Source organism: Pleurodeles waltl, chromosome 4_2 (assembly GCF_031143425.1).
Source record: "Pleurodeles waltl isolate 20211129_DDA chromosome 4_2, aPleWal1.hap1.20221129, whole genome shotgun sequence".
NCBI classification, from domain to species: Eukaryota; Metazoa; Chordata; class Amphibia; order Caudata; family Salamandridae; genus Pleurodeles; species Pleurodeles waltl.
In genome coordinates, this window is record NC_090443.1 from 931,786,403 (window position 1) to 931,929,705 (window position 143,303).

General features: G+C 44.6%; 1 protein-coding gene across 1 annotated transcript; it reads left to right on the top strand.

Moving 5' to 3' along the window:
* Positions 1–20,942: 20,942 nt before the first annotated feature.
* Positions 20,943–106,631, top strand: LOC138293490 (voltage-gated potassium channel KCNC1-like). The gene is made up of 3 exons (XM_069232729.1): positions 20,943–21,061; positions 50,030–50,580; positions 105,650–106,631. Exons 2-3 carry the CDS (start codon positions 50,083–50,085, stop codon positions 106,460–106,462), a joined length of 1,311 nt encoding a protein of 436 aa, XP_069088830.1. The 5' UTR covers positions 20,943–21,061; positions 50,030–50,082; the 3' UTR covers positions 106,463–106,631.
* Positions 106,632–143,303: the final 36,672 nt, after the last annotated feature.

Below are 143,303 nucleotides of genomic sequence, written 5' to 3' on the forward strand. Positions count from 1 at the left end.
TAGAATAACGTTGACCAGTATTAGTAGCAACCTAGCTAGTGGAATGTCAAATCAAATGATATCCGTTTCAACATGCATCACGCTCATCTGAGGGGTGGAGTGTGCAGTTTTAGGGAAAGTTGCGGAAGACATTGTAACGCGAAGGGTTAATTAGCTTGAGCAGTGTAGATGAGCTTGATGCCTGTTGAAACCCCCTCCCAGACATCGTGGAAAAGTTCATGATATTATTTTCACACTTGTTTGTGTAGAAGACTCCGTCTCAACCTTGAGAACGAGTACAGGGAGAAGATGGAATGTAAACAAAGGCCGGAGCAGAGCAGAGCAGACAAGTACTGATAACATTAGCTAGAAAATGCCAGAATGAGATAGAATCCAAGCTTCGAGTTTTTAAGCACTGAACTGTGTGTGTGAGGGATCAGGAAGCTCGCAGATGGAATTGTGGAAGCTGCCATGGCCCAGCGCTGCCTCCCTGTTTGCTTGTGGTGCTTGAGGGGAGAGAGGTCCAAGCAGGCGGTAGAGGGCTCCCCAGCATGTCGTGGTTTAAGTTAAGTTTCCACACAGGGATAAAACACCTTTGTTTCTCTGCTCTATTATTATGACTGATTATTTATGCCTGCACTGTGTTTATAACCTAAAGTATTGAACTCGTTTTTATTCTGCTTTCTAAACCTATTAGGGTGAAGTGCTGCAATAACTGAACCTGCACTGTGTTTATAACCTGAAGTATTGAACTCGTTTTTTATTCTGCTTTCTAAACCTATTAGGGTGAAGTGCTGCAATAACTGAACCTGCACTGTGTTTATAACCTGAAGTATTGAACTCATTTTTAATTCTGCTTTCTAAACCTATTAGGGTGAAGTGCTGCAATAACTGAACCTGCACTGTGTTTATAACCTGAAGTATTGAAGTGCAATGCATTTTAGTGTACAGTTAATCAAGCAGTAATTGAAACATGCACTTTGGTGTGCAGTACATCAAAGCTTACCTGACGTATTCCTGAGTATTGAAGTGCAATGCATTTTAGTGTACAGTTAATCAAGACATATCTGTCAATCAATCCTTTGCCTATATATATATATAGATGCTTTTTCATTGCTATTCTTATTCTACTATTATTAATGTGCTAAATGCTTACATTTTACCTGCAATGCTAGTAAAACTAAATTGTATTTATAATTTGCGTGTGGTCCTTCATTGAGCGTCCTTATTGACTTATACCGCACAGGTGAACCAGCATCCTGGATAAGACATTTGGTACCAGGAGTGGGGTTTTAAGTCAATAATGCCTCTTTGGGGACGTAAGAAAAGTGAGGCAGAGAGCGGAAGGCAGCATGGGGCAGAAGCCAGATCAATTCGTGGGGGTTAGCAACTGATCCGTTCTCTGGTGTGGCAGGACTCCTGAACCGGTGGGCAGCGCCGGTGGTTAGATGAGAAAGTGACTCCTCTCTTAGTGGAAGATGCGGTTGAGAGTGTAAAGCTAAGAGGGGCAAAGCTGGAGCTGAAAGCAGCAGGGCAAGTGAGATGGCTTTACCTGTCTGCGCTCCGTACGGAATACAGGAAAACATTAACACACAATGCAGAGATAATAAAACTGCGGGATGAGGTTGCATCCTTGCAGGTAAGGCAGTTACTTATGAAAGAGACAATAGAAAGTGCAGTGACTCGGGGTGATCAAATGGAGGCAATGGAGGCAAGGTGCACCACATTAGCAGTATGAGTAACAAGACAGAAGAGTAGGCAGAAGCCTAAAATGCCCTTAACTGTGCAAGTGAGGGCACTGATACGCAAACAGAAGAGTAGGTATAAGCCTAAAATACCCTTAACTGTGCAAGTGAGGGCATTGGTACACAAAGAAAAATTGGGATCCACATACTTGGGAGGATGAGGTGGAAGTACGTGTAACAGAACTAGGTGGAGTTGAAAGTGGAGAAGGACGTGTAGGTGAAATTGAAGGTGAAAAGGGAGCGAATGGCGGGCAAATACAGACTTCTTGTTTGGTAGGAGATTATACGCAGAGTGAGTTGTTACAGAGAACCCGTATGTTAAGGCAGATGCCTGCAGAGCCTTTGTTTAAATGGTTGGTGAGGTTGTGGGACACTGGAGCAGAAGATGCCTTACAGAATTCTTTTACGTTAGGTCCCATCACAGAAGGAGACCCGTTTGAGCTGGAAATGATAGTACAGGATGATGTAGATGATGTAGTGATGTGGAGTTTATGGCAGAGGCAGGAGAAAATGAGGGTGCCACAAGATTGGTCCTTAGTAAAAATAGAACGCATAACTGATGATCGGCCGGTCACTTTAAAAACATGGGTCCCCTTACTAGGTTGGACAAGAGAAGGAGGGGTTGGCAATAAAGTAGGCAGAGTGCAGGAGTTTGCCATCGTGAAGTGGAAATGGTATCTGCAGCAGAGGGCAAAACCGGGGCCAGCAGGAGTATCGAAGTTACAAGAAGATATGCTGGGGGCAGTGGACTTACAAGCAATGGTCCCCTCACCAGAGCCATCTGAGATGGAGTCCTCACCATTTAAAACAGCCCCACCTGTTGAACAGCTCACAGAAGAAGAACATCAAAAATGCATGGTTTACAGATGGCACCACCCGGTACCATCAAGGAAAGATACATTGGCAAACAGTCGCATTCCAGCCTGCTACAGAAACGCTGTTGCTGCGAGGAGGAAATAATGGATCAAGCCAGCTTGCAGAACTGCAGGGGGTAGCAGCAGCAGTGATCGAACAAGCCCCCATCAGAGAGAAAACATTTGTGTACACTGACAGCTGGGCCACCTATCAAGGACTAAGTAAGCTGGGCCCCGACTTGGCGCAAGGACGGATGGAAAATCAAAGGCACCCCCATTTGGGGAGGTGAGCAGCTGTGGAAAGAGATGTGGGAGAAAGGGTACAAATGTCAAATCTATGTGGGACAGGTGGATGCCCATTTCCCATTGGACACCTGACTTGCATCTCTGTTCAACAACACCGTATTTAAGATGGCCAAAACGCGAACAGTGGTCATCAAGGAGGAAGCTGAAGCCGCTTTAGCAAACAGGGCCCATGCAACATCCGGACATCCAGGAGAGAATGGCATTTATGCATGGGCACAGCTACGACAAATTCCAGCCACTAAAGAACAAGTGCAAAAAGCAGTAAAGGAGTGCCCCGCATGCAACCGGATTAGACAAATGCCCTTGCAAAATAAGTCTAGCGGCCATATCAGAAGAGGAACTGCAGCTACTACAGTGTGGCAATTGGACTATATCGGGCCACTACCAAAGGAAGGAGGAAAAAGCTACGTATTGACCATGGTGGACACCTACTCTGGCCTTATGTTCGGTATGCCCTGTAAGTCTGCAGACCAAAGATCCACTTTGCGATGGCTAAACTACCTGATAGAACATTATGGAGCACATGATGAGATCCAAACAGATAGGGGCACAAACTTTTCAGGGAAAACAGTGCAGGGCTGGGCGCAGGAACAAGGAATTCAGTGGATTGTGCACCTTAGTTATTATCCACAAGCTGCAGACATGATTGAGATATAACAGACTGTTGAAAGAGCAGCTAAAAAAGTTATCAGCACATCAGACTCTAAAAGGATGGAGTAGTAATTTAGACAAAGCCTTGTTTGAATTGAACAATAGACCAGTCGGGCAGCAGACTCCTTTCATTCGGATGACAGGGCATGATAAAGAAATCACCCACACAATGATTGTCTGGAAAACAGACCCTCGAGCTCGATTACCTTTACAGGATACTTCTGGCGGTATAGGACTGGACTTGTTTGCGCCAGGGGATGGAGAAATACCCGTAGGACAGGTGAAGACTATTCCCCTGGGAATAGGAGTGAGAGTACCATCCGGAACATATGGTAGAATTGCCCCTCGATCCAGCCTAGCCATCAAGGGAGTGTTGGTACTAGGGGGAGTCATAGACCCAGATTTTAGAGGAGAGGTTAAAGTAGTATTATTGAACCAAGGAGATGCTACTGTATCGTATCAAGCACATGACAGACTTGCCCAATTGATTTGTGAACAAGCGTATACCCCCCACATTGTAGAAAGATCTGCCCCTCCCGATAACACTCAGAGAGGTGAGGGAGGATTTGGAAGCACAGGAAGAAAAGTATGGGTGAACCATCCAGGAATAAAAAGCTAGAGGCAGGAGAGCTATTGAGTCAAGGGGTGGGGAGTACGTATATTATACTTTTAAAGAACTCAAATGTACCTGTATTTGTACTTGCAGTGAGACTTACCCCACGGTCGTAAATGATGACATCTGCATCGATGATGTGATTCATGATTATAACCGGGAAAAGTGTATGAATCCGACCGAACAAAGTCCGTCCTGTCATTTGTGCACCTCAAGCAGCTAACATAACTGATGACCAGGGAAATATTTTACTTTGCAACATGGTGGTACCTGGAAGCAAGTGGATGGCTGCCAAAGCTGTGACCTGGAAGGTAACTGGACAGCAAATCCGACATGCCAACGAACTAAACGAGTTGCAGGGGACGCCAGCAACAATACAGGCTTTGAATTATATGCTAAACAGGATATGTAAATATTATGATACCAGGACACATGGTGGTTGCTACATTGAACAATAGAATACCAGCCTTCATGTTTTACATAACCGAAAGACGCATGGTTAACAACTTAAGCAACATTTCTATAATGCGATATAGAATAGGATGTAAGCAAGTTCTGCATGCTAGCATAATTAATCGTATTGTGTTACAGATACATTTTGTTTAGGGGAATGTCTCAAAGTATGATCTATTATGTGCACCATAGACATCACAGTTATGGCCCTTGCTAAAGTTACGCAATAGAAGAGATCTAGGGTCCTTGATAGCTAGGGCCACCAGAATCGGGGTAGGGGCCCTGAATTCTTTTGATGTTGAAGCTATTGGGAATAAGCTATCTTATACAGGATATAGTACAAGAGAAGCCATAAAAGTATTTTCTCAATGGGGGCCTACACACTCACAAGAAGTATGGAAAGTCCTTTCCTGCGTGGGTTGTATTGTGATTGGCAATGGCATAACTTCACTTATGAACAATTTGGAAAAAGCTTTCAAAGCACCCAAACAATGTCCAAAGGAATTCAGTGCATACTATGGCAAAGTATTGTTAATCAACAGTATGTAGACTTCAAAGAGGAATGGGGACAGCTTCAAGGTGAATATTGGAGACAACAATTGCATTTGCCAGAGGAAATATGGGTAAAGCCTATACAATTCCATTGTGAGGGAGAGATGTGTTATGCTCATTTTTATATAGCTAGAAGTAATCTTCCCCCTGAAATATGGTGTCCCTTTATATTGCTCCCTGTAGTAATAGGTGAAGAATGGTGGATACCTCACACTAACAGAAATGGATTGATCAAACAAATCACACCGTAGATCCCACTAGATGTGCAGATCGGTTTAAGGGGTGGGTATGTACCCACACTGGACGGGCGCTAGACCCATGCCTTCACCCAATACCAGGAGAATGTGAATGGTTATACTATTAATGGCACAGACTTATATCAGATAGGAACATAGAGATCACCAGCATTATTGACATAAGCACTCACATCTTGTACTGACCAAGTTCACCATAACCACATTACAGACGCAAATGCGTGCGCAGTTAGAGTGGAACATCTTGCTTGTTGTTAAGCTACCCAGATAAGAGGCAGTCAGGCACTACGCACAAGTTACCTTTGTTTAACTTGATATGTCAGCTAAATACACCAAGGATACAGCCATACTGATGACCATAAAAACTAAACAGCTTATGCACACTGCTTCATGCATCCAGCAAATAACTGAGCATCATTGGTATGACATCTTCTTAGGCTGGGCACTAGGAGCTATGAAGACGCTAACTATAGTGTTACAACAGCTAATTTGGTTATTGATTGTGTTACGTTAATGACTATACTATGTAGACTATATGTATGCACAAAGCAGTTTTCATACTAAAGATGCAAGCGCTTAGAATAACGTTGACCAGTATTAGTAGCAACCTAGCTAGTGGAATGTCAAATCAAATGATATCCGTTTCAACATGCATCACGCTCATCTGAGGGGTGGAGTGTGCAGTTTTAGGGAAAGTTGCGGAAGACATTGTAACGCGAAGGGTTAATTAGCTTGAGCAGTGTAGATGAGCTTGATGCCTGTTGAAACCCCCTCCCAGACATCGTGGAAAAGTTCATGATATTATTTTCACACTTGTTTGTGTAGAAGACTCCGTCTCAACCTTGAGAACGAGTACAGGGAGAAGATGGAATGTAAACAAAGGCCGGAGCAGAGCAGAGCAGACAAGTACTGATAACATTAGCTAGAAAATGCCAGAATGAGATAGAATCCAAGCTTCGAGTTTTTAAGCACTGAACTGTGTGTGTGAGGGATCAGGAAGCTCGCAGATGGAATTGTGGAAGCTGCCATGGCCCAGCGCTGCCTCCCTGTTTGCTCGTGGTGCTTGAGGGGAGAGAGGTCCAAGCAGGCGGTAGAGGGCTCCCCAGCATGTCGTGGTTTAAGTTAAGTTTCCACACAGGGATAAAACACCTTTGTTTCTCTGCTCTATTATTATGACTGATTATTTATGCCTGCACTGTGTTTATAACCTAAAGTATTGAACTCGTTTTTATTCTGCTTTCTAAACCTATTAGGGTGAAGTGCTGCAATAACTGAACCTGCACTGTGTTTATAACCTGAAGTATTGAACTCGTTTTTTATTCTGCTTTCTAAACCTATTAGGGTGAAGTGCTGCAATAACTGAACCTGCACTGTGTTTATAACCTGAAGTATTGAACTCATTTTTAATTCTGCTTTCTAAACCTATTAGGGTGAAGTGCTGCAATAACTGAACCTGCACTGTGTTTATAACCTGAAGTATTGAAGTGCAATGCATTTTAGTGTACAGTTAATCAAGCAGTAATTGAAACATGCACTTTGGTGTGCAGTACATCAAAGCTTACCTGACGTATTCCTGAGTATTGAAGTGCAATGCATTTTAGTGTACAGTTAATCAAGACATATCTGTCAATCAATCCTTTGCCTATATATATATATAGATGCTTTTTCATTGCTATTCTTATTCTACTATTATTAATGTGCTAAATGCTTACATTTTACCTGCAATGCTAGTAAAACTAAATTGTATTTATAATTTGCGTGTGGTCCTTCATTGAGCGTCCTTATTGACTTATACCGCACAGGTGAACCAGCATCCTGGATAAGACAGTAAGTCACACACTATCCAAGATTATCCTGTGCCCACCCTCTGGTAGCTTGGCACGAGCAGTCAGGCTTAACTTAGAAGGCAATGTGTAAAGTATTTGTGCAATAAATCATACAATACCACCATATAGCACCACAAAAATACACCACACAGTGTTTAGAAAAATATATAATATTTATCAGGATAATTGTAGGTCAAAAAGAATAAAGTTGCAATGGAAAGTTGTAGAAATATCACAGGGCAGTGATATAAAATGTCTTAAGTCTTTAGAATATAAACAAAGTCTCTTTTAAGCACAAGTACCTGGTTGGGAGTGGAAAAATCTCCTCAGAGGGCCACAAGAGAAGAGGTGCGTGGAAAAAGGGTGTGTGCGTCGATTTCTCCCCAGCACACACGGACTTGCGTCGTTATTTTCCACGCGGGGAAGTCGGGCGTCGTTTTCCGGCGCGCGGACAGTCTCTTTCTGTGGATCGCGGGGATTACCAGATGTCCCGGGTCTGTGCGTGGATTTTCCTGCTTGTTCTCCAGCTGCGCGTCAATCTGCGGGGCTGCGCGTCGAATTTACGATCTCACGGCAGGCGTCGCGTCGATTTCTCCTCTAGACTTCGATCTGCGGGGCTGCGCGTTGAAATTACGATCTCACGGCAGGCGTCGGGTCGATTTCTCCTCTAGAGGTCGGGCGGCGTTGTCCTTGCGAGGCCGTGCGTCGGATCTTCGATCGTCACAAGAGCGTTGCGTCGATCAGCGTCGGTGTGCGGCGTTTTTCTCGCCGCGAAACAAGCTGTGCGTCGAAATTTTCGCGCACGGAGCGTCCAAGTAAAAGAGAGAAGTCTTTTTGGTCCTGAGACTTCAGGGAACAGGAGGAAAGCTCTATCCAAGCCCTTGGAGAGCACTTTCACAGCCAGACAAGAGTTCAGCAAGGCAGCAGGGCAACAGCAAGGCAGCAGTCCTTTGTAGAAACCAGACAGGTGAGTCCTTTGAGCAGCCAGGCAGTTCTTATTGGCAGGATGTAGTTTCTGGTTCAGGTTTCTTCTCCAGCAAGTGTCTGATGAGGTAGGGCAGAGGCCCTGTTTTATACCCAAATGTGCCTTTGAAGTGGGGGAGACTTCAAAGAGTGGCTAAGAAGTGCACCAGGTCCCCTTTCAGTTCAATCCTGTCTGCCAGGGTCCCAGTAGGGGGTGTGGCAGTCCTTTGTGTGAGAGCAGGCCCTCCACCCTCCTAGCCCAGGAAGACCCATTCAAAATGCAGATGTATGCAAGTGAGGCTGAGTACCCTGTGTTTGGGGTGTGTCTGAGTGAATGCACAAGGAGCTGTCAACCAAGCCCAGCCAGACGTGGATTGTAAGGCACAGAAGGATTTAAGTGCAAAGAAATGCTCACTTTCTAAAAGTGGCATTTCTAGAATAGTAATATTAAATCCGACTTCACCAGTCAGCAGGATTTTGTATTACCATTGTGGCCATACTAAATATGACCTCCCTGCTCCTTTCAGATCAGCAGCTGCCACTTCAACAGTGTATGAGGGCAGCCCCAATGTTAGCCTATGAAGGGAGCAGGCCTCACAGTAGTGTAGAAACGAATTTAGGAGTTTTACACTACTAGGACATATAACTACACAGGTACATGTCCTGCCTTTTACCTATACAGCACCCTGCCCTAGGGGTTACCTAGGGCACACATTAAGGGTGACTTATATGTAGAAAAAGGGGAGTTCTTGGCTTGGCAAGTACTTTTAAATGCCAAGTCGAAGTGGCAGTGAAACTGCACACACAGGCCTTGCAATGGCAAGCCTGAGACAAGGTTAAGGTAGCTACTTAAGTGGGTGGCACAACCAGTGCTGCAGGTCCACTAGTAGCATTTAATCTACAGGCCCTAGGCACAGGTAGTGCACATTATCAGGGACTTATAAGTAAATTAAATAGTCCAATCAGGTATGATTCCAGGTTACCATGTTTTAGGGGAGAGAGCATATGCACTTTAGCCCTGGTTAGCAGGGGTAAAGTGCGCAGAGACTATAAACCAGCAAAAACAGTGTCCAAAAAGTGGAGGGAGGCAGGCAAAAAGTTAGGGGTGACTACCCTAAGGCTGTCAGGTCTAACACTCATGATGCAAAGAATATCACTGGTGAATAAGGGACTGATTTAGATCTCGCGGATTGAATACTCTGTCACAAATTTGACAGATATCCCATCAGCCGTATTACGATCCCTACAGGATAAAATGGGTTTGTAGTATGGCGAACAGGATATCCGTCACATTTGTGACTGAGTATTCCCCTCCACCAAGGTCTAAATCAGGCACTGAGGCTAATTTGTACTTTGTCACTCCCACTATCATTTCTCTAATATCTGGGTTGTTCAGAACTTTAGCTATTAGTGGTTCCATAGATAAGGAGAACATTAGTATAGAAAGAGGGTATCTCTGCCTCGTGAAATTGGTATTCTCATCGATAATCTCCATTGATCCAGATCATTTCTGAGGAACATTTGTAATTTGCCTGAAGCAAGGTTTGCATTTTGGGGCCCAGTCAGGTTTTATCAATAAGCTTTGGAAGGTGGAGCCTTCTCTGCATTTAGGGAGAGAAGGACCATCATTTGTTTGCGTCTCTGCCACTTCCAACAAGGCCACGGCCATTGTTGGTCGCCTGCCTATTTCTGATGAAGTCAGATCGTTGCGGGGAGATTAATGTTGCCCAAATGTTAAGAAGTCTGCGAATCAGTATGGAAAGGAACAGTTTGACATCACAATTGAGTGGGGCAAACAGACAGTAAGACATAGACAGTGTTGGGTCTTTGCTAGGTTTCAGCTAGGTTTGTGATATTAGATTCTCATATAGTGTTGTGAGTATGTGAGAAGTAATGAAATACTTAAACACTTTGGTGAAGGGTTTGACTAATAGGGAAGAGTACGCTTTATAAAAGGGGGCTAATAAACCATCTTGACCTCGAGATTTCTGAAGCGGTAGGCTGCTAATGGCTTCACATCACCTCATCTACAGTGATATCAGTCATTAGGAAGGTCAGGTCATTCCGCAAATTTAGGGTGGAATAACTGTGTAAGTAAGCATCTGGAACTGCTTCATCATGGTGATGGTGGTTAAACACGGATAAATACTATTAGTGAAAGGTGGCGAGGAACTCGGAGATTTCAGATATTGTGTGACCTTGGCTACCTGTGATGCTTGGTATGTAATTCCTGGTTTTGGCTATTCATAACTTGTATGTCAGTAGCCTATCAGCTTTATTCCCCTTTTCATAATGTGTCCGTTTAAGGTATGAGAATTCTGAAAACTGAATGTGGCTGTACTTCACTATCAGGGCATGTCAAACACAATAGTACATGTCCTACCTTTTAAATATACTGCAACCTGCCCATGGGGTTACCTATGGCCTAGGGTGACTTACATATAGTAAAAGGGAAGGTTTGGGCCTGGCAAGTGGGTACACTTATAACAATTATAACAGTTAACAAATAACAAGTGGGTACACTTGCCAGGTCGAACTGGCAGTGCAAAACTGCACACACATACACTGCAGTGGCAGGTCTGAGACATGATTACAGAGCTACTCGTGTGGGTGGCACAATCAGTGCTGCAGGCCCAATAGTAGCAATTGATTTACAGCCTCTGGGCACCACTGATGCACTTTACTAGGGACTTACAAGAAAATCAAATATGCCAATCATGCATAAACCAATCACCAATACAATTTAGTCAGAGAGCATATGCACTTTAGCATTGGTTAGCAGGGGTAAAGTGCCTAGAGACCTAAAGCCAACAAAAACAGGTGAGAAAAAATAGGAGGAAGGAGGCAAAAAGTTTAGGGATGACCCTGCAAAAAGGGCCAAGTCCAACAAATCTTTACAGAGATAAGCCTTATGTACATTTGAGTAAAATGTGTAATCCCTCTCCGTAGTGCAGTGAAAATGCCAAGAATCCACTAGGTTCAAATCATTGAGTCCTTGTATGAAAGAGGGTGGAGGTGGAAGATTGGTGTGTCATGGGTGAGACTGTCTGCTGGGGGGGACCAGGATAGTAATATAGTCTCCTCCTATGATTATCTTCCCACTAGCTAAGTGAGCCACTTTGAGAAGGAAGGTGGAGTATAATCGGGCTTGAACCTTGTTCAGGCCATGGAGTGAAAAGATAGTTCAAAGAGAAGGTCCCAATTTACCCGTAATCCCTACTATTCTCCCCTCTTTATTCATAAGTATGTATATTGTCTGGCATGTTAAGCCTCTCTGGGTAAGGATCATTTTGTGCACATTGTATGCATAGAATCTGTTTCAGAAACCAGTAAGAGCGCAATCTCCTGGTGTCCGTCTATAGCAAGTGAGTCTCTTGAAGTAGAGCTACATCTGCGTCTTTCAGTCTTAGCCATTAAAAGAGCACCCTCTGTTTCATGCACAAACTGCCACTCTGCGAAGACAGGGAATCCAATTTCTGCACCAAATCCTTTATTGAGGGGGACCTAGAAGTTTTTATTTCTGTTAACAGCCATGGTAAGGAAAAAGGAGAGGGAGAGAGGCAAAACTCAGATGTCCACCCCCATGGTGATGTTCATTGTACTCCTGAAAGAAATTCATGCTCGTGTCCAAAAATGGGGGTGTTGTTGCTTGGGGAACCAGAAAAGTCCGGGAGTAATCCTTGCTAAGAAGTCTGTGTAGGAATATTGCAGTTGGGCAGACATGCCCAGAGCGCCCTCCACCTTGAACTACTCCTGTGTTTGGCTTACAGTGCTGTTGATGTAGGGAGTCAGGTCTCTCTTCCTGTTGTCATACCACTGCAGTACCAGAGATGCAGGGTGTGAAAAGGGCATAGAAGCTAGTCAGTAGCCCTCATCACACGAGGAGCAAGAGCAGGTGAAGCAGTCTGAAGGCCACGCCTGGAAGCAAGCTCCTCTCAGGCCTCTCAGGGCCCAGGCTCCTCTGACCCATGAATGTGGTCCCCCGTTTCACAGCCCCGCTCCGCATGCAAACACTCTTGCAATATGTCTGGTACAGAGTTGCAGCACCATCTAAGGATTTGTGGCTTGGCGTGCAGCCCAACTCCCAGAGCAATCCTGCGCCTCCAATCTTGGAGCCTTGATGTAACGGGTGTTGCATCTGACCTGGCCAATATTGAGGAGCACAGGTTCAGACACGGTAGCCATCTTGCAATTAAGTTCTTCAGGAGTTCCTATTCTGATTTAGCTCCTGAGTGTTGGAAATGCACAGATCTACCAACTTCTGACCAGGAAGGCCTCCTGATGCAGTCCAGTTGGATATTAAAACAGTTTAAAGCCCCATGAGGGGTAATTTATGCATCATTTAATGGGAGAAGGTGATACAGATCTCAGAGCTCAGGGGAGACACATCTGTGCAGGTCTCCGCCTTGGCCATGCACCCAGACGCTAATGTTTTGAGCAGAACTGCAAACTACATTGTGATAATGAGTAAAGGCTGGATGCAAAAAGCTTGCTCTTGTGAGCAAATGGAAGAGCTAAGTGCATGCATGTCCCCCTACTGAAATATCTAACATACTAAGTTAGAAGATGAGGGCTACAGCACATATGCAGCAAATATACATTTTCAGATGATCATGATATTAAAATATGTTTCTGTTGTTGACAACACAGCTGGAATTCTAGGTAATTGAAAGAAGACACCCTCAGAAAAACATTTGCCTCTTTCTTCCAAATCCAGAGATAGAGATACAATGAGGGAAGTGAACTGGGCCTCTTAAGAGAAAAGAGTAGTCTCCAGGAAGAGATAAGATATGAGAGAAGATAGGAAAATGTATACTAACAGATTGTTGCTCTCAGTTGCAAAACAGTTCTCCAGTAGAACATTAAGAAAGGTAACACATTGAATGCCCCAGAGCCAGTAACAGTGCACTATGAGGCAGGATAATTAATTTGGTACAGGTATCGTAAATTCAATCTTATTTAACAAATTAAAAAGAATTCTATGTTTGAATGATAAATTAAATTATGAAAATGCTTGGGTGGCGAGCCAAGAGAGCCAAGATGCTAAAATGAGTTACTTCTGTGAGACATTGCAACACTGTCAAGAACCCTTATAGTAGTTGGAGACTTCACTTTCTCAATGAATCCAAGAATAAGTAAAAGAGCATGCTAATTTCCAAAGATTACCAACAGGGCAGACAGGTGATCTAGATCTATTGGACATTGGGAAGGAGTCAAATTCTGACTGAAATGTGCATCGTTCATTTGCAGTCATCAAACATCAACATCAAACAGCGACCTGATTAGAAAGGTCTCAGTAGAAGAAGCTATAATAATGGCACAAGGGGATAATTTGCAATTTAGTTTAAAGACAGAGTTTAAGAAACCCTACATCATGAAGGCAGTACACTCAGGGGCCCCAATGACCTATGTCCGCACTACATCTTCAAACTAGGCGGACCCAAGATCAGCCTCGAACTCGCAGCCATCATCAATGCCTCATTAGCCACTGCAACCTTCCCAGTACACTGGAAAGAAGCAGAGGTCAACTCCCTCCTAAAGAAATTGTCGCCTAACTCCAGCAAACTCAAAAACTACTGACCTATCTCTTCCCAGCCAAAGTGATGGAGAATGCAATTAACCAACAACTTGTCAAACACCTGGAAAACCGCCAACTCCTGGACAGTTCACAAACTGGATTTCAAATCAATCACAGCACTGAAACAGCCTTCATCGCAGCTGTGGACAACATCCACACCATACTTGACTGAGGTGAGACATCAGAACTCATGCTTCTGGACCTCTTAGTGGCTTTTGACACCGTCTTACAACCGCACACTTGTCACCAGACTCCACCATTTCAGAATCTAGGGATCAGCACTCAAGTAGATCACCTCCTTCCTCAAAGGAACAACCCAACAAGAATGCCTCCCACCGCTGACCTCCAAACCCAAGGAAATAATTTGCAGAGTCACACAAAGCTAGTTGTTAAGCCCCACCTCATTCAACACTTATATGACACTGCTGGCCAGCATCATCAGATCCCCCAGACTCAACATCATCTCTTACTCTGAAGACACACAACTCATCCTCTCCCTCGCAGAAGACCCCACCAGGAAAAATGGTCACAAATGCATGATCTTCCGGTCTTCCTCTCTTCTGTTCTTCCGGTCTTCTGTTCTTCCGGTCTTCTGTTCTTCCGGTCTTCTGTTCTTACTGTTCTTCTGTTCTTCTGTTCTTCTGTTCTTCCGGTCTTCCGGTCTTCTGGTCTTCTGTCTTCTATCTTCTGCCTTCGGCTCTTCTGCCTCCTCCGTCTTCTTCTCCCCGCGCCTGCCCTCCTGCTCCTGCCTCATCCCCCTCCCTCACTCGCATCCCCCCCTCTATCTCCCCTATCTAACCCATTCACTATCTACCTCCCTCACTCCTCCTATCTACCTATCTCTCTATCTCTCTATCCCACTACCTATCTTCCTATCCTCTCACTCTACCTCTCACCCTCACCCACCTCTACAACCCCCCCTCCCCTATCTTCACAACCCTACTCCTATCTTTCTCCCTAATCTCCTAAACCTCCTAACACTCACCCCCCTCCACCCTTAAACCCCCCTCCCCCAGCTCTTCTCACTCTACCTGTCCCCCCCTCCCTCGCGCTTTCCCGCCGCGACCTCCTGCACGCCCCCGCCCCCCAGCTCCCATTCGCCCCCAGCTGACCCCTCCCCCCCTACCTCATATGGCGGCCGCTGCGTGACCGCGCCGCTGGCGCGCCGGAGGCGCGCCAGAGGCAAGCCCGTCTGCGCCCGTCCGCGCCTGGCCCACGCCCAGCGCCACGACCCCTGGTCCCCAGCTCTCCCAAGCCCCGCTGATCCGCTACGACCCCACCACCCTCCATGCCCTCAACCCAGGACGCTCCAACACCTGCTTCCAAGCTCACCCCAAACGCACCCATGGACCCTTCGCCTGCAACTCCTGCAAACGCATCTTCCACCACGCAACTACCACGACCACAAGCCCACACGCCATCAACCACTTCAAGTGCATCCTAGTCAACGCTCGCTCCGTCCACAAACACGCCGTTGAACTCTGGGACCTCCTGGACTCCACAGCACCGGACGTCGCCTTCATCACGGAGACCTGGATGAACGCCTCCCCTGCTCCAGACATCGCCACCGCCATCCCCGAAGGCTACAAGATCTCCAGGAAAGACCGCACGAACCAAGCAGGAGGAGGTATCGCCATCGTCTTCAAAGACTCCATCAGCGTCACCACCTCCACCGAACACACCCCTCTCGCTGCTGAACACCTGCATTTTCAGATTCGCACCGACCCGAGGACCACCCTCAGAGGATCCCTCGTCTACCGTCCTCCCGGACCACGCGCCCCTTTCAGTGACGCCATCGCCGACTTCATCTCCCCGCACGCCCTCGCCTCACCGGACTACATCCTCCTAGGCGACCTCAACTTCCATCTGGAACAAAACAACGACCCCAACACCACCACCCTGCTCGACACCCTCGCCAACCTCGGCCTCAAACAACTGGTGAACACCGCCACCCACATCGCCGGACACACGCTCAGACCCTATCTTCTCTGCCAGAAAACACGTCTTCTTCAGCCACGCCTCCGCCCTACACTGGACCGACCACAGCTGCGTCCACTTCACATTCCGACGCGAGACCCGCCACCTCCGCACTCAACCCATCCCTCGTCGACAGTGGAACAAGATCCCCGAAGAGCAACTCTTCTCCGCACTCGCCGCCAACCAACCCACCCTCACCACCGACCCCAACGACGCAGCCCTCAACCTAACAAACTGGATCTCCAACTGCGCAGACAACCTTGCTCCCCTCAAACGCACGCATCGACAGACCAACACCAAGAAACCTCTCTGGTTCTCTGACACCCTCAAAGAATCAAAGAAAACTTGTTGCGCCCTTGAGAAAGTCTGGCGCAAGGACCACACCGCTGACAACATGACCGCCCTCAAGAACGCTACCCGCGAACACCACCACCTGATCCGCGCTGCCAAAAGGAACTTTTTCACCGACAGACTGGACAAAAACAGCCACAACAGCAGAGAACTCTTCAGCATCGTCAAGGAGTTCTCCAACCCCAGCGCCAACGCCAACGCCGTCACGCCCTCACAGGATTTGTGCGAATCCCTCGCCACTTTCTTCCATCGCAAGATCAGCGACCTCCACGACAGCTTCGGACGCCAGACCCAACCAAACACCACCGAACCCGCATCCCCGGCCATCACCCTCAACAACTGGACCCACATCAACACGGAAGAAACGAAATCCATCATGAACTCTATCCACTCCGGCGCCCCTTCGGACCCCTGCCCGCACTTCATCTTTAACAAAGCCGACGACATCATCGCCCCGCACCTCCAGACCGTCATCAACTCTTCTTTTTCTTCTGCTACCTTCCCCGAATGCTGGAAACACGCCGAAGTCAACGCCCTACTAAAGAAACCTACGGCTGACCCGAGCGACCTGAAAAACTTCCGCCCCATCTCTCTTCTGCCTTTCCCAGCCAAAGTAATAGAGAAGACCGTCAACAAACAGCTGACCACCTTCCTGGAAGACAACAACCTGCTCGACCCCTCACAAACCGGATTCCGAACCAACCACAGCACTGAAACCGCCCTCATCTCAGTCACAGACGACATCAGAACCCTGATGGACAACGGTGAAACAGTCGCCCTAATTCTTCTCGACCTCTCGGGTGCCTTTGACACCGTCTGTCACCGCACCCTAATCACCCGCCTCCGCTCCACCGGGATCCAAGGCCAGGCCCTGGACTGGATCGCCTCCTTCCTCGCAAACCGCTCCCAAAGAGTTTACCTCCCTCCGTTTCGCTCAGAACCCACCGAGATCATCTTCGGCGTACCTTAAGGCTCATCACTCAGCCCGACACTCTTCAATGTCTACATGAGCCCCCTCGCCAACATCGTACGCAAGCACGACATCATCATCACCTCCTACGCCGATGACACCCAACTTATACTCTCCCTCACCAAGGACCCCGCCAGCGCCAAGACCAACCTACAAGAGGGCATGAAGGACGTCGCAGATTGGATGAGGCTCAGCCGCCTAAAGCTGAACTCTGAAAAAACGGAAGTCCTCATCCTCGGCAACACCCCGTCCGCCTGGGACGACTCCTGGTGGCCCACGGCCCTCGGCACTGCACCGACCCCCACAGACCACGCCCGCAACCTCGGCTTCATCTTGGACCCTCTTCTCACCATGACCAAGCAAGTCAACGCCGTGTCCTCCGCCTGCTTCCTCACCCTCCGCATGCTCCGCAAGATCTTCCTCTGGATCCCCGCCGACTCCAGAAAAACCGTGACCCACGCCCTCGTCACGAGCCGCCTGGACTACGGCAACACCCTCTACGCCGGGACCACAGCCAAACTCCAAAATCGCCTGCAACGCATTCAAAACGCCTCGGCCCGCCTCATCCTCGACGTACCCCACAGCAGCCACATCTCCGCACACCTGAGACACCTGCATTGGCTCCCAGTCAGCAAAAGGATCACCTTCCGACTTCTCACCCACGCACACAAAGCCCTCCACGACAAGGGACCGGAATACCTCAACAGACGCCTCAACTTCTACGTCCCCACCCGCTCCCTCCGCTCCTCTGGCCTCGCACTCGCTGCTGTCCCTCGCATCCGCCGCTCCACGGCGGGTGGGAGATCTTTCTCCTTCCTGGCGGCCAAGACCTGGAACTCCCTCCCCACCAGCCTCAGGACCACCCAGGACCACTCCGCTTTCCGGAGACTCCTAAAGACCTGGCTGTTCGAGCAGCGATAACCCCCCCTTTTCCCCTAGCGCCTTGAGACCCGCACGGGTGAGTAGCGCGCTTTGTAAATGTTAATGATTTGATTTGATTTGATTTGATGACCAGCGTCTCTGACTGGATGAACGAGAACTGCCTAAAGCTCAATACTGACAATACTGAAGTAAGAACTCAAAATGGTACTCCTGCTGTTGGCCTTCAGAACTTGGCCTCCCACTAACCCCAACTGAGCAAGCCAGAAATCTCGTGATCACCTTAGACAGCAAATTTAATATAGGCTCTCAAATCAATGCTGTCATATCTCCTTCTTCATCCTTTACAAGCTATGCAAGATCCTCAAATGGCTCCCTCAGGACTCAAAGCACACTATCACTCAGGAAATTGTCACAAGCAGATTGAATGTCTGCAATGCACTCTATGCAGGAATACCAGCCCACCTCATCCAGAGGCTCCAGACCATCCAGAACTACGCCGACAGACTCATCCTCGAACTCCCTCTACAGACCCACATGACTCCTCACCTCATACAGCTGCACTGGCCCTCGGTCCAGTAACATTCCCACTGCACAACACTGAACCCTCCTACATCAACCACTGCCTCCACTAAAATCAATGCACCAGAAGACTTCACTCTACATCTCTCACTCTCATCCACACACCTCGCATATGCAGAAGCAGAGCTGGAGGACGATCCTTCTCCCATCTCACAATGAAGTCCTAGGATGACGTCTCCCCAAATCAGGACCCCATTGTCATTGCTGAAATTCCAAAAGAAACTGATGACCTGGATCTTCGACTAGCAGTCTGGTCCTTGCATCAACCGCAGCCAGGCTCAGATATCACCTGCCTAGCGCCTGGATACCCTCATGGATGATAAGCTGTGCTCTAGAAATCCACTAGCAAAGTATAAAAATAGTCAGTTTCTCTGGGTAGAAAATCGTGGTGCATTACAGGCATATGTCAAAGTCACCATCAAAGCTTTTTTCAAGGCTGAACTTCTTTACGAAATGATGCAGCTTTGAGAAGACTTGCAAATCCTTCTAATGGTGATAGTTGTAATATTCACCTTCCCCAGCACTCTTTAAGTCCATGCTTGTTCTGAAAGCGAGGCTATGATTCCAGGTGCATGGATTAAATGTGAAATCAATAGTATAAAAATAAACATACCAAAGTGCAGCATGACATGGGTTTTAAAATATGCTGTAAGCAGTGTGATGTAAACCACTCGGTGTGGCAACGTGCAACTAAAATCCTATTTTCTTGTAATGAACTGATCCACTTAACTAAATATATTGCCAATAATTTTACTTTGTCGGTTACTGATTAAACAATTTCAGGAAAATTGTCTAGAAGTAATAGCTAAAAAGCTAATTCCGTCTCATTGTTAAACAGCATTTTAGGTCTGATAATAGCCAGGACCTTTTGATTTCTATGTCTGGTGTTAGCCATGACCTTTTTATTCTAATACAAGTATGTGTAAAATAGACTTACAGGGGCTTTCAGTAAAGCCTCTTAATTTATTGGTCTGCTAGAGTGTCATTCACATGCGTCTTCTGACCTCAACATTGGGGCAGCCAGCTTCAGCCACTCACTAACTGCAGTGTGAATGATGACATTCTGCCCTTTTGAAGAGCACATCCACACAGAAAGTAACGCCCTTCAGTGCCAGGGGCTACTATAGAAACGTGGGGCTTTGGAAATCAAAGATACATTTGCTTCTACCCAGTCTTTTTCTTTTTAAGATTGATGAGGGCCCGGCAGCTACCCCAGCAATAAACGATTTGCGAAAACCAGGACATAACAAAAAAGTATTGACATAGCGAATAGACTGGCAGGCAATGCAAAGTCTACTGGCTTTGACAATGCTTATTAGTTTTGCTCAGTGGCCTGTCTTTCACTCCACTGTCTGCTTGCAGCTGGCACTGTGATGCCACAACTCATCTGTAATTTTGGAGTAGAGTAGTGCTATAATTTTCTCATTATATGTGACTGGTTATGTCAAAACTAAGCTAATAAGAACATTGGAGACTGGCTATTTTACACTTATTGTAGACTTGTTTGTAATAATGTGCAGGCTTAATGCTCCTGATTTCAAACGCTTAATGTGTGGGATGTGAGGGGAGCAGATCTTTTTCTGTGGCAACTCCCGGGTTGTTGAAAGAGCATCCTCTGTTGTTTAGAAATGAATCTAGTTTGATGGGATTTAAGAAGCCGTTGAAACATGGTTTGCTTCCTGTGTTTAGATCACAATCGAACCAGTGAAATATAAAAGCTAAGACATTGTTGCTTCCTATAATGCTATATGAATTATATGCAGTTCCTGGAAGTTCCTTGGTATTTTGATTCATAGTGCCTCTATACCTTTCGGGGATTGTGCACTTCAAAAATATCCAAATTTAATAACATACAGAAATACATTTTGTTTGAAATGTTTAATCAGATAAAGAAAGTTAACCCTTGGTTTGAAATGTGTAGTATTTATTTCATTTTGTGCATTTGATATTGCACAAACCTAGTTCCAAAAAATAGCAGAAGGCTTACCTCAGCATTTTCTTGTTGCAAGAGGATCAGCTGTAAACCGTAAGTGATTTAAGCAATGTCATAGAACAGGGCACAGCTTCAACCAGGCTGAAGCTGTTTACGTAAATTATAACACAAGTGTCAATGCTGGTCTCCAGCAAACAAGTTAGCCAAAAAATGTTACCCCATCCAGAAGGTAAGTATATTTGCACGTTTCTGGACAAATTTCCATTTTTTCCAAGAACACAAGGAAAGTTAGGCAGTTTCAAGTGAAAAGTCTAAAAATCGGAAAATTCGGGTTTGTGCGCCAAATCCCGTGCAACTGCACCGAGACCCTGGTACTCTCACAGGATACATAATGATTGAATGTTCTTTGGCTAAACCATCTGTTTACTGTTTTTCCTGGCTCCTCTTGTCATGCTCTAAAAGTCAAGCCCCCTAACGTCCTGTTTCCTCTCCTCACTGAAACAGCTGCATTCTTAATCCAGTCTCCTCTTTCGCGCCCCCCTACGCACACAGACCCCAATCAGTCGCCTCACAATTCAGGACAGCATGCAGAAAGGTAAGAAACGGAACTCTGTGCATGTAAGCGAATACCACTGTTTGTTTTGAGCATTTACATTTGACGCAGAAAGCGAGAGAGAGTCGTTTGGTGCCAGATTTTCATTTGTTATTTCAGGATGGAACAATGTGCTGAGAGTATTTACATGATGCGTGCGCTTCGTTATAAACCGCTTCAACGCCTTGCCAGGTGTAGTAAACGCCGTATCAATACAATTACGATGCAATACAATGGCGGTTCATAAAACGGAAGAATGTAACCCCTAACGGCCCTCAAATTCCTGTTGGAGGGAGGTGGAGCGCAACAACACTGCTAAGATCCCCACCTCCGCACCCCAGGAGCTCCAGCTCCGGTACGATATGCGGGATGAAAAACAAGGGGCGTCTTTAACTTTTAAATGGGGTTATGTAACGCTCAAAAATGTTTTGCAACGGGTCAGAGAATGAATTTTTCTGTGACTTCAGGAGGGGAGAAGATGTGACGTAATGGTGATGGTAGTGGGTGGAGGGATGATTGGGAGGTGTGGTGGAGGGGGGTGTACGGGGAAGGGTGGAGGTGCCTTTGTGAACAGACGTATAAGCACCGGCAAAGCCAATTAATCTGATTTGCGTTTTTACCCCTGACTAAAATATTTTAAAAACCCCGTGAAAATAAAACCGTCAGCTTTCTGTAGACTGCATCTATGAGTCTATGTGCTTTTAATATGTAAAATAGTCCAGGGTGTAGATATTAGAGGTGCATACAGTGCAGTGGCACCGGGGCCCAGCGGGTAGTGGGTTCAGCATTCCCTGTAACAGTTGCAATATATTTAGAAGGCTGCCTGCTCAGCATTCCTTGTGCGAGAACCTCTGTACCTTCTTTACTCTTCTACAGGTGAAAGTGTCTCTTGCTTACTCTTCCATGGTGAAAGGGTCATTTTTATAGAAAGAGAGACAGGCCCAATGCAGGTATTGGAATAAGCTGAACAGAACAAGGTTGAAGCAGAACAACCAGGCAAACGCTCAATTTCAGATTGCAGCACAAGCCCTCCACAGGAGGTGAATGAAACACCAAACAGCCACAGGCATGAATTGAGAAAGTCACTAGTGTGGGCAGGCCCATAGCCACAATCATATTTTTGAAGGAGCATGGCCCCTCAGCGATGACCAAATATTAAAGCTGTGCACGATAGGTGCATTCTTTCCCAAATGTTTGTAGGGAAGAATGTACAGTATGTAAGGTCTCAAAGCACAATGTGATTTTTTCCACTATTGGCATGAATCTATTTGAAGGAATAAGTTGATTTTATAAGATACATAGTAAAGCATGCAATCAACTTTCCACAGTCTAGTTTTAAATCCTATCAAATAGTCGGAATTTAAAGAAGAAGGGTATACAGTTGTAAAGTCGTCTCACTCACAACATTTTGTATTTTCTAAAGTGCTCAAGCTTTGTGAAATACAAAGCTGATAAAAATATGCTGGTATCATCTTGGGGCCTCCCTCCCACACCTCTTACCTGAGGTGGATCATGCCTGTCCTTCACCTTCAACATTTTCTTGCCAGTAGATGTCCTACCTTGGGCATTCTCCATCAGGAAATAATCACACCTGGAAGGTCTGAAGGGATACATCTGAACTCAAGAAAAGTTAGGGAACTTCATCCACTTTGTAAAGTGTGGAGACCCCTAATTCTGTCCAGCTTCGTAAGTGAAGATTTAATTTAACTGCCACTAATTTAAGATAACTTTACAGAGAGCTTGGAGCAAATAAATGAAACACATTTTGGGAAAACAATGATGAACAGTTTGTTTCAAAAGTTTAAGGGCTGCAACAATGGTGAGAACTAAATAGAATTTAAATGTAATTTTACAGGGGAAGTTAGGAAGGACTCACAATGATTTTTACTGTAAGATTGTGACAAAAGGTGGATACTTCAATTACATTTGATCAAAACCACTAGCCAAACTGCATGGACTTGAAGCAGGCTCTGCAATTGGCTCATAGGTGCAGGCAGGTTGTGCGAAAGGTGCTGTACAAAAGGAGACTTTCTTCAGACATCGACCAGCAAGATATCCCCTGTTCACCTCCTTGGTAGCTTGGCTCAAGCAGTGAGAGTTATCTCAGAGGCAATATGTAAAGTATTTGTACCCCCACACACACAGTAACACAGTGAAAACACTACAAAAGGACTTTGTACTGATGTAGAAAAATAGCCAATATTTACCTGAATAAAACAAGATCAAAATGACAAAAATCCAAAATACACAAATCAAGATATCACTTTTTAAAAGTTTAAGCAAGTCTTAATCCATAGGAATAAATAATGAATCTTTTTAGAACAAAGTACCTGGGATGCATCAAAAACAAAGACAATGTGGGCCACAAGGGAGGTGAGGTGCCAGAAAAGCAAAGCGATGCATCAGTTCCTCACTGCACAGGGTAGGTGATGCGTCGATTCATTCCTTGCAGATGAGACAATGCCTCTGTTCCTTAATGGCAGGGGAGGTGATGTGTCGATTCTTTCCTTGCCAGAAAGGCGATGCATCAATTTCCAGACACACAGCTTCGGTTCCTTACTGTGGTGCGGGGTTGATGAAAAGATGATGCCCAGGGACGATGTGTGGAAAATCCAGACGCCCTATGATGACATGACCATGGTGAAGTAGGTGCAGCTCTGATTCTGCAGCCGCGGGACAGGTGCTGCTTTGCTTCTTCAGCCGTGAGACAGGTGATGTGTTGATTCTTCCAGCACAGCGCGACAATGTGTGGATTTTCTCCTTAAGATCACCAGCTTCCACTTCCAAGGCCCCAGGGACTGGAGTTAGCATAACTTGGCAAGTGAGGACTCTCAGAAGAAGAGCCCAGGCACTGGCAGATGAAGTCTTTGATGTCAATGAGACTTCTTAACAGGAGACAAGCTCAGTCAAGCCCTTGGAGAACCTTTGGTAGCAGGATGTAGAAAGCCAAATCCAGTCTCTCAAAAGCAGCAAGCAGCAGGCCAGCACAACAAAGCAACAGACAGTGTGGCCGCCCCCCCCCCCACATCATCCAGTTCTTCGTCCTGGCAGAACGTCCTCAGTCCATAAGGATTCTAACCATGTGGTTTCAAAGGTCCAGTACTTATATCCATTTCTGTCTTTGAAGTAGGCAAACTTCAAAGAGAAGTCTTTGTATTGCACAAGACCTTGCCTTTTCCTGCCCTGGCCCCATACACACTCCAGGGGGTAGGAGACTTCTTTGTGTGAGGACAGGCACAGCCCTAGTCAGGTGCAAATGTCAGGTCCTCCCACCACTCTGGCTCAGGAAGACCCATCAAGATATGCAGGACACACCTCAGCTCCCTTTGTGTGACTGTCTAGAGTGAATGCACAAACGGCCCAACTGCCACCATGACCCAGACATGTATTCTGCAGACAGGCAGACACACATAGTGGGTAAGCAAGACAATGTCCAGTTTCGAAAAGTGCAATTTTGAAACTCACAGAAGAAAAACCAACTACATACAGATGTATTTCTAAATTGTGAGTTCAGAGACCCCAAACTCATATATCTAACTGCTCCCAATAGGAAATTACACTTAAAAGATATTTCAAGGCAATCCCCATGTTACCCTGCAGCAGAGATAGGCCTTTTAATAGTGCAAACCGAGTTTAGCAGTATTTCACTATCAGTACATGTGAGCAGACCACGTACCCTGTGTTTTGAACACACTGCACCCTGCCCATGGGGCTGCCTGGGGCCTATTTTAGGGGTGACGTGCATGTAGTAAAAGAGAAGGTTCAGGCCTGGGTGTCGTTGCCAGGTTGTAATGGCAGTTTAAGACCGCACATACAAACACTGCAGTGGCAAGTCTGAGACATGTTTGCAGGGCTACTCATGTTGGTGGCACAATCAGTGCTGCAAGCCCACTAGTAGCATTTGATTTCCAGGCTTTGGGCACACATAGTGCATTTTAATAGGGACTTACTAGTAAATCAGATACGCCAATAATGGAAAAACCAATCGCCAATACAATTTAGACTGACAGCAGTTGCACTTTAGCACTGGTGAGCAGTGGTAAAGTGCTCCTAGTCCTAAAGTAAGCAAATACTAAATGCAGAACACAGTCAAAAACATGTGGTCAGAGGCAAAATGTTTGAGTATAACCCTGCAAAAAGGGTCGTTTCCAACACCCTCAGCAGTATTCTCGGTTTAGGTAGGGGTACTGGGGCCCGTTGTGAGAGCTCCACAGCGAACATTTTGAAGAATCCCTTGAAATGTGTTATTAAATATTAGGGATTCCAGGAAGTGTTTGACTGATGGGCCCTCGGTCACAATCCTTATGTTTCTATATGTTTCTGTATTTATATTTTAATGTATATCACTCAGCTAAGTGAGGAATCCTACAACAAAACTCATCTTTCCTGTGCATTAAACATTTCAGACTTAAATTTGGGTCAAAATCTTTGTGAACACTACTCCGTTCTAAAGCTTTAAAGAAGGGCTGAAAAAGATTTCAATGAATGCCACATCCATGTAAACGCCCCTTCAGCCCCTCATTTCCATTTTTCTAAAGAATCTCCCTCTCCCTCTGACAGAAACAATTGTTTTAAATTTAATGGAGAGAAAAAAATAAATAAATGCTGGGACATCTGGTTTTAGGCTGAAACCAACTTTGTGTACTAAAGGATCAGTAAAGAGGCACATTTGTTGTGCAATTGGAGCAGAACCTTGAATATTTCACTTCTTTGGTAGTATTCCTAGAGTTCAGTTTAGCTTGTGGAATAGAAAAGTAATCGCTCGGGAATGTTGGGGAGCTGTCAGGGCCTTCATTAAATAAAATCACCTCATTCTCCTTCAGTCTCATAGATAACACAGCAACTCTGAATTGTGAAGTGGGATTTTAAAACCTAAAATTAAATAGATCTACTTCACCATGCATTAAAAAAAACTTGCATGGTTGGCAGGATGATGGAAACGTTTCTAGATTTTATTATTTTGTTGAAATGATGCGATAGTTAGGGTAGTTTCAAGTTGAATATTGGAGATTTTGTAACTAAGGCCCATATTTATACTTTTTGACGCAAACCAGCGCCGGAGCTGGTTTGCCTCAAAAATTTTACCGCCGGCTAACGCCATTCCTAGGCACCATGCGGGCGCCTTATTTAAGGAATGACATTAGCCGGCGCTGCAGACTGGTCAGAGTAACAAAAAATGACTCAAACCTGGCAGCGCCGGCGTAGGGAAAATGGGGGTTGTGCGTCAAAAAATGGTGCAAGTCAGGTTTGAGGCAAAAATCATGCCTCAAACCGGACTTGCGCCATTTTTTGATGCACAACCCCCATTGAAAGGACTCCTGTCTTAGCAAAGACAGGAGTCATGCCCCCTTGCCCAATGGCCATGCCCAGGAGACTTCTGTCCCCTGGGCATGGCCATTGGGCACAGTGGCATGTAGGGGGCCCCAAATTAGGCCCCCCATGCCACTTAAAAAAAATATTAAAAAAAACTTACCTCAACTTACCTGTACTTACCTGGGATGGGTCCCCCCATCCAGGGGTGTCCTCCAGGGGTGGGCGAGGGTGGCAGGGGGTGTCCCTGGGGGCAGAGAAGGGCACCTCTGGACTCCTTCAATGGTCAGAGACCATGGAAGTGAGCCCACAGATCCCTTACGCCTGCCCTCATTCAGGCGTTAAAAAACGGCACACATCAGGCTGTGCGATGTTTTTTAAGGCCCGCCCCCTCCTGTGCGTCAAAATGACGTGGAAGTATAAAAAAGCGCACAGGCCTTAAAGTCAATTTTTGGGCGGGAACGCCTACCTTGCATGTCATTAACGCAAGGCAGTTTCCCGCATCCAAAAAATGACGCACACGGAGGAATTTTGACGTCCTTGGGCGTCAAAGTTTAAATATTGTGCACGGTTTGCGGCGAATGTGCATCAAAATTTTTGACGCACATTCGGCGCAAGCAGAGTATAAATATGCCCCTCAATGAGTTGGAAATGGTTGCCCTTAATAGCGACATGTCAATTGTGAAGATGAGATACGTAAATAATGAAAACTGAAAAATGACATTCAAGCAGTACTGTTTACCAAGATGCTTTGCTGTAAACAATTTATAAACAACTTCATGGAGAACAACTAGATCCTAATTTATTGATAAATCAGTACACAATGAGAGAACTACAACTCACAGAATGGTGAACTACAGATGCGCTCCTCCACACTTCTGAATCCTCACGAGGATCTACTCGTGTTGCTTCCTTTAAAAACCTTGATACCTTAATAATATCACTGGTAAGTCCTAAAATGGAATCCTAGAGGCTTAACTGGGCCTCAAAATGGCAAAATTAAGAAATTCTAGGGAAATCTACCCATCAAAATAAGCTGAATGAGGTAAGTGGGAGACTGAAGAGAGCAAGAGAGGGGGCGAGACAAACCACAACAAACATTTCAGAGATAATAACACACATGATAATGATGTCTGCGAGAAAGAAGGCAATAAAAGGTGATAAGACTCAAACTAATCCTAAGAGTCTAACTTACCAATTGAAGGCAAGCCCTTGATCAATGTTGAGCATTAAAATGACAGATCCTTCACCAGTCACCTTGAAAAGGCAAACATTTGACTGGGGAAATCAGAAAACACCCACACAGTTAAAACAAAGTGAGAAGTTTATGTTTATTCATAAAACTTTGCAAGGTGCAATCCCACTCTGGAGTTAGAGAATTAGTCCAGTGAAGGGATGGAGTAAATCAGTCTTCAGGGTTGGATGAGTGAGGGAACTATAATTTTCCTATGAAAAAAAGTAAAGTGAAGTTGCACTTTTGTGCTTTATGAGTAAATAATAACACATATGAATAAACATACTCTGGAAATCATAGGCGCCAGCGAGCCTGGCAGCAAGATGGCCGCCCCATAGTGATGCTCCACTAGACGAACACAACATCCTTCATTGATCAGTTGTATCAGGAATAATCACAGCCCTAAAACAGCCTCCAGCTGCTGCGTTTTGGCTTGGGCGGTGGCGGGGCACTTCATTTCCCTGCTTGATTTCTCCGGGATGGGGTTCGGTGCCGGCCTGCTGACTGGATTGGGGCCAGGCTGTGCGGCTGGTGTGGCCTAGCGGGCCGGTGCTGTTTGTGGCACAGCTCTTTGTGACAACTTGGTTGCCACCTAGACTTGGACGGTGGTTGGGGTCAGCAGCGGCTCACTGCAGGGCAGTGGCTGGGCCTCACTGCTTGGCCTGCAGCTGGGTCCTCACAATACCAAAATGGTGCCTGCCTGTGACGAAGGTAAGCAATCGACCGGGACGGGCTAAGGTGGGCTTGTCTGGCTGTGTCTCAGCCCCCTGCGGCACTGGTGGCCCGGACTGTAATATCCCTGCCTTGACCTGGGTGGTTATCTGCTCCCTGGGGCAGACACGTGATTGAGGAACTTCGGGCCCTCGGCCTTGCTGAGCTACTGCCACTGAGGACAGTGAGTCATCCTGACCTGTGAGGCCTAGCTTCCTCTTCTCCCCACCCCCTTTGAAGTGGTCTGCTTGTGCCTCCTAGCCCCCACTGCTGGAGCCCATGGTGAGGCGGGACCTGGAAAGCAGTGGGAAGATGGGGCCTACAGACGACCACCACACCTGTACACGCTGCTCACCTGGTGCTGCCCTCCTCTTGATGGAATCGCCACCTCACGTGGATTAGGGTCTGTGCTGCCAGACACCTGCCTACTGAATACTTCATCATTCTTTGCCCTCAGCTACCATCCAGACTGGTGTCTGCTCGTGCCCCCGGACTCGTGCAGGGTGGAGGCTGGGGTGAGGCGGGACTCCGTAGTCTGCTGTATACCACAGTCCTTCAACATGGGCAAACGGGCACACATGCACAGCAGACCCCGACCAGTGCTTTCACACCCCAGTGGCTCCAGCACTTGCAGAGGGTGATCAAGGAAATGTTCACCAATTCGAAAAAAAACTTGCAAACCATCAATGCCAAAATCGATCTGCTCACTGTTAGGGTTGACCAGATCAAAAGAGTGTTGACAAACATAATGATCTCCTTGACCACCTGGTAACCTGCATCTCTGTTGCTCCGAAGGGAGAAGGCTTTGGAGACTGTTAAACTCAAGAATGAGGACCTGGAGGTGCGACCTCACGCTGTCTCCTTTTACCCTGATTTCACCCTCACTGTGCAGGCTGCCCGCTGGGAATTCCTGCCCATAAAATATCTACTTCAGAAGTCTCCATTGCATACTTTCGTCTATACCCTTCCAACTGTGAATCTGAATTGAAGGCAAGCAGCACTACTTCACTGATACCAAGGCTGCAATGAAGTTTTCCTGGAAGCTGGTGCTTGCTGGACTGTCTGCGCCCCCAGCTCACACGTCTGCTGTAGATGACTGCTCCAATGACAATGACTAACTGATTCTCTGCCGCTACTCTGAGCTCATCAATCCCCCTGCCTCACAGAGGGGGGATGGCTCCCCCCTGCTTTGGATACATACTATCCTGTTTTCTGATCTCAGCTCACTCCTTACAGCGGTTGCCTGATTTGGACATGTGTTATTGATATGTTTTCATCATGTATGTCCTTCTTCTTGTACCAACCCCTACGGGGTTTGTTTTACCTTACTTGGCCACCCGGTCTGTGTCTTACTGAGGTGTTCACCTGGTTCTCTGATGCTTTGAGGGATGATTTCTATGTTGCTTCACTGTTTTGGGGATTTGGGCGGGTTGGGGAGGGGATGAGGGCCTTTCAACCAGTTGTGTGGGTTGAAGTGAGTGGGGCATGTTATGTGTTGTTGTAGTTTCTGTGTTCGATCTACATGCCACATGACTTGCACTGGTGACCACTTCAGTTACAGTCAGGCACACCTGTTATGTGCCCTTCACAACAGCAGCACCATTTTCCTCTTTTGTTTTTCCTTGGTAGCAGATGGTTTCCATTAAATGCTTAACCAGGAATGTGTCCACAGGTACAGTGATAGGCACAGGGTGCGTCTGGTGCACACGTACCTTAACAGACATCATATAGTTATCTGCTTCCTCCAAGAACTCCACCTATCTCCGGCTACCGCCCTCTTCCTATGGGTGGGGTGATCCGCTGAAACCCATACTTCCCTTTACTTTAATTATGCTTGTGGCACTGCTATCCTACATTGTAGGGGGCTCCAATTGCGCATTCTCCAACACATCTGCGATAAAGATGGCAGATTTGTTATTGTGCATGGTGAGCTTCACAATTTACCAGTGAACTTGCCCTCAACCTATAGTCCCTACGGAGACTGCCTGGAATTTTTTGCAAAGGTTTGGTGCTTTATCACCACAATGGGCCTGGGCACTATACTCTTTCTGCTCACGCACTGGTACTGCTGGAGCTCTCCCATGTGCCCTGCCTAAGTCCTTTACCTAGTGACTGTGTCCCCATGCCCTTCCAGACGCAGTCTTAAGGAATGAAATCAGAATGGAGATCATCAACTTCTTTGTTTATAATGAGGGTTCGATCCCCTCTAAATCCATGCTCTGAAAGGTTTTCAAGGTAGTCATTCGGGGAGCTTGCATTGCAAAGCAATCCAGCACACTCAACGCAATCAGCACATAAGTTGCCACCCTGGAAGCTGACATACGCTCCTTAGAGCTTGACTGTTTTGCCACTAATAGTGTGCAGGTGCTTGCAACACTCAGAGAGAAGGTTGCAGACTACGAGGAGGAGGTGACCAGGGAAACCCACTTTCTCCATAAGTAGCCAGTGGCGAGGAAGTATGAAGAGGGTGATCAGTCTGGTAGGACACTGGGTTGGTCTGATTTGTAAGCCATGTGCAGGTGCATACATTACAGAGCTGATCGATGATCAGCCTGTTTTTCACAAGGACCTGATAAATTTATGCAGGCTATGATTTCTCTTTAGTCCGACTTCTACCCTACCACCCTCCTCATTTGTGAGCAATGTACATTGACTCCCTGTCCCAGGGCATCCTGCCTCCATGGCTATGCGAAGCAGTCATTGTCACAGCCCTGAATCCCTGGAAAGTCTGCCATCTGTTACGATTCTTATTCACCTTTGTGTTACAAAGGAATCATACTGGTAAGTTCAATGGTGAGTTTATTACATTAAAAAAAAGATCCTGACAACAGCGAAGCCATCCGTTCACCACTGCTCCTTCCAACCATCTCCCCAAGTTCCTAGAATCTTTCCCACAGTTGCTATGCTTGAACTTAGTGACACACAATAGGCAGAATGCCTATGTTACCAAGCACGAGCATCGCAACACATCTTCTCCTTAACAAAAGAAAATTAAACAAGTGCATGTTCACATTTCAACAAACCCAACTACCCCCCAAAAAAATGAAGAAACAACAAATTAGACTAATCATACACTACAAACATAATCTAGAAATCTGCTTGGTTTCCTGACCAAACGTCCACATCTGCTATTTTTCTTAGCAGAGTTGTCCGTCTGACCATTCGTGACTGACTGTTCATTAGTCGAATGTCCAGAATCAAAATGATTTGTCTTCTTCCAGATCATCAGCCAGTCAAACTTGCATTCCTTGTGTTCCGGAAAGATTTCCTTCTTTTTCTTCTTAGCTGGAACCAAACCAGCATTACTGCAAACAGACAAAGACGACCTATCCCAAACTTTCCCATCGCTCAAAAAAGCTGAATGACAGTAAATTCTTTCAACCCTAAAGGCATCTGAAAATTGTTTACAACCTTTTCCAATGAAACCAGGTTTCTTAACCTTTACCAAATCACCAATTTTGATGTCCTGTTCTTTAAACCATGTGTTTTGCATCAAAATACTGTTTACCTCTTTCTTGAGAACACGTGGGCCCTCATTACAACCCTGGTGGACGATGCAATAATGGCGGTAAGACCGCAAACAGGCTGGCGGTCATTACCACCCCATTATGACATTGGCGGTTTGGCATATGACAGTAAAGTTGATTTTGAGATTGTGTGTTTGAAAATGCCACTTTTAGGAAATGGGCATTTTCTTGCTTGAACCATTTTTGTGACTGCCTGTTTGTGGATTCCCTGTCTGGGTTAGTTTGACAGTTGGGCTGTTTGCACCTCTCTCCAGACAGTGACACAAAGAGGACTGGGGTGTAGCCTGCATATTCTGATGAGCCATCTGTGCTAGGAGGGAGGGGAGGAGTGGTCACTCACACCTGAAAGGGCTGTGTCTGCCCTCACACAAAGCAGACTCCAACCACTGGAGTGTGTCTGAGGCCTTGCTTGGGCAAGGCAGGATTTCACAAACAAGTGAGACTTTTCCTTTAAAGTAAGCCTACTTCAAAGGCCAAAATGGGTATAAGAAGAGCACCCAAAACCACAGACTTTAGACACTTCTTGGGGTAGACACTCTACCTCACAGACACTTCTGGACAAGAAACCTACTGGTGAAGAATACCTGAACCAGACCTGCCAAGAGGAACTGCCTGGCTGCCCAAAGGACTAACTGGGACTGCTTTTCTGACAAGGACTGCTGCCTTGCTGTTGCCCTGCTGCCTTGCTGCTCCCTGGCTGTGCTGAGAATTGCTCTCCAAGGGCTTGGATAGAGATTGCCTCCTGTTCCCTGAAGTCTCAGGACCAAAAAGACTTCACTCCTGCAACTGGACTCCTTGTGCGGCGAAAATTAGAGGCAGAGCCTGCTAAAACTGACACACAGCCTGCCCCGCGGTGAGAAATTCACTGCGTGCCGAACTGGAATGACGCAGCCTGACTTTGCAAGTAGAAGATCGATGCAGCGCTTGCGTTGCAACCGGAACTTCAACGCACGGCCCACCGGATCGATGCACACCCGACCCGGGACAACGCAGCCCGACTTCCAGAGAGGAATTGACGCAGCGCCTGCCGTGCAGGAGAAATTTCCACGCAATGCCCACTGGATCGACGCAGCGCTTGTGACTTCGCTCCGCAAGCCCAGGATTCCACGCAGTCCCCGGGGCGCCAGAAAACTCCACAACCCGAAGAGGAACAAAGTCCGCACGCTGGAAATTGACGCAAAACCTTCCCCTGCGTGGAAAATAACGACGCAAGTCGGTGTGCGAAGAAGAAATACCGACGCACACCTCCCCATTTTCCACGCATCGTCCCTTCTGCGGTCCCTTGCAGAGATTTTGAACGGGAACCAGGTACTTTGTGCTTGCAAGAGACCTTTATTGTTTTTAAGAGACATTTATTTGTTTTGCAAAGACTTAACACACTTTATATCACTTTTCAGTGATATCTCAACATATACTTATTTCATTTTAATCGTTTTGACCTGCATTTATCCAGATAAATATTATATATTGTTCTAAACACTTTGTGGTGTATTTTTATGGTGCTATATGGTGTTAGTGTATGATGTATTGCACAAATACTTTACACATTGCCTTCTAAGTTAAGCCTGACTGCTCAGTGCCAAGTTACCAGACGGAGGGCATAGGATAATCTGGATTGTGTGTGAGTTACCCTGACTAGAGTGAGAGTCCTTGCTTGAACAGGGGGTAACCTAACTGCCAACCAAAGACTCCATTTCTAACACTAATGCTACACACAGGGAATGTTAATCAGCTACACTCTTTTAGGACTGATGCTATCAGTTTCTAAGCATACAGGCAACTTACAGGAGTAAATCTAACATTAATGTGAGCTAACTGTAATATCAAGCAGCCAGCTTCCCTGATTCTGGTCTTGTAGGCTTCTCTGTATTTGCCTAAACTCCTTTAGGGAGATTCAGTTCCACTGGATTAAATAACCAGCTGGAATTTTAGCGAAGGCAGTTGCAGTCGATGTTGAAGTTCATATGGCTCATGTTACCTGGTAGATCGGGCACTTGAAAGGCAGTACACAGGGTTGATGGCCTGGTAACTAGAGAACAGACAAAAGTGTAATAGTGTGGGCTGCTAGCCCTGCCTCCTCAGACTATCAGTGTTGGTGCTTGAGTATGGTGGCTGTGAGTAGGGGCAGTGCAGGTCTTGTAGCGCCCCAAAGTCCCTCGCTGACAGTAATTCTTTTACAGGGAAGATCTCAGGGCCTTGATCACAAAATTCAATGTTGTGGCAAAGTCAGCATCTGCTTCTGGCAGAAGACAGGTATGTTGTGGTTGCAATGACTAACTTGTACTATAATTATTTTGCTTGTGTGGCTTGTTGTGGAAACTCATGTGGAAACTCACAGGGAATGAGTGATGCTCTCCAGTCACATTCCTTCACTGGTTACACTTCCAGACACACTCCAGACACAATGGATGGGCTCCTTCTCCTTGGGAAGTCTCTTCCTGAAGGGTTAGGAATTCTTTACACTCTCTTAGCAGGCCAGCCCACATGTAGTCCTATAACTCTCCAGCACAATTGCACTTCTATCAGTTGATGTATCCTCTGGGAGACTAGTTATCAAAGATACCACCTCTGGATCTCAGCAGCCCTTTGAGTAGACTGCTAAGCACTTTTTTTCCTTGGGCAGTGAAGAATTTGGAGCTGGACCTAAGTGTGATACTGTGGGTCTAACTTTAATAAACTTTTACTAGACATGGGATGTTGAGCCCACTGTCAACGCCCAGTAACCAATTTGGTGTAGTTCCTTTTCATATTCCATTCATTCTCAGGCACTGATGATGTAAGCAGGCAGTAATGGTGGTATCTCTAACAAAAGCACCCAAAGCATGAACACTAGAAAGCGTGAAGACTCTGTACCTGGCTGTCATCAGCATTCTGAAATAGCATTCAAAGGAGAGGCAAATGGGGTATGCTCACCTAGAACATTTCTTCTCATTAACAACAGAATCTGCTGGCTCACCTTTCCCTGATCACGACAAATTGCAGCTTTTATGTAGAGAGAATCATCAGTCTCTTTCTAACAGGTCACAACTGAATAACTAAGGCAGCCATGTCTCCTCCCACACGCCACGTGTTTGAAACTGCACCTCTAGCTTTGAATGTGACCATTGCGCTTCCACTGTCTGTGGAGGCTGTACCTCAGTCTCCACCATAAGCTATGTTTTACCACAGGAATCCAATGCATATCCAACCACATGCAATGGCCTGGAGTCTGCTACCAGTCACCAACCATGGAACAATAACATACCACACATTGTAATGTCTTTGCAAGGTCTGCGCATTATATTCTATTAGAATTTTACTTGTGTGGAGCCAGTATGCACCACACTCATCCATGAATAGAAAAAGGGTTTGGTCAGTATTCTCAGTCAGAAAAAAGGGTGGACTTCCACCGCCGCTTAGCGTATGAGACCCAGGACAAGGACTTCAGTTCCATGTTAACTAAAGAGCACCATTGGTGTGCCCCTCCAGCCAACAGTACTAAGCGATAGTGTATACCTCACCACCCTGTGCCTGATTAAAAAAGTAACATATTTAATTAATAATCAGGGATGTAGAACTCCTATTACCCAACACATTTTGTTTGGGGCCAAGGGCATCAAGTTTTCATGTTTAATTTGTCCTTGAGACAAGTGGGCCCAACCCCCTGCAGCACAAGCCCTTTGGCTTCCAGTTTGCAGAGAAGGGAACTGTCTGAAGTTGAGGTAATTTGTGTCCATAAGTTATTGCTGTCCAATCTTGTATTTATGGTTCATTAATGAAAAGTCTTCATTATTAGTGTGAGCATTGTAAATAAATGTTTTAAGGTCACACTGCACTACTGACAGTGGTTCCAGTTAAAAAAGAAAAGAAAGTGTACACACATTTGAAAGGTTTAACAACATTAGGCTAAGTATAATTCTCCCAGAATGCTCTCTGATTAGATGCAAATGTTTGCAAAAGCTTGTAAGCAAGAGTGATTCTTTGCTTTAAAATAAAATGTTAAGAAACAAATGCAACTATGAAAAAAAAAAAGTTTTGCTAACATGAAATTTTAGGTACTATTTCTTTGAAGCGTCATTCAGGAAGATCTTTTGATGCATGCTAGTATTTCCCCAAAATATTCCTAAAGTACAATCAGTGTAGCCATTTTCAACAAGATTATGGTAAGCATGGAAATAAACAAGCACTGGCAAAGCCAATTGATCCGACATGCTTTGTGAGTCTTTTGGTTTCGTCAATGCGTGTTTTGGTTTGACATGGCTTTTGTAACACTTTATTATTGTTGGAGCTGCCAGGCCCTCACCATTGTACAAACACTGACAAAAATAAAAAAGCGTTTTTGTTCTCAAAAAGCACTCTTTGCCACCAGTGGCATAACAAAGGCCTTGCAGCCCCCCTCCAGGGGGCCCCTCAGCATAGCACCTGCACTGAGTGAGTCTGGATTGGTGGGGCCCTCCATGTTCTTTGCAGGGAGGCCCTCTCCTATTTTGTTACGCCACTGATTGCCACAGTTGTTCCTGGCACTGAACAAAACTACTTTGTGTGCCAGTATGCTCCTTGTGGATGAGCAGAATGTGATCACTCACAGTAAAGCCAGCAGATAGAGAGAGAAATAGAAGTTTAATACAAACAAAATGTCTTTGTTAATGCCAGACCTAATCAGGAACCCAATTCTTAAAGAAAGTCACTAAAGTGCATCCATTGATATATGTCTTTGAATTAGTGGCTTTATGAATTCTCAAGAACTTACAGAAGTAGACCAGGAAATCGTAATCCAAGAAAATATTTGTGAACTGCATTTTAGCACAAGCAAATATGGATGCGTAGATTTGCTTGTGTGAAAATCTATTGAGCAATCACTAGTTCACTTGTTCTCCAACCACTTTTTCCCAACCCTGGAAGAACTTCTACTTCTGCCATTGTCAGGAGTAAATTTTCAACCTTCCTCATTATGGGAAAAGATTAGAGAAGAGCTGGTGAAAATCCTTTAAACATGCATGTTTGCAGACTCAAAGGCATCCCAGCCCTGGAACTATTGCTTACCGCTTGTTGCAGCCCCAAAATTTAGATCTCTGAAAAGGTGGCAAAATAAGCAAATTGCTATGGTAGGGACTGAAATTGCAAGTATTCAAGCCCTACTATGGTACTAGCCCTGGCATAATCAGAGAGGCTATTATCAGAACGCGTGCATAATGTGATTGTTACCATAATTTGTCGCCGCACTACATGGCACCAAAGGGACAAGTAGATTTAAGAAGCAACCTGTTCCATGGACAAGAAGATATTTTAATACATTCCACACCCCTGATTAATGTAGAACTACTGCAAAGTATATATAATACTTTTATACAGATCAAAGTTATAAGTATCAGTATATAAACAAGGTGTTTAGGTCCAAGACAGTAGTAGCATGGTCTAATTTCAATAGAATGACAGTAACACCATGCAAATAGGAGGGAAAGGGAAGTTTAACATGGTTAAGTCAAGACATCCATAGAGACGTTAGTACATGTTATAGAACAATCAATCAAGTACAAAAGTGTGAAGTTCTGTCAAGAAAAAAGAGTTCTAAAGCCGAATGTGAAGGTCTGGACCCAACAGATCATCTTGGAGCAGCTCATTCTAAGAGCACAAGCCCTCACCCACCAATGGTGGCATTGTTTATTATCGGGCTATGCTTCTGATTGGGCTTGTGCTGCTATGCCCAAAGGGCCACCTGGGGTGAAGAGGGCTCTTTGCTGGTGATCTTATTTGTATCACCTGTTGGATAGAAGTATATGGCTAACAATCCCTTCAGAAAACGGTTTGAGAAGAGTTACAAGAACTGGCTGATTGGTCTCAAAACAGAAATTTAAAATTAACTAAAGCTCCCCTTCAAACCTTTTTATTCGTTGGGCCTTGGTTAATCGGGTAAAAATAATAATGAAAGGATCCTCAGAATGTATTAGGATTCCTAGATCACTTACTTGGTCAACATGTTTCATGCCTAATCTGTCCTAAAATGGATCAACAGCACTTCTCCAGGACCTCTCAGTAACCTAATCTACTATGGTAGGGAAAGCTATATCAGTGTTAAAGTAGTCTACCACTGAGCCAGCATTAATGTGTTAAGATGAATGTACCTGAACTTCCACCCTTACTCTGGATGCATTCCTTATTTTTGCTCTGTAGATAAAAAAGAGAGAAAAGTGCGTACATATTGTTTTCATATGCACTAAACAACCATTTGAAATACACCCCATCTCGTCATCTCATGCACATCATGTATAAAGTGCTTGTTGGCGCCTATAAAAGCATTTACCTCATGCAACATGAGAGATAGACTGATGTAGTTACATTACTCAGAACTCCTTTCCATACTCCTAAGGATATTTTTCTCTTCTATTCAATAGATTTGTTCTGCATATGATGCACAATACCCTAGATCATGTTACATGCGTGATGCACATGTAGGTCATAGATGTCCAATGACCACCTTCCCCAATGTATATTCCATGTGGGATGAGAAAGGAATCGGGATTTCACCCTTGATCGTGCATCAACTCTTTACCATGCGTTCACAGATCATGTTTGTTTGTCAGTGACTCATGAATAGATAATTAGTCTTTGGTGAGTTCATGCTCACATAGTATTACAGAGTTTAGAGTTTAATGCATCCATCTTTATACTAATAGTGTCAAATCTAGTGGTTAAATGTGTTTTTTTCCTCCATCTATCATGCTTATTGTTTACATCATAAAGCAAGTTTACCCTAATCCTAAATTTGAAGGGCATCCTTGGAGTGGCGGTCTGCTAGACCACCCACTGGTCACCTGCCAAGTGTAGCTCATGAAGAAATAAAATATGGATTTCAGGAATAAATACATATGCTTTTAGCCATAGCAACAAGGTAGCACTTACTTCACCATCTAAGAGCCTCACCCATATACCTAGCCGTCTACCTCCATCCAAAATGTTGATACTCTCAGCTGAAAAACCAGAGAGTATACCCTGGTGGAGTTTCTTGTTTGTGCATGTCAGGAGACATTACATGTGTCGGGAGTATGTATGCCATCAAAAGCTTAAATGTGGGTTCTTAGGCTTTTGCTCCTAGATGGATCCAGACCCAAAAAGCAGCTTTGGAATCGTTTTTCTTGATGGACTTCACACTTTTGTAATTGAATATAAGTTTAGTTAAGAAGGATGAGTACTCTCCCTGTTCCTTCTAGTGTTTATTATTGAACAATCAATACATATTATTATGTTTCGGACCACTTTTGTTTTTTTAATGCATCACCTTTTCACTTTTCTATAACCACATGAAAATGGGAACAACTTTTAACCAGCACTACACCATGATGCTTTACTTTCAGGGTTCTGTGAAAGCTGTATTTCCTGACCATGATTAACAGTTTGGGCCAATGAAGAGGCCAGTGACACGCCATAGTTTAACTCTTTCGACTTTGACCTGTAAGGGAGAGCATGATTAATTAGCTTTTATTATAGAAAAAAGATTTTATACAGCTAAGAGCCAACCCATCGACTCCCACAGGTGCTAGCCATGGCAACAATATGAAATATGACACAATGTTGAATGCTGCAAATAAATCCAGCAGCACCAAAGCAGCATAATGACCATGATCTAAGCTAAGTTTAATACATTCAGTCACTTTCAGGCGAGCCGTGAGAGCCATATCTAGTTGATGACTGGCTTTTTCCAGCTTCTTTGAAACTGCTGGAAGCAAAGCTATTGCATGATAGTGAGACAGGACATCAGGATTAGCCAAAGGTTTTTTTTTTTTTTTAAAGTGGAGCCACATAGACATGCTTCTAGCAGTTAGGGATCATTGCAGTTTCCAAATATTGATTGAAAATAAGTTCAACTTGAGATTGATGATTTGCAAAGCTTTCTTGAATACTCACAGGGAACCACAGTCAGCCGGGGAGCCTGACCTACACTTATACAAAGCTTGAGCTGTGTCTTCTAGAGAACTACTGTTACATTGGAATAGGCCCACTCTCTAGAAAAAGCATTCAACTCCCAAATAGGTAAAGAGTTGCTCATGTCTGGTTGAACTGAGAATTCCAGATAGTTTTTCTCAAAGTTAACATGAAAGAATGCACACCATGGGGCCTTGTGATAGTAAGGACAATTGCCTCTTCAGCTGCTGTTTGGTAATAAAATACAACATTGTTGAGGTTCAATGGGCCATCAGGTCCTGGGCTGCAGTGTCACTGTACCTGCTGCATCAGTGGTAGCTCCACACATGCACAAAGGTCAGCGGAGTATGTAATGGCAGGGATGCAGGCTTGGGATTTAAGTACATATTTACAATAGTAAAAATTTCCTTAGGACCATTGGTGCCTCCTTAATTTTCAGCTTGTAATATCTGCCTGCGTCTTCCTAATTATTCTGTGATAATTTTTTAATGCTGCCTCGTAGATATTTTGATCATGAGTGGATAATTTCTCCTCCAGTTTCTCTCCAATGCTTAACACCTGAACTATGGGGCCAATGTAGAATGGCGACCTGAAGCTTTTACCTTAAACGAGCTAGATTATTAGGAGTTGATGCAAATTTTTGTCACAGTTGACATTTTTCTCAAAAGTATCCTCTAACAACAGAGAAGATGCAGCTAAAAAAAGGGACTGTTCTCATATTTTGACCCATGCACTGGAAGGTTTGGAGTCAGAATGTTGATGTGGAAGGATAATGTGATCGTTAAAATAAACAAATATGAGAAAGTGCTCAGACCAAGTTATCGAGAGGAGCAAACCAACAGAATTGGAAGCCCATTTGAAAATAAACTATATTGTGTGTCTTGTTAATGTGGAAACAAAGGTCCTGATTACGATCTTGGTGGGTGGAATTACTCCATCACAAACGTCCAAATTACAATTCCACTATATACTATCTAACTGTAGACCTGTATCTAACTGTAGAACCAAGGCCATGCAAGGAAAAGAAATTATGATCTGAAATTCACCAACATTAGGCAACAAAGAAAGTCCAGAGGAGTGAATGAGTCAATCGAATAGTGCAAGTTAAGTTAAGAGAACTTAAGAAAAAGCCTTGAGCACACCATATGTGAGCGTTTTGGACTCAGATTGGAACAGAAGAAGATAAACAATTTAGGACCTATCAAAAAGAAACTAAGAAATCCATGTTAGAGCAGCACCTTGAATTTCAGATGAGCACAAGGACTGTCTCAAATACATACTGAAGGACCAACACTGCTTTGCCGCCATGCCCAAGAACCATTCAGTAATTGTCTGCCACTGTTAGAAGAGCAACTTCATTCCCATGTATGGAAATTCAGATTGCACCTGTCCCAAGAAGGATTTTGGTTAAATAAAGCACACCAGTTGCTTATCATTTCAAATAGTTTGGCAGGCAGTAGTAGGATAGACAAATATCTGCAATTATAAATAATCAGTTGACAATTTCAACAATTGTTTTTTGAGTCATCCTGGAAAACAGGTTAGAGCTAGAACAATGGCCTCTTGAGCAGTGTGTAAAAATGGTACATCACCTATGGGGGTAGGCTTAGTCCCTGCGACAGGAAATGCCCCAAAACACATCCTGGACACATCACTGAAATCTCATGTGTTTTTTGCAAGTGCCTAGCCGTGGATTTTGGCCTCTAGCTCAGCCGCCACTTAGGTAAACCTAGCAAACCTTTTTATTCATCTTCTTTTGGGTCGAGATCATAGTATGTGATCCACACAGCCCATATGTTTCAGAATTTATGCAGGCAACCTCTGCTCTTGTATACCCTATCCGCCTCAATATATCTATCTATCCCTTGCTTCTATTCAGGCTATCATCGGTGCCATGGGGCTCCCCCAGCACCTTTCCAGGTCTCTCTTAGAGATCACCAGGCCTAAATTACAGAACAGCAATTTCATACGCTGGAGATCTATGTCACAGGAGACTCCTCGGAGGATGTACTTAGGGCCTTCTGGTAGCCTAGTGTCAAGTATTTGCCCCAGCTCATCCAGCAGGTTTTGCCAGAAGGGGCAAATGACCAGGCAGGTCCAGAGTGTGTGAAAGAAGTCCCCCCATGGCCCCAGCACTATAAACATTTGGGGGAGGTCGCCCGTCCCATGTTATAGTGGTGCACTCAGTTGTAATAGATCTGGTGAAGTATCTTTAGCTGAATGAATTGTAATCTGCTTTTGATCGCCACCTCACTACGAAACATGAGAGCGGCCTCCCAACCTATGACTTCTAACTTGCCTATTTTGGCTTCCCAGGTGCATCTGAGTTTTTGTGGGGTGTCAAGCATGTTATTAATAATTGATCTGTATGTGGATGAGAGTGCCTTCTCAGTTATTTCCCCCATCAACAGCCTGCCCTCCAAGGGTGAGTATTCCGGGAAGTCAGGCGAAATAGATTCTGCTCTCCATACATGTTGAAGTTGGAGGTATCTAAAGCGTTGTGTTTCAGGGAACTGATACTCTTGCTGAAGTGAGGAAAGGGCCATAAGTTTCCCCCTCCCTCAATACGTCTCCCACCCTAAAGATTCCTATGTTGTCCCAATCATGAAACCCTCTCAGTTTACTGATATCTTTAAGCATATATTCTGCCCGTAAAGGAGTTTCTCGTGCAATTTTTCTCTCCCAGCCGATGTGTCTAGTCACCCTGTGCCATATGTCAATAACAACTTCGGTTGCTGGCAGAAGGTGTCTTGCTCCCCTACCTCAATAGAGGTAGTGGAGATGGGGAAGGTCTCTGAACTGTGCTCTCTCCAGAGCATGGGTAGAGTTGTCTTCCTCAGCATGAACTCAGTCATTTACTACCATCAAGTGAGAGGCCAGTAATATGCTCTAAGATCAGGTAGGGCAATACCTCTGTTGTAGCAGTTCCGTTGCAGCATCTGTAGGCTTATCCTAGGATGCATCTCCGTCCACAAGAGCCTTCGTAGCTCTCTTTCAATTTTGGTGAAGATTTCATCCTGGAATTTGTAGTAGCAGTTTTGTAGGGTGTAGAGAAATTTGGGGAGGGGTGACAATCTTGAACATGGCTGCTCTACCCATAATTGTAAGAGGGAGTGTCCTCCAGTGCTCGGCGTCCATGTGGAAATCCAATAATATTTTGCAGACATTGCAGTTTATACTAGTCTGAGGATTCAATGTTGTGTAAATGGCCAAATATATGAAGCCCTCACGTGACACTCTCAGTCGTCCTGTGAATGTACTTAGAGTAACATGGTTGGCTTCCGGCATGCGGTTATAATAGAGGTCTGACTTGTTCCAATTTATGGTATATCCGGAGTGGACATTATAGTTCTCAAACGTCTGGAACATTTCGGGGATTGAAGTATTCGGATGGGTTAGGTATAGGAGAATATAATCCACGTACAATGCCTCCGCCAGAGGGGATCCTGAGGCCCAAAATCCTTTTATAAGTTGGTTGTTGTGGATCTGACATGCCAGGTGTTCCAACGTGAGTGGAAATAGGAAGGGAGAACAAGGGCAACCTTGACGTGTGCCCCGCCGAATAGGAAATTCGGTCGACATCACACCATTGACTCACACTGCCACATAGCTACCCATGCCAAAACTATTTCCCCAAATCCCTTTCTCTGAACGGTATGCATCATGAAGGGCTATGAACGGCATCAAAGGCCTTTTCTGTGTTTAATGACACAAATATGTGGAGATCAGGTTGGGACTCTACTGTCACCATCCAGTTATGAAGTCTGTGAAGGTTTCTTCTGGTAGAGCATTTCAACATAAACCTGGATTGGTCATGATGAACAAGGGGAGGGACGACCCTGGAGAGTCTAGTGACGAGTATTGTGGCTAGGACCTTGGTTTCAATGTTAAGAAGTGAAATCGGGCAATAAAATCCACACTCAGTGTTTTTTTTTCCTGATTTGTGAACAACTACTATTGTGGCCTTGCTCAAGTCTGGTGGTATGATTCCCTCCTGTAGAAGGTGGGGTGCTAATAAATCTATCTGTTTTAAAAATAAATTCCACTGGAAGGCCATTTGGACCCTGGCTCTTCCCTGAAGAAAGGTTTGTAACTGCTTCTCTCGCTTCTGTGAGGGAAATCTCACCCTCAAGGGATTCTCTATCCTCAGCCCGCAGTACTGGCACTATACTATTAATTCATGTATAACTGCTGCAGACAGCTGGCTGACTCTGAGCCGATAAATTATTGATTCTTCTGTGTTCCACTAGGCTGCATGCTAACTGCCATGGGAAAAAGAGGATTTTAACTGGCAATTAGGATAATTTGGGTTACTTGTTGAGAGGTTGAAACCCTACTCAAGAAGGAACCACAATCTTTGTCATGGTGAGACACAAGCAAAACTCCAAATTAACCTGTGCTCAACCCTCTTATAGCTTTCACAGAACAGTCAAGCTTTACTTAGAAGCAATGTGTATTTATGTAGCACTTCAAACAGTAATAAAGTGAAAACACAACTCCAGAAAAGTCCCAGACCAAGTTAGGTCAGTTGTCACGCACTCACCAGGTTCAGATCGCGGAGGCGATGCTGGACCTCTTATCCCTCCGGAGGGCAGCACATGATCAAGGAACCCTAAACCCTTAATTCATACACTGCCCTCGAGAGGGAGGGGGTGGTGGGTGGGACAAAATAACAGACTTAAGGCATCGGTCCTGCTCTGCTGCCATGCAACACTGCGTAAGAGGTTCTGCACTCCCTGGACCTTTTGTTTTGGTGTGGATGTAGTTCACTGGAAATAAGAAGAAGAATTTACCAACAGTTCTCAGCATACAAAGATTACATGGTTGTTCTCAATAGTGTACACTTACAGGCTTCACCACAAGCACTGCCTGACAGCAGGTACAAATCAAGGTTTAAAGCTGGAGTTTCTGGCATTCTCGAGAAACATTTTCCATTCAGTCGTCTGTACAAATTTGTATACATATATAGTGCTCTCTAATAAGTCCTCTCTTGCTCTTATGACAACAATTTGTCAAGAATAACTGGTGGGCGCATTTCCGTTCTGATATAATTCAGGTCTGAAGTTCCCACTATGTAAAATAGTTCAGAGTGCTAAAGCTATTGAAACAAAGGTAGTGCCCGTTTTCCTCAAAGCAAGCTTTCTCTATTCAGAACCCAGTTTTAGGCTTAATGTAAGGATTACTGAGCACTAATCCGGGATCTGTCTTTGTAGCTGTAACGCATTAAGCCGAAGAGGAGTCGCCACATTGGATGAGTAGACAACAGAAGTGCCAACGGCATCAGCATCACAGGAGCTGCAGGGAGGCTTGGGCTAAGGAAGACTATAGCGCTGGAGGAATCCGGTCGACTCAGTAGATGAGTGCAGGGATGATGCTTGCTCAGGACAGGAACAAGGCCAAGCACTGACCTGAGATGTGGGTGCGGTTTGAACACTCTATGGGTGTGGCAGACTCCTCACAGGCACATGGCTCACATGAAAGACAGGAATGTTCTTGTGGGCCCTGGGAGAGAACACCTGTCATCCCAATGGGTTTGACCTTTAATGCAAGCAGCTGCAGTAAATGGGTCATGAAAGTTGAAACTAAAAAACTGAATTAGGTGGAATAAATTAACATTAGCAGGTGGAGTCAATAGGTCATGGCAGTTGGAACCAATAAACAGGGAACACGTCTATTCCTTGCAAGTGTGGAAACCTAAAGACTAATTGAACAACAGTACTCGAAGGTTCTAATGGGTTCATTTGCTCTGGGAAGTGGCCTGCCAATGGGTTAAGTGCAGTAGGACCATGGGGCCAGAGCTGTGTTTATCCTGGTGTCACAGGAGGCCATGAAGTACCACAGGGGAAATACAACAGTCCTGTGTGCCAGACCCACTGTACAAAGGGTGCAAGAGGGGGTTGTGACATAAATAGAGTACATTTTAATAAATAAAGCAAGACCTAAATGGCAAAAATCCAATCGCTAGAACTGGATACAAGCAGTTTTCAAAATGTCAGTGAACATAGTGTCAAACAGCACAAAGCAACAACTGTGGATATCTGGTCGCACCAGACCAGGACAGAGTCACAAGTTCAGGCCAACATCAATGCAGCTGGGCCTGCTACAAGGACCAAGTTCGATCCACTGAACAAGAGCACCTTAAATCCTGGTTGTGGAGTGTTTCAAGGTCCTGTATCAAGGGTGCGTTGTGCAGCAAAGGAAATGCATCGGTACAGAGGAGCCGCAAAACTGTGATGCAAGGTCCCGCGCCATCATCAGGGATCCCGTTAATGAGGCTTGTGATATGAATTCTGGTGTTGAAGATGCATCAACCACCTGAGGTATTGCATTTGTTCAGAAGAGCTGTGAGGCTTCCATCGGCAAGAGATTTGCGATGTGTGGGCCTTCGTCAGTGAAACTTCGCACAGTGGCGGCTCTTATGCAGGCTGCAAGGTTGATGCAGGAATCTTGCACTGGGAGAACCCTTGCAGCAGAGGCAATGCACTGGTTCTCCTTGAGATTGCGCTGCATAGCAGAGGTGATACGTTTGTTCTGCTGGGTCCACAGATTGGTCTGGTAGAGCATCTTCAGGCTTTTTTCCAAGAGTACAGGACCGGGGTGGCACCACTTTGCAGGACTCACATTTGGTAGAGTTCAGGTGCTTGGTTCAAGGTTGATTTTTGCCTCCAGTCCCTTAGGTTCTAGTCAGGAGGCCAGCCAAATAGCCCTGGGTTCCTGGGTTCAACAGATGCAGGTCCAGTCCTTCTCAATCAGGCAAGAGAGCAGTAGGCAGCTGGTCAGCACAGCAGGGCAGCAGTCTCTCACAGCAGCAGTTCAGCAGCACAGCAATTCCTCTGCATAAGACTCCATGACTCTGGCATCCGTGGCAAAGCCTTAGAGTGGATCCTCTCCTTCCTGACCGGCCGAACTTAGGGAATCAAGCTCCCGCCTCAGAACCTATAGAGATCAGCTGCAAAGTTCCTCAGGGCTCCTCTCTGAGCCCCACCCTCTTCAACATGTACATGACCCTGCTTGCAGAGATCGTCAGAAACCACAGGCTCAACATGGTCTCGTACGCAATGACACCCAGCTGATTCTCTCCCTCACCGACGAACATACAGCCGATAAGAGCAACTTTCACAACAGGATGCAGGCAGTTGCCGCATGGAAGAAGGACACCAGCCTCAAATTCAACTCTGACAAAACTGAAGTCCTCATCCTGGGCATCACCCCCTCCACCTGGGATGACTCCTGGTGGCCTGCAGTGCTCGGAACCTCCCCCCTCACCCACCAACCACTCATGTAACCTTGGCATCATGCTCGACTACTCGCTCTCAATGAACCGCCAAATCAACACAGTCTCATCCTCCTGCTTCCACACGCTCCACCTGCTTTTGAAGAACGGTCACCCAGTCAGTAGCAAGCTCAACTACGGCAACATACTCTACACCGGCACCACCCAAAAACTCCTAAAAAAACTGCAAAGAATCCAGAATGCCTCGGCCAGACTTATCCTGAACATCCCCCACCTCAGCCACATCTCCGGTCACCTGAGAGACCTTCACTGGTCCCCGATCAACAAACGAATCAGCTTTGAGCTCCTCACGCATGCCTACAAGGCCCTCCACAACATCGGACCTGCATACTTCAACCACCGTCTCTCCTTCTATACACTTACCAGACATCTTCGCTCCGCCCACCTGGCCTTGAGACCCTAATCAGTGATTAGCCGTGCTGTACGAGAACTGTTGATTGATTGATTGATTCTTTCTACCAGAGGATCCACAGGTCTAGAAGTGTCTGGAGGAAGCGGTGTCTGGGGTCCAATATTTCTATCTGGACCTTCCTTTGAAGTAGGAGAAGCTTCTAGAGTTTTCCCTTTTGAAGTCCCCAGGTATCCTGCCTTCCATGCTTGGGCTTCAGACTACTACAGGGGGTATGCAGCCCTCTGTGTGGAGGCAGGACACAGCCTATTCAAGTGTAAGTAGGGCTGCACCCAGCTCTGCCCTCCCATCCAGCCAGTGATGGCCCATCTAGGCACTCTTAAGCTCTCTATTGGGTGTGACTGTCTAGGAAGCATGCACAGAGCGAACAGTCAGCTACATCCAGTTATGCGACCCAGAGAAAGGTTGCAGGCACTAAATGGTTATGGCAGGAAAGTGCCAACTTTATAAAAGTGCCATTTCCAAAATTGTAATGTAAGATCTGACTTTACAATGAAAGAGGATTTTTCATTACAATTCCAATCACACCAAACATTAACTGGTTACCTGCATTTTGAAACGCTATAAAAAACAGGTTATTAATATTATGACATCATTGCAGCACTCTTTGTGAAAGCTATCTTTCTTCAACAACACAGGCATTAATGACATATTCTCCAACAATAAAAAGGTTTGAAGCACAATAATCTACAAATGAGTCTCAAGGCAGCACTGTCACTGTGAAAATCTTCTCATATGTACTCCATCTAACTAGAAGTAGCATAAGCTTGAAAAGCTTGAGAAGTCGATAATTATTATATGAGGAAAGACACAACCGGTTGTGAATAGTTTCCATGAGGATTTACTTAAATGAATTCCCAAGCAGTTAAGTAACAAGTCACATCAGAAGGAATAAGAACTGGACATAATACACACCGATTATTTGTACTTTACCAAAAGAAATGCTCTTGCTTTAATAAGAAATCATTTGTATGAAGGACAACTATTGCTACTGGAAGACCCCCTGGCGTGGTATCCATTCATGCTTCTGAGGTTTGATGACTATCTAGAACTGAAGAGCATTGGACCATTACTACCAGAGGTGTCAGTAAGAACAGGTACTTTGTTGTAATTTTGATATGTAGGTTCCAGTGTCACTGTGTTTAGTTTACAAAAATGAATCGAGTACGTTTTACATAGACAATGCCTTTGACAGGCTTACTGCTGGTGTGAAAAATTTCTAGTTACCCAAATCATACCTGTGAGCCCTAACCCTACAATTGTGGATTACCTGCAGGGAGGACAACTCCACGGTTGAAGGGAAAGCACACATTCGCAACTGCAAAATAATTGTTTTCTCTATTTTCTCACCATGATCCTTTTGTATCTCATTTGACGTGAATCTTTGTTTACACCTTTGAAAAAAACTAGGTTGTTTAGTACACTGTCACACACTTAATGCACCACATAAGCCTACCTAGTAGAAGAAGCAAGCTTACAAACGATTGTGTAAAAAAGCATTTGCACTGTTAGTGGATGCCTATAATATTAAAACGCTGGGTGTTCACCACATTGCCAATAACACTGACCATGGCAGTTCTACGGTTGATGTCAGCGGCATGCTTACGACTGCAGAAAATCCAGGTACCTGACTCATTTTGAGCAGTAAGGTGTTATTTACACCCACAAAATTCCTCAGATCTGAATTGTTGCAGATGCAACTTTTTTCACTTCTAGGTATGATTTCTGGCCCATATTTACTAAAAAGTAAAACAACGCATCACAGCAATTAAAGTTGCAGCTCTGTGTTGTGCGGAAGGGAGAGAGAAAACAGCATCATCTCTATTAGGATGTGCTGCTGATTCTCTCTCTCCTTGAGCTGATGCACTTTTGGTTGCCATGTGCCACGGCAAATACCCTTGCACCATAGTGCAAGAGTGTCCGCGTTCTATAAGGAATAGTTTTGCACTGGAAGGGCATACTTTCAACACAAAAACTTTCTTTAACACATACATGCCATTCATGCCATGTAGGAAGAACGGGGAAAAGGAGGAGAAATTAAAACATTTATCCTCATTGTGGCTGCCATGAGGAGGTGTAGGATTCTGGCACAAATTCTTGTCTATGATTGTTTTAGATAGGGATTGCATCCAACCACATGGTTGATTTTCCAAGCACCATCCATGGAGTGCCCTCTTGACACCATGTAATGCAAAGCAGCTTTGTGCAACTTTGGGAAACTATGCAACACAAATCCTGATTTGCATTGGATAGTAGATCCTGGCATAACACTTTGCATCGGGTTTGCATTACAAAAGTAATACAAACCTAGGGCAAAGCATTGGTAAATCTGGACCTCGGTTTGCACAGTGTATTGAGAATTAGCCCAGCACTTCTTTGGAACAAATTTGCTTGAAGTTCTGACAGATAATTGCTTCACAGCCTACATGTGGATCGCTGCAGTATTAAGAGTTTGATCTTGAAATGTATCAGTCACATATTAATTTCAAAATAATGTCCTGTCAGAAGAATCACTTTCATACCTCATTATATACTAGATCACAGGTATATACTCATAGGAACATAAAACATTTTGTTTACATTTCAGGTTGACTGGACGAGGAAGACCATCAAGCGTTTCAGTATTTCACTGTGCAGAAAATGGAGGCCCCAGACAGCAGAATAACCATTAACGTTGGAGGTGTCAGGTTTAAAACACACTCCAGCACACTTAAGACTTTCCCAGGGACCAAGCTTGCCAACCTCACTGAATCTCATGCCTTTAGTACCGACAACTTTGATCCCAGTCTGAAAGAGTTCTTCTTTGACAGAAATCCCAGTGTTTTTGGTTACGTGTTGGAATATTACCGAACAGGTCGACTTCACTTCCCAAGTGAACTATGCACGTCTGTCTTTGTGCATGAGCTGGAGTTTTGGGAGATTAATGTATCACAACTGGCACATTGCTGTTGGCTAAACCTGAACGAGAAGGACTGTGATGTGGAAGATTTCAACATCTGGGATGAGAAAGATCAAACCGATGGGAAAGGGCTTCTCACCACAAATTCAACAGGAAGAACAGACTTCAGCTGCAGAGCAAGATGTCAACCAAAGATCTGGGCACTCTTCAAAATACCGCCTTCTTCTGCATCTGCTGTGGTGATGTTCCTCTTGTTTTATATGGACACTTGCATGCAAGCTCTATTCCACTGCTTTCTAAATTTCTTTGAGGTTGGAAAACCCAGTGTCTCTTATTGCATGTGAAACTTACATATTATAGGCCAGGCTGAGCTCTCACTCCCAACAGCCTGAATGCCATACTAGGTTAATAATGTTAGTCCTTCAAGTTTGGTTCTGTTATAATTTCTGCTGTGTGCAGAGCAGATCCCAAGAGCTGAATAGTCTGCAGGAAGCACTTCCAGAAGGTGGTAAATCCCCTTAAAGCTCTTGGGAGAAAATGCCCTGGACACATCAGAGCTCGGACGTGCCACTTGAGTATAACGTAGTTTGCAAAATATAGACAGTGGCATATGTTATCCATTGCAAAGCTTGTTATTCTATTCTTTTTATATTTGTTTAACTTCTTTAACAGTTTATGAATTGCATTTGCTATGTCCCCAGTCATGTCAAATGTTGTGTGAGGTATCTTCCTGTGATGTCATCATATTTGGTAATAATTAGTATTTTTTTCTTGGAATTTTGAAAACTTGAGAGCTCTGCCTGAGTCACACTATAGCATTGAATTATTCTAATGTGAAGCAACGTGCAGTCAGTGATTAATCTTTCAAAACATATGTAGTTTGAGTTCAAAGCTCTGAATATTATTGTTAGTTTTTCACTGGTGTTCATATTTTGTAATGAGACTTGGGTGCTCATTATGAGTTCAGTGGATGGTTTACAACGTCTTCCGAACTCCTGATGGGGAGATTGCCTGCAGTACCTCCCCACCGGCCCCATTAAGAATTTCCCGCTAGGTCAGCAGACGAAAACCTGAGTTTCCGCCCGCTAGCCTAGCGGGAAACAGCCTACAGCTTTGTCACCGGCTCATAATCGAGCCGGCTGGATTGCTGTAGAGCGCAGGGTGCACCAGCACCCTTGCAATGTTCACTGTCTGCAAATAGTGAACATTGTGATTGTGCTTGCCATGGGCAGTGCAAGAGCCCCCCTTCACCCGTTCTCTGCTAGTATTTTCGTGGCAGTAGTACGACCATGAAAACCGCTGGCAGAGAAGGGGTCCTGGCTGATTAGGACCGCCACCACCTCCAGAAATCCTGGCGGTTCCCTGGCGGCCTGACCGCCAGGGTTGTGATGAGGCACTCGGACCGAGTTAGTGCATTTACTTTTGACAGCACAGCTAAGAAACTGAAAGAGGCAAACGTAGCTCAATGTACTGTCTGAACGTGAAGCTCTATCTCACAGAAATATCATGTCATATGAATTGACATTACACACTGCAAGTGCATAGAAAAAGGCACAAGCTGTGCACTGAGGCTGCAAGGTCCATTATGATATCGCCGTACATGCTTCCCCAGTTTACCCTTCCTATTTACCTCAACGAGCTGTCAGAATATCAATGCTATGCAGAGTTACCCTTAAACCTCTACAAGGCACATACCTAAATGAAGGAATGGCAAAAACAATAGGTTTTGCTACTATAATGAGAGTGCCAGGCTGTTGGCTTTGTCAATGAGTTATCTATAAGGTATTTTTTTTTTAAAGTAAAAGAAAAGCAGGTCAAAATATTAGAGGAAATGCAAACACTTATCCTATGGTATCTCAGAACTGTATATTGAATTCTCCAGTGAGCAAAAATTCCACCAAGCTGCGTCCAGATCAAAATGTGCATGAATTCTAGTCTGTACTGAAGCTTATGTAGTTTCCTAGAACTATCCCACATGTGGTCTTATTGCTTGTGTGTGCTTAGTGAGGTGTTGGTAAGATGGGTGCAGCATTCAGAAGCTATAACAGCACAAACTCCTTTTCCTTTTGCTGCTACAATGGTATCCACTGCCATTCTATTTTGGCATGAGCATCTTAGCATGAGCATCTAGCTCATCTAACAATAAACTTAAGGTAATGCAGTCGAGTTAGAAAACTCTTCCCTGCTTTCTGCATTTCATCTTGCTTCTTCCAAAGCATCAGTTATACGATATGTTGGGACTAAGGCAGAAACAAACCTGCTTGTAGTTGAACCAGCTGACATACCAAGCTTTCGCCGTAAAGGGTAGTCATGAAAGTGACTCATTGCAGGATTTTCATATCCGGGATAACAGGTCGCAGTCCAGTCTAGAGGCAACAGTGGATATGGTTGGGATTCACACATTCAATATTCATAGCCTCTGCTGTTGACATTTATGAAACAACAGTCCAGTGATAAGAAATAATTCATAAGGGTGTGATTTGAAAGGAAGGCATGTTCTCTACTACAAGGTCACAGTCACGCTTTCCACCAAACACACTGGAGACAGTTTCCTTTCTGTGCTCACACATAAATCCTGGGCCAGTCATTTCAAGATTTGGGCTTCTCTACTCAAAGGGTTGTTAAACTTTTTGATGCCCTGATATCAAATGGGGTAATGCTGGTGCACCTGGAAGTTGATGCGCATGGTAAATGAGAATAAAGCAAGTGTCATTATGAATCCCTTCCAGAAAATAAACACATAATTTCCAAAACACATGAGGAGGTAGCACACCTTGGCTTCTGGATAAAATGTATTTGAAGGTGCACGAAGTGGCAGCGTGAAGGAGGGTGAGTTGCACAGGTGATCTTGGTATCCTTTCTGGCTTCATGAACTAGACACATGGCACAGGACTGGCAACAGTTCTGATCTATGGAATTAAAGAAAAGATGGGCATATACTAAAGGGTTGGTGCAGCACATATTATGCTGTCTCTACCAACATGGGATGCTCCTGGCAATGATGGGTAGTAGAAATTTTGATGCAACCACATGCACAGTGCTGTCTGTCTTTCACATTTCTGCTTGCTCCTGCTATTGGACCAAATCTTTTAGTGACGGCACAGAACTTAATTAGTTCTGACAACATAGATAGCAACATCAGATGTTTTAGACAAGGCATCCATTCTATGGCTGAATCTGCCAGGGTTTTACCTCTTGATACATGATTGTAAGAATGGTGATGCACAGCACACTTTACACCTGCCCCTTTCTTGCATAATTGCAGCACAATTAGAAGGTTTTTCTTAATGGGGGTTCTGGCAAATGTTAAGAACCCCCTCTGCATCCAAAGGAGCTCAAAGACAAGAAAAACACCAAACACACACCTTGAGTCTGCGTACGCTGTCACAATCTTTTATTTAGCTAGGATGCAGGCTCTAGTGAGAGCAACAAGCTCTGCAACTTGAGCAGATTCCACATTTGGCAAGCAACTTTTCACAATTTGAGTATTTACATCATAACCAGCAACTAGGAAACCATCATTTTTCTGAGACATAATATACATTCTTTCACAGTTAGGAATAGGCACATCTACTAATTCAAAAAAGGGTTTGGTAACAGGAAAATTTACTGGGATACGGTTGTGGGGTTACCTCTCCCCACAGGTGGACATTAAAGAGGCAGTTGTCAGGAGTGAAGACCGGATAAGGGTAATAGGAGAAGCAGACAACAGTAAAATCTCATACCAAAAGTACCACGGAAAGGACTTCTTTCCATCCTCCTTAGTAAGTCCCCCCACTTTTGTAAATACCTACATGGTCCTTAATAGTATTGGTGGTGCATAGTATGGGCAGGAGTCCCTTTCGGTAGAGGCTCGCTACATTGGCCCTCATTACGAGTTTGGCGGTACGCTGACCTTCATTTTGGCGGTGGTTGTCATACTGCAGACAGGCCAGCGGTGAAGTTTGCCAACTTATGCCCATGGCAGTCTTCACCACAGAATACAGCCAACAAACCACTGGCACTGCCAGTGCGGTCAGACGCCGCGGGCGGCGGGAGGCAATTTCAGGCCAGCAGAGGCCATGTTCCCACCGGACAGATTACAACTTGCACACCGCCACAGTTTCCGCCGTGGTCGCACCACCATGTAAACCCTGGCAGTCCCCATCTGTATAATGGGAGAGGCACATATACAACAGACAAATCAAGTGTGAGTGGCGCAGGCGACACACACGTACCCCTACCCCGGCACGCACACAAAAACACCCACAGTCACACCCACACATACATTGTACACACTACGGTTATCACACACATACATACCCGGCTGTGATAGACACAGACCCCCAGAAACGCAAGCCCCAGCACAGTCACACACCACAACACACAACACCCCCATTGGTCCTCTGTCCACCACAACTGCAACACCACCAATGCACCGCTGAGTGTGTTGCGAGTGCCGCAGTACGCACCACTGCTGTGGAAGGACCGCTGTGCTGATTTGTGGGTCGTAACCTGGAGGGTGCAATGTTGTCGGGCTGACAGTGCTGGTGGTGGAACCAGCTCTATCCTGCCCTTGATTCTCCTGGGGGTCTCGGATTTGGGGTTGATTCTTGGCGGTCTTAGGTGTGTGACTCTTAATACGGCGGTCAGAATACCGCCTACATGTCGGTCTATTGGCGGCCGCCACTGTGGCGCTCTTGCAAAAAGGCCGCCAAACTCGTAATGAGGGCCATTGTGTTCAGTTCTTGCACACACAGTTAACAAGTAAACGGGTCTGCCCTCCTTGTACCTGCAGCTCGTCCCTTGGAAGGAGGCAGGGGATGAAACAGAAAATGGGATAGAGATCCCCCATTTATATTTCCTCAAACTGATTTTGTGGGTGGGGGGAGAGAAGGTATTGTGCACTCATACCTAAAGATTCACTTGCGCTTGGCTTGTTTTTTCCTTATTAAGTCAATACTTGGTAGAGCTCATGAAGGTGCAGTGGCGCCTAGATCAGAGCACTTCTTTCTGATGCATGTTGATCCTCTAAGGGGCTCTGTTGTGGGTTTTTGTGCTCCAGCCTAACCTCCCTGTTACCACACTATTTATGCAGCCACATTTCTCTAAACCATGGATCCACACTCATACACATTCACACTGAACTCACCCCAATCCTACCCACCCAAACAACCTATTTTCCTCATCATCTCCTACGCAGGCAACATATGTGTAAATCCTTTTTTAACAAAACTTTGACAGCCACAAAACTATATAGGTTAAGAAGAGCAACCCAGCAAATATACAGTAAACATAGTTAGACTTTACCTAGAATTTCGGTTCAACGTGCTCACACTGTTTTGCCAATTCACTAGGTCCAGTCCTGGGCTGTGGTCCACCCTAGTCTCCATAAAAAAAACTCTCCATTATCCCTGGCACCTGGTGTTGTTGTGCAGAGTCCGATCCTGACCCTGGTTCCGCATAGTCAGGTCTCTGCAGTGTGTGGAATTTCTTCTGCTAAGAAAGACATTATCCATTCTTTCATTGTAGAGCAGTTGACAATGCACCATCAGTTAAAACCAAAATGGAATACGTTGGGAGACCTAAAAGTCCTACGTGCGTTTAATGCAAAAATAGCAAAAGGCAAGCAAATATTAAGGTCCCAATTGACATATCAAGCTATCACAGCTCTTGCTCAAAAATCAGGTTGGAGCATGTAATGCTAAAATGGATGAAAGTTTGGATGGTTCTTATGCACTTTTTTATAAAAACAAATCTATAGAGTGTAAACGTGACAGAAACTGTTTCATCAACAAAACTAATGAGCAGGAAGCAGGATCTTCTCACAGAGAGAATGTGAAAGACCTTTAATTGAGGATAGAGACAGATAAACATATTCGTAAAATCATTATTTTCCTAAAAAGGCGCATCTGTTTTCCGTCATTGAAAGTGAGGCTGCATTTTACTATGAGTTTCGGGAAATGCACAGACGTCCTACCTCAAATTAAATGGCTTCCAGGCCTAAGAAAATCATGAAACTTAGGGTGTTTATCATTTGAAGTTAACTTGAAACAATATTCAAATTCAATTATGTAAAATGTCTGTGCACCTTGCCATATACATGTGCAAAGGAAGCATTACAATTTAAGGCAACAGGACTACGTGTTTATGTTTTCCTAAGGTAATTATAAAGGAAAAAAGCAATATTGCATTACATGTATATTTATCTACTATTGCCTAAGCCTAACAGGAATGAAAATGGGCTAGTCTTTATAAGAATCTGCCCACTTCCGGATCAATGATGTTATGTTATGTTATGTTACACAATTTATAGAGCGCATGGCTACCCTCGGGTTTCCCAGCGCTGATGATGAACATGGATCCAGGATCTTGTTGTGGCTGTGCGAAGAGGTACTATTTCCCATCTGCACTTGTGTCACATACTTTTGTCAGTTCACTGACACTTCACTAAAATTTCCAAAATATTTCTGTGTTTTAAATGTTAGAGAAAGAAACTTGGCATAAAGGGATTCGATTGAAAAATTAGGACTCGGTCCACTACTTTTCACAGTCTACAGTCAGAATAGGCTCTGCCTCACCAGATTTATTTCTTATGACCCCTGTAATGACCTGGCAGGTATATAGAGACCAAATGCACAAAGGTTTCACCAGTACCAAACAGCAAGTCGCAAAGGATTTGCGACTGCTTAATCTCTGTTTCTACTTTACTTGGTTGAACCCTGTCAGTGCAAGGGTCATCAATGTTTGTTTGGGCTAGAGAAGCCGAAAGTGACATGGAGAAGCACACCTAGTAGCTGAAAACATGCTGATTGTTCTGTTCAGTACATGTTATCGCAGCTGAAAGGAAAAGTCCCTGCAGCCAAAGCTCTTCACAAGAACCCCCCATCTCCTGTGCATCCATCCACCATTTCCTGAAAGTTGCACATGTATGTTCCAGAATGTTTCTTTGCAGCTGTTAGTGGGCTCCTCCAGGTAGAGGGTAAAGCTCTCAGAATATTTGATGTTCCGTAGATGCGCAACTTTTGGGTATCTATTGGCAGTATCAACAAGCACCACTATACCCAAGTTACCAAGGTGATCTTGAGGTAATCTAGTTGTACCCCTCTTCTGGATTACCTCAGCATTTGCAGTGTTTATCACATCCTCCTAAAATGTGTCCCCACATCTGTCAGTAGCATCAGAAGAGGCATTTTCATTAATTCTTGCTTCTTGCTCACTTAGTAAGCAAGCTAATTTTGACATTATTCTTTTATAATAATTGGAAATTGGTGGCAGAGAAAATGGCAGTCAATGTTCTGGTTCACTGTACCATATCCATCGCAAGGAATCTCCTGAGCTAAACACAGTAAGAAATTTCTATAATGGTGTTACAGAGGGATTCCACTAAAAGAGAATCAATCTACAAGTCTATTTTGATCAGCTTTAGTGTTTTACTCTGTACATGGGTTAGTGCTTATTTGTGAAGGTGCTCAACACTCCTTCTGAGCCTTGCACAACCTTGCCTATGCAGCACATTCTGCTGTCTGCAACACAGTGTTTCTTAGGAGCCTTAGACCCCGATTTATGCCTAAGTGGTGCAGCGCGGTGCTGTGCCAGAAATAGCAGCGCTGCGCCATTTTTGTAACTCAGGGATGCGCCGTATTTACAGGAATATAGCACACCCCTGTGTTTCCCCCTGCGCCGGCACTGAATTAAGCTGCCTGCGCCAAAGCAGGCATCCTTGCACCATAGTGCAAGGGTGTTTGTGTTGAGGGGATAGATTGTTTATGTGCAGGAAGGTTTCCTTCCTGTACATAAATAATCTATAAGGGTGATTTGGCACTTCTATATGTGCTGCAAAATGCAGCACACATAGAAGTACCAAAGCCTAATTTTGGAACGATTGTTTATGTGTAGGAAGGGACACCTTCCTGCACCTAAACAATCAACCATGGCATTTTGCTTCTTCTATGTGCCCTGCAGAATGTAGCACACATAGAAAAAGCAAAAAACTAGGAAGAATAAAAGCATTCCCCCTCGTTTTGCCATACTAACGCCCCTCCCATGGGGTGGCAATAGTTTTTGGCGCTACCACAGATATACGATTTCTTGTAAATCTTGGGCAGCATCAAAAGCAATGGGTGTTGTGGTGGAACGCCCACTGCAACTCCCATGGCAGGCCCCTCTGACACAGAAAACTGCATCGGAGGAGCCCATATTTACAAGGAGGTGTAACGCCACAAAAAGTAATATCACATCCTCCTTGTAAATATGGGGCAGTGGTCAAGGGCTCTTAAATCTGCCCCTTAGTTCTTTGTTCAGGTAGAACAGATGCATCCAGCTGGGCAACCCCTGGGTTCACTCAAGACTAGGCCTCACTGATGCAGACTCTCCTGCCTGCTACATATTTTATTCATGCCATGTACTTGCTCCCATTCTCACTTTCATGGTTTCTGAGGTTTTCTTGTCAGCAGTCATGAAATTTGTGCACGCTCGTATAACATCCGAATAAGAAACACCTTAGGATGTACTCTACTAGAGTGACATGAGCAGTTCCTCTTTGGTCAATCATACCTTCCATTAGTTTGATGACTACAAGTGGACAATACTTTGCAGAAATTTGGATCCCCTTGATGTGGGAGAAATACCCCTAAGGATCTGACCACCTTCTCCACCACCATGGGGTGGCTAAATCCTTTGTCTCAAAGGAAGTTGTAGAGATCTCAATAACTGAAACATTTTGAAGACACATTACATTGCTGACTAATTCCTGGCCTAGGACCTCAGTGTCAACCATTGAGCCTTTGAGACTAAACATCTTTTTGTTTTACTTCAGTTCCCACTGCTTTAATAGGCACACCCATGGCCAACCTACATTACACTACTTGAAGAATTCCACAGGCTTCTTTTTTTCCATTGAGTTGTTTTGGAATTCCCCATGTTTTCCAGGATGCTGGAGACATTTGTGTAAATCATTTGTTTGGCCCCTATCCTGAGCAAGCTGATGGAGACCTGATCCAGACTTCTGCTGTCATCCTTGGTCTAACATACTTTTGGGATCTATTAGCTCAATATCAATCAAGCTTTGATGCTTCTCTAGAATATTATTACTCTGGTGTGCTTTTTTGCAATCAAATTCTACAAACATTCGTATTTTTTACTTTAAATCCTTTGGTTCAGGGATTTCAGGAGTTGCACTAGAGTGTCCATTTGTCATGTTTTGCCACACACCAAATCTGATTTAAACATGTGGCAGGGACAAAGTCTTCCTTTGGGGCGTTTATGTTGGATATGATATCACTTTTCTAGATGCACTAACCCATTGGATTTTCACATATACTGATACATTTGCATATGGTTATCACTTTAGGGGCTTGATAACTACATGTGGTAACCACTTAATTCTGTGTATTCTTCTGTGAATGAATTTAATGCACTCAGATGGTTCAGAACACATTGGCCCTCATTACAACCCTGGCGGTCAAAGAAACCGCCAGGGCTGTTTCGACGGAAGCACCGCCAACAGGCTTGCAGTGCTTCCCATGGTATTACGACCGCGGCGCGCACCGCCGGGACCGGCGGTTTACCGCCACTTCAGTCCTGGCGGTTTTAATCCGCCGTGCTGCCCAGGGGATTACGAGTCCCCCTACCGCCAGCCTTTTCCTGGCATGGGCAGTGCAGGGGCCCCCTGACACGGCCCCGTGCAGCTTTTCACTGCCTGCTATGCAGACAGTGATAAGCGCGACGGGTGCCCCTGCACCCGTTGCACAGCCGCAACACCGCCGGCTCCATTTGGAGCCGGCTCCTGTGTTGCGGCCGTGATCCCCGCTGGTCCGGCAGGGATCTCAAAATGACCGTGGCGGGTGTGCGGCCGCATTGGTGGCCGCCCGGTGGTCCAACCTTGGTTGTAATGAGGGCCTTAATTACTTGCAAGCAATGCTCGAGTCTTCAATTTGTATACTAAGAAAGGGCTAGCCCTATAGCCCGGTGGGAACCTGGGCATAACATTTTATGCAGTAAACACTTTCACTTTGGGATGAACCAAATACAGTTCATCTTAAAACATTAAGGAATATTATTATTGCATTGTTTTAAAATATGGCAGATTTATGTAGCCCATTATAGATCTCTCTTTCTAAAGTACACAACATACTCATAACAAAAAGTCATCAGATGCACAGCATTATGCTGCACACAATTTATTTATAGTGTCCACATAATTTCAAGAGTGGTTAAAAACAATAGGCCAATGTCATGTCATATGCTTCACCCTAGCAAATATGTTTACATGCTTGCCACATTTCAATGGGTGTCTTTTACCTGTACCTAAAGGCAATACTAAAACCAGAAAAACTGTCCTTTATCATGGCCTGGTTTAGGGAAAAGTCTTTTAAGTTGCCCTCGTTACTTCAGTGTTCCTCATAAAAAGTGTCAATGCCATTCAGCCATGAAAAATTCCACTGCCTCCTCCTGACTGTTACAAGGGCTCTAAATCTGTATAATACACATATAACTACATTCAACAATTGGTCACTCCATAGAAAACAACCGTTTAGCATGCATACGAGATATCACATAATGCCTATTAACTCTGTCTTAAAAACCCAAACCATACACTTATAACTATATTCCCATAATAACCAGAAGGCTCAAATAATAGATACATACATTGTTTGAGGCTGGCAGTGAAACAATTATTGGCCTGCTGCTGACTGTAGAACACTTATTAAAATGAGAACCTTTCTGACAACCAAACATATTCGTAGGTATGTACATTGTTAAGGGCCGGTAGTGAAAGAAAGATTGACCTGCCACAGATTGTAACATGCTCAATAAAATGTGTGCCTGTGTTTCCTCCAGCCCCCATCCCCGCACAGTTCCACACCCCTTAAGTAGTTATCACTGCTTAAGGAACTGTTTGAAATGGACGGGCCCATAAAGGAGATCTGAAACCTCATGCAGGTTACATGTAGCTGATTGTGTTATTGATCCTTCCATCTGTCAGAAAACATAAATAACACAGAGTATCTAGATCGGTCTTTAAAATATCAGTGAGGAGGCTGATACAATTATCAAGAGAAATCGGGTTCCTTGGTATAACTGGACTCCTCCTCCATCATATTAATGAAAGTTGGAAACATAATTGTGCCTTCTTTAGAGATTACTGAACAGAAAAATATGAACATGCTCATATTAAGAGTCAACAGTGGTGTTCGTAACTTGAATGCTTCTAACATTCCCCAGTTTGTTCAACATACTGTTGATCTTTCGATGGCATATGCATCCTTTCTCCTATATGTATGTGATCGAAAGAATAGTTATTTATCTCACAGGAAAATGCATCTTTATTGTCCTCTAATGTCCTGGCCTGTAATGGTAGGTTGCCAAATTCCTTGTGAGGTCGGATCAATCCATTATGGACACACCTTGCCCTGCATTTTGGTCTCAGGCACTTATTGTATCAAACATATATTAATGTTACTGTCTGACTGCAACTTTTCCAGTTTGCTTCTTTGAGCAGGACAGGTCACTGCAATGACTACCTAGACACCAACTCCTAGTATCAGAAAGGTACCTTTATGACCTCAGGTGCACATAACCATAACAACCCTGGCACGTAGACTTACAACTAGCTGTGAGCCTCAGCATTAATGTAACCTGCCACCTTCTCCCAATACCCTCCTTATCAAACCACCCAAACACATCCCCACATCAATTGCATCTCTCTTCCCCAGACCCTTCTGCCATAATTGTATTCAACTGATTAAAGATCTAAAACCTTCCAGTTCCTGGCAACTGAGATACCAAACCATCCACACAACTCCTGACCATCGGCCACAACAGCGCCTATTTAGAATGTAGCCAAATATTTGGGCACCTGAACCCTTGAAGCATACCTTATCCTAACTTTGCATCCACTTCTCCACTTTTAACAATGGGAAAGGAAGGCAGGGCTCACTTAAGCTGCTCTAATAGCTCCGGCCACCTTGTTGTCTCCTTGAGAAAGGTGGAGACATATTGAGACCCCTCTCCTATATTACCTACGTGTTTTTTCACTACCAGGACATGTAAAACATAAACGTTCATATGCAATTTTTTTAATATACTACATGCCTTATTGCCTGTTTAGGGCCTAACTCAGGGGTGACATATGTATTAAAAAGGGAGTTTTAGGCTTGGCAAATAGTTATTGTGTCGCCAATTCGAATAGGCCGTTTAATACTGTACACAGGCTAAAATGGCTGCATTCCATTACTCTCAATTGTTTCTGGCGATCCCCTCCTCTTACATGTTTCACAATTCTGTCAATGCCAAAGAAACACAAAAAATGGAGTGTGTTGGAATCATGCTACATCATTGAGATGAATACCATGTATTGAACAGTGATGAGGAATTACCAGTCCACACTCAGATATAATAATAGTTGGTCTTCTGTTAATTGTTGTACTGCAGTCACTTCTATGATTACCTCACCTCAGCTTGTGTACTTGTGAATATATTCCATATTTAAAATTTGGGTCTCATCTATTCCCCTGTTTTCTCAAGTGAATTTTCTTTCAGAGGTTTCCTTTTTAGGGTCGAGCGTGAGCAAGCGCTCTGTCCCCTGCTGTAATCTCTCTGTGGGCTTTTAACCACGCCCATGTCACACCCATCACTTTAATTGGTTTGTGGGCTTGCCTTTTAAAATTCTCTTGATTTCATTAATGAAAGGCATGCATACGTCATGCCTTTTCCGGTGTTTAGCCTGCCTCGAGCGCACTGGCCATCTACAGAAACATACGAGTCTCCATGTTTTCAGCATGGTTTCTGGACTACTTTTTATTTTTATTTCCTTCACAGCATGATCTTGCTGGGTTTTACACAGTGCGATCGCGCTCGGTTAAAAAAAAAAAAAAACATTTTACCCCGTCCACACCCCCGCCTGCCCTCGAGATTTGCGGCGGCCGCTGCACATATGTATTGCCACGCGTCCTCTAGTTATGACTTGCTTCTGTAATGAAAGTTTTCTTATTGTCTCTTGGTCACATAATGAGTGGAAGTGACTTGCCTGTCCAGCTTTTCAAATCAGCAGCCTTCCTGAACCCAATTTACCAGGCAAACAGCGCGTCTTCCAGGCTGCGTCACCGCCATGATGGGAGCGCTGATTTACCAACCCTATAAAACACTGAAACACTGTATTACCTGGCCTCCGCCGGCTTCCGGAAGAGATCAAAACTTCAGCTGGAAGGCCTTTAGTTAACTATTTCTTCCTTAAGGCTAGTTCAGCCGCGGCACCATGGCAAGGTCAGAGGGCACTGCTCAAACTATTGATGAGAGGAGGGTCTGGTCAATAAATTATCTGAAATGCATTTGCCATTATGACGATTCTTCACATTGGACTCCATGATGTCCCTGTCACTTTGGAAATAAACTATGTTTTTGATGCTCTAGATATCTTAACGGAGTCATTCTAAGGGCAAGGCCTTAAGCCTGAGCCCCGGGATCTCATTTAGTGCTTAATTTGTGCCAGTAGCTGCAGGCGATGGGCTCACAGTAATTTTTTGGGAACTGATACTCATTTTTATTTTATTTTTTACCATCCAAGTTTAACTCTGAGCAAGAGAGACAAAAGCAGGAAAAAAGGAGAAACAATGAGGAAAAGTAAGATTAAAAACAACACTGACTGGTGGACAGACTGGGATGAAAAAGAAATAAAGAGACAAGAAGGCTGATAGGAAAGAAATTTGAACAACAGGTGCTATCCCTCTAAGGTCAACAGAATGGTTTAAGATCACCAGCCCACACGTGAGTCACGGGAAGCTCGTCTGAATTCTTTTCGGGTTGGCTGCCAGCAGCAAATCAACAGGAGAATAACTCAGGGCACTTTTCTGATTGACGGGCAGAGTCGAGGGTGTTGAAATCAAGTTACGCTCTAGCTCTAGCTTTAGCGGAAGCAGAGTCAGGAGCTCGCACAGCGGCCAGCACTCGCACAGTGTTCCCTCTGGATTGTTGGAAGCCGGTAACCAGCAACCCGGCAATCCGGCAACCTGGCAACCCGGCAACCGGGAGCAGGTTTGAGCAGTCCAAGCCGAGGCTTTGCGGCGGCCCGCCCGGCTGGAGCTTTTGGAGTGCTTTGGAGTAGTCTGGGCGTTGGAGCTGCAAACGCTGACCTCCTCGCGGGCCTCGGGCGTCTTCTGCCGCAGGATCCACCAAGTGAGGCCCCGCCCTGCCGGGTTGAGGACGAGGACGACGGTGATGGTGGTGACGGTGGGAGTCAGGTCATTCGGCAAGGCAGTCACATCGTGGGGCCACAGCCCTACTGCCCCAAGTAAGCAGTAAGAGTGCGGAGTATGTTACTTGTATTACTTGTGCAGACTTGTGCGGACACTCTGACGTGCATACAGGGGCGAGGGAAGTGTGAAGCGGCGCATCGGGGAGGCGTCGTGGAGGCATCAGCCTCTCCCTCAGTGTGGCAAGGGGGCAACGGGGCAGCAAGCAGCAGCGGCGCGAGGAAAACGCCGCAGGGCACAACAATACGAGAAAGGCTTGGACTGAAGTGAGGAAGGAGAGGCTTTTGCACGAGTGAGCCTGGGATACATCTCTCAGACACTGTACGTATTCTAAACACAACGACGGCAAGCTAAGAGGTAGAGCGGAGGAGTTCTGCGCTTTATGTGGGCAGTGACACTGACTTGAGATTCCACCCACCAGCAGCTCCAGATCCCGCCAGTCCCGCAGGGCAGTCTCTGTGCCTGGATCCCTACGACTACAAGCTCTGAAAATCACAAAGGTATACTCCTAGTAAAGGTACTGAAGTAGTACAACTATTCTGCTCACATCTAATATAGTTCATACGACGCCACGGAGGTGCGCAAGGCAAGGCCAGGCACACCCGGTTCCCAGGTCTCCAGGCACCTTCAGACCGGAAAGCCTAGATTTCCTGGGACAAAGAACACACAACAAACACAGTGAATCTTAGTGCCTGTGTGTGTACTGGCAAACTAGCAGTAAGCCAGTGACCACGAATCCCCAAAAAGCTCTTGGTGGCACGCCACCCTTTCAGCGCTGAAGCAGCCAAAAATAGATTATCGTGACTCGCACACACATAATCAAAAATCAATCATCAGTTGAAAGCACTCAGATATTGCCTGTTGTCCCAGGGGTAGCAGCAAGGATGACACTGACACGTGGAAGGAAAAAAGCAGCAAAGAGGCAAAGGCAAGACTCCCCAGGGGAAGGCCAGCACGAGCCAACAAATGAATCTACAGCAAGGAAAGTACCCCCAAATCCGGCACAAAGAAAGAACTCGCCTGGCAAATCTCCAAGCAAGGGAAAAAAGCAGGATACAAAATCACAGACTTCTTGCTCACTAAGAAGGAATCGAATCTCACCAGCGCCTTAATGGGTATAGCTCTTGCTAACGACCCAGAGACAACATGTGCAGCTGGCGAGAAGACTGCTCAGGACTTCGAAAGGACCTGTGTGGACCTGGGAAAAATCAACATACCAACTCCCCAGTCAAACAAAACCGGCGTAACGATCAGCGCAGTAATTCACAAATGTTACCTCAATACTTTTTCCACTTTAAACCTCAGTAACTGGAACAACTGGGGTAAGAGCCTGTGCCGCACTCCTCCTCCTAAACAACCCTTGCAAGTAGAGAATGACTCAGACTGTATCATAATTGAGGAATTTCCACTGATAGACCTTTCAGACACTTGCTCAGATACACTTCAGGGCATTCAAATCGCAAACAACAAAACATAAATGATATCTACCTGTAGTACAAGCTCTCCATGAAAAGATCTTTCATCTTGTAATATAACAACTACAACAACATTCGACACGCATGCATCAACAGCTGTCATGGCAAGGGAGGAACCAGAGCAACTAGCGGAACTTGAAGACTCACTAGACCACACAACGGGGGCTAAAGTAAATGCAGCACCATCAACATCTGGAGACTCGTGGAAGGCCTTGTTAGCAACAATGGACGCGATATCAGCAGCCATCCAATTTCAAGCAGACAAGCAAGACACTCGGGTAGACTTACTTAACATCCTGGCCATCCCCATTGTGAGCATCGACAACAGGCTACAAGCCTTGAATGATCTGATAAAGAGGGCTCAAACCCACTCATATACCCAGCAGGTGACATGTCAGTGCTCCATCACAGGCGATAATTCACAAAGATCCCTGGATATCCTAAACAACATCTTGAAAGAGGTAAAAATCCAGACCCGTAGAACTGAAGAGCATCTTAGTAGCAGTGGCGAGAAGATCCGCAAAAACCCAACGAACATGGAAAACCGACAAAACGTAACAAATTCCCATGAGGAAAGCAATAACAGCAAGGATATTCATTTATCCATATAGGGAACGTCTCAGAGCAACAGAGAGGGCAGTTCATGCCTTAATACACAAGAAATGGGACCCCCCACGGGCGGATTAAAGGACATAATTCCCAACAACTCAATAGCGGAGGAATCATCCCTCACGAAATGGGAAAAGAAACGAAAAAGGAAGGCACGGAAAAAAACAAAGGGTGTCCAGCAAAGCTGTATATGGAAATAGTTTACTAAATCAAATGGTACGCAGTCTAAGGAATCAGATTGCACTGAAAACAGAAATAAGATCTGCCACTCTAGACAGATTAGGTGAGAACGGCCAGCCAGCGAGGACAATTCCACAGGTGAATCAAGTGCTTTAGTTAATCAATCAACATCACAGCAAAAGTCTCCGAAAAAACCCTGTCCGAGTATCAAGCAGGGTAGCAGCCTACTGCACGAAGAGATGGCCTTAACAGAATTCCAGGGAAATAGAACAATCATCAGGCAGTGCCTATAACAGCCAACTCAGCGGTCTACCGACAGGCAGGAAACTGGCAAACCCTGGGAATATAACCCTCAATGCACAAGCACTGCACATAACACGACCGTAAGAAATCAACTTGTAGGTAACAACAAGCTGACTCTAGATCATGGCTACCATCCTTGGTAAAACGATTGCACAAACAGCACAGCACAAAAAAGGATCCCAGGACACCAGATTACGCAGGACAATGCAGCCTCAGAGGAAAATAAATTACTTTTCATTCCTTGCTATAACTCGAAGGGGGCTTTTGACATTCTAAATAAAGGTACTATACTGAAGTTAATAAATGCGATTTTGCCCCTGGCTCACATTTCAATGACAGAACTGATGACTGTGGAGTTTACCCCACATCCAAACAATAAAGACAAAGAGGTAACGCTGACATCCTGGGCCACGTCCGCCATCATTGATCAAATTCTAGTACATCAAGACACATTTAATGCTTGGTGCATTGTCCTGCAAAAACCAGAACCACCAAGATACTCTAACCTTCTGGTACCGCAACAAAAGAAGGGCGGCTCAATCCTAAAAGGGGCCGTGGGAGTAGAAACCTTCCCAAGCAGTTGGGACCACTAACAATCTTAAAGCACCAAAGCATGCTGTATACAGGCACGTACCAACAGATCTTCATTGACACTTCCTCAACAGCCAAACAGGCTGGAAGGCAAAATTTAAAAGACAACAATCACAAATGGTCCTGACGAAAACCCAGAATATATCCATATTTGTTCCTGGAACACTCACGGTTTAAAAAATCTGGTTACCTACAGGGCGGCCCTGAGTTTCCTTCAGCAGTTTGAAATTGTCATGTTGCAGGAAACATGGTGCATGGAGCCGATACAAATTTTGGGTTATTCTGGGATAGACGTCTCTGCCAAACAAGCTCAAAAACATGGACACCCCAAAGGGGGACTTACAATGTATTGCTCTCAAATGGGTGATCAAACAGATCGACCTGGGAATTGACTGGCTGCTACCAATAAAATTGGAACATCGGGCGCCATCAGGCAATAACAGAACTTTACTACTGATCAATGTATATATACATCCTAACAAAACCCAAAACAGTGGAAACATTGAAACATTGACCAGTATTTTAAAAATGCTGCAGAAACAAAACAAGGACGCAATACTCATTTTGTCTGGCGACTTCAACTTTGATTTGAGAAAAGGCAGTACAAAATACCCCAACAGAACATGCACATATACTAAGCTCGAAACCCTTGGGTTGCGCTGCCTGTCGCCTCTCCCTGATGACGCCTCATCCGCACAAGTAACCTTTTCAAGCGGCACAAAAAAATCCAATATTGACTTTACATTAATAAACGAAATCGCATTACCACTGGTCTCAGCATATAGGATCCAACAACGCACTGAGAGCGAGCACTTTCCACAACTTATTAAGATCCGGAATGAATGGAATTGGCTCCCCACCGCCAATATCATAATTTCAGCCCCAGTGACTCATGATACTAAAAAACTGAAATGGAAGGGGCCAGGCCTAGACAAAGTAATGGAAGTAGTGTATTGCAGTGCAGGCACAACAAAAGAGCTCAACAAATCGTTAAGAGTGCAGGAATTAGTAGACCACCCCAAGGAGAGCGAGTGATCGCCTGGACGTACTTGTGTGATTCCCTAATAAATACATTTCCCATCAAAAAACGTCTCCCAATTTCGGTCATAGAGTCAAAAAACAAAGTAAAGAGTCACATAGGAGAAAAGCCATGGTTCAATGGGACACTGCGTAATCAGAAAAATCAAGTCTCAAGAGAACTAAAAAAAAGTCTTAAAGGACGTACACTGGGGGAGAAACTCTGATGACACAAGGCTTTCTGAATTAAGAGCCAAATATAAGAAAAACTGCTGGATGTCAAAACAGAGTTACTACGAGGACCTGTGGACCAAGTTGCTTATGTCCAAAACAGAAAAATAATAAAAAGTTCTGGGAACTAATAAATGGACTAACTAAGGGAAAACATTGACACACGAATGCAGGCATCGATGCAGCCACATGGGAAGGCCACATACAGACAATGTTCTCACTCCCAGAGCACCATGTGAAGGAGGAGGCCACACAGATAGCCAATGACTCAAGCAAGATTAATCTTGGCTTCCGAGTGACAACGCAAACAGACTTATTTCCAAACGGAAACGAAGAAAAGCACACACTAATGACCATTGATATAGAAATGCTGACAAGCCTTATTAAGAAACAAAAAATGGAAGGGGCATCTAGTCAGAACGGTATTCCGAACGCCTTGTTTAGGGGAGACCCTTCATTCTGGGCGTATTATTTGGCGCTGCTCTTCAACGATCTCCAGGGCACTACGGGTCTCCCAGATGCATGGAAAGGCAGCATAATTCACCCCATATATAAAGCAGGGAACCCCGCATATCCTTCAGACTACAGGCTAATCGCATTGATAGCCATGGAAGCAAAACTCTACGCATCCTGTCTACTGCAACAACTAGTAGAATGGATTCATGATAGACAATTAATTCCACAATGCCAGACAGGCTTTAGAGCTGGCATGGGTGCTTCCACCAACCTGGCAACCCTGGCATTGCTGGGAAACAAAGCCAGGCTTAAGAAAAAAAGGCTACTTGCCTGCTTCATTGATCTAAAGGCAGCTTTTGATTGTGTACCAAGAAACCACCTATGGGAGAAATTGAAAAGTTAGGGCTTACCATGCAGCCTTCTAGGCGCAATGATGGACTTGTACACAGGTACTTGGGCGCAAGTAAAAAACAGAGAGGGCAGCCACCTCACCAACAGAACATCAACAGCAAAAGGACTTAAACCAGGGTGTGTTTTGGACCCCACGCTGTTTAACTTATATCTTGCAGATTTAGCCGAGGCTCTAGCTCCTGTAAATAGCCACCCGCCAGTCTTGGCCAAGAAAGGAATTGCATGGCTACAGTACGCAGACAACATAGTTTTACTCAGCCAAACACCTGTTGGGCTACAGCATAGCATCGACACATTTTACACATACATAACAATGCAAGGCCTAGAATTTAATTTGAGTAAAACCAAGGTTGTCCGCCTAGTCGACAGGGAGTTTAAATCTACTTCATGGTTCATAAACGGATCCCCGGTGGAGGTTGCACCCACATATAAGTACTTGGGATTCACTATGGACCGTCTCTTGACTTTTAAGCCGCACCTTGCTGTCGCTCAAGCAAAAGCCCTCTCACTGACCTACGGTTTTAAAGTTTTAAAACAAAAACTGAGCTGTCCTTCATACACTCACCTGCTTGCTGTCATGGCAGTGCGACTAATGCCCACCATCACCTACGGCACCGAAATCATGCTGGGAAAGGAGGTAGTTTTTCTCAATCAAGTCCAGACGAAGGCCTACAAAACAGTTTTTCGGATACCACGATCAGCATCTCCAGCTCAGGTCCGTTTGGAATTGGGTCTGAAAAACTATGAATATCAGAATAGATGTGCCTTCATTAAACTATGCTGGAGTATGCGTGCAGCTGAGACTGGTACTCTAAACAACCTATGTTGGACGGAAATTGAGGAGCAACAGCGTCATAATGACAAAAGCACCTGGGGTCATCACTTAAACAACTGCATTAAAGTACTAGGCCTGCTAGAAGCCTGGGACCAGAACCCGGACAAAAAGGAGTTCTCTCAGAAGGCAAATGCAGTCACTAAGAAGAAATCTTTAATTTCTGACAAACAGAAAGTGGCAAGCAGACAGCATGCCTGGACTATAATAACATCATACATCACTTTACGGGCACAGGAATATCTAGCAGCAACCTTCAACCAGTCGCTGAAACATCGGTTCATGCTTTTCCGCTTTGGTTTGATGGAAACAAAGGATATGGTCCCTTCATGGAAACAGCAGGACCCGACACATTCCTATCGACTGTGTGGGTACAGAAAAGAGTCATTAGAACACATTTTTTGTGTGTGCCTGGCTTTGCTAAGCCACAGGACATTATATTTGAAAAACATTTTTAAGACACTGAACTTACGCTTATGCAGACCGGCTATCATTAGCTGGCTTAGCGGACTTTCGATCCTGTTTTAACGTCGAGGGACTAAATTCATGGTACAGGCCCAGAAAGAATTAGTGAACAAAGTCGAAGCCGAGTGTGCAAGGGCCATAACTTAGGATTCTCACTCGGCTTCACTCATTTACTATTATTGTGTTTGCAAGAGAGCAAGAAATTCCTAAAGTTAAGTTCAAGATCAAGGTTGGAATTAGCGGAGAACATTTTAGATTGCACAACTCTTTAATTATGATATCTTTTAGTTTTAAATAAGCTTTTATGTTTTTTATAAATATTGAATAGACAAAGTATTTATATTATAATGCATTTTGGAATTGTGATGGTTTTATTTAACCGTGTCAAATAAACTTACTTACTTACTTACAAGTTACGCTCTGCAGGTGCAGGAAATATTTCACCAATACTTACTCCTGAACCAGGGAGTCACAAGGACAATGGCAGAAGTTCCTTATTGTTAGGCTAAGGTCGCAGCTTTCACCCCGGGTTACCAGTAAATGTTGTCTGAAATGGTACAGGGTCATAAGATTTAAAAAAAAATCTGTCTTCCAAAATATCAAACTCAAACTATCTATAGTCATACATCTGCTTTAAAATATCTATAAAAAAATAAAGTTCAGCAAAAAAACAGAATACTGAGCTTTTTCATTTTAAACTGTAAAATGGGGCTATATTATTATATACAGAAGAAACAGTCGAAAAACAACTTTGAAAAAAACTAAGACGAGATGAGGGAACTCTCTTTTTACTATCCACGTCTTCTCAAAGTGCAGCAAGACAAATCAATCATTTTCCGTAAATATTTGAGGATTTGAGTTAAAATAATACATTCTCCTCTCCAGTAACATTTGGTGTTATAGTACACCTCTTGAGAGTTTCAGCAGAACAACCAAAATACAGGCCCGTCTCGGAGACATGGGCAGAAGGGAAAGTTTGGATGGCAGGCAGATTGAACTTTTAAAGTTTATTAGTGCTGCTTGCTTATGTTAAGCATAGCCTTGGTGTTGTCCCTGTGCATCAATACCGTTGTGTCCCTAGTAGGGAAGGAGGGCCCTCAAGTTCACTAAAATGGCCTTCAGCTCCTGTAAAATGATGGAGAGTAGTTGTCCACTTGTTCTGAGGGGACCACAGAACGTGTGTGTAGCAGGCCTAAGTTGGCTTAATAGCTGCATTTCAAAGAGAAAGTCATGGTTGAAACTTTTTGGAGAAAGCCACAACCTGAATATGCCCCTCCATCCTCTGAGGTACGGACTCAGAATGGATTGTGTATGTGAGTCACTGACCAGATGAAAGTGAGTGGCTCTCGTGTAACCTTGCTTGAAGGTTCACCTGATGGATGAGACCGGAAGGGGTTCTATGACCCCAGCAACCACAAGATAGAAGAAAATATGTTTATAAATGGTAAGTGCATGCTTGAGGCAAGAATAAAAGATGTTTACAAATAGTAAGTGCATGCTTCAGGCAAAGACATCTGGGGCTGTATCATGAAGAGCTGTGCTGGTTCATCGCAGAGCCGAGTGCCTGTTTGTTTATGTCTGAGGTGTTTAAAGTCAAAACATATAACACAGCATTTACATAAATTAATGCATAAAACACAGACAGCATAATTTGGAAAGAGCGAGCAGAGATTGCCACTCCACTCTCTATTTCTGACTTCAACAAAATTTCATGCACTAACTCGTTGAAATTCAAATTTATATATATGAACTTTTAAAACCTTCAAAGTAAAACGAGCTTTAGCAAAGCAACTAGGTCTGGCATTTGCTAATTACCTTTTGGCTTTGCTAATGCTGATTTTGTTTGTGAATTGTTTTTATGTACAGGCACACACAGCACCGTGGCACTGAAAAGCACTACTCATTGTACAGATTTGCACATTGTGCATGAGCAGAATGGCATCACTCACAGCCAGGTACGCCAGTGCTAGAAGTGAGCTGGCCCAGGGCCCCATGCTCTATCCAGTGGCGGGGAGCGGCAACATGTGACTGACACTATAGCAGACCTGTGGTTGAAGAGGGTTGACAGAAAGCCCTTGTAAGTAAGCATGTATAGTATATATATATTGTTTTAATTTTAAAATGTCTTGGCTAATGCCAGACCTAAAACAGACACTGTGCAGTGAGCCAGCACAGCTGTTCATGCACAGCCCTGATCACCATATTGTGGCATACTCTTTCTGGCACATCAGTTTCACAGGCGAGAGAAGGTCAGCTGCCTAAGTTTGTCTTGGACCATAGGTTTTATTTAAAGATGTGACTAAATTTGGGGTGAAAATCTGCAGCGCCAATACTATTTGTGAGATTTGTACTCAAATCAACCTCCCAATTCCAAAATTTCCAGTAACGCCTGGGAAACATAAAACCACTTAGTAAGAAGAAAGCAGAATATTTTTCCTCTCCATAGCACTTTAAGCATTACCCGGAAATGTTGGAGTAATTCTAGGTGCTGTTCCCTCTAATGATCTCTCCATGAACTAGTTACCTAAGCTCCCCTTAATGTAACACCCGCCTTGACCAGCACTACATTGCTCAGAATTCATTATGTTGTTTAACGAAAGCACAGGCTTAGGAAAGTGTTAGGTGCACCACATTTCCAAGATTGTGTTTTACACCAGGTGTTCCCATTTATGAACACTTAATTTACGGGGTTCCATCATTACAGCATCGACCAGTGCTTAATTTGTGAAAAAAAAGTGCCGGTGCTGGCAATTAAGTACCAGTGCCGAGCACCGGAAATCACCTGCTCAAATTAAGCACTAACACCGACACATCCCGAGGTGCTGGGAGGGTCTCCAGACTGGAGCACAAGCCCCAGGAATGTATATTGCGGCTTCTCCTGTCCATTCACAAGAGGCTTTAAACAATGTAAAAGGTGTAACATCAGCCTGAATCTACACCCTGAAGGTGGCTGTGCTGCACAGACTTTTAGGAATCTCTTCACCTTTGTGCACCATTAGCTGAATCTTCAAAGAGGGTTATGTGAAATGTGTGTAATTTGCTTTCACATACATTTCTGGGAAATTGCTTGTAATTATGCAAAATGCAAATCTGTAGTTAATCTCTATGTTAGCTAAAAAGCTAATGTGAAAAACACAACTGCAGTGAATACTACCCACCCAGGTTCTGGTTGATCACATTGACCCCTCTTCGCCTTGCTATATTTTGTTGCATACTGTGTAAACAATTACGCAACGTAGCATAATATTGTAATTCTAGGAAATTTGCATAACAAACATAACAGGAAATTCACAAAATGACAAAAAATATGACAGCATAATTTACATTTCATCTGGATCTACCTACTACATGCAACTGCCAGGGGCCCAAGTCATAGGTGATATCTTGAGCAAGTCCTGACTTTTTAGCCAGAAACATATTGAATTCTGTATTTATTGAAAAATTATTATTACATGTTAAGTGCATTTCTATAGTGCATTCGCACCATTAATATTGCCTTGGGGTATTTTCAGCTGCTGGGTGTCCTATCTGGTTCTGAGATTCTCACTGCCCGGAGTCAAAGTGAACTTCTGATTATGTATTTGGTTGTGTACATATTGTTTGGGTAATTCATACTGGAGAGTGGCTAACAAAGTTAGAGTTCACTAAGGTATTATTTAGTGATGGGTTGTATAATATAATTGTTGTTAGGTCCTAGTGTGTCTGTGTGGAACATTCAGTCTAAGGTCACCAGATGGCTCTATGTCATAGGGAGCACAGTGTTGTTTTGTTCTGGGGAGTATGGCTGTCTCTTGCCCAGCTTCAGGTTGATTTTATGTTTTAAGGCATTCTTGCCCTCAGTGTGTATGGGGTTAAAACATCCCAGCATGCAAATTTCTATTGCATAGAAACCCAGGACTGGCTGAAGGTGTCCCATGTCACTGACAGACACTTGCTGAGAGGTACAGCTGAGAGTTGGCTGCACATATAGACAGGGGAGTATCTGCACAGCAGCAGATGTATTTTCTTGTGAATCCTCAGATCTTCCTCTCCTGAGCTGCCACAAGTCCTGGGCAACTATCACTGATTTTGCAGCATACCATCATGAGTGATCCCTCGTAACACATTGCATTCTGGATAGTGAAGTCTTGTTTTTCTTCCTGTTAACCAATCAAACAAAAACACCTGATAGCAATGGCTGGCAGGGTACAGGCCAAGGCCCAGAAATAGCAGAAACTACGACAGTATGTGAGGAGGCCACCTCAGCAGCACATGCTTTCCCCTCTCTTCGTCCAGTTAGGATGAATCCAGGACACATCTTGTATTCTCAGTCAAAATATTATACGGAGATCGAAGTATGGCAGATATGTGGTTATTTTAATGCCCAGCAGTATGTTGTATTTTGCCAGCAGCTGATGCTGGTGCTTTTCTTTTGGTGATTTCTATAGTTTTTAGGTTGAGCATAGCAGGTCGCAAGCGCTGCTTTTCTGACGTGTTGTTATCTATGTGAGCTTTTAACCTCGCCCAAAGCATGCCCATCACTTTCACTCTTGGTGGAGTTGCTTTTCAAAAATCCTTTGTTATCATTGGTAAATTCTTTACGTGGCATTTTGTTCCCGCCTTGGCCATCAAGTCTGTTACATGCATAATTGCAGGTTTGACGATACGTTTGACAGTGAACAAACTTCTTTTTCCTTTTGTGTCCCTCCTTCGCCCTCATGTTCATGGCAGCCATGGCTCTTTGAATCGGCCCACTTGTGTCAACTGTTTTACTTTTCATCTTCAATTTATGTGGCAAGAAAAGTCCAGTTAGGAATTTACAATGCCAATAGCTCTAACTGGAGAACATGCAAGGTCCACTGCATTGCAAATGCTTGTTATTTCTGTTATCAATCTGGATTTGCTTGTCTGTCTCCTTTAACTACTATCGTTATGTTTTTCGTGATATTGGTTGATGGAGTATATCATGGCATGCATAGACAGGCGTATTATTGTCCTTGCCTTGAACTTCTATGAAATGCTATGTTCATGTTTTCTTGGATACATATGAGAGACATAGGGCAATGGCCCAGTGATAGCTTATAGCATGTCTCATATATCAGTGATGATCTGCTTACCTAATTAAATTAAATTGTATAATTTATTTTCATGTCTCGACAATTGTGTTAGGAAACACAAGGCACTGACAAGTCTATTTTGTACACTGCATCGTAGTGAGAATTATGTGATAATAATTGTAGGGCACGACTCTATCCAGGTTTTCACTTTTACTTTTATTGTGGGATTGTTGTCAATTGTTGGACTTTTTTGCTTATGCAGAGTCATCCCCAATCTTTTTGCCTCCTACCTCTTAATTTTGTCTGACCTGTTGCTGTTGGCTTTTGAACTCTGAGCACTTTACCACTGCTAACCAGTGCTAAAGTGCATATGCTCTCTGTGTAAATTATATGTGATTGGTTTATCCATGATTGGCATATTTGATTTACTAGTAAGTCCCTAGTAAAGTGCACTAGAGGTGCCAGGGCCTGTAAATCAAATGCTACTAGTGGGCCTGCAGCACTGGTTGCGCCACCCACATAAGTAGCTCTGTAATCATGTCTCAGACCTGCCACTGCAGTGTCTGTGTGTGTAGTTTTAACTGTAAATTCGACTTGCAAGTGTACCCACTTGCCAGGCCCAAACCTTACCTTTTCTTACATGTAAGGCATCCCCAAGGTAGGCTCTAGGTAGCCCCAAGGGCAGGGTGCAGTGTATGGTCAAGGTAGGACATTTAGGAATGTCCTTATATGTCCTGACAGTGAAATATTGCTAAATTCGTTTTTCACTGTTGCAAGGCCTGTCCTCATAGGTTAACATGGGGGCTACCTTAAAATCTGATTAAAGTGTAGATTCCCTTTGGGAGCGGATGAACATGTGGAGTTTGGGGTCTCAGAGCTCACAATTTAAAAATACATCTTTTAGTAAAGTTGATTTTAAGATTGTGTGTTTGAAAATGCCACTTTTAGAAAGTGAGCATTTTCTTGCTTATGCCATTTCTGTGACTCTGCCTGTTTGTTGATTCCCTGTCTGAGTCAGTTTGACATTTGGGCTGGTTGCACCTCACACTAGACAGTGACACAAAAGGAGCTGGGGTGTAGTCTGCATTTCCTGATGAGCCATCTGTGCTAGGAGGGAGGGGAGGAGTGGTCACTTACACCTGAAAGGGCTGTGCCTGTCCTCACACAATGCCGTCTCCGACCCCCTGGTGAGTGTCTGGGGCCTGGCCTGGGCAAGGCAGGATTTCACATTCAAAAGAGACTTTACTTTGAAGTAGGCCTACTTCAAAGGGGACATTGGGTATAAGAAGGGCACCCAAAACCACAGACTTTAGATCACTTCTGGACATCAAGAAGTGCTGCCCTGCCTATGACTGTGCTTTGTGGCGCTATCCTGCAATTCCTGCTTCTGCCAGAGTAAGAGGGCAAAGACTTGACTTTGTGTGCCTTCCATCTTGTGAAGAAATCTCCAAGGGCTTGATTTAGAGCTTGCCACCTGTTGTTTGAAGTCTCAGTGACAGCAAAGACTTCTCTCTGCCAGCACATGGAGTCTCTGGAGATACTCCTGCTCTGATAAGTGGTGCCCTATCCAGTCCCTGGGCCCTTGAAAGGAAAGCTGGTGGAAATCCAAGGAAATCGACTTTGGACGACTTCGGACCGACACCGCTGCTGAATCCGGTGACGCCGCCTGCAACCGACACTGTGATCTTCGCTGGAATGTGATGACCTTCGCCGGCCCGACGCCTCTGCAGCCCCACTGAAGTCCGCGACTCCGTGGAAGTCACCGCACCACGCCGTGACTGACTGCGCTCGAAGTGCGCGGATTCAACATTTTGCACAGACGGCGCGATCCTCGACTTCGCGCATCAACTTGTTTTCACTCTTCACCAAAGGTACTGTACTTGGGGGTCTACGTGACTCTGTGTCCGGTGCCGCTGGTGTCAGCTTGTTGGGAATGACTCCGTCACGGCGCTGTGTTAACACCTCATTGAAGCATTTTGTGTTTCTAAGCGCTATTTTTGAGTTTAATCTTTAAAAATTCATAACTTGTCTTGTGTATGTCTGATCTTTGTTGTTTTGGTCTTGTTTTGTTTAGATAAATATTTCCTATTTGTCTAAGCTGGTGTTGTGTCATTTTGTTGTGTTTCCATTAAGTTACTGTGTGTGTTGGTACAAATACTTAACTCCTAGCACTCTGAAGTTAAGCCTACTGCTCTGCCAAGCTACCAAGGGGGTAAGCAGGGGTTAGCTGAGGGTGATTCTCTTTTACCCTGACTAGAGTCAGGGTCCTTGCTTGAACAGGGGGTAACCTGACTGTCAACCAAAGACCCCATTTCTAACATCAATGTTTGCACTTTTAAATAACTTTTAACATTTTATATTGGGCACAAGGATTTGCCCTTACGAGGATATGTCCATTCCCTGTTTCGAGTTCACATGACCGGCATATATTGTTATGGACACAATCAGTTACCATTGATGAATAATTTGAATTAACTTGATGGATTTAATTTATGTGGATTAGTGCAATACTTTATATATTTTTCATATGATGATATTTATATACATTATGATTTATATAGATACATCTGAATGCAAAGTATGTTGTCTTTATCTATGACTATATATTGTTTTGAATGTGCAACTATAACGGATATACTTGAATGCAAAGTATGTCGTCCGTATCCATGATCATTATGTTTATTTTTCTGGGCAATGGAGCACATTCTTGTAACTTGACAAATTATTTTTGAAAGCCGAAATGTGTTGTTAGTGTAATCGTTATTTGTGCCACTTCCTTTTCCACATGGATTACTGGTGGAGATTTGGGATATATATATCATACATCATAAAACCATAAAAATATAAAAAATTGAATAGCAAAAAAATATGCTCATGTAGGCAATAAACGAAAATATTAAACATTGAAAAAATCCCCAAAACACATTTACAAAAAATATTATGAACATTCAAATAAATTTAAAAACAAAAAAATAAAATAAAAAATAAAGCAATTAATGCTAAAAACTATTTAACCATCATTATGAAAAGTATTGGAGCCTAAGATTATTAAATATACTTTTCCGACTGTAGTTCATGCAACAGTAGGGAAAGTGTTGCATTTCAGAGGGTAAGATTGACTATTTCTACTACAGTCACTGCAATAACAGGGAAAGTGTTATACTTTCAAAGGGTGAAATTTACTGGCCTCATTTTCATCAGTGCAACAGTAGGGAAAGTGTTGACCTACTGAGGGGTACAATTTACAATCCCCACTACAGTCACTGCAAAATTAGGGAAAGCATTGGACTTTGGAGGTGTGAAATTTACTATTCCAACTCTACTGTACACAACAGTAGAGAAAGTGTTGAACTTTAGAGGAGTTAAATTCACTATTCCAAACCCAAACAATGCAACAGAGGGGAAAGAATTAGATTTCGGAGGGGTAAACTTTAGTATTCCTACTCAAATCTGTGCAACAGTAGGAAAAGTGTTAGACTTCAGAAGGGTGAACTTAACTATTGCAACTCCAAGTAACACAACAGTAAGGAAAGTGTTGAACTTCGGAGGAGTAAAATTTACTATTTTCACTGCAGGCTCTGCAACAGTAGGGAAAGCGTTGAGAGAAAGAATTGAGGAGAACTGTACTATTCTCACTCGAGTCAGTGGGCAAAATGTTGGACTTGGAGGGGTAAAATATACTATTCCAACTCTAGACTATGCAAAAGTAGGGAATGTGTTAGATTTCGGAGGGGTGAAATTGACTTTTCCCATTCCAAACAGCCTAACAATAGGGACAATATTATGTGCGAAGAGGTTAATTTTACTATTCCTACTGCAGTCTAAGCAAGAGTAGGGAAAACACTTTACTTCAAACACATTACATATATTAGTAACCCCATGAATGTAGAAGAACTATTAAACTCTCAATAAAAGGATATTAATTAGCATAAAATATATATGTGACTAAATATATGCATTAAAAAACTAAAAACAATCAAGTTACATAATTACTATTCAATAAAATAATGTATTATCAATTAATAAGTATTTGGTATTTAATTATTATTTAATTCACTTCTCATCCTGTTCCCATAAACACCTAGCACCCACACCTAACATATACATAAAAATCTATTCCTTAACTTTAAATAAATTAAATAATTATTTAACAATCAATCATTAATTGGTAAGTAATTATTTCTTAATTCACTTCCCACCCTAGACCCCTGCAAACTTGGCAGGTTAACAATATTGATATTATATACAACAATATTACTTACCTTAAAAAATGATAGTTATGTAAATGGTATTTTTGCATCACAATATTTGTGTGTCACAAAATGTATTTTCTGATATTTCTGTCTCCTGATATTTTTACATTTTTAAATCAATATTTTGTCCAAACTTCGCCCTGTGAGCCTGGGAGGAGGTCTGAAGGATGGAAGTGGAAGTAAAGGTGTAGGAAGAGGATGATGATATGGATAATGAAATGTATGAGGAAATGTATGAGGAGGGAGATGAGATAGAGGATGAAGAAGATACCTTTGCAATAGGTCCATAGTTAGAAGAAGAGGAGAATCTTCTGCCTCCCGCCCCAGAACCAGAGGAGAGTGAGGGGTTCCTATTCAGTACAACACAGGAAGCAGTGTGTCCTCTCACCCCTATCACATGAGGGACTGGAAGACATGAAAGCTGAAAGGGAGTTCAAGCTGCAGCTGGCCCAGTTGGAACTGGCTACAAAAGATGCAAGGGCTCAGGCACAAAGATTTGAGGAAGAGCTGAGGCAGAGAGAGCGCTGCTCTGGAGGAGAGCTAGCTATTGGGAAGAATACCTTGTCTTAAAGCTGCTTACCAGATGTTTTACACCCCCATGAAAGCAGCCCTTATCACAAAGTTTGGTCTCACACCAGAGGGATACCACACAAGAATTAAGGACAGTCACAAACTGTGTGCTGGGTGATTCAGGCCCACGGGCAGGATCTGCTGTCGCTGGAATGTGTCGTGGAGGGCCATAGTTAGCTCCCAGATGCCCATTGAATGCATTCTGGGAAATCATTTAGCACAAGAGCTGAGAGTAGCAAATGTCCAGGGTGCCTTGAACGCACTGAGTTCTGGAAGGCGCTACTCCTACCAGGAGTGGACAGAAGCCCAGGTTGAGGGGCAGTAGATGGAAAGAGTCCAAAGTGGGAGGACCAGTAGATCAGGGGCAGACAGCTCAGAGAACAGAGCACCCCAAGACTGACCCTGACGAGGCCACTTCTGACCTAGAGGTGCTCCCTCCACTGTCACAGAGAGTCGGAGATCTTTACCAGACAGACCTCTACATGACACAAACAAAGTGTGTCACTCTTGAGGAGGATGGTGATTTCCTGGAAGTCCTAGCTTGCTAGACACCTGTTCAGCCTCAGGGTACAGACCCTGGCCTGAGTGGCCAGTCTCAGGATTCCACCTTTGGATTGGTGGGAAGGACAGTGGAAGTAGGGTACCTAATACCAGGAGCTGCTGCTCCTCATTCTGAGAAACCTTAAAGGCTTGGGTACCTAAGGAGCACGTATGAAACTCATTGCTACCACCAAGGCTGGAAATGGCTGGAAGTGAGGCTTTCCCAAAGCCACAATTTGGAGCCTCCACCTGGCAGAGACTGGCCCAAATGCAGGGTCACAGCCAGACCTTTTGCCTTTACCCCTCCTATTTTCTGTATTCTACTTTTATTGGCTTTTAGGACTCTGCACTTTAAAAACTGCCAACCAGTGCTAAACTGCGTATGCTCTCTCCTTCAAACATGTTACAATTGGCTTACACTTGATTGTACATTTAATTTACTTGTAAGTCCCTCGTATGTGGTACTATGGGTACTCCTCGACATGTAAACTAATTGCTACTTGTGGGCAGCAGCACTCTTTGAGCTACCCACCCAAATAAAATTTTTAACTCATGCCTCAGACCTGCCATTGCAGCCTCTAGTGCAGTTTTAATCTGGCAATTTGACCTGGCAAAATAAACCTTTTTCCAGCTCTGATCCGTCCTTTTTAATACATATTGCCACCCCTAAAGTTGGCCCTAAACAGCCCATTGTATTTAAAACATTCATTGTATTTAAAACATAGGACATGTGTTTTTAAGTTTTACATGTCCTGATAGTGAAAACCCCTTCAATTTGTTTTTCACTACTGTAAAGCCTACCTCTCTCTTGGGAAAATATCGGGTTACATTATTACATTTATTAAGTGCTAACATTTTGGTTGGAAGCAGGTAGAAATGTAATGTTTAAACTCAAATGAATTCCATTTTAAAATCCTCCTCAATGATAAAGTCGGATTTTACATTACAATTTTGAAAATATTAGTTTTAAAAAGTTGGCATGTTCCTGCCCTGAACTTTCTGAGACCTTCCAGGAGTTCCTAGCTGCCTGGGCCTATTAATTACTCCCTCATCAGTGATGCATATTGGTCTCAGACAGTGAACAATAGGATGTAGCTGGGAGTGGGCCATCCTGGCAGGATGGGAGGGGTGGAGCTCTTCCCTGCCCTATGGGCGTTACAGAAGCAGGACTGCCTTGTTCCCCAGAGGACTGCCCTGCGGTTAGAGCCCTCTCTTGTTCCCCAAAGGACTGCCCTAGTGCTTGTAGTCTGCCTTGTTCTTCAGAAGACTGCTCTATAGCTACCAGTACTGCTGCTTCAGACATGCCCTGCTCTCCGAGAAGGAAGACTGGACCTGCTCTCTTAACCTCAGGCTCACTTGAGTGACTAAAAGGATCAGTTGGCTGACCTGTTCTGAGGTACAGGGACAAAATAACCTCCAGAGGCCTCGCAAAAACTGACCTGCTAACTTGGCCCAGCTGGCATGCTGCAACTGGCCCTGCATGTACCTTCAACTGGACCTGCCTGAGACCTGCTGGCCTCTACTGGTGTAGGTTCGTGATCTCAAGAGGTGCCTCCCCAGGTCCTAGACTCTTGACTGGCATCAGTTGAGCTTCTCCTGTGAAACCCAGACGTTTTGAACTCTGTGCACCAGACTTTGGGAAGCTAACTTTTTCAGTGGGAATAACCTGGTACCTGTATACGGCTCGCACTCCATCAGATTCACCCTGAGCTTGTGACCTACCTCCACATGTATGCCCCTTCACGATATTTCATCTTCAAGACATGTAGATGTGGATTTAGGATTAGTAAATCTATACTCCTGTATATGCACTTACCTTTTGATATATTGATCTTCAATAGTTTGTCCACAAATTGTTTTTATAATGATATTTATATCCTCGATATAAAGGCATACAGCCAGAACACTTGAACTATATCCTGAGGTTGGGAAGGGTGGGGAAGATGCAAAACCATCAGCTCCAGTTTGTTGGAAATGTCCTTTCTGCAGGATAATCCCCAGACTTTTTGCCTTCCTCCTCTTTTTCTGAACTCATTTTTGCTGGCTTCAGGACTCTGTGCACTTTACCACTGCTAATCAGTGCTAAAGTGCATATGCTCTCTCCTTAAAACATTGTGACATTGGTTCATATCCAATTGGACTATTTAATTTACTTATAAGTTCCTAGTAGAGTGCACTATATGTGCCCAGGGCCTGTAGATTAAATGCTACTAGTGGGCCTGCAGCACTGGTTGTGCCACCCACTTAAGTAGCTCCTTAACCTTGTCTCAAGCCTACCATTGCAAGGCCTGTGTGTGCAGTTTCACTGCCCATTCGACTTGGCATTTAAAAGTACCTGCCAAGCCTAAACCTCCCCTTTTTCTACACATAAGACACCCCTAAGGTATGCCCTAGGTAACCCATAGGGCAGGGTGCTGTGTAGGCAAAAGGCAGGACATGTACCTGTGTAGTTTACGAGTCCTAGTAGTGTAAAACTCCTAAATTTGTTTTTACACTGCTGTGAGGCCTGCTCCCTTCATAGGATAACATTGTGGCTGCCCTCAAACATTGTTTTGAGTGGTAGCTGCTTATCTGAAAGGAGAAGGAAGGTCATATTTAGTATGGCCAGAATAGTGCTACGAAATCTCACTGACTGGTGAAGTTGGATTTTATATTACTATTTTGAGAAATGCTACTTTTAGAAAGTGAGCATTTCTCTACACTTAAACCCTTCTGTGCCTTCCAATCCACATCTGACTAGGTTTAGTTGACAGCTCCCTTGTGCATTCACTCAGACACACCCCAAACACAGGATACTCAGCCTCACTTGCATACAACTGCATTTTGAATGGGTCTTCCTGGGCTGGGAGGGTGGAGGGCTTGACACTTGCAAGTCAAAGGACAGTTGCTTGCCCTCACACAAAGGACTGCCACACCCCCTACTGGGACCCTGGCAGACAGGATGTAAGTGAAAGGGGACCTTGTGCACTTCTAAGCCACTCTTTGAAGTCTCCCCCACTTCAAAGGCATATTTGGGAATTTAAGCAGGGTCTCTGACCCTACCAACTTAGACACTTCTTGGGGTAGACACTCTACCTCACAGACACTTCCTAAAGAAGAAACTTGTAACCAGAACCTGCCTCCTGCCAAGAAGAGCTGCCTGGCTGCTCAAAGGACTCACCTGACTGCTTTCTGGAAGGACTGCTGCCTTGCTGTTGCCCTGCTGCCTTGCTGCTCTCTGGCTGAGGTGAAGAAATGCTCTCCAAGGGCTTGGATAGAGCTTGCCTCCTCCTCCCTGAAGTCTCAGGACCAAAAAGACGTCATCTTTTCAAGAAGGACTCCTTGTGCGGTGCACAGTGGTTTTGAGATGAAGAGAGAGCTAGATGAATGACAGTGTCTAATGGCATAGAGAGGTTTTTGTGATCTTGATGGACCCATACAGTTGATGTGAAAGAACCCTTAGAGGTCATTCAGAGAGAGTCTTCAAGAACGTTTACACTTGAATGATACCTGTGACAGGAATGTCTGGTGGCCTTATATGGATACTTTTTCAACACAGTATTGGAATGAATTGCTTACTCTGGAGTGGCAGAGGAGTTGACAAGATGAAGCAAGAGAAGACTGCTCTCCTTGATGTGTCCTTCAGCAGAACTGAAGGCAAGGGTCCAGATGAATGGAAGAGTTATTGGGAAATTTGAAGAGGGTGTGAAATTGGATCGTAATGTGTTTCACTCCACAGATATAACTTGATATTTTCTGATTTTACCATTTAGAGACCACTGAGCAGAACAGTGGATGATATCATCATAAGATATTTTAATTAAATTAGTGCCAGAGGTCCAGAAAAGGAACCAGTAGAAAATCATTTTATGTATGTATGCATGTATGTTTTTATTTATTTATTTTCTTTATTCATTTATTGTATAAACCAGTCTCTGACATCAAAGTACTTTATGTAGTGGAATGGGCTTAGAGAGTAGGTGGGAAGTAGTTGCAACAGAAGCAAGGAGTAATTACAGGGGAGGGAAACTGCATCAAATTAATTTTAATTGCAGGGATACATTACATTCAGACTGTACAGCATTTTAGGATGACATAGTGTATAAGAACAACAAATCGTTTGTGTGCTTGAATTTACTCTTCCTGTTTCTAATATTAGCATAGCAAGCACTCTTCTAAATTGGGATACCCATGGTTATTTTATGGTTATGTAAAACATTTTATTGCATCTATCACCAATTGAAATGTGCCGTTTACTGTTATGTGTTTATCTTAAGTGCCTGACCTTGTCATGGAACTTGGATCAATAAATGATTGGGCAAGCTTATATTAAATTGTTTGGATTTTTTGGAGGGTAGTGGTCTGAATGTTATGCCTTTGAAGTGTCAGTGACAGGACTTTATCAATGATGCCTGAGAGGGTCAGTTTAGTTGTGAGATGTTTAGGCAGGCTTTAAGTAGCAGTATTTTGATGGCCATTTCGAAGCAGTGAATATAAAAAGATTGGTTGTCAGTATACGTTTTTCAGAGAACTATTGGAGAGGAAATCTGCTTGTGCGCACCCCAACCTTTGTGATTCTGGACCATTATTGATTGTACTGCCAGATCGATCAAGCGCAGCCATCTCTTCCGTTCTTTGAGCGGATGGTTTAGCGCCACACATGGATGATGGGAGACACCGACTCATATCAGATTAGCACAATATGTATTACGACAAAATTAGTATTATAATATTTAACGTTATGATAAAAAAACGAGCCTGCAACTGACCTTTCCCGAATGGATCTTGCTATGAAAAAGTGCTTCTTACTGGTTCTGCAGACAAGGCTTCCAGTTCAGTAGATTGTTAAACAACTAAACACTGGCTTTGAACTGGATACCCCCATTTAATTCTGATTAGTCGTGAATCAGCAGAGGATGCAGTGGTAACGTTGCTTTCAGGGAGGGGGAGGGGCGAATGAAGCTTCATTGATTGCGCTCTATTACATTTTCGCAATTACATCTCTATCTTCACATAGTCATATTTATAATGCCACCAATTGAATTTTCTTTTAATATTTAGGGCTCGTGTTAGAGATGGGTGTAAAGCTTAGGGGTTGATGTTAGGGCTGTAAATTAGAACTAGTCTTTGGTGTAGGAAATGAGGTTACGATTAGGGGACAAAAGATATGTGGTTAGGGTTAGGATTACAGTCAGGGTAAAGGGTTAAAAATCGATGCTTCTGATACGACCAAGGGCCTCACTTACGAGGCCCCGTGGGCACACTGCACCACCGTAGTGTCATTTTTTTTACGCTGTGGCGGCACAGTGTGCCAGCCCATACTTACAAGGCCATGCAAAGCCACCTTGTGAGGTTTTTTATGGCCATGTAAATTTGGACCCCTTTCACGGTTAAGACTGCGTGAAAGGGTCATTCCAGGGGTGTTGCTTGGGGAATTCCCACACAACACCCATGGAACCTGAAGGAATCTGACGCATTCCCAGATTTTTAAGTCTGGGAATAAGTCAGATTCCTACGCCACCCAAGGGCTGGCGTAAGAGTGATGCAACGGGGAGAAATATCTTGTGATTGTTTCTGTGCAGGAAGGGGTCTCTTTCTACTCAAAAACAATCATCCCCACTACGCAGGCACCCTTACATTATAGTGCATTTCTGCCCTTTCCTAGTGGAGAAGGACTGCGCAGCAAGGCTCAGATTATAAATGCTAGGTTTAGTGTTAGAGACATGCTTTTGGTTGAAAGCTGATGTTAGGATTTGTGGTCGCATTCAGGGTTAATGTTCAATTTAGCCATTGAGATTTAGGTTGGGATTACAGGTTGTAGTTTAGTGAGTGTGTTTTGGGTAATGTTAGGGCCTAGTGTTTGGAGTTCATGTTCAGGGAATATTTCAAGATTTTGAAGCACCTCTTAAGAGAAAAGGTTTAGGGATTGGAGTTAGGATTTAGGCATAGAGGGTGGGAAGAGGCCCAGTGGTAGGGGCATGATTATCATAAACTAGTTTGATTTAATTTTATCTTATAGGCAGGCTGTTTACTAAACGGTGGTGGTTTACAGTTTGCATGTAGATTTGGGATATTTCGTGGATCAACACCATGTATAAAGTTTATTTTATGCAATAGGGTCAGCAGTATGGGGAAGGGTTAGAGTTAGCAGTGGAGAGTTGGTGTTGCGGTTGAGAATATAGGTGCAAAGTTTCACTGTTGGGAGTTTCCTTTTATTTTTTAGGTTGAGGTTAGAGTTTGGTGCTGGGGTTGCATTTAAGAGCAAATCTAGGAATAGTGTTGGGGTTAGGATTAAGAATTAGGTTATAGGTTAGATGTAGGACTAGTGTTAGATGCTAGGGGTTTAGGTTAGGATTATGTTTACAAAATGCTTTAGGATAAGGGAAGCTAACAATATGAAGACATTGGTAAGGTTGTAGAGTTGGTGGGATGGTGGGATGGTAAAATACATGCAAAGTATGCATCAACCACCCTCTCCTCTACAAAGATAGAAGGTTGAAAATGGGACCTAGCGTAGGACCTCCCCCTTTGCTGATTTATCTGTGGAAATATATCAACTGATTACTACAAGTTTGCATGGAAGATGCCACTTCTGACATTGCTGTTTGATGCTCCAAATAATTGTTGGCTTGCACTAGTCGTTGATGCCCTTTATCTGGGTAATAATTTTTAATAAAGGGCCTCATGGCCCTAGTGACGTGAACTAAGTTAGGGGCTCATATTTTCTGTGCTGGTGTGTAAAAAATTGGATTATTAGTTGAAGGACAGTTAAACCCCCACTCAGGCAACAACCACAATCCTTACCAGGGTGAACCACAACATTCACTGAATTAATCTGTGCTTATCCATCTGGTAGCTTGGCACAAAAGCAGTCCGGATTAAGTTAGGGGCAATGTGTAAAGTAATTATGCTGCACACAAACAATAACAAAAGTGAAATCGCAACATAAGACAAAAATGCAACCCAATTTAGAAAACTAATGTACATTTTAATAAATAAAAATAAAATAATACCAGAAAAACAAAATCCAATCAGTAGAAACAGAGATATGCTGTTTCAAAGTTTTAGGTATAAATATAGTGCCTAAACCACAAAGTGCAACTCTCGGTTATATGGTTGTGCTAGAGCAGGGAAAAGGCCCAGTTTTAGGTCAACCATGAAGAAGCATGGGATAGATACAGGAACTAGGCATGTACCACTGAAAAAGTTACCTTCTCAAAGTCTGGCCTGAAGAGCTCCATTCATTGTTGAGACGGCCATGAGGAGCAGGGAGACCATCATCTCTGTAGTGTGAAAAGCAGGCCTGTTATCCAGATGGTCATTGCTGTAGTGCGAACATCTGGTCAGGCATCGCAGTTGATCATTGATTCAGCTTCACATTGGTGGTCACTGCAAGCTGTCGATGCTGTAGCAGTAACTGCAGATTTTGTATTGGTGGTCATCACCAGCTGTCACTGTAAAGTGAATATGAGTGTGAACATGAGCTTCATGGTGGTGGTTGTCATGGGCAGCAAAGTCACTCCAGGAAAACTGAAGGCTCCTCCTCCCTCATTGTATTACAAAAGAAATTGCAAACCAATATTAAAATGATCCTTCTTTTTACCACATTGTGCTGCATCTCTATGCCTGCCCTACCACCTGTTTCTTGATAATCTGTACAGTTTTATTATTTTGAGGTACTGGGACTGGTGCCTCAGTGGGCTAATTCATTAAATCTAGTAATCTTTTTTGACCTCTGGGTAACATGTTCAAATCCAGACAGGTGTGCCTAATCATGTTACAATAAATCTTTAAACTTGAAAAAATAAATTAATGGTTATCGCTTAAAACTTGAGTGAGTACTCCGATTTGCTACAAAGGAGAGTTTTGTTGCAGTTAGCTGTGAGTAAACCCTTCACTTCATGTTGTCAGATTTGGTTTCCAGTCTGGTTTTAACACTTTGGCCCTCATTACAACATTGGCGGTAAAAGCCGCTTACCGCCGTGCAGAAGACCGCCAGCACACGGCCGTGGCCGCGGAAAACCGCCACAGCTATTATGACCCACATTTCGGAATCCATCAAAATTCAGACACCCACACAAGTCCGCCACACCAAAGGTCAGTGATAAACTGGCGAAAACAAAACCCACACCGTCACAGCAACAGAAATAAGCCCACACTATCACGACACACGAATCCACGCAGCGGTCTTTCAACCGCGGTATTCCATTGACGGTACACACTGCCGTGCTCAAAATACACACACATTTACAAAACACAGCCACATTGGACAATTCAAAATACACACACCTGATACACATACACACACCACTCCCACACACACATTACAATATAAAACACACACCCACATCACCCACAAACCCCTACGACATCAATTACTGAGAGAAGGCCAGAGAGAGACACCATCAGCAAGAACAACAGCATCCAGAGGCACACAATACCATCACCCACAGAACTTCCACGTACCTCACACAACACACCACTACATATCAGCACACTTATCACCACACAATCCACCCCACACATCACCTATACCACCCCATGGCACGGCAAAGACACCCCAGGTTCTCGGAGGAGGAGCTCAGGGTCATGGTGGAGGAAGTCGTCCGGGTAGAGCCACAGCTATTCGGATCACAGGTGCAGCACACCTCCATTGCAAGGAAGATGGAGCTATGGCACAAAATAGTGGACAGGGTCAACGCAGTGGGACAGCACCCAAGAAATCGGGAGGACATCAGGAAGAGGTGGAACGACCTACGGGGGAAGGTGCATTCCGTGGTCTCAAGACACCACCAGGCGGTTCAGAGGAATGGCGGCGGACCCCCACCTCCTCACCCACAACTAACAACATGGGAGGAGCAGATCTTGGGGATTCTGCATCCTGAGGGCTTCGCAGGAGTAGGCGGAGGAATGGACTCTGGTAAGTCAAATCTTAACTATTACATCCCCCACCCTACCTGCATGCTATCACATACTCCCACCCTCACCCCCAGCACCCTAACTCCTCACATATGTCCCAACATCACAAACCACCCATCCCAACACCAAGCCCTGCATGCAACAACAGAGCATGGACACCCATCACTAAAGCATGGACACTGCACATACCCATACAACCCCCTAAACCACCATCACACAAGCTCCCACACAGGAATGCAAGCACTGGGGTACACACTCACCCACCCATTGCACACCATGACACATACAGATGTAATAACCATCCTTTTATACCCCTGCAGGACCCCTACCCAACGTCACCGGACAGGAGGGTCCACACATGTCCACACCACCAACAGAAGAGGCCCACAGTGATGACAGCACCTCTGTTCAACTGGATCCAGATGACCAGCCCGGCCCGGCCCGTCGGGGACCTCTGGACAGTCGGTTCCCCTCACACTGGTACAGGCCATCAAAGACCTTCCCCCCTCTGGAAACACCAGCACAGCACCCACCCAGCGGGCCCATACCTCCGTCCCCAGGACACGTCAATCAGCTGTGTGTCCACCACTACAGGGAACCCAGGATAACCCACCACCCCAACAACAACAGGGACCTGGGGTCAGTGGCAGTGGGCACACGGTCCAGGGGTCGGAGGCCCAGGAACACAGGGCGAACTGGGAGGGCTGCCGTGCGACAGGGGGCGGACAGGCCAAGGGAACCCACTCTCCATGAGGCCCTCTCCTCCATCATGGGAGCATACCACCACTCAGTAGTGGCCAAGTTTCAGGAGACCCAGCCCATGCAGGAGAAACATTATATGGGCTGCAGGGAGGAACTCAGAACCATCAGCTCCACCCTGGGCACCACCGTAGGGGTGCTCAAGGAACTTGTGAACACCAGGAGGGACACTGTGGCACTACAAGGGGCCCCTGACACTAGCATGGACGATTAACTTCCCACCACCTCCGCCGGCGCTAGTGGACAGGACGCCCACCACACCAGCACCCCACCCCCTGCAGAGGGAGAACCACCCCGCAAACGGTCCCTGAGATCCAGGACAAAGACAGAGCACGATGCCAAGACCCCCGCCAAGAAATGAGACCACCCTGATTGTCATCCTACTGTCCCACTTTGTCACCCTGTCCATACATAAACTGCCCAACCACCACTTCCTATGCCCATTTGGGCAATGCACCTGTGAGACTAATAGACTGGACTCTGCCATGGACATTCCCCCGCCATCACCCCTCACCATTTCACTACGCCCTCCAATATTGAGCACTTAAATAAATACACTTAAAACACAAAACAATCTGGAGTCTGTCTGTGATTTCAAAATAGTGTATTAGCAATTACAGTGACAAAATGCTCTTTCAATTGTAATGTCAACATACCTATGTCACACAGCTCAAGTCCATGAGGAATCAAAGCAGATGTCACACAGTGGGACCCACATCTGTGAAATCGTAAGGGAAAGTGACAACTCAGTGACCATACACTGGGTGAAAACGACAGACAGTAGAGAGGTGGTAGTGTTTAAGTACATGTAGTAGGGAGGTCTGTACTCTTACCTGTGTCTCACTGGAAATATTGCTGGATCACTGAGTCCCTGTTGTTCATGTCTTCTTCCTCTGCTTCCTTGTCTTCACTATCCACAGGCTCCACAGCTGCAACAACACCGCCATCTGGACCATCCTCCTGAACAAAAGGCACCTGTTGTCGCAATGCCAAGTTATGAAGCATACAGCAGGCCACGATGATCTGGCACACCTTCTTTGGTGAGTAGAATAGGGATCCACTTGTCATTTGGAGGCACCGGAACCTGGCCTTCAGGAGGCCGAAGATCCGCTCGATCACTCTCCTAGTTCGCCCATGGGCCTCATTGTAGCGTTCCTCTGCCATTGTCCTGGGATTCCTCACTGGCGTCAGTAGCCATGACAGGTTGGGGTAACCAGAGTCACCTGCAAATGGCGAGGGACAAGTATTAGACACATACTAACCTGTATGGTAACCCCAGACCAAGACAACCATTCCCACTGTCTTGCTTCCAGGTGCTCACCTAATACACACGGTGCCTCTGGAGTTGACCCATCACATAAGGGATGCTGCTATTCCGCAGGATGTAGGCGTCATGCACTGAGCCAGGGAACTTGGCATTCACATGGGAGATGTACTGGTCTGCCAAACATACCATCTGTACATTCATAAAATAATAACTCTTCCGGTTTCTGTACACCTGTTCACTCCTGTGGGGGGGGGGACCAAAGCCACCTGTGTCCCATCAATGGCACCTATAATGTTGGGGATATGTCCAAGGGCATAGAAATCACCTTTCACTGTAGGCAAATCCTCCACCTGAGGGAACACGATGTAGCTCTGCATGTGTTTCAGAAGGGCATCAACACTCTGGACAATACGTTGGAAAACATAGACTGGGACATCCCTGATGCTATGGCCACTGTTGTTTGAAATGACCCACTTGCTAGGAAATGGAGCACTGACAGCACCTGCACTTGAAGGGGGATTCCTGTGGGATGGCGGATTGCTGACATCAGGTCTGGCTCCAACTGGGTACACAGTTCCTGGATTGTGATATGGTCAAGCCTGTATGTGATTATGACATGTTGCTCCTCCATTGTCGACAGGTCCACCAACGGTCGGTACACCGGAGGATGCCGCCATCTCCTCACATATCCCAGCGGACGGTGCCTATGAAGGACAACAGCGAGCACAGAGTCAAACAACTCAGAGGTACGTACCCACAGTTTACACAAAAGGTGGCCTGTATGTGTGTTGAGTCTAGGCCTAGGTATGTGTGACGCAGTTGGAAATGAAGCCATGTGAGCCCCTGAAATGGCGGCTGCCTGACCTCTAAAGTGGGACAATGGGATGTGAGGTAACTGCGCTGGGGTTGTACACCGTCGCGGTAGGCGGTCGAAGACCGCAGCGCAATGCTGCTTTGGTTAATATTGGCCCCTATGGGTCCCAGGAGCCACTGACGATGTGCGCCGGCGGTGACGGTACGCACTGCTGCGGACGTGACCGCCATTTTCTATCTGTTCAATCACTCGATACCTGATCTTCGACAGTAGAGGACCTACACTGCAAGTGCTGCTGTGACCTCGGTCTGGAAGAGAAAATGGCTCGAGTGTCTGGGGAAAGGGCCCCTGCCTTCACATCGGAGGAGTTGGAGAAGCTCGTGGATGGGGTCCTCCCCCAGTACACGCTACTCTACGGTCCTCCAGACAAACAGGTAAATACACTGTGAGCATGCTGTATGGGCTATGACTGTGTGGAGTGGGGTGGATGAAAGATGGGGGGGGGAGATGGAGGCGTGCATGAAACGACGGTGAGTGCATGTGCATCATGGTCAAGGGTAGGGATGTGGGCCAATCACTTTGACGGTGCAGTTGGTAATAACTACTCTTTTTCCCCTGTACATTTCATGTAGGGCAGCGCCCACCAGAAAAAAGATATTTGGCGTGCCATCTCCAAGTATGTACAGACCCTGGGGGTCTACCACAGATGGAGCACCCACTACCGTAAAAGATGGGAGGACATTCGCCGCTGGAGCAAGAAGACGGCGGAGGCTCAGCTGGGGATGGCCTCCCTACGTGGGAGGGGTGCCCGTCGCACCATGACCCCCCTGATGTTCCGGATCCTGGCGGTGGCGTACCCGGAGTTGGATGGGCGCTTGAGGGCATCACAGCAGACACAAGGGGGTGAGTACACTCTCATTCTGCTGACTTTGCGCGCAGTGGATTTGTCTGGTTGGGGAGGTGGGCTGTGGGTTTTCCTAGGCCAGGGCGAGTTCCGTAGGCAAGGCCCCTCCGTAAGGCAGGCCATGTGGCACCCCACCCCACCTCTGTAGAGTGCCAAGTGCACCTATCATGCCCCTGTGTCATCTATGTGTGCAGATGTCGTCCATAGCCTTGTAGGCCATTTCCCAGGAATTGAACAGTGGAGCCCAAGAGTGCCGCGTAGTGCAGGGGTCTTCTGTTTCTGTCGTGTCCGCCAACGGTAGTGGTAATGCATGCACTCACCATGTCTCTCTTCTGTCTTCCCCCCCTTATTGTGGTCTCCCTGTTCTTGTGCGCATTAGCATCATCAGGCAGAGGAACAGTGGCACCGGAACAGGAGGGAGCTGCATCCCACATGGCACTGGAGGGCGACACTACGGAGTCTGAATTCACCAGTGGGACGGAGGGCTAGGGGAGCTCCACGGCGGGGACAGGAGCTGTGACCAGCGACACGGACTCGTCCTCTGATGGGAGCTCCCTTGTGGTGGTGGCAACATCCGTGCCCCCCGCATCTACAGGTACAGCCGCCACCCCCCCCTACCAGCACCGTCCTCCCAGCAGCCCCTCAGGCTTTGCCCCGTGCCCGCTCACCCAGGAGGGGTGGCATCACCTTCGCCCCAGGCACCTCAGGCCCTGCCCCAGTCACCCTCAGTGAGGAGGCCATTAACCTCCTCAGGTCCCTCACTGTTGGGCAGTCTACCATTTTGAATGCCATCCAGGGCGTAGAGAGGCAGTTGCAACAAACTAATGCATTCCTGGAGGGTATTCATTCTGGTCAGACGGCCCTTCACCGAGCTTTTCAGACTCTGGCCTCAGCACTGATGGCAGCCATTGTCCCCGTCTCTAGCCTCCCCTCTCCAACTTCCTCCACCCAGACCCAATCCCCTCTACCTCAGCCCATCCCAAGCACACCTACATACCAACATGCACACACGTCAACACCCAAGGGTTGTTCAGGCAAACATAAGCACCACACATCCCACAGGCATTCACGCAAGCATCACACACATGCAGACACACCAACATCCACTGCCTCCACCTTGTCCCCCTCCTGCTCGTCTCCCTCCTCCCTTCCAGTGACGTCTCCACTCACACCTGCATGCACTACATCCTCAGCCACTACGTCCATCACCAGCACACCCACCACCACACCCCGCTCACGTGCAGTCTCCAACCCCACTACCATTCACACATCCCCTGTGTCCTCTCCCTGTGTGTCTGTGACGCCCCTCCCAAGATACACAAATGCAGGCACACACCCATCCAACATGAAGGACCGCCAGCAAAAGCCCCGTTGGGCCATGAAGGACCGCCAGCAAAACCCCGTTGGGCCATGAAGGACCGCCAGTAGCTGAGACCCTGCAATGGAGACCGCCATCTCAAGCACCGCTGCACATGGCACCGCCGTCTCAAGCACCGCTGCACGGGGCACCGCTGTCTCAAGCACCGCTGAACAGGGCACCGCCGTCTGAAGCACCGCTGCACAAGGCACCGCCGTCTCATGCACCGCTGCACAGGGCACCGCCGTCTCAAGCACCGCTGCACAGGGCACTGCCGTCTCAAGCACCGCTGAACAGGGCACCGCCGTCTCAAGCACCGCTGAACATGGCACCGCCATCTCAAGCACCACTGAACAGGGCACCGCTGTCTCAAACTCCGCTGGCCCATGAGCGGCAAGGGCACTGACGCAACTGAGTCCGCCACGGGGTGAATGATGCACTCTGGGCACCATGCCCCCTCCAGAACCAGTGGAGAGATACATCCACATCCTCTGTCCTTAGCAGGATGAAGCACTCTGGGCACCATGCCCCCTCCAGAACCAGAGGAGAGATACATCCACGACCTCTGTCCTTAGCAGGATGAAGCACTCTGGGCACCATGCCCCCTCCAGAACCAGTGGAGAGAGACATCCACGACCTCTGTCCTTAGCAGGATGAAGCACTCTGGGGACCATGCCCCCTCCAGAACCAGTGGAGAGATCCATCCACTCCCTCTGTCCTTAGCAGAATGAAGCACTCTGGGCACCATGCCCCCTCCAGAACCAGTTGAGAAAGCATCCACTTGAGAGACTGTGGCTTTGCACTCCACTGGATTGAACAGTGGGCAAACCACCCACTGTAAAGACTTGAGAGACTGTGGCTTTGCACTCCCCTGGATGGAACAGTGGACAGCCCACCCACTGTAGAGACTTGAGAGACTGTGGCTTTGCACTCCCCAGGATTGAACAGTGGGCAACCCACCCACTGTAGAGACTTGAGAGACTGTGGCTTTGCACTCCCTAGGATTGAACAGTGGGCAGCCCTCCCACTGTAGAGACTTGAGAGTCTGTGGCTTTGCACTCCCCAGGATTGAACAGTGGGCATGTGGCCCCCTCGTGGATTTGTCGACGTGCACTCAAGCGGCTGAGGTGCCCCCCTTTCCCTCCCTCTGAGGTGCCTGTTTAGTTGCTGTCTGATGCCCCTGCAGTGTTCTCTCCGTGATGGTCGGGGATCTTGTGTGGGCCTCGCCCATACCGTGTGGTCCCGGTGTTTGACGGACTTTCTTAGAACACTACCTGGACTACTATGCTTGGTATGTATTATGTACAAGGTATATATATCTATTTCGGCCTACTTGCTTTTAATATATTACAATGGTTACACTCATTTTCTATTGTGTTTGCATTCTCCCGGAGGGTTTGGGGGGTGTAACTGTGATGTATTGATACGCATTAGTGTGTGTGTTGTAGTGGGTGAGGGTGTGGGTGGGGGTGTTGCGTGTGTGTGTCCCTGTTTTTTTCCTCCCCCCTCCCCTGTGTCGTAGGTGCAGTACTCACCGTGGTCTTCGCCGCCGGCGTTTGTGCTCCTGGTAGAGGAGCAAGAAGATGAGGGCTGTAATAATGTGAAGCTCTGGTTCCATGGCGTCCTCGTTCTTCGTGGAGTGTGTAGAGGTGAGCGTTTTTCCTTCGGGATTCCTGTTTCCGCCGTGTTTTTATCTGCGGTGAATCCGCCTCGGAAAAGGTGGTGGATTGGCCTGTCATAATAGTGTGGGTGGTACATTGTCTCCCGCCTGTCTGTTGGCGGTGACCACCGCGCTGTTTGTTTGTACCGCCGTGGCAGTCGGAGTGTTAAAGTGGCTGTCTTTGTTGGCGGTTTCCGCCACGTCGTGATTCCAAATTTTTTACCGCCGGCGTGTTGGCGGTCTTACCGCCCCTTTAACCTCGACCGCCAGGGTTGTAATGACCACCTATGTGCTGCATGAGGTCTGCTACTCAATTGGTGCTAGTTGAGTCAGGGGTATTTAATTGGTAAAGGTGATTAATTGTTGTTTCTCTTGGCAGCATTCAAAGTATTGTCCTCTAGGTCTTTGTATTCATTGTGGGTGGTCAGACAGGTTTTTGGGCACAGTTTTGGACTGTGTGGGCTTATTTGTTTTTTTCTAAAGTTTAAAATACTTTCTTAAGAAATTACTTAGTGAAACCAAGCATAATATTAACCTGTAAATAAAGATGAGACATGTAGCTGTAACAATGCCAATGTATGTAAAAGAAAAAATCAACCTGAGCACAAAATATAAATATAAATCTGGCGCAGAATAAGACATATCCCTAAAACTGACAATAAAAATAAGTTGCATTGTAAAACTAATAGTATTTTGTGTGATTTCATATTTTTTGAGGGAGAACTATATAGAATTTTTAAGTGCCTATAAAGATACAAAGAAATAAATGAGGAAAGGGAGTGGCAAATGAATTGAAGAAAGAAGGGGTGCACACTGGGTAATATACAGAGATGGAGGTTCTAATATTAGGGTTTACAGAGATTAAAAAATGATATGAAGTGAAATATAAGACATTCATGGAGGTTTGGAAACTTCAACAGTTCTAATATTAGGGTTTGATAGGTAAGAAGTCAAAGGCAACCATAACAAATCCCTCTTAATGGCAACCCGTAGTGAGAGTGTGTATGGAGTATCCAATCTGTGGTTATGACAGATCAAATTCCACCATGTGAGGAAAGAAATATTGTTAAAATGTTTCCAATTGGAGGTAATGACCCGAAAGGCTACCACCAGAAAGAGATCCACAAACATGCCCTTAAGCTTCTCTCCAGACCATATGTTCCAACTCCCACCAAGAGAGATGGGGACAATGTTACAAGGAATCAAAATAGATAATAAATGGTACCGTTTGCGCCATATGTGTTTCCAAAAGGAGGAGACCAATGGACCATGAAAAAACATATGAAGATGGTCCCCATGAGAGACATTGAAGGTCCAGCAAGTATTATTATTCAAAGGTTTCATTTTAAATAAAGAACAAAGAGTTAAAAATAACCTATTATGAAAGAAAAACAAAGTTTGAGTGGTGCTGGCAGAACATGACATATGATGTATTTTGTGCAATAGTTTGTTCCATGAAGAAATGGAGAGGGTGGACTGTAGATAATGTTCCCATGATTGTTCAGTTTTAGTTTTAGTTCTATCTGGGTTTCGAATGGAGAGCTGTTTGTATATAAAAAAGCTTTGACATCAGTGGAAAAATCAAGGGGTGTTAACGGGTCGTAAAAACTGTGAGACGGCACAGAGAAAGGATCTATGACAATTTGAATGATGTCTAAGAGGAGAGCGTATTTAGGTCGAAGAAATTAGGAACTCATTGAGAAGGTGTTTAGACCTGGTAAATGAACTTTTTAGCAATATGGCTTGTGTGAATTACTAAAGGGGAAGACATAGATTTAGACTTCTGGGATATAAGGGAAAACTGAAGGAATGAAAAAGGAGAAATTAGAGAAAGCTCAATGGAACGCCAGAGCGGTGGGTAAGAAGAAATTGAAGTTGCTAAAGAAGACCATATGTGTTTGAGGGTGAAGGCAGAATTATATTGAGTAAAGTTAGGAAAGTTGACACCATCATTAGTTTTAGGTTTCTTAAGTTTAAATAGGGAAATCTGAGCCAGTCAATTATTCCATAAGAACTTGGATAATAAACAATCAATGGATCGGAAGAAAGTTTGTGGTAACCAAAGAGGAAGCATCTGCAGATATGTTGCTGGTTCTCCTTTGTGCCTGGGTTGGACACCCTTATTTTAGCATTAGGCCCCTCGCCTGTGCCTTTTATACTGATACATATTTTTATGTATTTCATATTTTTTAGCACAGCCAGTCTTTAGCTCATTCTTTTTATATTTGAATCAGCTGCTTCATTCTGACAAGACATAGAACCGGATTTAGATGTTGGCTGACGGGTCACTCCATCACAACGATGACGGATATCTCATCCATCGAACTCTAAATCCCAATGTTTCCTATGGGATTTCGATTTTTGCAGTCGAGATATCAGTCACCGTTGTGACAGAGTAACTAATCTACCAATATCTAAATCATGCCGAGAGTTGTTCACCCTGCACATTTTATCAGCCCTTCGTAAACATTTCACTTTGTGCCCTGTTCAAGGCTGTCATGTTTGCTCCAGGAGCTCAGGAGTCAGTCCCCATCTCCTAGACACATTAGTATGTCAGGCCGGTTCTTAGAACAGGGCCCCAGAAAGATTTTCACTGTCTGCATTGCAGACAGTGAAAATCGCGACGGGTGCAACTGCACCCGTCGCACCCCTGCAACTCCGCCGGCTCCATTCGGAGCTGGCTTCATTGTTGCAGGGCCTTTCTCGCTGGGCGGGCGCCCGCCGGCCCAGTGGGAAAGCCAGAATGGCCTCCGCGGTCTTTTGACCGCGGAGCGGCCAAATGGCGGTTCCTGCTTGGCGGGCGGCGGTCGGTAGGAATGAGGGGCTTAATGTTTTAGAGCTTCCATATTAACAATAATGGTATCTTTAATGGAAGGATAGCCCATAATACCTAAACATTTATCTTAGAGGGATTCCACAAAAAACTATGTCCTTGACCATGTTTTTGAGGCAGAATTTGTTAAGATGCATTAATTTGGATTTTTCTATGTGTAATCAGTATCCAGAAACCAAGGAATAGTGAGGCAACAGACGAAGAAACTCAGGAAGAGAAGTATGAGGATTGGAGACATAAAGTAAAATATCATCCATGTAATCAATAAATTTAACATTGATCTGTCTATGAGTGCAGCCAATTAAGGTCTAGGATCTTCTTAAAGTTTCCGGAGATGGTTCCAAAGAAAGAATGAAGAGTAGAAACAATAAGAAGCAACCTTGTTGGGTTCCTCTTATAAGGGGAAAATAGTGAAATTAGAGGCCATTAGTGAAAAACAGAAGTGGATATGGAGGCATAGAGTGGCTTGACATACTTTGTGAGTCAGGGGCCAAAGCCAGGCCATTGGAGGGTATGAAACATAGATTCCCAGTTTACACATTCAAAAGCTTTTTCAGCACCCAAGGTGAACAGCACTATATGAGTTTTGATTCTAGAAGCACCAAGAATAATATTTAGGAAGGTTTGGGTATTGTTTGAGATGTTGAGACCTGTTATAAAACCCAATTGTTGATTACCAACTAGAACAGGGATTAACTCATTAGCATGAAGCTCTAAGATCTTTGAGAACATTTTGTACTATTAAGAGAGATAGGTCTGTAATTTTGCACTCAGTCAAATCCTTGTCTTTCTTTGGAACTAGACATAATCTACTCTCCGTAAAGGAACCAACCATTGTATTGGAAACAAGAAGATGCTACAATAGTAATACAATCTTGGGTGCCAGAGAATTAGAAAATTTGTAATAGAATTTGACTGTAAATCTATCAGGACCTGGTGCTTTGTACTTTGGGAGTCTGGAAATGGCCATGCGGATCTCAGCACAGGAGATATCTGCCTCCAGTGAAGAAAAGTCAATTTGTGGAGCTTGTAATTTGGGGATGTTGTGTAAAAAAATAATCTAGAGAATCAGGAGTAGAAGGTGTGTCTTCAGTGTATAACCTGGAGAGGAATATGGTAAAACGAATCATAATCTCTTGTTCTTTAAGTAGTTGATTACCAGAGGCATCATGAATGACTTAAATTTTAGACTTTTGTTTTTCAACTTTTAAATAATTAGCTAAAAGCTTACCAGCCTTATTGGATACATAGTATTACTTAGTGTTGATTTTAAAAATGACGCTACTGGAATTGTTAATGGAAGTTTTACTAAATCAGAGTTTGGCCTGGATAAGTTGCTCTAAAACATCTTTGTGAGAAGAAGTATAGTATTTGTATTCTAGATCAGTGTTTCCCAGCCTTTTGACTTCTGTGGACCCCTCTTTATCATTACTGGACCCCAGGGACCACCACTGAATCCTAATTCGAATCCAGGCACCCCCCATTGAGTCATTACTGAAAGCTGGGGACCTATTCTGTTATTATTATTTCATTTTCTAAGGAGTTGCGGACCCTCAGTGGTCCTCAGACCACAGGTTGGAAACCACTGTTCTAGATTTTTAATTTATTACAGGAGACTGGAAGATTCCATGGCAGAAGCCTGTTTTTGGGAAACATAATAATATAGCTTTGTGCAGCTGCCTTGACAGAATCCCAAACATGGTGGAAATTGACATCAGGAGTAATGTCAGAGTCAAAAAAATCAGCAATGAATTGGTCAACTTACATTCTAAACTAGGGAATAGTTAGTTTCCACTGGGGCATGATCAGAGATGAGAATGGGTCACATTTCAGCGCGGATCAAAGATTGTGTGAGATTTTTGTCTAAAAAAAATATAATCTATTTTGTGAGAGGAATATTCTAAAAGATCAGAATTGAAAATGCACCAGGTGGCAACTAAACCTCTATCAGAAATTGTTCTACGGAAGGCCTTTTGCATGTTGTTCAGAATGTATTTGAATGCAGAATTTCTTTCTAGAAAGGGATCCAACAGTTGGCTGTAGTCACCACCCATGATGAAGCTGACATTCATAAATGGCAATACTTTAGTTGAAAGTGAGTCCCAAAAGTGTGTCAACCCCATTAGGACCGTAACATTAAAAAATGAATAAGGGCACCCATTAATTGTTGTATCTACATGAAGCCATCTACCACCAGCATCAATTCCTTGCTTTAAAACATTAAAACATAAACTTTTGTGAAATAAAATAATAGCACCATTTTTGTGGTGAACAGCAGGTGAACACTAAACACAACCGACCCAACTTTACTTTAGCAAATTAATATTTTTTTCAAAAAGATGGTTTTCTTGTAACAATGCAACATGACAAGAGAGTTTGGAAAGGTGAATAAGAACTCTTTGTCGACTCTGAAGGCCTTTAACATTCCAAGAAACAATTCTAAATGTATTCATTAGAATATTGTAGGACAGAATATAAAAGAGCAAACTCTTCAAGTATGGAAAGTGCACGAAGGTAAAACGTCATACCAGTAAATTTGACCAAACAAGACAGGGAAATAACAATTTATTGAAAAAAAGAGGGACAACAAAAAAGGAAAAGACAAAAGGAGGCCGTGGAATGGGTCTAGAGAGAACCCAGAAAAAAATAAAAAGAGGAGTTTGGTGAAGAGTCGGAAAGACATGTACCTTAGAGAAAAAATTCAAGAGGAGGAAGAAATTAAAGAGGAAGCACAGAGGAGCACTATGGGATCCTGAACAGCCAGTCTGATATGAGTGTAACTAGAAAAGAAAATGACCGAAGATAAGGACAGAATGGTTACTGAAAAGAGGAGATGTGTACAAAAACTGAAATGCACAATATGGTAAATGTTTAAACATAAAACGGGGACTTACCTATTTGAAGAGGGAAGTGTGGGATAAACAATCAGGAAGGGAAGATGAAACAACATCTGAACAATAATGAATCACATTCACTATCATGAACGTCAGTAATGACAGACAAGGGACATGGGGGTGAGAGAATTTAAAAATGCTAGTGAGAGCATCAATGCAATAAAATTACTCCAGTGAAAATAATGAACCACAGGCAAAAAAAGATAATGTGTAAGTGGGAGTTCATGAGTCGCCAGTGTCCATAGCTTCTCTTTTGTGCTGGCAAATGAAGACTTTCAGTTAGGCTGGAGAATTGTAAGAGGTAGTTTTATCCTTGAAGGTGACCTTTAAGATACAAGGATGGAGAAGGCCATATGTAGCATTTGCTGCACGCAGTGAGGGGTGCAGACCCGAGAATTATTTTTGTTGAGCAGCAGTGGCATGGGAAACATCCTGTGAGAGGAAGATCTCGTGCCCTGACCAAATCACTTGTTCCCTTTGCTGGAAAGCGGCGAGAACTTGCATGAGGTATATTTATTGAAGAAAAAGGAGAGTAATTCCTATAGATTTGGAAGAGAAATTTGAGCCTGAAGGTTTGGGTCCAAGACTATGGGCTCTTTGGATGTTAAGGGTAGTGTTGTCAGTGAGACCCACAATTTTAGGTAAATTGATGTGCAGAAAGGTGATCATATCACCCTCCTCGGTTCCCTCCGGTATGCCATAAACATGGAGACTATTGCGCCTGTTTCAATTTACTAAATCATCAGTTTGCCTTTGAGAGAGTCAGGTTTCTAGACCAGTGCATCTACTTTTGAAGGTATATCCAGAGTCTGTGCAATATTGAGTTCTATATCAGAAACCCTAAATTCAAGAGAAGCCCATTTGTCCTCTTTATGTTGGAGGGTGGTGTTAGTTTTCATTATGAAGGGTTGTAGCATTTTGAGATCATACATTAGGTCCTCGATGGTGATTGGGAGGGGAGATTTCCCAAGAGATGTAGGGTCTTTTTTAAGCCTTTTATAACTGCCTCAAGTGTTCTCTTTATGTGAAATGGAGGTAGCAGTGGTGCTGGAGCCGTTTTTCAACGGAGAACCACCTCCCTTGGCCATAATGAAGGTAGTGTAAGTGTAGAGAAGAAAAGCACAGTTGCCAGAAAGGCAGAAAGAAGAAAAATGCTGTGCTGAAGACTGTACACCCAAACCAAAGCTTCTAGAGCAAATTAATTGCAAAAGATGATACTTGTCTCAAACTAGTTGGTAGCCCCAACAAAATCAATAAACAGGCGACAAATAAGGTAATGCGGGGGGCAAAAGTCCTCAGAAGAGAAAATCAAGGATGTTTGAAGGGCATGGCCATTGCTTGAGAAGCAAGAGGGAGTCATTCATATGGAGGAAAAAAACAAAGCAGGCAAAGTACTGACATTCCTGTCAGCATACAAAGGGCTGGAAAACGCAGAACCCGAACCTGACAAATTAGTAGAAGGAGACGTGATGCTAAGTGACAGGTGCTCAAAGCACTGAAGCAGATTCACCACCATGGCGCCCGGGCTCTGAGCTGCCTCCTGCCACCATTGAATAAGATCACAAGTGTCCCGGTCTGAGAAAAGGATGAAAAGCTGGACTTTGGATCAGGAGCTTGATCAGCTGGCAGCCATCTTTGTAGTCCTTTTTTTGAACAGGTTTCATCAGTATATGAAAATTGTGTTAATCTAGCCCTATCCTGTCAGTTTACTGAACCATAGGGTGGTATTCTATCCCCTCATGTTAGTTAGGATGACTGAGTGGCTCGCCATATGCGTTAACTAGTATGCAGGGAGTAAACAGTAGTATGTGTGCGTGTCAAGCACTGAGATGCATTGAGTATTGGATGTAAAACTGACTTTATTCTTATTGATGGCAGGTTTTGCCATTTGCAAGCATAGATCTGTAAACAGGTTCTAGCCCATGATGGATTATTCTGGTAAAGGTTAATTAACAAAGCATTGGTTTTTTGACTCCTGGAAGTTCAGCATAGCAAAAATATGAGAGCTGTTCTAAAACTAGCCAGTTCTTTGTTTAGTGGTACATCTGAATTTCTGCAAGGGAGCTCTCTTGATTTTTCATGGTATGATTCAGGCAATGCTCTTCTGTTGTGGCTGCCTTCTCCAAAGGCTCACAGTATCTCTAAAGGCTCTGCTCCCAACTTTTGTTTTATTTTATTTTGGGTAGCAAAAAAGCGAGAACTTAGGTCTAGATAGCACCGGAGCTCTCATGATGCTGCAGCCCTCTGCGATCACCTACATTAGCAAATATGATTACATCAATCAGTAGGAGTTGCATTAGCATCATCTAGAGCTCAATGTGGCCATGGTTAAAGTTAGGGACATTAATTTGAGTATTACTATTCATTTCAATGCTGCAGTTGTCATTTCTATGGAGCTTCATGACTCTCAAATTCATGCTAAATTAGTGATGAAAATTGTAAAATGGACTATAACAAAAACCAAGCAGCAGCCACTTTTTGACATACCTCAAAATGGTAATACCCATCTCTGTTTTCCACAGTAATAGACAAGTGGTAGATGAGTTTCACAAAAGACCTAACAACTTGTCTTTTGGATTCCTTCTATTGTTCAACAATGTGTTTTCCATTGTGTGATGACTGGTGTTTATGATTTATACAGATATTGCTTGTGAAATATTTGAAAGCTTACTAATAAAATATAACAAAATAAAATAAAATAATCTCATGTTTCTTTTTTCAGTGCATGATGCTGGTCTCCCTACTCATCACCATTGGAGCAATCATGACATTCTTCGCAGAGACAAGAGATCAGTTTATTTACGAGGCTAATGTCACACGGTCCACAATAAGTCACCTTTCCAATGCTTCCACCAGCATCTGGGTGCAGCTACTACTCACCCGCACCACCCCACTGCTTTTCGTGGAGCTCTTCTGTGTCATCTGGTTCATTGTTGAACTCTGCTTGCGCTTCACCTTTTGTCCAGACAAGAAGAAGTTTATGAAAAGTATCCTGAACATTATAGATATTATCTCCATTTTTCCAGTATTCATTGAGTTTTCTGCTGCAGGAACGCATAACGTTATAGCTATTCTATGGATAGTTCTCGGATTCATGCGTATAAGTTACATCTTCAGATTACTTAAATTCTTCATGCTTTTCAAAGACAGTTTGATCATCAGGGTCCTATTGGGTTCACTTAGATCCATTGTTAAGGAGATCCTTATTTTGATGCTTGTTTTGACTTTTGAAACTATCTTTTTTTCTACACTAATGTTTTATGCAGAGTATTACGCTACAGACCATTACGTCTATGAGGACCTCCAGTTTTTAGACATCTACACGGCCTTCTGGTGGGCAATGGTGACCCTCACTACTGTGGGCTACGGAGACGTGATTCCAATGACCCACTTTGGGAAGGCGGTGGCAGCCTTGACATCAATGGCGGGCATCTTAACAATTGTGATACCAATTCCAATCTTGATGGTCAAGTTTCAGCACTATTACACTATTGCAATCGCACATGAGAAGCTTAAACTTAGCAGAAATAAATAGTATAACCGAGCTAAATGGAAATCTACTATAGAGATGACTACAATTTATATGTAACAAATATTAGCAAAGCCAGTAGGTCTTTCTCTAATGTGCTAACACATCTAGAGACGGAGATCCACAAATATTTCCTGCACATGTTAGTGCATTAAAGCCTGACGTCTTGACTTTACTAATGCCTGTTTTCATATTCAATGAACTCTGACAGCCGTCTAAAACTGCTTCTAGCCAGACAATTGCAAAGATAGTAAAACAGGAATAAATAGAGGCCTGAGGGGTAGAGGAGGAAAAAAGAGGAAAAGAAAATTTAAAGGCAGAACCTGGGGAAATAAAAGGCTTAGCAGAAAAAGAGGGGAAAAAGAGGACTGTTGTAGTGCTCAGAAATAGATGCTGCTGACTTCCCTCTCTCTTTGGTTCTCTAAATCTTTCCTTCACTACTGCTGTGCTCATGAATCCTTCTGAAGTCTGTTCTATGATTAGCTCCTCCTGTGCACTTGCAGTTTCTTCAGTCCACTTGTATTCTGCACAGGGCTTCTGAAGTCTTTGATGTGCTTCTGCAGTCTGGGCCATGATCCTGCAGTCTGTGCTTTCTGCTGTGTTCACGCGGTCTGTGCTGTGACCCATCAGACTCTGCTGTGCTCTCGCAATCTCTCCTGTGCTCCTGCAGCCTCTTCTATGCTCTTGAGGTCTTTGCTGTCTACCAGGAATCTGGGCTGTGCCTCAGCAGTCTTGGTTGTGCGCTAGCAATATTCTTCAAAGAAAAAACTCATTAGGCATACTAAAAAAGCTGCTGGCCACTCCCCCCTCTGTTTACTTTATTTGGATGACATACTTTTAAGCAATAACCTGAAGCTGCCTCTAACCAGACCTAAAAACATGTAAGCAATATGTGATCTGCCACAACTCATCCTGTGATAGCTTATAGCTTCTATCCTCTGCTGCTGCTCTGTTTACATTCCTGATCACTGGATTACAGGCATAGTTTAAAATACAGTGCTGGGCATCGGTTACCATATGTTTGGGAAGCACCCCAAAACTGCAAATCTTGAGATGCTACTACATCCATTTCAAATTCAGCAAGCATGCTTATGACGTTGTACAGTCAGAAGTACACCCCATTCAACATTTTTGAGGTATTGGCCTCCCTTACTGACCCGGCTGTTGTAATGAAGTTGAGCAGTGGTCACTACATGCATGAGTGCACTAATGCAGTTGCAAACAAGCTGCAGGGTAGCATTCAGTGCATGGGAGATGCTAACTACTCACAAAGAGTTTCCTTTTTCGGCCTGCCACTGATCAGGACACTAATGAGCAGTTCTCAAAGGATGGATGCCTGCTTTCCTGATCCCTGCCTCATAAGCAGCCCACTAGCGTTTCGAGTGATTGCTGACCTCAGCACTTAGATCTCGATGTGCACCCTCAGTCATTTCCTCTGCATTTAGCCCCCTCCATATCACCAGACAACCATGCCAGAATGGCTGCTGTACTTCTACACTTCTGCTTCAGTGCAACATACCTGACTACCCATTCATTGTATTTGCCACTCAGGCTACGGTTCAGAGTGGCCCAATATTTAGGGAGCTAATATCCTGGATGGTAAAAACTGAAACAGCAGGGTGCAGTATTTCCTGGGTGCAGTATTACTTCTCCAAGACAAGGTTGGCCGGTTGAAACATGGGAAAATATCTAGCACTACATGTATCCTCATCCCAAGCTGCAAAACTCAGAAACATGCCTTTTCCTTGTGCAGATTTCTCCAGGTATTACCTAGGAAAATCTTGGAGGGAAAAAACGGTTGCAGTTTGCATATTACTCGCAAGCCCTTAATCAGGAGCAAACAGCAAAGACAAAATCGGCTCAAACTTACAAAATACAATCGTATTTTGGAAGTTTGCGCTGCTTTTGCGTCAAAAAATGACGCAAATGTGGTGCTAAAAAAGTATAATTATGGGCCTAAATCCTTGTACCTTGTTTGCGTCTGCCCATGCCTTCTCCTATTATTTCTTCCTTTCAACTGTTCTCATTTTACCATTCACTTCGTATGTCTCCATTCTATCATATCCTGCCTGCATTCTTCTTTAATGTCCTCTGTTCTTCTCCGTCCTCTCACCCCGCTGGCATTGCTCTCATACTCCTCTGCACCTTTCTCTCCTCCCTTGATATCTTTCCTTTATACTCTCCACTGAAACATTCTATCCTTTTACTTCCTCCAGTCTTCTTACCACCATTTTCCTCTCAGGTCTTGACCATCCATTTCCTTCTCTCATCCCTCCTTCTTCAATCCCTTGGCTTTTCCAGAGGGTTAGGCTGAGCTGCACCCTGTGTTGCATACAAACCCACATTATGCATTCTTATTCTTGTCTTACAAACACCCTACGATTTCCAGCCTTACAGTATAACTTCAGAGGACACCTTACACACACAGACTTGCCAGAAGACATTTATCTGGGGAACTCGGAGACACATAGCACATTTTTGGGGAGTTTATACAGTAGTACCCTTCTGTAACTTAGGTCCCTAGTCTCTCTAAACACTATACCTCTGACTGGACATTGAGGGGCATATTTATCAAGGTTTTTTCCATCTACCTTGCGCCACACGGGGGGTGTTAGCGCATCAGACCTTAATAAGTAAATTTAGAAAGGGGGCGCAAATAGGTGGATGAACCTTTTGACTCGCATTTAAGATGTTCCCACCATAGATCCAGTACATGCAGATCAATAATCAATAACCAATCAGTAACATCAATAATCAATGATAATCAATAGCATTAGTAAACAATTGGAGTCAGTAATTATCACACACCATGACCTTTCAGTCATGAATAGCCACACCCTTTAGTAAAAGCTAGAATATTTATTTCCCTATAAAAACAATGCTAATGTCACGTAAAATAATCTCAAAATCAAATGGTAAGCATACAGAAACACCGCTGGCTGTCCAAATCTGGAAAAGAAATGTAATCTAATCAAAGCTTGAACCACTACACATTCTAAGGTTACAGTGCAAATTAATAACAAGCAAAATTGCACAAACAATATCACATACATTTATTCAGCAACGGAAAGACATTGAATATTACTCCCTAAAGCAGATTTTCATTAGTGAGGAGCCTCATCCAACACAAAATTAGCATTACCATATTGGGCTTCATGCAAAACAATTTAGTCAGCACAAATTTAGAAAACATCTAACTGTGGCTCTATCAAAACAGTGTGGTTGGTACCTAGAAAGAAAAAGCAAATAGGCATAACAAAACACATGCGGAACAGTATACTTCTCCTCAGTTTGATTGGCAAGCTATGATAGTCTTTGTTTGGTCAGCAAGGCATCAGGATTCAGCATCAAAGTTCAGGAAATGCAAAGTCTTTAAGCAATTCGAAAGAATAGAGGTAAGCCCTCGAGAAGAATGGGAGAATGGCGAATCTCCTCTTTGTGCAGTCCAGCTAAGTTAGATTTCCTAAAATTACTTCCCAAGTCCCTATTGTTCAAGGGATCGCATGTTCACACTTTGTCCAATAAAACTAGTATATCAAATCTATAATTTCTACTAGTGCTAGGTTCACATGTCGCTGATTGGCTTCTCTTGTAATGTCATCATCATCCGGCTCGTCAGGTAACAATATTGTTGCATCTTATACTCTAGTCAGTGTCTCTATTGTTCTCCTGAGACAGTCAGTCTTACACATATTACACTTTTAATTATACATTTTACAAGAACAGCATCTTCTAGCAAGCGGTTCTCATGAGAAAGACTTTTAGCTACAAGCACATTTGGTCAGCACAGTGTAAAATTACAATTTAATTCTCTAAGCAAACATTTTATTAATTGGTTCAGAAATACAGCTTGACATGAGGCTGTGCAACTAGGCCAAGACCTCTGCTAAATTAAGGGCTACAATTAATAAAGCTATCACATCATGCATAACCCTTAATATGACATATCACTACATTAATCAAACATAAGCTCCATGTTTCATATTAATAAGTACACTTTGTGAACATTGGCGGCCACTCACGTGGACACATTTTCAAATGTGTGCATTATTTTTCTCTATATTAATACATTTTCTATGTGCATCCATTAATCAGAATACATGAATATTCATTAACATTTTATTAGAACACCTGCTTTAGAAGAGACAAAGGGCAACACAAAACCTATAGTGAGACCTACCAATGCATGCAAGGTCACCTTGCATATGTCTGTGTGGCTTGGTAAATCTTGAGAAATGCAAAGCAGCAAAAGTCACTGTTTTGCATTACTCTGCCCTAGAAATGCGTCAGAATGCTATGCCTTGCCAGGGTAGGTGTAACAAGGAGAAATATCTTTTTTTCTTCTTTTTTTCCTCTTACTACTTGTGCTGCATTCTGAAAGAGGAAAAAGCCTTAGAGGATTGTTTTTTTTGTTACAGAAAGGTGTCCGTTCCTGCAGAAAAATAATCCTGCCTGTAACACAGGCACCCTTTCACCAAGGTGTTAGGGTTCTTGAGTTGGGGCTAGGCAGCAGTTTGTGCACCATCACAGGCAGAGAGCAGGAATGTTCCATAATTTGATAGATATGGCACATTCATGCCACCTTCTTTTCACATAGTGCAGAGCAGCAAGGTGTCATGCTGTGTTGCATGGAATAATGATAAATATGGCTCAGTTTATAGAGCATGCTTACCCTAACTTCGCAAACCTTGTCAGCCTGAACAATATGGGCATCACCCAACTCATACACTACCCCACACACCTTGCTGGACATATGCTCGACCCCATATTCACCTCCAGTGACTGCAACAAATGCAGCCACACCTCCGACTGAACACTCCATCATCTACTTAATCATCACAACCCCAATATCTCTCCCTCCCCGCCCCCATGCAATCCAACACCTCCTGTCATAGCTGGAATAAGGCCTAAGAGAACAAATGGGCCAACACCCTCACCTCGCCCTAACACCACAACAAAGTGAACCAGGACGTTAGAAGGTTCAACACCTGGCTCACCGACTGCCTAAGAGCGTCATTCCCATCAAGAAGAAGAAACACAGAAGATCCACCATGCAAGCCAGTTGGTACACCAAGGACCTTAGTAAAGCTAAGCCCCACAACAAGCACCGCAAGAGAAGGGGGCGCACCAACAAAGATTCAGCCGACAGAACCATCTACAAATCAGCACTCAATCTATACTGCTGCCAACTATGTGAGACAAAGAAAAAAGCCCTGGTATCATGCTTCAAAGCTAACCTCCAGTGAAAAGAGTTCATCAAGGAACTCACCGACCCCACAGTGATGACAAACAACATCACTCCCTCTCAAGACCTGTGCAACAACCTCATGAATTACTTCCATGACAAAGCCACCAAAATCTACAGAAATTTCAACCCCCAACTCAGGCCTGAAGACTTTTTCAACGGCCATACCTCCATACACACGACAATCTCAAGGCTAAGCACCTGGAACTACCCTCCCACTCAGGGCACCATCACGATCATGAAATCCATCCACTCAGGGTCCCCATCCCACCCATGCCCCATCACATCTTCAGCCTAAGAGCATTGAGGATTGGCTTTGAACTTCCCACCCTATTCAACACCTCACTGGATTGTGCCACCTTGCCAGAAGACTGGAAGCACACAGAAGTCAAACCCCCAATGAAGAAACCTTCAGCAGTCCCCAATGAATTCAGCAACTACAGACCCATCTCCCTGCTCCCTTTACTATCTAACGTCATAAAAAAAGCCATCAACCACAAAGCTGCCATCTACCTGGAACACAATCACCACCTGGATGTCTCCCAATTCAGGTTCAGCAGCAACCACAGCACAGAGACAGCCCCGATAGCGGTCATAGATGACATCCAGGCTCTCCTTGACAAAGGAGAGACAGGCAACTTTATCCTCCTCGATCTCTCAGCGGCCTTCGACACCATATCCCATCACACACTCATCACCAAACTGTATGACATAGGCATCAAAGGAGCCGCCCTCAGATGGATTGCCTCCTTACTCACCGACAGAACACAGAGTACAACTTCCACCCCACACCTCTGAGTCCAAACCAATCATCTGTGGAATCCCTAAAGACTCATCACTCAGCCCCACCCTCTTCAACATCTACATGGCACCCCTGATCAACATAGTCAGATCTCATGGACTCAACATTATATCCTACTCCGACGACACACAATTCATCCTCTCCAACTTCCACTAATGCATGACCAGCATCGCCAACTGGATGAGGGACAAATGCCTCAAGTTCAACTCAGATAAGATGAATGTCTTGATATTCAGCAGAAAAAACCTTCCCTGGGATGGATCCTGGTGGCCCACAGAACTAAGGCCCACTCCAACCCCAGCTGACCATGGAAGGAACCTCTGTATCATTCTGGACAGCAAACTCACCATGAGGGCCCAGGTCAATGCTGTGTCATTCTTCTGTTTCTTAATCTTGTGCATGGAACGTCAAATTTTCAGGTGCCTTACCAAAATGTGAGACGCACCATCACCCAAACCCTCGTCAGCAGTTGACTGGACAATGGAGATGCCCTCAATGTGGGAATCGAGGGCCACCTGGTTCAAAGACTACAGGCCATACAGAATGCTGCATCAGGATTCATCCTGGATCTCCTTCGTCGCACCCACATAACCTTCCACCTCAAAAAAACTCCACTGACCCCTGGTTCAGAAGAGATGCCAGTTCAAGTTCTCCACCCCTGCATTCAAGGCCCTGCACAAATCTAGATCCACTTACATCAACCACAGTCAGATACCTCCACTCTGCCTCCCTTGCGTCCACCCACACCCCCTGGATATGATGCAACAGACAAAGAGGATGCCCCTTCCCCTACCTCACAGCCAAAGTCAGGACCTCCCCTACTCTACAGGAGTTCTGAAAGATGCTGAAAACCTAGCTCTTCAACTGAGGCCCTGGATCCTGTCAGTGCCTGGTTAACCTCACAGGTGACAAGTCGTGCTCTAAAAGTTGACTGATTGATTGATCGATCTCATACTGGATCTGAATTCCAGTCCCTCTACCATCACCTGGAGTTAGCACTGATTGCTTACTATCACTGTCCTTGGAGAGTCATGTGTAGACTCTTGACTGCTTCCTATCACTATCCTTGGACAGTCATATGTAGAAAGGATGTTACTTGCTTCTCCAGTTGGAATTTAAAAGTACCTTCGGCCTTGCAGCACTAGTGGTAATGCAATCTCCTTTTATCTCCTTATCTGCAAATATTGGGAGCACATAGAAGAAGGCTCCCTTAAATCCTGCTAGTAAAAAGTCTTAAAAAGACAACTTCTTGACAGGACTCACAACATGTGGCAATTCACTGGGGGGAGGATGGCACACACCACAAGTGTTAGGAGACACTGCCACTCCTACCATTGAATTTAGTAAAGTGTGTAGTGTTTTAGCCATAGAACTAATATTTCACATATAATTCAGGCTTCATCAGCTTTCCAAAATATGCTGATAATATATACTGTGTTACATTTCTGGGCAGAGGCATTTTCCTGGTGATAAACTGGGAGCATCAACATTGGAATTACTCTCACTCAGGTGTGGTCTAGTGGGTAACTGTGGAACCAGGAGACATAGGGGCCTATTTATGAGCCAGTTTGCATCACTCTTGCACCATACAAAATGGTGCTAGAGCAACACAAAACGTGAAGCCACACAAGGCCACTTTGCATGATCTTCAGTGGCTCCATGAATTGGAAGTAAGGCAGCACAACACACATTGCTGCAATGCCTTACTCCACCCTGGGAAGGTGTTCATTGGGATTTACGTGGGTGTTCCCACACAAATCACATGGTTTTTTACACATTCCCAGATTTACCAGAACTGGTAAGTATGGGGATGCACCATAAGGATACCCCTTCTTAGGTGGGGTATAACGAGAAGAAATATCTTTATTTCTCCTCGTTACTTCCTTTTTCCATATGTGCTGCAGACTGCCTCTCAGGATTGTTTTTCTGCAGGAAGGTGTCCATTCTTGCACAAACACAATTTTGCATGCAACGCAGGCACCCTTGCACCATGGTGGAAGGGTGCCTACATTGGCAGTAGGCTGCCAAAAGGGCACCAGCACAGAGGAAAAGGCAGGAATGCACCATATTGCTTTAATATGGAGCATTCCTGCCATTTCCCTGTCATGAAGTGCAGCACAGCATGGTGACTTGCTGCGCTGCACTGCATGACATTCTTGTAAATAGGCCCCACAGTTTTTAATCACAGCTTTCACAACTGGAAACTCTGTGGCCTTGTTTATTTCTTCTTTGACCTTATTCATCTTCTTGTGTTTTGCCGGCACTTGGAATATTTAGAATCAAGCTAAACAATGGTAGAAATGTGTGATCAGAAAACTGGAAGACTCCAATCTAACACACATAAGAGACATTTCTTTGAGAAAGACAGCTTCCAGGCTCATTGTGTACTTACCAAAATGGGGTACAGGGCAAATTATTAGCCTTTGAATAAGCACTCCTGCATTTCAGTCTCAGTTTAACTTGAAAAAATTGATTGATGCTGGACAATCCATGTACTGCCTGTGCCTTTTTCCTTGTATTGCCCAAATAAATGAGAACTCTTTTAACAGTCTAATTGGAGTATTTGCAACCCAGGGTAGCAGTCATTTCAAGTTATTGAAGATAATTATCATATTATGTTGATGTAGCTAATGCCTTCTGTCCACTGATGCAGTTTCCAGACACTATGCAACAATGCGATTTGTGATCTGCAGCGAAGTTCAGAATCCACCTTGCACTCGCATTAGCAGTGAACTACGGTAATGTACCACAACATATTTGGGTCCCTTGTTGTAGTTGGCAACATATTTTTTTAAAGGAACTGAGTAATCCTTTCTCAAAGTAACAGGTGCTTCAATAAACAATGTATTGTTTCCAAACGTATTCCTGTTTATAGAGGCTCAACGCATTTTGTCATCTATTGGTGCTTAAATATTTTCAGAGTGTGGGTGCTGCCAACAGTGTTATATCACTGAAGTTATTTGGGTTTTGAAAAATCCACCTGCACACAAAGAACAAATGTAGCAAATGAGCCACACCCGTTCAGCAGGAGAATGCTAAGGAGCCTAAGGTGCATTTTGGAGCACACTGATTCAAATACATTACTAAAGCATGGTGTGGTAGCACATTTCCAGGTAGTACATTTTCCATTGAAATGGCCACCAAGGGCCTGATTTATTCTTTTTTAGCGCTGCATTTGCGTCATTTTGTGACGCAAAAGCGGAACAAACTTAAAAAATTAAATTATATTTTGTAAATTAGCGCTGCTTTTGCGTAAAAAAATGATGCAAATGCGGCGCAAACAGAGTATAAATATGGGCCTAAATTTGCACAGATATTTAGTTTTACTCATAAAATTATATGGTGCTCAAGCAATAATGTGTGGGAATTGGAGTTAAGTAAATGTTTGTCATTTGCACATCGCCAGGTAAGTGTTTTGATTTGTTTTGAGCCTATTAAACATCTTTAACTTTATCACACTTCAGAATGGTTTCCTAACCACTGGAAGAGTCTGAAATATTTGTACACTTCATTTACAGGTATTTACATTTTGCTATGTGTTAGAAAAAAGTTAACATCCTACAGCCTTTTCCTTCACACTTCCTTTACTCCTACATGATTGTCACATAGTTTACCTTACAAGTTTTAAATGTATTCATAATTGATTTAGACCTCAACAAGGTCAACAATCCAAACACAATATAGAGAATAAAACTGCAAAATTTATGGTATTTTTCTATTAAAATATATTTTAAAAAACACTTAAAAAATTTGATCAATTTAAACACACACATTCATGAGGAGCAGACAGTATATATTAAATACATTCAATCTGTAATAACAAAGTGTGTTTAAAACCGCTTCCGAGTTTCAGCAAGTGCTGGGCAGAAAGCGACACCATGATTTGGATCCTGATTGCCAATATTGCAAAGTTGACATTTAAACAGTGGCGGCCGGCAGCTTTAGGAGGGAGGGGGCGGGCGGGGCACACACACGCACACACACACACTCATTCTTTCACACACAGACACGCACGCACATCCATTAGCAACACTCATACCATTCAAACATGCACGCACGCACCAAACATTCATTTAAAAACTTTACACACACTCATTCTTTCACACATGCCCGCACGCACATCCATTAACAACATTCATACCATTCAAACATGGACGCACGCACCAAACATTCAATTTGAAACATCACACACACACACACACACACACTTACCTTCGGCCTCCAGGTCCCAGGAGGGTTGGGACTGCTGCCTTCCCTCAGCCAATGAGGGAAGGCAGCAGTCCCAGCCTCGTCACAGAGTGTGGGGGGGGTCAGCAGTCTCACTGGCCCCATCCCACTCTGTGACGAAGTGTCACTGATTGACACTCGCCCTGGGCACTTCAGGGCTTAAACTGAAGCGCCCAGGGAGAGTGTCAATTGGTGACGCTTTCCTCGTCACCCAGGGGAGGGCCTCGAGGCACCTTTGCTGGGCCGAGGAGGTCACGCCCATAGGAGCTGTGACCGCCTCAGCCCAGCAAAGTTCAGCTCAGGCAGCCAGGAGTCTGGCAAATCGTGCATGTCTGCTCCTGGCTATCTGAGCTGAACATGGAGAGTGTCTGTCAGGCGGACCTTTCTTCAGCCTGACAGACACACTTCATGGGGGGCAAAAGGTGGGCGGGCATGGCCCCTCCGCCCTAAAGGACAGGCCGCCACTGCATTTAAAAGGGTCACTTCGTTGGTCAGCCCATATACCTATGTATCATCTGAGAGGAAGGTTACCCGACTGTCGTAGTAATATCGTCCTTCTTACACTATCATCAAGGAACAAGGACAGACATTTTACTACATGTTACTTTGTTGATAAAAGATACATACATTTTCAGGCTACTACAGTGTTCAACATCTAATGCAAAAACTAGCCTTGAGACAGCCTTTTTCAAATATGGACACGTGCACAGCAGACCATCTAGGTGATATAAGGTGCAGCCTAATTTTTTAAGTGCAAATTTAATGTAAGGAGCAGTATTATTGTGGAGTTAATAAAACCTCTTGTCTGAATAGTTATCTAAGCGATCCCTCATCAGCATGCATTAGTCATATGCCTATCTTAATTTTGCAACTGCTGCAGCAAATATACTGATGAGTCCTAGTTTTAAGTACAAGAATTGCAGTACTAACTGAATAAAACTTCCTTCGAATGTTCCCCTCATAGAAATTAAGATGTGATCACTTTACTATCGGCATGTGTTTTAGGGCATAGTTTAAGGTGGATGGAATTTTTACCTTATATATTTCTAATAGGTGCAAAAAATGTCTTCTCCTCATAGATTTATAGGAGGTATTTAGGGGTAGATTTAAGGAAAGCGGCACCACTTTAGCAGGCGTTAAAAGTGCCGACATAAATGACGCAGGGAAATCTCTTTGATTTTATTTCGCCATTTTTTCCGCCCCCTTAACAGAAGAATGCCCCTCTTGCATACTTTATGCCTAGCGCAGGCATAATGTAGCACAAGGGGTTTACAAAGTGGGTCAATGCATGCATTGCGTCACTTTTTTAAATATGGTGCACGGAAAATGCCACTTTAGAGTTGCTTTAGCATCAATAACATGACGCTATGGCGGCGCTAAGGTAGCGCTAGGGGCTCTTAAATTTGCTCCAAAATGCGCCTACATGTGCTAATCCATTACTACTATCCCTGTCATGCTCTCTGAGATCCTCGGGAGCAGTACCCACCCAGTGGCCCACCTTCCAGCAGCTCTGACTCCGACAAACAAGAACAGAGGATAGCTAGAGGGGGGTAATGGTGTTAGGGATGCTTCGCTACGGAGGGAGACCTGTAAGACAAAAAACTGCAGGCACACAGAGCTTGTGTTGGAGAAAATTTGGAATACACAAGCCAGCACCATTAAACCATATATAACTGTAAATGCCAGTAAAGCAGCATGTGGCTATACACATTCCATTAACAGCATAGAAGAGTCGTGTAATCCTTGCATATTTATAAATTGCCACATTATGACATTATCAGTGAGCCTGGAACTCATCATATGTTTGTCCATTAACAAGAAATCGTTTTGTACTCTGTGCTCTTATATGTAGCCACAGTATAAGGGAAAATCCACCTGGCTAAACCTTATGGCAGTTCTTTAAGTACACAATTGTTTATGCAGCTTCCTGCAAATGCAGATGAATTTCAAAGTGCGTGCTTAAATTCCAGGCAATACATGTAGTAGACTTGAATTTCAGACTCCCACCTAAAATGCATTGAAAGATAATGAGCTCACAATAGTAATTCATTTCACAATGCTCCCAAGTAAGTGCATACCTGCAAGTGTCCAAAATAAGGCAGTCTAAATGAAAGTCCGATATATGCACAGTTCATCACTTGTACTGGGTATATTAGCAGATAGCGTGATGCACCTGACTCGCGCTCCAAGAAAATAATAAAACTATCTGAAGGAACACATGCACCAAACAAGCACCCTCTGTACACGCCCAAACTTGAAACCATTACTCCTTCAAAATGGAACCCTGGCCAAGGAAACAAATAGAACGAGTGGCCCCTGGTCATGTGGAACAGCGCGTCCTCGGCACACGACTAATAATACTGATGGCCACACACAATGACGGAATTACTCTTGCCCGTGTCTCTGCAACACTTTTATACTACCACCTGACAATGTCTGTAGGAACCTCCCAGAAGAGCTTGAAACATGGCCATCATTATGAAACATTACACGTTGTATTTCCGTATGTCAGTAATGCCAGCATTTCCACCATTTGCGGGGCATTGCCATATGGGTTTTTCCACATCTTTTTGCCCCGTTCTGCTCCGAGTAGAGCGCTATTTGGGAGAAACCACTGCAGGTTCTGACACTAAAACTAAGCGCTGCTTGCTGTCAAGGTTGTGAGAAAAGATTCTGCCAAGATAGGTGTAGGAATTATCTTGCTCTAATATCTCACCACCTCAAGACCAACAATAAGGTTTACATTGTTTTCACCTCCAAAAAGCCAATATCTTAATTTTGATTATAGTAATTTTAAAATGATGTTTTTATATGTAGATAAATATTGCTTCCGAGTTTCTCTGATGCCATAAAAGAGTCAAATCAAGTAAAGTCACGTCAGCAACATACATCAAAAGATTGAAAAGGAGACCCAGCACATCGAAGTGTCCATTGATATCCACAAAATTATCACATTTCTTCAAAAATCACATCATGCAATAGAGTTCTTATGAAAACTTTTTGTTCTTTATTTATCCACACTGACAATATCTAATCCATCATAGCCAATGCGTTCCGTCCAAATGGACTTCTTCAGGGCTCATAATTGCAGTATGTAACGCGCTCCACAGCAGAACGCCATCCGATCTCCTGACAACGAAAAAAGAGCCCTGAAGAAGTCCATTTGGACAAAACAAGTTGGCTATGATGGATTAGATATTGTCATTGTAAATTATGTGATTTTTGAAGAAATGTGATAATTTTGTGGATATCAATGGACACTTCGATGTGCTGGGTCTCCTTTTCAGTGTTATGAGCCCATGGCTATTTGAGGTCTAGGGGGTTGGCCCTCACAACCCGTGCACCGAAAAGTGCCATAAATTGCAAATATATATAAAGGAAGAAGGTGCGGTTTCAATTCACCTTGATCCCCATTTTTTTTTTAAAGAATACATCAAAAGATGAAGGGATTTAGGGGCATATTTATGAAAGTCTTAGACCTACCAATTGTCACTTTTTTTTACATTCCGGCAGCGCAAGCCTCTCAGTCATATCTATGAGGCCACGCAAAGCCACTTTGCATGGCCTCATAGATATGGAGTGAGACAAAGCAGCTCAAGTCGCTGCGTTGTCTTACTTTGTGCCAGGGAGATGTTCCATGTGTGTTGTGGTGGATTTTCCTACGCAACACCCATGGATTTTGACATTGCCCCAGATTTACTTAATTGCGTAAACTGGGGGCAACGGCAAAACCTTATGCCTCCCCAGAACAGGCGTAACGAGGAGAAATATTTGCATATTTGCACTCTGCAGCACACATAGAAAGAGGAAAACACCTCTCGGGATTTTATTTTTGCAGGAATGTGTTCCTTCCTGCACAAAAACAATCCTGTCTGCAACGCAGGCACCCTTGCACAATGTTGCAAGGGTACCTGCATTAGCGCTAGGCAGCCAATAGTGTGCCAGTACTGGGGGAAAGGTCAAGAATGCACTGTATTCCATAAATAAGGCACATTCCTGCTCTTTCACATTGGCATAGGGCAGTGCAGCAAGAAGACTTGCAGCACTGCCCTACGCCATTCTGCCCATAAATACTGGCCTTAGTTCCCAATCTAGAGGAAATGTTTCTGAGTAGCCCCTTATGCGTGCCCATCAAAACTTTGCACCATGTATAACTAGTACTCCTAAAAAATTCAATGTAATACCCAGACCAGCATGTTTTTTGCACAAAATCGGTTTGTCAAGTCTGTGATTTTAGTGACAAATTCCTCAAACTCTGTAATTATATTAAAATCCTTATCACTTTCTAACACCAAACCTTCTAAAATGTTTTCATTAAAAAAAGTTATAGTTCTAGAGTTCTACTGAAGGCGACCCTGCTTAAGAGCTACATCAACTTGGCCACTACCAAATTCTAGAGACCAATTCAATTTGTACTGGGATAGATGCGTGATCAAAACTTTTAAAATTGTATGATCACTATAATTTTGATCAACCCTGCTCAGTTCACCTATTAAACCAAATAAATCACAACTTGATGTTATATAGTTAGTTAGTCGTTGATGAACCAGTTACGCCAGTTCCAATAGGTCTTGCAGGAACATCCAGTGCGATTCTTCCATCGATTACTATTCCCCTAATTATTTTTAGGAATTTGAGCACTTGTCTACCCGTTACCAGTTATTTGAAAAGAATGATTCTGGGATATCTTAGGCTTCCTCAATCTCTTTTATCTCTAAACGTTCTCAGGAAAGTAATATATATTTTTGCATTAAAGTCTCCCACTATTAGAATCCGAGTAATTATTAATTGCATTTTCAATAAAATTGAAAGAGTGTACCAGGATCAAGTAATTTTCTTTTGCCTGGGGAGTATATAAAGGTTAAGTAGAAGAAGTGATTTCTTATTACAACAATTCTGGTCCTGAATTTAATTGTTATGCATTGAATATAATTACTCAGATCCATTAGAGACTCAAAGTTCCATTTGTACAATGTTGATAATAATATAGCTAAAACGCCCTTTATGTGGCCTTTATTGCAACAGAGTGCAATACTCTTGATTACATAGAAGTAATCAAATTCTAATTTGTCTAAACACCAGGGGCCTCATTTACAAGAATCTGACGCATTAGCATTGATGGGTCAGATTTCTTGCGCTTCCCTAAGATCCCCTAAAGATGCCATGGATGCGCCACATTTACATTACAGAGCTCCATGGCACATGTTTTCACAGATGCGTCAGAAATTCTGACACATCTGTTGGTAAAATGATGCTACTCAAGCAATGTGAGGAGGCATCCATTAGAAAAAGCCCTGTGTCAATTTTAGGCCTGCTCTGAGCAGGCTGTAAAATTCAGACACAGCGAAGTTGCAGAATGATGCAGTGAAATGTTCTAAATGTCAGTGTGTCAGTTCTGCGTGGTTTTTTGACTTGAAACGCCTACCCTGCATACATTATACTTGGTGAAGTTATAATCTGATGCAGAGCTTTAGAAACTGACACATTGGACCCAATGCATCAGTTTGTAAATCTGGAGCAGTGAACTTCTAGCGCCACCACTACATAAAAAAAGTGAAGCAGCGGTAGCGCAAAGGTCTTGTAAATGAGGCCCCAGGAGTCCTGTAGATAAATAATGGATGCTTTCAGACTTTGTAGAAAGTTAGGGCATATTTATAAATGTTTGCATCACCCTTGCACCACAAAAGGGGTGCAAGGAGGATGCAAAACCAAAGTAAGATTCATCAAGCCATACAAGGCCATCTCTCATCCCTCCCCCTTCAAGCCTTTGGCATTTCCAGAGGCTGATGCCGAGCTGTCCCTTGTGTTGCACACAAACCCTGATCATGTTTTCTTGTTCTCTTCTTACAATTAACCCACAGTGTCAAGCCTCACATTATCACTTCAGAGGACACCTTACGTGGACCCATCAGAAGACATGTATCGGGGGGACTATGAGATGCAGAGCACAGTTTTGTGGGGGGGTTGTACAGTACCATCCTATTGTAGCTTAGGCCATAGTCTCTCTAAAAGGTAAATCTCTGACTGGATATTGAGGGGCATATATATCAAGGATTTTGCCTCAACCTTGCATAATTCAAAGTGGGCAGGGTGACGCAAAACCTATAATGAGATTTACCATGCAAGGCCACCGTGAGTGGTCCTGAGTGGCTTGATAAATCTGGAGTAATGCAGGGCAGTGTAAAATGATGTGTTGCGTTACTCTGCCCCAGGGAGGCATTCCATGGGTGGAGCGTGGGTGTTCCCATCCATCCACCCATGGATTTTGACGCGTTCCCATGTTTGCCATTAGTGGTAGACCTGGAAATGAGTCAAAATGCAACATCTCCCCAAATAAGGTGCAACAAGGAGTAATATGTTTATTTCTCCTTGTTTTTTCCTCTTTCTATGTGTGCTCCATTCTGCAGCACACATAGAAAGAGAGCAATCCCTCAGGCGATTGTTTTTGTGCAGGAAGGTGGCCCTTCCTGCTCAAAACAATCCTGTCTGCAACTGAGACACCCATGCATCCACCCATGAATTTTGGGGCATTCCCAGATTTACCATTACTGTTAGACCTGGGAAGGAGTCGAAATGCTACGTCTCCACAAATAAGGTGAAACAAGGAGCAATATGTGTATTTCCCCTTGTTTTTTTCTCTTTCTGTGTGTGCTTCATTCTACAGCACAAATAGAAAGAGGAAGATGCCTCAGGAGATTGTTTTTGTGCAGGAAGGTGCACCTTCCTGCACAAAAACGATCCTGTCTGCAACGCAAGCACTCTTGCACCATAGCACAAGGGTGCCTGCGTTGGTGCTAGGTGGCTAAAAGGATGCCAGTGCAAGGAAAGTACAGGGCTGCACTGTGTAATGTTAAATGAGATGCAGTCCTGCCATTTCACGCAGCTCAGCAAGGTGGCTTGCTGCACTGCATGAAAGCTTGATAAATCTGGCTCTTAATTATTTTCATCACAAAAGACGGCTAAATTCCATGGTAGAAGCTGGAAGCTCTTGTTAAAAAGGCAACTTAGAAGCCTTATTTATTTTATTAGCATTTAACTGCCCAGCTGGGCAGGCCCAAGACACCTCATCATTGAGCGATTCCTGCCCTATATGCTTGCTAGTACAGACTCTTCTGCCATCAACATCTACTAGATGACTCATGAGCTTTAGCATTTCTAGGTGATCGAGAACTGTGAGCTAAGATATTCATATCTGTTGCAGTAGAGCTATATGACTACTCCCATAGGACATTGATGGAAGAAATGTCAAACCCCCTCCTTCCAACAGCCTCTTACTTTGTGGTCAAAGAAAGAAAAACAAACATCAGTCTTGGTGTTAAAGGAATAAGCAGCAATTTGTCAGAAGACATTGCCTGACATTTGACCTCTGTCTTTGAGCACACAGGAAATGTGCCAAGATAAAAATACAATTTAAAGACATCTTTATTGCTCATTCACCTTCTGAGCTTCAGCATGGTTATTTTGGGGCTAGTTCCAGCGTGATCATCAGGGGTTTTTCATAACTTTGAAAACCTGTAGTAGATACCAGATACTCATCATATAGTGTGCGGACACCAACAGGGTATGTAAACAAATACTGAAGGAAAAAACGTAAACTCATCTCTAAAACTCATGAATAAGATCCAGGACCATGCGCAATTTGTGACCAAAGGAAATACAACCCAGTGCAGTTTCCAAATACAGTAGTCAATATGGAAAAGCAAAAGCAATGGAAGATAAAAAAATAGAACAGGGTTTGAGGCGACATCTATATATATACTTGACAGCCAATACAAAGCTCTGTAAAGTTATATGCGCTTACCATACACACTAACATTTTAGAACCAGAAAGTGGGAGAGTTCAAAAATAAATTGGGGGAGTGGATTTTTCCCACTAACTATTTCAGGTGGGAGACAGCCCAGACCTGACATCTCATATTGTTCAACCTTGTGTCATACGATTTCGGCTCCCTTCACACGGTCACACGGTGAGGAGCCAAAATCTCACGGTGGCAGGAAAATGAGCTGAAAAACACTTGAAAAGTGGGTTTCCAGCTGGGTTTCGGAGGCTGTAAGCAGCAAATGTCAATATATGGTGTGAAAATCCCCCGACCATTGGCACCAACATCGCTGACCGTTTTTTTTTTTTTTTTTGCTTTTTTGGGAGGGGGTGGGGGACCTGGTGCAGGGCAGAGTGCCTCTTAGTTAGCTCTCAACACAAGGCCCCATCCCCTCCAAGCCCCTGCCCCCAACTCGCACTGTGGAAATATGTTTTAAGTTGGCAGGTGTGAGAAGCTGGCATGGTTTGTAGTTGGTACCAGAGGTAATTACACCTTGTGAGAAACTGGGGCTGATTGCAGAGGCCCCATAACTTTTTGCCCCCATTTTCCACTTTATGCTGGTGTTTTCCTGACTCTGATGGTGCCCTGGGTACTGCTAACCAGTCCCAGGGCCTGTGCTCTGTGTAAAATGGATATGCAAATTAGGCTAATTATAATTGGCTAAGTTAACCTACCTATAAGTCCCTAGTATATGGTAGGGCATGTAGGTTTAGGGACCACAGCATAGGTGGTGCACACCTAGGTGCATTGCTGAGGTGCCCAGTGTCATTTTAAAAGCAAGCCTGCCTTGCTGGCTGCTTTTAAATTAAAGTTATATGCAAATTCGACTTTGGAATTAAAGGTACTTCCAAAGTCTTAAACTACCTTATTTTTACATATAAGTCACCCCTAAGGTGTGCCCTATGTGCCCCTAGGGCTGGGTGCCATGTAACTATAAGCAGGGACTTTATAAAAATAGATTTATAAGCCCTGGTGAGGTAAAAACAGCCAAATTCGTTTTTTCCTCATTGAAGTAAATGGCCTTCATAGTCTAGAATGGGCAGACTTTATTTTAAATTTTAAAGTCTCCTTAAATGTTACATACCAAGAATTTGGTATCAAATTGATTGTTATAATAAATCCCACAACTTCCAGTTGTTGAATTTAATATAACTAGTTCAGGTAAAAAGTTTAGACTTTACCTAAAAAGTTGCCAATTTCAGCTCTGCATTGTTTTTGCTGCTGTGCTCTGATTGGCCAGCCTGCAGCAGCTTCTGCCAGGCTACCTTGATGAGGTGTGAAGTGGCCAGACTTCACACAAAGGAATGTGCTTGGGGGAGAGAATCTCCCCTCAGCAGATGGTGAGGCAGGAAGGGGGAGGGCGGCCAAACTGGTCTTCAAAGGCAGAGAAGGACATTTGGAGCACCCAGCAACACCCCCACATCCTGCAACCCCAGACAATTAGGTGCCCCCTTGATTAGATTAGGAGAGGGCAGGAGAGGGGTGTGTTTATGATTTTTAGCCACACCAGTGGGTGGGCTCAGCCAGATGTAACCTCCAAAAATCAGATTCATCCATGTTGGATTTTTAGAGACTGTTGCCTTCTGGGATGGATTTTTGCCACACTTCCCAGGAAGTGGTCATCACAGGAGGACGACCCTGTCCCTGATTGGAGAACCAGGGCCCCCCTGCTTTTCACCCAGGAGCAAGGATAAAACTGGCAGACCTGCACCCACACCTCAGATCCCCTCCAGAATTCAACAAGAAAGGAACTAAAGAAGAAGAAGGACTGCCCTGCTGGACCCCTGGCCTGCACCTGGAACCTGCACTCAGAAGGACTGCACCAGCTGCACACTTGGGCTTCACCACAAGAAGGACTTTGCCTGGCTTCAACTGGTTCAAGGAGGGACTCCCTGTTTGCTACAGGTGAAAAATTGCTAAACCAGAGTCCCCTGCACCAACTCCTGAAGAAAGCGACCAGCTGACCACTGTCCAGTGGCCAAAAAGGAGTTTGCGCCAGGTGCATTCTGGGAGTTGAAGTCCGCACCCCCAAGGACCATCACAGAACTTCTGGACCCTTGGGGTGAGCTGTGGACCCCAAAATAACCTTAAAAGAACATCTGGGTGAAGCCCCAGAAGTTTGGAAAAGATTGGAGAATTTTTGAAAAAAAGCTCCATAAAGTGACCGACCCGACGCGGAAATTCTAGCCGGCTTGCCTCAACCGCGACCCGGCCTGACTTCGTGGTTCGTCCCGGTAAAGAAAAACATCCAAAAAAGAGACTAAGTCCGAACGTAAAAAGTTGACCGGGACCTCCCAGCCATCGTATCCGAGAAGGGCTCCATGGACGTCGGATCAAGATCCAGGTTTACCCCGGTCGAAAAAAACGACTAAGTCCGAAGGTAAAAATCACCACCGAGGAAACCGACTTCGCGTATCCGGACAAGGGCTCCAGGAGGTCGGATTCAACTGGCAGGTTCGTCCCGGGGAAGAAAAACATAAAAAAAGAGACTAAGTCAGAAGGTAACTTTTTAACCGAGGCCTCCCGCGACTTGTAGCCGAGCAGGGCTCCATCGCGGTCGGCCTGAAAGTTTGACTTTGCCCCGGCCCTGGTGCAACCAGATGACCCGATTGCCGCTTTTTGTTTCTAAGCGCTAGAAAATAATAATACTTTAAAAATTCAAATCTCCGGTTCCCCTGAACCGATTTTAATCGTTTTTGTGTCATTTTAAAGATAAAAATATAAGCTATTTTTATAAATTGGTTTTGGATTTTTAAACTGTTTCCTGTGTTTTATTTAATTACTGTTTTGTGATATTTGAATGCTTTACACTTTTTCTCCTAAGTTAAGCCTTGACGCTCGATGCCAAGCTACCAAGGGTAGAGCTGGGATTAATTTACTGAGACCTAACTGTACCTATGTGGAGGTTAGTGGCTTGTTGCTAGGTGTAGGTACCTACCTGCCCTACCAATAACCCATTTTCCAACACACCTTATTCCATGTCCTATGATCCACCTTAGTGAAATTAAGGCAGTGTCTACAGCTTAGACTGTCTAGGGGTATCTGTAGCAGAGCAGCCAAGGCTGAACTAGGAGACATGCAAAGCTCTTGCAATACCACTAAAGTCACACAGTGCATATACACAATAAAAGACAATACCCAGTGTTACCAAAAATAAAGGTACTTTATTTTACTGACATAAGGCCAAAAGAATATTAGAGGCAATACTAATTCTGGAGATAAGTAGTATGCACAATATATACACCAGTAACCAAATTCAGGTAAGTAAACAGTCATAAAATAGTGCGAACAGTGAAAAACACAATAGATTGCAATGGGCAGAAGGCCAACACAAACGATATACTAAAATAGTGGAATGTGAAAGTTGAATTCCCCCCAGACAAGTGTAGTGTTTAGAGGGGCGCTGGGAGTTTAAGAAAACAACAAAGGTAAGTAAAGTACCCCACCCCAGAGCCCAGGAAAACAGGAGTAAAGTACAGCACATTTCCTCAGAACACACTAGAAGTCGGCAAGACTGCAAGAAACCAACAATGGATTCCCATGCCACCGGAGAACAGCTCAGGGAGCAAGCATGACAGGATAAAGTGCTGGGGACCTTAGCTACGCTGTACACGAAGAAGGTTTGTAAGAAGTGGACAGAAGCCCAAGAAGCTGCAGAAGACGTAATGCACAGGGGTACTGTCTGGCACGGGGAGGCAAGCCCTTACCTCCACCAAATTTGGACAGCTGGACCTTTGGACAGTCAGGATCACTTCTGTCCACCACCTGTGTTCCAGGGATCACGCTTGTTGTCAGGAGATGAGCCCCAGAGTACCGGTCGTTGTTGCAGAGAGGTGCCTGCTGAAGCAGGGAAGTGACTCCGTCACTCCACGGTGCGTGCACAACCTGGAAACTGTTGCAGTTGCTGGCTGGAGCTGAAGTTGCAGGTCACAGTAGCCTTCCTGGATACTTTGTTGCAGTTACAGCAGTTCCTGGAGCAGTCTACAGTTGATCCGATGGTCGGAAGCTGAAGCAGAGGATGCATAGGAGTCCTGGTGGAGTCTTGCAAACCGAATCTGGGGAAACACCCAGAGGGCAGACCCTAAATAGCCCTGAGAGGGGGAATGGCTACCTACCAAGGTATGCACCTATCAGGAGGGGTCACCTGCTGGCATTGCCCCCAGGTGCTCCCAGAGGGTCCCCACACCCTGGAATCCAAGATGGCTAACGGCAGGGACACACTGGAGGAGCTCTGGGCACCACCCCTGGGATGGTGATGGAAAGGGGAGTGAACACTCCCCTTTCCTTTGTCCAGTTTCGCGTAAGAGCAGGGACTGTGGGTCCCTGAACCAATGTAGACTGGATTATGCAAGGAGGGCACCGTTTGTGCCCTTCAAAGCATTTCCAGAGGCTGTGGAAGGATACCCCTCCCATGCCTGTAACACCTATTTCCAATAGGAGAGGGTGGAACACCCCCCTCCTAAAGGAAATGCATTGTTCTGCGTTCCTGGGATTTAGCTGCTCAATCCCCAGGAGGGCAGAAACCTGTCTGTGAGGTAGCAGCAGCTGGGGCTGAGGTGGAAACCTTAAAGAGCTGGTTTGGCAGTACTGGGGTCTATGGTGGAGCCCCCAGGGTGAATGGAATTGGGCCCCCAATACAAGATTTGGATTGGGGATTTAATTTTACAATCTTAGACACCTCACCTGGCCATATTCGGAGTTACCATTGTGAAGTTACATATATGTATTGACATATATGTAGTGCACGCTTGTGAGTCACCTGTCTGAATCCAGTCTATTTGCATGTATGCATAATGTCTCAAAAATAATCTTTTTTATTCCACTTATAAGCAGCTGCCACCGCCGCAAATCTCAAGGGCCTGGGCGGGCAAGAGGGGGCTGTTACAGGGGTGAAATAAAAAAACAAAAAATACAACTATACCTTTTCCACACCAGCCGCCTCGCTCCTGTTTCCTCTCAATGGTGTTAGTGTCCCAGCAGTCCCCGGGACACCAGAACAGGCTCCCCATGCAATCCTGGCACTGCTCTATTACTATACCTAGCATGAGAACAGTGCCAGGAGTAGTCTGCGCGGCTTGGTCTGCCACTCAGACACTGCATGGAAGTCTGTAAAGTTGCTCCAACCCAGCTGTGTAACACAACCGGGTTGGAGAAACCTGAGTGTGCATGTGTGTTTGGCCCGACTAAGAGCCTGATTTATACTTTTTTGCACCACATTTGCATCATTTTTTAATGCAAAAGCGGCGCAAACTTACAAAATTAAATTATATTTTGTAGATTGGCTCTGCTTTTGTGTAAAAAAATGACACAAATACAGTGCTAAAAAAAGTATAAATCAGGCCCTAATTTGGCCGGCCAAACACACATGCGCACCTAAGTGCACTCCGCTCCCCCTCTTTCCTCCCCACTCCCATGGCCCAGCACTCTCTCCCTGCACATCCTGCTGGTTAAGCCAGCAGCTGAAAAATAAAACAATAGTAAACTATTGCAACAGAGCCATCCCTGTTTATAAGTTTTTCTAACACAAACATATTTTATTAATATTTCATAAGCCTAGCCAGTATGAAACACAATATTAAGGTTTACCGAAACGATGAAGCAATCTACTTTTTATGTTCTGCGCCAGGGATTCATGGTCCTCTTACATAACACCTAGGGGGTGTTATTTAATTTTTTGCATGTACATACTACAGAAGTACATTGTCACAATTATTTAAAAGTTAGAGGGCAGGAAGCTACCAGAGCTGTAATTTATCAAACTGATAATATTGATTTACTTAGCCATGTAGGCGTTACATTTATGTACGAGTGGATTCTGTCACCAGCTCCTCTATATACAGTCTGTGCCATCCGTGCTACATGTAGAGCATCTTTATGTATTTTCTTACAGCTTCTGCATGTGAACTCTTGCGCATTACGCAAGCACGACCCTGTGGTACAGAGTTGAGACCGCTGTTTCCCCCGTGTTCGAAATGTAAGATTGCTCCAAACAAATTAGAGAGGTACCCCTCGCACCCCAAAACGACTGGGTTAAAGTACATACACAAACAAAAATTTCCCATTGGGAATATTGTCAATCTAAAATCCTTAATGATATTGCTGGCATACAGCTGATCTAACTAACGGTGAAATAATGATAAACTTATAGCTGTATCTGAACCCTATTGCATATAAACACCCTTTTCAAACCACAATTTGTTCTTAGCTTTTTCTTTCCTTTTTATTTTCATAGAAATATTTCAATACATACACAATACAACCTCTACAGTACACGGTACCTATCCCTTTAACGCAGAATTGAGATATTTTATTTTTTTATATTAAAAACAGCATTTATATCCCAAATAGAAACTTCATCTCTCATATACACTCTAAAAAAACTGTCAGTACTGTAGAGGTTGTATTGTGTATTTTGTTAAATATTTATATGAAAAAAAAAAGGGCAGAAAAAGTTAAGAACAAATTGTGGATTGAAAAGGATGTAGCTTGGCACAAGCAGTCATGCTTATCTCAGAGGCAATGTGTATAGTATTTGTTCACACACACATAGTAGCACAGTTGAAACACTACAAAAGGACTCCACATCAGTGTAGAAAAAATATCCAATATTTATCTGAATAAAACCAGGCCAAAATGACTAAAGAATCCAACAATCACAAGCAAAGATATCACTTTTAGAGTTGCAGAGTCTTAATCCAGAGGAATCAGTGGTTGTCTCTTTTTAGGCCACAGTACCTGGGATGCGTCAAAAACAAAGACCATGTGGGCAGCAGAGGAGTTTAGGCACTGGAAAACAAAGCGCTGTGTCAGTTCCTTACTGCGCAGGGGAAGTGATGCATTGGTTCCTTACTGACAGGAGAGGTGATGCATCGATTCTCTACTGACAGGAGAGGTGATGCGTTGGTTCCTTACTGGCAGTGAGGTGATTCATTGTTTCCCAACTGGCAGGAGAGGTGATGCATAGGTTCTCTCCCTGCAAGAGTGGAGGTGTGTCGGTTTCGAGTCGCACAACCTCGGTTCCTTGCTGCGGGGTCAATGTGAAAATGATGCCCAGGGATGATGCTTGGCAAACTCCAGACACCCACTGATGATAGCACTACGGTGAAACAGGTGCTGCATCAATTCTTCCACTGCAAGGCAGGCCCTGCATCGATTCTTTAGCCGCAAGGCAGGCGCTGCATTGATTCTTTTGCCGCAAGCCCAGCGCTGCATCGATTTTCAGCTGCAGCAATCCGATGTGTGGATTTCTTTCCTCAGGACACCAGATTCCTCTTCCAAGGGCCCAGGAACTGGATTTGGCACCACTTGGCAAGTCAGGACTCTCAGCAGAAGAATCCAGGCAACGGCTGATAAAGGCCCTCATTATGAGTTTGGCGGTAATTACCACAGACCGCCGTGCTGGCGCCCGCCAAAAGTCTGCTGGTGGCGGCAGTAGCCATACCGCCCGTATTATGAGTACAAAAACACAACCCGCCAAAAAACAACCAATTTCTTGAAACCGCCAGGGCCTATGACGGCGTAAAGCGGGAGGTCAGCAACCCTCAACCGCCACAGCAACAAAAGACCGCCCACCAAATTATGACCCTGGCACCCACCACCAACAACTGCACACATAGGACATTACGAAACCCTCACACCTGAGACACATACACACACTCGACACACCCACACACACCACCATAAAACACACACATCCCACCATCCTTTGCAACGTCAATTTGACACCAGCCAACTACCGGACACTCACTACACCCATAGACCATAAACCCATCACACATAAGTGCACAACACACATGTATCACACAAGTCACACACACAAATCAACACGCTCTACACAACAACCAAACACCCCCAATCCGAAACCACACAGACACACACAGTGCACAACCTCCACGAACTCACCTTCACCACACCACTCACATCACACACCATGGCACCCCCAAGCACCCCCGCTTCAATGACAGGGAGCTTCGGGCCATGGTGGAAGAAATACTCAGGGTCGAGCCACAGCTGTTTGGATCACAGGTACAGGAGACATCCATCGCCCGGAAAATGGATCTATGGCAGAGGATTGTCAATAAGGTCAACGCAGTGGGAAACCATCCACGCACAAGGGACGACATAAGGAAGAAGTTGAACGACCTGCGGGGGAAGGTACGTTCCATGGCATCACAACACCAACTTGCAGTACAGAAGACTGGTGGTGGTCCCCCCTCCTCCACCCGAATACAGCAACTGGGAGGATAAGGTTTTGGCTATCCTGCACTGGGAGTGCCTCACTGGACTCACTGGATGAGTGTACTCTGGTAAGTTATATATACTCACTTGCCATTTGCTATAACTGTAATGCATGTCTCACCCTACCCCGGTCACTATCACTAAACAGCCTATCCTATACACATCCCCCATACACCCATACCCCCTGCATGCCCACACCTCCCCACCAACCCCCAAACCATCCCTGTATGCACAATGTCCATCCCTGGCATGGAATGTAGGCTACACTACATTGCCCACAATGCACCACCAATCCCTCAACTAACAATGCATGACACCCATTTCAAGGGCCCCTGCATGCATATAGATGTAAGCACACCAAACAGGTGGCAAGTGCTGGAAGGGATGTGGCAATGACAGGATATGGTGCAGAAGACAGGAGATGTACATGCCAGTGGCAACAACCATTACATTAACACATATACCAAGTCTATTATACAAAGGGACAGTACTGTCAATGCCATACCCCCTCTAGCACTACTACACAACAACACCATCATCCACTAACCCATAAGTTGCAGGAGTCACAAAACATTTTTTTTACTACCACACAGGTACCACTGCACGTGCCACCCGGCTGGAGGTGCCAAGAAGTGACACTCCACTAGCAAAAGAAGAAGGCCCCAGTGACAACAGTCCAACTGGATATCTGGACCCAGATGACTACCCTGACCCATCACACAGCCCTGAACAGTCACCCTCCAGAAGCTCCATCTAGGACACCACTGACACCCCCACCACTCAGTCTCCACCATCAGCTGTGGCCACAACACCTCCACATCAGTGTCTCCAGGCCAGTGACTGTCTGTCCACCTGTACAGGGACCGGAGTTTGACCCACCGCCAGGCAGGATGATGAAGGTCCCAGTACAAGTGGGACTGGGCGACAGTGTGTGGCACACCAACAAACACTAATCAAAATGGTCCATAACATTTTTTTTTTTTTCACAAGTTCAAGTATCAATTAAGTTCAAGTATCAATTTTTAATACAAGTTCAAAAAAAAGTCCATTCAATGCTTTACATATTTGCTCCTCATAGGTATGAACAAATCTCCAAAATGGTACAATTCAAGCCAACACGTGTTTCGTCTTGGGAACACTTCAAATCGATCCCACACGACTTCTTCAGGGCTAAAATTGTAAATAAATTAATTAAGTTAGAAATCAAAATCCTGCAACTTAGTCCTCAAATTGACAAAGAAAATATTTCATAGACAAGCTAACTTAAGTCCGAAAACAAAATGGCCGAAGTGTTAAACCGTGAATTAACAGTGTCTCTAAAAAGCGTGTTCCTAAATAGAAAGAAAAAAAGAGGAAAAGAGAAAAACAATATGAAATGAGTGCCCAGATAATCACAAATGGACTAACACTGTGTGGAGAGTTAGAGAGGCAATTGTATATAGTGTCTAGTCAAAAAGAAAACAACTCCCAACATGCACTAGCTCTAATTCCATACTTATGTATGGAAAGTTAGAAAACCAGTTAAATGATTATGGGGCAAGACAACCCCTAATATATACTAGAAACAACTCCAATGGTCCATGAAGGAAAACACCACTGTGTCAATTATCATGCCATAACAGACAATCATACCTCTTAATTTTTCAAAGGTTAACCCAACTTCAACAAACACAATCCACGAAATATCACACAAAAAGTAAGTGATGCTTATCTGAAACAAGAATATTAAAATCAATTATACCTCCTATTTCAGAAATGCTCAAATAGAATTAAGTCAATAAGGATCGCAATACAGTTACCTATCATCACAGGATTTCTATACTTCAATGTACGGTTTTGAACCATCTATGCTGATGACTAATCCAGTAATCGGTAACCGTCAAATACAGTAACCTTTATTACGACTCCAGATCTAGCAAACAAATAAACAAAATCAATGGTGAATTAAAAACACCCCCTATCACAAGTCTATATATCATATTGCAGGGGAGCATAGTTATATTGTTTAATCTAGTGTGAAATCAGAAAGTCCCCAACCTATAACCGATAACATTGCGTGTAAACCACGAGACACCCTCACCCTCAAAATATCAAACAAAAGCAAAAGTTCGTGGATACTATCCAAATACCGACAATCCCCCCACATCAGGGTCTTTTAACATTAAAGACAAGCATCAATCTGTTCAAAAATCCCGCCCGATACTCACCGTATCGAGAAAATGAGCAAAATCAGGCTCCAAGATTAACGAGCAGAAACCGGAGAGGCGAGTACGCTTGTCTTCGGCTCAGTGAGACTGCATGACAACCCGGAAACGCGAGTACGCGATTAATATAACTAGCATCTGAAGCCCGGAAGTCAAGTAGACACGCGATCAGTAATATCGAAAACGGACTACCGGGACAAGACCCGAAGGCATCATCATAAAACTAAAGAAAAGACTTGCATTGATTCTAATATACAAGATAGCCTCGTTAAGTATCAGAGGGAAGCCCCGATATTAAAAGTGGGACTGGGCGACCTGTGCTGGGGACACAGGCACAGGGGCTAGGGACACTGGGTAGGGTATCAGTGGCCCAGGAGGGTGGTTCAAGGATGGACTTGGATGCCCCTGAGGCCATCTCAGAGGTCATGGGTGCATACCACCACTCCCAGGATAGGATGGGCCAGACCCTGGCCACGTTGCAGGAGAACCAGAGGCTGTAGGTGGCACACCAGCAGGAGGCCATGGAGCAATGGAAACAACTGAATGCCAGCATGGCCTCAATTGCAGGGGTGATGCTGAGGATATCCAGCATCATGCCTGAGTCCTCCACCCACCAGCAGGCCCCTTCCAATAGCCAGGATACAGCCCAGCCCTCAACATCAACAGCAGCTAGGGGAATGGTGGCCCTGCCAGAGGACCCACAGGCCACCAGCACCCCTTCCCCTGTAGCCCAGGAACCCCCTCACAAATGTGGCCAGAGACCCAGACATCCCAGTGACACTGTAGCCAAGACCAAGCCCACCGCCAAGAAGTGGCTCTGCCCTGAACTGTCTCCCTTGTGTGCCACTGAGCCACCTTGTTGACTATCCACTCCCATATCTCCATTTTCCTATGGCCCCATGGACTCTGCCCCTGTGCTACTAGCAGCTGTGGACATTAAACTGAGTATATTGTTCCCCATCTGCCCACTCCCTTGCACTGTCCCATCCCTTTTGTTACACTCCTTTAATAAACACTGTTTGATCACACCAACAGATGTTGTCATTTATTCAAAATGATGCAGGGATCCTATGTTTAGAGAGGGGTATGGTAAGTTCTTGTCACAGCTTTGGCCAGAAGTGTCCACAAACATCACCTTTTCCTCCATGATGGTGCCATAGCAAAGGGATAGGCACCACTGCAACACCTGTCAGCAACAGACACGTAACACATATTTACTTCACTATACTCATACAACATAAGCCATATATGTAGTATGAAATAAAAACACAGCCCATTGCAGCATCTGATGTTAGAAGATATGTAGTAACACTCACAATTGTGCCCTACTCTCTACTCAAACCTGTAACATTACACTTTGTCCAACATGATCAGGTACAAAGGGCAGAAGAAAATGAAACATATCAACAACCACAATACTGTCTAGCCATTCCAGTAAGTGAATACTACTGTCGCCCTTTGCTCGACCACAAGGATTGTATCCATAGCAACTATATACGTTATACACCCACACAAAACCCTTGTCATAAATCCATGGTAAAGTAATACATACTGTCTCATGTAGCAATTGTTGCAGCGTAAAACAACAATAAGCAGTCTGAATGTCATGCAGCAGATGGCCAACAGTCGGTCCCCACAAAATCTGACATACACACACATTCCTGCCCACACACCACAGTGTAGGTACAATGTACACCAGAAACTAAAGTCCTGCACAGTGTAGTCATATTCACAGTGCAACATTTACCTGAGACCCATTGGAAATAGAGCTGAATCAGCTGATTCTTGGAGTCCACATCTCCCCCCTCTCCTTCTCCATCACTGTCCTCCATCCCCTGGGATCCCACGGATGGCAGTGCTCCAACCTCCACTTCCAGTAGTGGCACATGTCTCCTGAGGGCCACACTGTGCAGCATAAGCAGGCTACAATGGTCTGACACACCTTGTTTGGGGAGTAGCACAGGGATCCTCTGGACATATCATCCTTCTGGCCTTCAGGTGTCCAAAGGTCCTCTCAATCACTCTTCTGGTACGACCATGGGCATCATTCTGGTACTGGTTCTCCCTCCCTGTCCTGGGATTCCTCACATGTGTCAGCAGCCACTGCATGTTAGGCTAGCCAGGATCACCTAGGAAGAGATGAGAAATATAGCACATGACACACAGTTGTACAATGCCAAACATGAGAAAGTCAGGTAGTACTGCAAATCTGTCATATGCACACTCACCTACTAGCCAGGCTCTCTCTCCCTTTAGTTGCGCCATGAGTTGTGGGAAATTGCTGTTCCTTAAAATGTTGGCGTCATGGACTGATTCAGGGAATCTTGCTGCCACCTGTGAAATGTATTGATCTGCAAGATACACCACCTGCACGTTTATAGAATGGAAGTTTTTGAGATTCCGTTACACTTGCTCAGTGGCTCTGGGGGTGTAAGGGGAATATGTGTTCTATCAATGGCACCAATCACATGAGGGATGTAGGCTATAGCATAAAAATCTGACTTAACAGTGGTAAAATCTGCCCTTTGTGGGAAATTGTATGTACATCTGGAGGTTTCGCAACAAGGCAGTCAGGACATTTGTCAATATGTTGCTGAACATTGGTTGTGACACACCGGATGCCAGGCACACAGTCACCTGAAAGGACCCAGGAGCCAAAAAAAGTAGGACATATAGTACCTGTACTGTGGGAGGGATAGCATAGGAGTTTCGTTTGGCAGGCAGTAGATCAGACTTCAATTAGGAACACAGCTCACGAATTGTGGCACGGTTCAGCTGATAGCTGATGATAATGTGGCACTCTTCCATGGTAGCCAGGTCAACAAGGGGTCTGTACACTGGTATAGCCCTCCCTCTCCACATGGGTCGATGGCTATGAAGGAGCAAAACACAATGATGTGTAGAAGACAGTTGACCTCGACAATGCATGTATCACATACATTCATACACAACTCTGCACACATATTACTGTTGAATGTTGAGGGCAGCCATTGTCCACATTTATGACGTGTAGCGATTGGTGTGCCAGGGACATGTACACCTGTAGGCATACGTGCTACCATTTGGACATCATAGGTTTCACTATGCCGCCATTTACACTGTCCCTGTACTGTATATCCACAAGTTAAGCTCTTCATATGGCAGCTGCCTGTCCTACATGTGGGGGACAGTTGGAAGTGAAATAATTCCGTTGGCATTAGTCGTCATGGCGGTAGGCGGTCAGAACCGCTGTGCAACTCCCCATTGGTTAACATTGGTGTCTATGTGGAACAGGGGCCAATCATGATCACCCCTGGCGGTGACGGTGCACACCGCGGCGGTCCTTACTGCTATTTTGTGTACCCCTTGCCACTTGACTCCTGCACCTCAAAATGGCCACTACTCCACTGTGTGTGCTGCTGTGTCCTGCCTCTGGTTGAAGTAATGGCACGTGCTACAGGGGAACGGGCCCTGGCCTTCACCTCGGATGAGTTGGAGAAGCTTGTGGACGGGGTCCTACCCCTGTATGCCAAGCTTTATGGGCGACCAGAAGACCAGGTGAGTGGCATTATAGCATCCTAAGAGTGTGTGCCAATGCAACGGATGCATTTGAGTGTGACTGTTGGATGTCCCAATGGATAGGTGTAGTGTGACAGGCCGTATGTGTGTAGGGGCATGATTGGGAGTCATTGTCAAAGGTAGAGATACAAGTTGTGTCGTATCCCATGTGTTAATGCAGCAGTTAACCTACAGTAATTTTCTTCTATGTGTCTCCCATGGAGGTTAGTGGCCATCAGAAGAAGGGGATGTGGCGAGCCATTGCCAAGTAAGTGCGGACCCTAAGGTTCTACAGCCGGTGGAGCACCCACTGCAGGAAGCGGTGGGAGGACCTGAGACGCTGGACCCAGAAGACTGCAGAGGTCCAGCTGTGGACGGCCTCCCAACGAGGAAAGGGTGCAAGTCGGTCCCTGACCCCCCTAATGGCCCGCATTCTTGTGGTGGCCAATCTGGAGTTAGATGGGCGCTTGAAGGCAGCACAGCAGCCACCTCCTTTCCCTGTCCCCTGAGGTCCCTGCCTGTGATGCCCCTGCCCTATGGACGCCATGGTCGTGGTAGGAGTCAAGTATGTGCCTTGTTGGCACAATCGGACATTTACTATGGACTGGCCCATGGCATTGTTTGTACCTAGTTTATTATTAGTTCTCATTTAATATATCTGCCAACAAGCATTTTGCTGCAATGATATTCGGTTGTCCTGCGTTTTGATATGGTAGGGTCGAGTACACAGGTATGTGCATCCATTGATTTATTTCTCTGCAAGTGTCAGGTAAGTATATTTCTGTACGGAATGTATGCCTTGTTTGGCCTGTGTGTGTATGGTGTGTGTGTGTGTGCCTTAGGGTGTTGGGGGGAGGATGTGTGTGTATGGTTGTTGGTGTGTGTGTATGTGGGCTTGGTAGTCGGTGTGGGGGATGTGTGTGGTGTGTGGGTATGTAATTGTCCCCTCCCCTCTCTTGTGTGCTAGGCACCTGTATTCACCATTGTCGTCTTCGTCAGCGGTCACGGTCCTGGAGATAAATCTCAAGGATTAGCACAGGGAAGATCGCGAGTTCACGCTCTATTTCGTTGTCGGCCACGTCAGGTGTCCCTACAATGAGTGCTTCCTTTTATACGGCTCCTTTCCACCAGGCTTTGTGTGGCGGTGGTTCCACCCTGGAAATTGTGGCGGTGTGGTAAATTGTAATACAGTGGGTGGGATGGGCCTTTCCGCTGGCCTGAAGATGACCACCGCTGTCATTAGCGGTTGTACCGCACTGGCGGTACAGGCTGTGAAGTGGCTGTATTGTGCACAGTACACCGCCGCACTCATAATACAACGGTCCACACCGCCACTGCCGGCGGGGTGGTCCAACACCGCAATACTCATAATGACCACCAAAGTCTTTAATGTCCCTGAGATTTCCTAACAGGAGGCAAGCTCCCTTCAAACTCTTGGAGAGCAGGATGTAGAAGTAAAGTCCAGTCCTTTCACTCCCAAGTCAGAAGCAGCAGGCCAGCACAACAAAGTGACAGGCAGAGTTGCATTTCCTTCTACAGCATCCAGCTCTTCTTTCTGGCAGAATGTCGACAGTCCAGAAGTATTCCAAAGTTGTGGTCTCAGAGGTACAATACTTATACTCATTTCTGCCTTTGAAGTAGGCAAACTTCAAAGAAAAGTCTTTGTAATGCACAAGCCCTTGCCTTTCTTGCCCTGGCCCCAGACACACTCCAGGGGGTTGGAGACTGCTTTGTATAAGGACAGGTACAGCACTATTCAGGTGCAAGTGTTAGCCCCCCCCTCCACTCTAGCCCAGGAAGACCCATCAGTACATGCAGGACACACCTCAGCTCGCTTTGTGTGACTGTCTAGAGTGAATTCATAACCAGCCCAGCTGTCATCTTGATGTGTGTTCCACAGCCAGGCAGAGGCACAGAATGGCAAGGCAAGAAAATGCCCGCTTTCTAAAAGTGGAATTGTCAAACCTACAATTTAAAACCAACTTCACCAAAAGATGTATTTTTAAATTGTGAGTTCGGAGTCTCTAAATTCCATATCTCTATCTGCTCCCAATGGGAAATTACACTTGAAATATATTTCAAGGTAATCCCCATGCTAACCTATGGGAGAGGTAGGGCCTGTAATAGTGAAAAACACATTTAGCAGTATTTCACTATTAGGACATGTAACACACACATGTCCCACCTGTTAAATACACCCTCACCCTGCCCAGGGGGCAGCCTCAGGCCTACCTTAGGGGTAACTTACATGTAATAAAAGGGAAGGTTTGGGCCTGGCAAGTGGGGGCACTTGCCAGGTCGAACTGGCAGTTTAAAACTGCACACACAGACCTGCAGTGGCAGGTCTGAGACATATTTACAGGGCTACTCATGTGGGTGGCACAATCAGTGCTGCAGACCCAATAGCATTTGATTTACAGGCCCTGGGTACACATAGTGCACTTTTCTAAGGGACTTCTTAGTAAGTCAAATATGCCAAACATGGGTAAACCAATTGCCAATACAATTTGTACAGAGAGCACTTGCTCACTAGCACTAGTCAGCAGTGGTAAAGTACCCAGAGTCCTAAAACCAGCAAAAAACAAAATTCAGCACAGGATCAAAAACAGGAGGTCAGAAGCTAAAAGGCAGGGGTAAACCCTGCAGAAAGGGACATTTCCACCAAAAACAGTCACTTTCTTACAGTAGAAATCGCATAGCATTATAAGGACATGTCAATGTAATCATCAAAAGGCTGTACTTCTTTACAAATATATGTAGCTTCGAGGGGACTTTCAAAACCCCTTCAAACGTATGTTAAGGAGCATTTTATTAACTGCATTTTATGGTCATAATATTCACCATCCCTGTTGGACCTGGCCCTTTCTGCCGGGTCATCCCTGAACTTTTTACCTTCCTCCTCCTATTTTTGCTGAATTCGTTTTTGTTGGTTTTAGTACTGCCAGTGGAGCGTCCTGAGGTGTGGTTTGATGTGAGTTCTATGTGGGAGGTTGAGGTTGAGTCTGGCTGCTGAGTTCTGGATGGTTTGTAGTCTTCTAGTGAGCTACTCGGTGATCCTGGCAGAGTGTTCTCATAGTCCTACTTGCTGGTAACTACGGTGAGTGACAGTTTTTCTAGTGTTGTTTGGGAGCAATTTGAACATCTTCCTCTGCAAATTCAGGGCCTATAAGTAGGATGCAGTGTTGTGCGGTCATGTCCTGTTTACTATTGATGATTATTCCAATGTTCCTGGTGTGGATGCTGGGTGTAGATGTGTGTAGGAGCTAAGCATACCCACAGTGGAGTCCCATGGTGTAAGATGTTTATGCCAAAGATCACTACTGCTAACCAGTGCAGAAGTTCTTGTGCTCGTTCCTCTAAACATGGTAATATTATCTTATCCCAAGTAGGCATATTTAATGTAGTTATAAATCCCAATTAAAGTGATACTATGTGTACCCAGGGCCGGTAAGTTAAATGCTACTAGACGACCTTCCACACTGATTATGGCACCCAGTTAAGTAGCCCCTTAACCTTGTCTCAGGCCTGCCATTGCAGAGCCTGTGTGTGCAGCTTACACTGTCATGTCGACCTTCCAAAATAACCCTTTTGCCAGGCCGAAACCTTTCTTTTTAATACATAGATATCCACACCTGCCAACTCACATGGTGCCAGCGTGTGATGCACAATATTGGCTCCCTTCACACGGTATCCCGGTGAGGAGCCAATATCACATGGTGGCAGGGAAAACAAGATGAGAACCACTGTAAACTGGTTTTCAGCTTGTTTTCGGAGGCTTTTAACTGCAGATGTCCATTAATTGGTGTGAAAACACCCCAGGTCATCAGCAGCAGCCTCAGCAAGCTTCTTTTGTTTTTTAGAGCAGGGGGTTTTGGGCTGGGGTGGGAGCAAAAGTGCCTCTTAAATACTTCTTGGCATGATGCCACACCCCCTCTAAGGCCCTGCCCCCTCCTCGCACTGTGACATTTTTAGTCAAGTTGGCAGGTCTGTATGTCACCCCGAGGGTCAGCCCTAAGCAGCCCAGAGGGCAGGGTGCAATGTATTTAAAAAGTAGACCTTGTATGTTTAAGTTTCACATGTCTTGGTAGTGAAAAACTGTTGCAAGTACAATCTCTCCCATAGGATAGCATTATGATTACCTTATTCAATTTGTTAGTGTAATTCCCAATAGTGAAGAGATAGATGTTTTGAGTTTGGTGTCTCTAGAATCACAAGTTAAATTTAAAATCCCAACTTATGGTGAAGTCATATTTAAAATTGCAATTCTGAAAATGCCACTTTTAGAAAGTTGACCCTTTCCTACTTTAGCCATTTGGTGCTTGCTGTCTGTCTCTGATCACATGCTTGGGGGTGGGTGAATGCTGGGCTTTGTGTATTCCCCCTAGACAGCCCATACAACAGGAGCTTAGTTGTGACTTGATGGGTCATTCTGGGAGGCTGAGATGGAGGAGCTTTTACCTGAATAGACTATGGGGGTCATTACAACCCTGGTGGTGCTTCCAGGGGCCAGCTATTTTGGAGGAAGCACTGCCAACAGGCTGGAGCTGCTTCCAGGGGCATTACGACCGCGGCCGAAGCCGGGACCGGCGGTTTCCCGCCACATTGGCCCCGGCGGTTTAAATCCCCCAGGGCAGCGCTGCGCGGGGGATTACGAGCCCCCCTCCCGCCATGAAAAGGCTGGCGGAAAGGGGAATCGTGGGGCCCCTGGGGGCCCCAGCGAGCTTTTCACTGTCTGCTATGCTGACAGTGAAAAGTGTGACTGGGGCAACTGCAC

Coding starts and splice junctions, on each gene's coding strand:
- LOC138293490 (XM_069232729.1), top strand. CDS start 50,083: ATGGAGGCCCCAGACAGCAGAATAACCATTAACGTTGGAGGTGTCAGG. Junction 50,581..105,649: donor CTTCTTCTGCATCTGCTGTG/GTGATGTTCCTC, acceptor TTCTTTTTTCAG/TGCATGATGCTGGTCTCCCT.